The following is a 144,179-nucleotide window of genomic DNA, read 5'->3' as shown; positions in this document are numbered from 1 at the left end:
ACCACTTTTACGTCCGACAAGATTAATTATCCGATCTGGCTACAACTGTTCAGGTATTTTTTAGAAAACACAGCAACGATAAAACTGCACGAATGAGACTAATACAAGACACCAAATAACAAAACTGACTTTACTTTCTCAACACGCATCGTCTTTACACGAGTGACATGATCCAGATGTTCAACAGGAATCTTATAATCGACACTATCACGTATTTCTATGTGTAACTAGCTTAGCGCCCGCTGCTTCGCTCGCGTAGACTGTATGGTGTGCACAGATTTTTTCATTTTTCTTTAAGCGAGTTTTTATGTTCACAAATCCATCACCTTCTGAACTTTTAATGCTACCACTTTAGAAGTCAAATCCAATATTCATAGATTTATCTTTATCTGTGTTTTAATATAACGAAATATTTTAGTAAAATTTTGATTCCTATTTCACCGCCTTTGAGTTGAATTTCCAAAACCTCTGAAACATGTATTTTTTTTTCTAATCAAGAAGCTACATACAAATTTTCTTAGATTTAGGTTTAAAAATGCTTTCGTAATTAAATTTTTTCACTAAAATTTGCATCCCCTATTTCATCCCCTTAGGGGTTAAATTTCCAAAACGCTGAAACACGTATTTTTTTCATTTGTAACCAAGAAGTCAAATATCAATTCTCACGGATGTAATTTTAAAATGCTTTGGTAATTCTTTAAGAATGTTTTATTTTTGAAAAAAAAAATTCACTCACTACTTCACAATAGATGTTAAATTTCCAAAAATTCGGAAACAGGCATTTCTTTATTTCTGACCGGAAAACCAAATACCAATTTACGTAGTTCTGGCTTCATAATTACCTTTATAACGACATATTTTCAAAAACACATTTCATCCCCTTAGGGGTGGAATTTCGAAAAATTGGTTCCTAAACGATGCCCATAGTATTAGGTCAAGACTCTCTCCAGATATGAAGTTGCTCTCCTCAGCAGTTTTGGCTGGGCGACGATGTTTCAGTCAGGGCATTTTTTTTATGCGTAGAGGCTGGCATTGGGACAATCGGCTAACATGTATAACTAATCGGCTGTATGGATACTGCATAAAGCACCCAAACGATGTGTCAGCTTATTTCTCACAATCTACGATATTGAGGGGTGGTTTTGTGTACATCATTGCTTTCCTAAGATAGATGGTTATTCATCTTGGTGCCGTAGTTCCGATTTTTGCCCGTGTTTGCTTTCAAACAGTGGCGGGACATGCAAACTCTTACTCCTGTGCTACAGTGTGGTGGCCAATCCTTTTCACTTACAGGGGTAGTAATCTAGACGAAATTCTGTCTCGAAATCTGGCAGAAAACCCAAAGAGATTCTGGTCATACATAAAGCACACCAGTGGCAAGATGCAATCAATACCTTCACTGCGCGATAACAACGGTGAAGTCACTGATGACAGTGCCAATAAAGCAGAGTTGTTAAACACGGTTATCCAAAACTCCTTCGCCAAAAAGACGAAGTAAATATTCCTGAATTCCAATCAAGAACGACTGCCAAGATGATAAACATAGTAGTAGATATCCTCGGTGTAACAAAGCAGCTTAAATCACTTAATAAAGGCATGGTCTCCGGTCCAGATTGTATACCAGTAAGGTTCAAATGGCTCTGAGCTCTATGGGACTTAACATCTATGGTCATCAGTCCCCTAGAACTTAGAACTACTTAAACCTAACTAACCTAAGGACAGCACACGAGGCAGAGAAAGTCCCTGACCCCGCCGGGAATCGAACCCGGGAAGCCGGGCGTGGGAAGCGAGAACGCTACCGCACGACCACGAGATGCGGGCAGCAAGGTTCCTCTCAGACTATGCTGATAAAATAGCTCCATTTTTAGCAATTATATACAACCACTCGCTCACAGAAAGATACGTATCTAAAGACTGGAAAACTGCTCAAGTCGCACCAAGACCCAAAAAGGTATGTAGGAGTAATCCGCATAATTACAGGTATATATCACTAACATCGATTTGCAGAAGGGTTTTAGATCATATACTGTATTCGAACATTATGAAGTACCGCGAAGAAAACGATTTATTGACACATAGCCAGCACGGATTCAGAAAATATCGTTCTTGTGAAACACAACTAGCTCTTTATACTCATGAAGTAATAAGTGCTACCGCAGGGGATGTCAAATTGATTCCATATTTTTAGATTTCCAGAAGGCTTTCGACACCGTTCCTCACAAGCGTCTTCTAATCAAACTGCGTGTCTACGGAGTATCGCCTCAGTTGTGTGACTGGATTCCTGATTTCCTGTCAGAAAGGTCACAGTTCGTAGTAATAGACGGAAAGTCATCGAGTAAAACAGAAGTAATATCCGGCGTTCCCCAAGGAAGTGTTATAGGCCCTCTATTGTTCGTGATCTATATTAACGACATAGGAGACAATCTGAGTAGCCGTCTTAGATTATTTGCAGATGATGCTGCCATTTACCGTCTTGTAAAGTCATCAGATAGTCAAAACGACTTGCAAAATGATTTAGATAAGATATCTGTATGGTGCGAAAAGTGGCAATTGACCCTGAATAAAAAAAAGTGCGAAGTTATTCACATGAGTACTAAAAGAAATCAGCTAAATTTCGATTACGCGATAAGTCATACAAATCTGAGGACTGTAAATTCAACTAAATACTTAGGGATTACAATAACAAATAACCTAAATTGGAACGATCACATAGATAATATTGTGGGTAGAGCAAACCAAAGACTGTGATTCATTGGCAGAACACTTAGAAGGTGCAACAGGTCTCCCAAAGAGACCGCTTACACTACGCTTGTCCGCCCTATTCTGGAGTACTGCTGTGCGGTGTGGGATCCGCATCAGGTGGGACTGACGGATGACATCGACAAAGTGCAAAGAAGGGCAGCTCGTTTTGTATTATCGCGGTATGGGGGAGATAGTCTCACAGCCATGATACGTGAATCGGAGTGGAAATCATTAAAACAAAGGCGTTTGCGTTGCGACGATATTTTCTCATGAAATTTCAATCGCCAGTTTTCTCCTCCGATGCGAAAACATTCTGTTGGCACCCACCTACATAGGGAGAAATGATCATCACGATAAAATAAGAGAAATCAGGGCTCGCACGGAAAAATTGAAGTGCTCGTTTTTCCTGCGTGCCGTTCGAGAGTGGAACGGTAGAGAGACAGCATGAAGGTGGTTCATTGAACCCTCTGCCAGGCACTTTATTTTGATTAGCAGAGTAATCACGTAGATGTAGATGTAGATGAAAACTGAGTACACACTGACGGAAAAAAGTCTTAACACTAACGAGGAGTTGGGCTACATAAACGAAAGATGATGCCTATTCAAATTTCGCGTCGATCGCATAAGAGGGCCGCTAGTAGCGCCACTGTAAAAACGCAAATCAGGTTTACTTTAAACATACTTTGTAACGGTCTTGAGCAGTAGTTACGTTTGAGATACGACGCGGTGAGTTGATGTTAGTCCAGAATGCCTTTAAGGCGACAAAGACGCCATTGTCGGTACCTCACTGAGTTTGGACGAGGTGGTGTAACAGGGCTACGAGAAGTTAGATGTTTCTTCTATGATATTCCAGAAAGGCTTGACGGGAATGTAGCCAGTGAACACGACAGCTGGTGGTGGTCACCAGAAGACCGGACCGCCACTTATCACTACCGAGATAGAAGACCGTGGTGTTCTATGTATGGTTCTGGCGCATCATACTCAACCTGCAGCAGCAATATGAACAGATGTTGGCACCATAGTGATCTGATACAAATCGGTTACTTCAAGGATACCTGTAGCGTCCGTTACACTGACCCAAAATCACCACCATTTGCGACTTCAGTGGTGTCAAGTGAGGCTTCATTGGAGGTCAAAGAGGGGGTCTGTTGTGTTTTCTGATGAAAGCTGGTTCTGCCTCGGTGTCAGTCGTGGCCGTCTGTTCAGGAGGCCAGTGGAGGGCCTACAAGCAACCCCATGAGTGCTAGACACATTGGACCTACAACTGGAGTTGTTGGTCAGGGTGCGATTACGTATGGCAATAAGAGCACTGTCGTAGTTTACCCACGCACCCTGACTGCAAAATTGTACCTCAGCTTGGTGATTCGAACTGTTGTGCTACCATTCGATGGGCAGTTTTCTAACAGGATAATGCTCGCTCACATACCACAGTTGGAACTCAACATGCTCTATAGAGTATCGACATATGAGGTGTGACAATAAGTAATGAGACTAATTTCCTTTGCAAGATGTGGCAACCCTGCAGGCTTGTATAGACATAATATCTTTGACCTTGCTCCATAAGCTGCTTCTAGTCCAAGCATCACATCGATGCAACTGCTCAGTCGTGAGTTGTGCTGTAATAAGTTAACACTTGTTTGTGTCTCTCGTCACGGAACCGCATAATATTGCGCAATGATATACCATTTCTTTTTGAATTAAATTGGGTGAAAACGCAACGACAACTGACGGTAAGCTTCAGAAGGCTTTTGGAGAAGAGACAAAACACCAAAGTTCGCAGTGGTGCTCAAAGTGATCACCCAGACCAAAAAAAGCTCCTCGCATGTCAAAGTCAAAAGTGAAATGCATGCTTGTGTGCTTCTTTGATTACCAGGGAATTGTTCATAAAGAGTGGGTGCTGCTTGACAAACAGTTAACCAACACTACTACAAAGAAATTTTAGAAATACTTCGTAAAAGAGTTCTTCGTGTCCGGGCCAACATTGCTGATAACTGGATTCTGCATCATGATAATGCGCCATCCCATACTGCTCTGTCAGTACAGAAATTTTTAACCTCAAAACAAATTTCAGTACCACAGCCACCTTATTCAACAGATATCACTGTGCGACTTTTTGCTATTTCCAAGAGTCAAAACGGCGGTCAAGGTACATCTTTTTCAAACAACACAACATGTCCAAAAAACTGTGACGAGGGTCTTGAGGATATTACAGAAGATGAGTTCCAGAAATGTTACCATCAATAGCAGAAGCGCTGGAAAAAGTGTGTGCAATCAGAAGGGAACTATTTTGAAGGAGACAACACTTATTTATTTATTTAGCGTATGGCTCATAACATCACAGTAAAAATTACAGAAACAACACGATTTTAAAAAAATCACATATGTATAAACAGAGCAATAAATAACAGTTTGTATATAAGGACACCGCCAATTGTAAATTTACACTCACAGAAGAGCAGTCACAAGCAGACGTCCAGCTTAGATAGTAAATAGTCGATTGCCTCTTGGGTCGCCATTAGGAAATCTTGTGGGTCACCCTCGTATGCCCTTAGTGGGCATTCCTGCACGATGTGTTTGACCGTCTGTCACTCAGCGCCACAGTCGCAAGCGGTCGAAGGAAGTTTACCCCATCTGTGTAAGGAGTCGGCACATCTCCCACAGTTGGTTCTGATGCGATTAAGAGTTGACCAAACTTTGCGAGGGCAATCAAATCCTTTTGGTTCACTAAAGATGCATGGCATACTGTGGCAGTTTACTGCTGTTCTGCTCTCCCATTCCTCTTCCCATCGGTCATTTATTTTAAAGTTGGTTTGGTGCAGAGCCTGTGCGGTCTTTAGTGGAGGATGCCTAGACCGGAGTCGGTTTCCTTGGATGTCGTGAGTATCTTCATGGATTTGTAATTGAGGGTTGGTCATGATTTTTTGAAATTCTCTAACCAGAGCGTGTTCACGGCGCAGGTTAGGAGGGGCTATGTTACTGAGAACGGGCAGCCACACTGTAGGAGTTGGCCTGATTGTGCCTGATATAATACGCATTGTTGCACTAAGTTGGCTATCTACCATGTGTGTGTGTTTGCTGTTGAGCCACACTAAACTTGACTAAAACGGTAAGCAACATTTTTTTCCCATTACTTTATTGTCGCACCTCGTATTACCTTGACCTGATCCATCACCAGATCTGTCTCCAATCGAGCACAGACAGGACGTCACCGGACGATAGCTCCAGCGTTGTTTGCAACCAGCATTATCCGTCCCTGTATTGACCTACTAACTGCAATATGTGTTAAACATTATCCCACGAAATGACATACGGCACCTGTACAACACAATAAATGCACGTTTGCATGCTTGCATTCGAAATTCTCTCTGTTACATCCGTTGTTAATGTACCAGCGTTTCACACTGTCAATGGCGTAAATTGGGCTTACATTAGCGAGCGATCTTGCGATGTGATTCATTCAAATATGTTACCTAGAAAAACGTATTTCCCAAATTTCATTACTCTACATTAATTAATTTTTGGTGCTGCAGTTTTTTTTCCGTCAGTGAATTAATTTTACGCTTATAAGTTGAACTATTTAAATAGTTTTATGTTTTATAATTAACCTTTTAACATTGCGAGGACTAATATAAAACGGAAAAAAGAAGTGATGTCAGCGAACGGAATCGGACCTGAGTCAACAAATTGTCCATCCGTGCACTTAACCAATAGATTACGCAACTGATATATGTACAGGGTTATTACAAATGATTGAAGCGATTTTACAGCTCTACAATAACTTTATTGTTTGAGATATTTTCAAAATGCTTTGCACACACAAAAAAAGTCAAAAAGGTTTTTCAGGCATTCACAAATGTTCGATATGTTCCCCTTTAGTGATTCGGCAGACATCAAGCCGATAATCAAGTTCCTCCCACACTCGGCGCAGCATGTCCCCATCAATGGGTTCGAAAGCATCGTTGATGCGAGCTCGCAGTTCTGGCACGTTTCTTGGTAGAGGAGGTTTAAACACTGAATCTTTCACATAACCCCACAGAAAGAAATCGCATGGGGTTAAGTCGGGAGAGCGTGGAGGCCATGACATGAATTGCTGATCATGATCTCCACCACGACCGATCCATCGGTTTTCCAATCTCCTGTTTAAGAAATGCCGAACATCGTGATGGAAGTGCGGTGGAGCACCATCCTGTTGAAGGATGAAGTCGGCGCTGTCGGTCTCCAGTTGTGGCATGAGCCAATTTTCCGCAGGCTACGCGTGAAACTTGCCCGCACGCGTTCAACCGTTTCTTCGCTCAATGCAGGCCCACCCGTTGATTTCCCCTTACAGAGGCATCCAGAAGCTTTAAACTGCGCATACCATCGCTGAATGGAGTTAGCAGTTGGTGGATCTTTGTTGAACTTCGTCCTGAAGTGTCGTTGCACTGTTATGACTGACTGGTGTGAGTGCATTTCATGCACTACATACGCTTTCTCGGCTCCTGTCGCCATTTTGTCTCACTGCGCTCTCGAGCGCTCTGACGGCAGAAACCTGAAGTGCGGCTTCAGCCGAACAAAACTGTATGAGTTTTTCTACGTATCTGTAGTGTGTCGTGACCATATGTCAATGAATGGAGCTATAGTGAATTTATGAAATCGCTTCAATCATTTGTAATAGCCCTGTACCACTGCTCGAAAATCGCTCATACTACACGCTTTGAGAATTTAAGCGCTATTGGCGTATTCAAACTCCGTTGTGACAACTCTCTCACAGCTTCCTACGGATTACTTTATATATCGGAGTGTAACACGCCCGGGGGTACATATGGCGCGGGTACCTTTAACTGGTTCTCGCTTCGCATTTCTTGACCGTGCGCCATGTCCACACCATGCACCTGATAATCCCGCGCCGGTTTTACCGTTCTGCTCCACACTGCAGCTGGCTTGCCTGAAACTATGTATCTAAATATGCAAGCGGGTTTAGGGGATCCACTCAACATTAAAAACAACACTGTCCTACGTCTGATATGAACAACTATATTCTGAGGCGATAAGAAACTCACAGATTGCATTGTTCACACTCCATAAGTCATCAGTGACTATGCCAATTAACTTATTGATGATTATCTATCCACAATATCACTTGGACGAGCGCACGCGTAACCGACACAACGCGGGAGATTCTTGAAGATGCGGAGGGACACGCAACGAGAGGATACACAAATACGTTATCGGCGGCACTGCTCGTTTTTAATTATCATTACGCACTTTGGTATTCTTCTTCTGCTGTATACTGCAACACGTGAGGCAATACTGACCTTACGACTTATCTTAGAAGAAAGATTAAGGAAAGGCAAACCTACGTTTCTAGCATTTGTAGACTTAGAGAAAGCTTTTGACAATGTTGACTGGAATACTCTCTTTCAAATTCTAAAACTGGCAGGGGTTAAATACAGGGAGCGAAAGGTTATTTACAATTTGTACAGAAACCAGATGGCAGTTATAAGAGTCGAGGGACATGAAAGGGAAGCAGTGGTTGGGAAGGGAGTAAGACAGGGTTGTAGCCTCTCTCCGATGTTATTCAATCTGTATATTGAGCAAGTAGTAAAGGAAACAAAAGAAAAATTCGGAGTAGGTATTAAAATCCATGGAGAAGAAACAAAAACTTTGAGGTTCGCTGATGACATTGTAATTCTGTCAGAGACAGCAAAGGAGTTGGAAGAGCAGTTGAACGGAATGGATGGTGTCTTGAAGGGAGGATATAAGATGAACATCAACAAAAGCAAAACGAGGATAATGGAATGTAGTCGAATTAAGTCGGGTGATGTTGAGGGTATTAGATTAGGAAATGAGACACTTAAAGTAGTAAAGGAGTTTTGCTATTTGGGGAGCAAATTAACTGATGATGGTCGAAGTAGAGTGGATATAAAATGTAGACTGGCAATGGCAAGGAAAGCGTTTCTGAAGAAGAGAAATTTGTTAACACCGAGTATAGATTTAAGCGTCAGGAAGTCATTTCTGAAAGTATTTGTATGGAGTGTAGCCATGTATGGAAGTGAAACCTGGACGGTAAATAGTTTGGACAAGAAGAGAATAGAAGCTTTCGAAATGTGGTCCTACAGAAGAATCCTGAAGGTTAGATGGGTAGATCACATAACTGATGAGGAAATATTGAATAGGATTGGGGAGAAGAGAAGTTTGTGGCACAACCAGAAGAAGGGATCGGTTGATAGGACATGTTCTGAGGCATCGAGGGATCACCAATTTAGTATTGGAGGGCAGCGTGGTGGGTAAAAATCGTAGGGGGAGACCAAGAGATGAATACACTAAGCAGATTCAGAAGGATGTAGGTTGCATTAGGTACTGGGAGATGAAGAAGCTTGCAAGGGATAGAGTAGCATGGAGAGCTGCATCATACCAGTCTCAGGACTGAAGACCACAACAACAACATACGCACTTTCCTCTGAATCACTTCCATATTTCATCACTTTACTATAATAGCACTTGTGGCAACATTGGACTTCCATAACAACAATGCCTCTCACATGCAGAGCTACCCACAACACAACATAACAGATCCGTGTCCCGTGCTCGACTCTGCAGACACGGCTGCCCGCAAAGATACTCTGCAACTAAGCCAGTGATATGACAATACGAATACGGACGAATAAAAAATTTTCGAGTATTTATCATAAAAAAGACACATTGATCAGCCAGAACATTATGACCAACTTCCTGATAGCCGGTATATCCACGTTTGGCACGGATAACAGCAGCGATGCGTCGTAGGAAGCAATGAGGCCTTTGTAGGTCGCTGAAGGTAGTTGGCACTACATCTACATACGCAAGTCACCTAAATGCCATATCCGGAGAGGGGGCGATGATTTCTGACGCCAGATGTGTTCGATCGGGTTCGGATCTGACGAGCTGGGAGAGGGGGGGGGGGTGCAGCAGCACATCAATTGGAACTCGCTGCTGTGTTCCTCGGACCACTCCATCACACTCCTGCCCTTGTGACATGGCACATAATCTTGTTGAAAAATGCCACTTCCGTCGGGAACATGATCGTCATGAAGGGCTGCACGTGGTCCGCAACCAGTTTGCGACACACCTTGGCCTTCATGGTGCCTTGCATGAGCTCCGCTGGACTCATGAATGCCAATGCTAATGTTTTCCGAGGCGTAATGGAGACGCGCCAGCTTGTCTCTGATCTGCAGTACGAGGTGCATTCGAGTTCAAAGGCCTCCGATTTTTTTTCTCCGGACTGGAAAGAGATAGAAACATGCGCATTGTTTTAAAAGGAGGCCGCGTTCATTGTCAATACGTCCCAGAGATGGCAGCACTGTACGGCAGATGGAATTTTACCGCCAGCGGCGAGAATGAGAACTGTTTTAAATACTTAAAATGGCGACGTTTTCCTTACTTGAACAGCGTGCAATCATTCGTTTTCTGAATTTGCGTGGTGTGAAACCAATTGAAATTCATCAACTGTTGAAGGAGACATGTGGTGATGGAGTTATGGATGTTTCGAAAGTGCGTTCATAGGTGCGACAGTTTAATGAAGGCAGAACATCGTGTGACAACAAACCGAAACAACCTCGGGCTTGCACAAGCCGGTCTGACGACATGATCGAGAAAGTGGAGAGAATTGTTTTGGGGGATCGCCGAATGACTGTTGAACAGATTGCCTCCAGAGTTGGCATTTCTGTGGGTTCTGTGCACACAATCCTGCATGACGACCTGAAAATGCGAAAAGTGTCATCCAGGTGGGTGCCACGAACGCTGACAGACGACCACATGGCTGCCCGTGTGGCATGTTGCCAAGCAATGTTGACGCGCAACGACAGCACGAATGGGGCTTTCTTTTCGTCGGTTGTGACAATGGATGAGACGTGGATGCCATTTTTCAATCCAGAAATAAAGTGCTAGTCAGATCAATGGAAGCACACAGATTCACCGCCACCAAAAAAATTTCGGGTAACCGCCAGTGCTGAAAAAATGATGGTGTCCATATTCTGGGACAGCGAGGGCGTAATCCTTACCCATTGCGTTCGAAAGGGCACTACGGTAACAGGTGCATCCTACGAAAATGTTTTGAAGAACAAATTCCTTCCTGCACTGCAACAAAAACGTCCGGGATGGGCTGCGCGTGTGCTGTTTCACCAAGACAACGCACCCACACATCGAGCTAACGTTACGCAACAGTTTCTTCGTGATAACAACTTTGAAGTGATTCCTCATGCTCCCTACTCACCTGACCTGGCTCCTAGTGACTTTTGGCTTTTTCCAACAACGAAAGACACTCTGTGTGGCAGCACATTCATCAGCCGTGCTGCTATTGCCTCAGCGATTTTCCAGTGGTCAAATCAGACTCCTAAAGAAGCCTTCGCCACTGCCATGAAATCATGGCGTCAGCGTTGTGAAAATTGTGTACGTCGAGAAGTAACGCCAGTTTCATCGATTTCGGGTGAGTAGGTAATTAGAAAAAAATCGGAGGCCTTAGAACTTGAATGCACCTCGTACAGGTGTCAAGGAGCTGGTCCCCTGGGGCCCCCATTGGCATGATGAAGGTATCGGGTTAAGTCAGACCATTCAACGCTCTGCCACTGCACCAACATGCCGATGGTCACGTGCCCATTACTCTCCTAGTTGCCGATCTCGTGGTGTTAGATTTGGCATACGCATGGCTCGTTAGGTGCGGAGGCCCGTCGTTAGGAGTGTTCGATGCACTCTGTGTTAGGACACAGTTGTACTCTGCCCAGCGTTAAAGTCTGATTTAGTTCCGCCACAGTTCGCTGCCTGTCCTGTTTCACCAGTCCGCCCTGCCTATAACGTCCGACATCTCTAATGAAGGGTGGCTGGCCAAACCCACGATGTCTGGACGTGGTTTCACCTTAGTTTCGCCATGTGTTGAACACACTCACCACAGCACTCCTCGAATACCCGCCAAGTCGTGCAGTTCCAGAAATGGTCGTTCCGATCCTCCGGATCATTACATCTGACCTCGCTTAAAGTCATATACATCGCTCGCCTTCCGTATTCTACGCTACTGGCCATTAAAATTGCTACACCACGGAGGTGACGTGCTACAGACGCGAAATATAACCGACAGAAAGAAGAGGCCATGATATGCAAATGATTAGCTTTTCAGAGCGTTCACACAAGGTTGGCGCCAGTGGCGACACCTACAACGTGCTGACATGAGGAAAGTTTCCAACCGATTTCTCATACACAAACAGCAGTTGACCGGCGTTACCTGGTGAAACGTTGTTGTGATGCCTCGTATAAGGAGGAGTAATAGGTACCATCACGTTTCCGACTTTGATAAAGGTCGGATTATAGCCTATCGCGATTGCGGTTTATCGTATCGCGACATTGCTGCTCGCGTTGGTCGAGATCCAGTGACTGTTAGCAGAATATGGAATCGGTCGGTTCAGGAGGGTAGTACGGAACGCCGTGCAGGATCCCAACGGCTTCGTATCACTATCAGTCGAGATGACAGGCATCCTATCCGCATGGCTGTAACGGATCGTGCAGCCACGTCGCTATCCCTGAGTCAACAGATGGGGACGTTTGCAAGACAACAACCATCTGCACGAACAGCTCGACGATGTTTGCAGCAGCATGGACTATCAGCTCGGAGACCACGGCTGCGGTTACCCTTGACGCTGCATCACAGACAGGAGCGCCTGCGATGGTGTACTCAACGACGAACCTGGGTGCACGAATGGCAAAACGTAATTTTTTCGGACGAATCCAGGTTCTGTTTAGAGCATCATGATGGTCGCATCCATGTTTGCCTACATCGCGGTGAACGCACATTGGAAGCGTGTATTCGTCATCACCATACTGGCGTATCACCCGGCGTGACGGTATGGGGCAATTGGTTACACGTCTCGGTCACCTTCGAAACCCTACATTTGAGCAGGATAATGTACGACCGAATGTTGCAGGGCCTTTGTTGATACAGAAAATCCCACTGCTGCCCTGGCCAGCACATTCTCCAGATCTTTCACCAATTGTAAATATCTGGTCAATGGTGGCCGAGCAACTGGCTCGTCACAATACGCCAGTCACTACTCTTGATGAACTGTGGTATCATGTTGAAGCTGCATGGGCAGCTGTACCTGTACACGCCATCCAAGCTCTGTTTGATACAACGCCCAGGCGTATCAAGGCCGTTATTACGGCCAGAGGTGATTGTTCTGGGTACTGATTTCTAAGGATCTATGCACCCAAATTGCATGAAAATGTAATCACATGTCAGTTCTAGTATAATATATTTGTCCAATGAATACCCGTTTATTATCTGCATTTCTTCGTGGTGTAGAAATTTTAATGGCCTGTAGTGTACACACGGACTGCACACTCACTGAAACTACATACAGGGTGTTTCAAAAATGACCGGTATATTTGAAACGGCAATAGAAACTAAAAGAGCAGAGATAGAAATACACCGTTTGTTGCAATATGCTTGGGACAACAGTACATTTTCAGGCGGACAAACTTTCGAATTTACAATAGTTACAATTTTCAACAACAGATGGCGCTGCAAGTGATGTGAAAGATATAGAAGACAATGCAGTCTGTGGGTGCGCCATTCTGTACGTCGTCTTTCTGCTGTAAGCGTGTGCTGTTCACAACGTGCAAGTGTGCTGTGGACAACATAGTTTATTCCTTAGAACAGAGGATTTTTCTGGTGTTGGAATTCCACCGCCTAGAACACAGTGTTGTTGCAACAAGACGAAGTTTTCAACGGAGGTTTAATGTAACCAAAGGACCGAAAAGCGATACAATAAAGGATCTGTTTGAAAAATTTCAACGGACTGGGAACGTGACGGATGAACGTGCTGGAAAGGTAGGGCGACCGCGTACGGCAACCGCAGAGGGCAACGCGCAGCTAGTGCAGCAGGTGATCCGACAGCGGCCTCGGGTTACTGTTCGCCGTGTTGCAGCTGCGGTCCAAATGACGCCAACGTCCACGTATCGTCTCATGCGCCAGAGTTTACACCTCTATCCATACAAAATTCAAACGCGGCAACCCCGCAGCGCTGCTACCATTGCTGCACGATATAGTGCACAGGATTGATGACGGCGATATGCATGTGGGCAGCATGTGGTTTACTGACGAAGCTTATTTTTACCTGGGCGGCTTCGTCAATAAACAGAACTGGCGCATATGGGGAACCGAAAAGCCCCATGTTGCAGTCCCATCGTCCCTGCATCCTCAAAAAGTACTGGTCTGGGCCACCATTTCTTCCAAAGGAATCATTGGCCCATTTTTCAGATCCGAAACGATTACTGCATCACGCTATCTGGACATTCTTCGTGAATTTGTGGTGGTACAAACTGCCTTAGACGACACTGCGAACACCTCGTGGTTTATGCAAGATGGTGCCCGGCCACATCGCACGGCCGACGTCTTTAATTTCCTGAATGAATATTTCGATGATCGTGTGATTGCTTTGGGCTATCCGAAACATACAGGAGGCGGCGTGGATTGGCCTCCCTATTCGCCAGACATGAACCCCTGTGACTTCTTCCTGTGGGGACACTTGAAAGACCAGGTGTACCGCCAGAATCCAGAAACAATTGAACAGCTGAAGCAGTACATCTCATCTGCATGTGAAGCCATTCCGCCAGACACGTTGTCAAAGGTTTCGGGTAATTTCATTCAGAAACTACGCCATATTATTGCTACGCATGGTGGATATGTGGAAAATATCGTACTATAGAGTTTCCCAGACCGCAGCGCCATCTGTTGTTGACAATTGTAACTACTGTAATTTCGAAAGTTTGTCTGCCTGAAAATGTACTGTTGTCCCAAGCATATTGCAACAAACGGTGTATTTCTATCGCTGCTCGTTTAGTTTTTATTACCGTTTCAAATATACCGGTAATTTTTGAAACACCCTGTACATCGTGCGTGTATCTGAGTAACAGTCATTCCTCGCTATGTGACGCTGCTGTCGAATGGACGGGTTTATATTGACAATAGGTCGGTGGCCATAATTTTCTGGTTGACCAGTGTACATGCCTGTGTGCGTGTCTTTTTACCTCTGCAACATCTTTATAATTTTATGCAATCCTTTTCTTAATTTGATGCAGCAAGGTAACAATTACGAATAATGAAAAGAAATTCATTCCTTTATCTGGAAAAGATAATAATCTGTAAGATGTGCAAAAATCGAATTTTTTCACTGAATAGATTTCTTAAAATTGGATTCTAAGTATTTCGTAGTGGCTGGAACACCACCTCTCAGCAGAGGTAGCACAGTTGAGTGAACATTACAGCGACAACGCCTCTCTCAGCATGGTGTATAGAGAGCACGTCTGCAGTAGCTAAAGGTTCCATTTTATAATTAATATTTTAACATTGAGAGGAATGAAAACAGAAGCCACCCAATTAAACCACTCAGCCAAAGCGTCATCGGAATAAGTGGTGGTCTAAAATCCCTCATACTTTACACTTGCACAATACCTTGCACGCAGAGCCCAACGTGAATTACTGACCTGGTGCTGCGAGCAACGTAGTACCAGTAATGACAGAAGGGATGACGTCACATCACAGCATGCGCAGTCGAAAACAGATTGCTGCATCCATACTTTGAGTTGATCGCAGAGTGGCTGACTGTCATTTCAGCACCTGAAACTGTTTTCTAGTTATTTAAGAGCGAGCGCTACAGTCCATGCTTTTGTTCACTTTATTTGTATACCAGCTCACATTCGAACTGGCATAATTATAATGTGATTTCTGGTTTGCATTCGAGGAGAAATTTCCTAAATTTAGTGTGATCTCTGGCATGCATGTAAACTTGTACTACTGTAGTAGGCATGGGCTTCGTGTCTATCTTGGCCACAATAATGCGTTCACTATGCTGTTTGTAGTAGCTTACTCGCACTCCTATTTTTTTAATCATTATTAAACCCACTCCTGCATTACCCCTATTTGATTTTGTATTTATAACCCTGTATTCACCTGACCAAAACATGGGTGACTGGAATTCGTCAGTAGGAAAAGGGAGAGAAGGAAACATAGTAGGTGAATATGGATTGGGGGGAAGGAATGAAAGAGGAAGCCGCCTTGTAGAATTTTGCACAGAGCATAACTTAATCATAGCTAACACTTGGTTCAAGAATCATGAAAGGAGGCTGTAGACATGGAAGAAGCCTGGAGATACTGACAGGTTTCAGATAGATTATATAATGGTAAGACAGAGATTTAGGAACCAGGTTTTAAATTGTAAGACATTTCCAGGGGCAGATGTGGACTCTGACCACAATCTATTGGTTATGAACTGTAGATTCAAACTGAAGAAACTGCAAAAAGGTGGGAATTTAAGGAGATGGGACCTGGATAAACTGACTAAACCAGAGGTTGTACAGAGTTTCAGGGAGAGCGTAAGGGAACAATTGACAGGAATGGGGAAAAGAAATACAGTAGAAGAAGAATGGGTAGCTCTGAGCGTGAAGTAGTGAAGGCGGCAGAGGATCAAGTAGGTAAAAAGACGAGGGCTAGTAGAAATCCTTGGGTAACAGTTGAAATATTGAATTTAATTGATGAAAGGAGGAAATATAAAAATGCAGTAAATGAAGCAGGCAAAAAGGAATACAAACGTCTCAAAAATGAGATCGACAGGAAGTGCAAAATGGCTAAGCAGGGATGGCTAGAGGACAAATGTAAGGATGTAGAGGCTTATCTCACTAGGGGTAAGATAGATACTGCCTACAGGAAAATTAAAGAGACCTTTGGAGAAAAGAGAACCAGTTGTATGAATATCAAGAGCTCAGATGGAAACCCAGTTCTAAGCAAAGAAGGGAAAGCAAAAAGGTGGAAGGAGTATATAGAGAGTCTATACAAGGGCGATGTACTTGAGGACAATATTATGGAAATGGAAGAGGATGTAGATGAAGATGAAATGGGAGATACGATACTGCGTGAAGAGTTTGACAGAGCACTGAAAGACCTGAGTCGAAACAAGGCCCCGGGAGCAGACAACATTCCATTGGAACTACTGACAGCCTTGGGAGAGCCAGTCCTGACAAAACTCTACCATCTGGTGAGCAAGATGTATGAGGCAGGTGAAATACCCTCAGACTTCAAGAAGAATATAATAATTCCAATCCCAAAGAAAGCAGGTGTTGACAGACGTGAAAATTACCGAACTATCAGTTTAATAAGTCACTGCTGCAAAATAGTAACGCGAATTCTTTACAGACGGATGGAAAAACTGGTAGAAGCTGACCTCGGGGAAGATCAGTTTGGATTCCGCAGAAATGTTGGAACACGTGAGGCAATACTGACCCTACGACTCACCTTAGAAGAAAGATTAAGGAAAGGCAAACCTACGTTTCTAGCATTTGTAGACTTAGAGAAAGCTTTTGACTATGTTGACTGGAATACTCTCTTTCTAATTCTAAAGATGGCAGGGGTAAAATACAGGGAGCGAAAGGCTATTTGCAATTTGTACAGAGACCAGATGGCAGTTATAAGAGTCGAGGGACACGAAAGGGAAGCAGTGGTTGGGAAGAGAGTGAGACAGAGTTGTAGCTTATCCCCGATGCTATTCATTCTGTATATTGAGCAAGCAGTAAAGGAAACAAAAGGAAATTTCGGAGTATGTATTAAAATCCATGGAGAAGAAATAAAAATGTTGAGGTTCGCCGATGACATTGTAATTCTGTCAGAGACAGCATAGGACTTGGAAGAGCAGTTGAACGGAATGGACAATGTCTTGAAAGGAGGATATAAGATGAACATCAACAAAAGCTAAACGAAGATAATGGAATGTAGTCGAATGTAGTCGGGTGATGCTGAGGCAATTAGATTAGGAAATGAGACACTTAAAGTAGTAATGGAGTTTTGCTATTTGGGGAGCAAAATAACGGATGATGGTCGAAGTAGAGTGGATATAAAATGTAGACTGGCAATGGCAATGAAAGCGTTTCTGGAGAAGAGAAATTTGTTAACATCGAGTATAGATTTAAGTGTCAGGAAGTCGTTTTTAAAAGTATTTGTATAGAGTGTAGCCATGTATGGAAGTGAAACATGGACGATAAATAGTTTGGACAAGAAGAGAATTGAAGCTTTCGAAATGTGGTGCTACAGAAGAATGCTGAAGATTAGATGGGTAGATCACGTAACTAATGAGGAGGTATTGAATAGAATTGGGGGGAAGAGGAGTTTGTGGCACAACTGGACTATAAGAAGGACATGTTCTGAGGCATCAAGGGATCACAAATTTAGCATTGGTGGGGAGCGTGGTGGTAAAAATCGTAGGGGGAGACCAAGAGATGAATACACTAAGCAGATTCAGAAGGATGTGGGTTGCAGGAAGTACTGGGAGATGAAGAAGTTTGCATAGGATAGAGTAGCATGGAAAGCTGCATCAAACCAGTCTCAGGACTGAAGACAACAACAACAACAACTGGCATGCATTCGAAGAGAAATGGCATAATTTTAGTGCTATATTTACATTGTGCCGTAGCACATTAGCACTTGATCATTGGTCGCCATTACTTTCAAACATATAATTTGGATATTGGGTTCTGCCTTGAGCAAACACAATTTTCTACTTTCACATCCAGAAAGACCAACAGAAATAAACAACGGTCTAAAAAATTGTTAAATGCTGGCAACTATGATCTAATTTCTGCATTCACTGTGTATGCAGGACATGTGTAGTTGTTGTTGTTGTCTTTAGTCCAAAGACTGGTTTGATGCAACTCTCCGTGCTACTCTATCCTGTGCAAACCGTTTCATCTCCGAATAACTACTGGAACCTACATACCTCTGAATCTACTTGCCGTATTCATCTCTTGGTCTCCCTCTACGATTCTTACCCTCCAACACTTCCATCTAGTGCTAAATTGGTGATCCCTTGATGCCTCAGAATGTGTTCTACCAACCGATCCCTTCTTCTAGGCAAGTTGTGCCACAAACTCCTCTTCCATTATATTCAGTACCTCCTCATTAGTTACATGATCAACCCATCTAATCTTCAGCATTCTTCTGTAGCACAACATTTCAAAAGCTCTTATTCTCTTCCTCTTTTAGCTGTTTATCGTCCATGTTTCACTTCCAAAAAATGTTCAAATGGCTCTGAGCACTATGGACTTAACATCTGAGGTTATCATTCCCATAGATTTAGAACTACTTAAACCTAACTAATCTAACGACATCACACACATCCATGCCCGAGGCAGGATTCGAACCTGCGACCGTAGCGGCAGCGCGGTTCCGGACTGAAGCGCCTAGAACCGCTCGACACAACGGCCGGCTGTTTCACTTCCATACATGGCTATAGTATATACAAATACTTTCAGAAAAGAATTCCTGAGACTTAAATCTATACTCGATGTTAACAAATATCTGTTCTTCAGAAACGCTTTTCTTGCAAAGGCCAATCTACGTTTTATATCGTCTCTAATTCGAACATCGTCAGTTATTTCGCTGCCCAAATAGCAAAACTCATCTACTACTTTAAGTGTCTCATTTCCTAATCTAATCCGCTCTGCATCACCTGATTTAATTCGACTAAATTTCATTACCCTAGTTTTGTTTTAGTTTATATTCATCTTATATCCTCCTCTCAAGACACTGTCCACTCCGTTCAACTGCTCTTCCAAGTCCTTTGCTGTCTCTGACAGAATTACAATGTCATCGGCAAACGTCAAAGCTTTTCTTTCTTCTCCATGCATTGCAATTCCTTCTCCAATTTTTTTCTTTTGTTTCCTATACTGCTTGCTCAATATAGAGATTGAATAACGTCGAGGGTAGACTACAATCCTGTCTCACTCCCTTCTCAACCACTGCTTCGCTTTCGTGCCCTCGACTCTTAGAAGTTGTATATAGCCTTTCTCTCCTTGTATTTTACCCCTGCCACCTTTAGAATTTGAAAGAGAGTATTCCAGACAACATTGTCAAAAGCTTTCTCTGTCTACAAATGCTACAAACGTAGGTTTGCCTTTCCTTAACCTACCTTGTATGAGAAGTCATAGGATTAGTACTGCCTTGCGTGTTCCTGCATTTCTCCGGAATCCAAACTGACCTCCCCTGAGGTTGGCTTCTAACAATTTATCCATTTGTCTGTAAAGCATTCGTGTTAATATTTTGCAACTGTGACTTATTAAATTGATTGTTCGCTAATTTTCACACCCGTCAGCACCTACCTTATTTGGAATTGGTATTATTATATTCTTCTTGAAGTCTGAGGGTACATACATCTCGCTCACCAGTTTTTGTCATGGCTGGCTCTCCCAAGTCTATCAGTAGTTCTAACGGAATGTTGTCTACTTGTGGGGCCTTGTTTCGACTTTGGTTTTTCAGTGATCTGTCAAATTCTTCACGTAGTATCATATCTCCAATCTCATCATCATCTACGTCCCCTTACATTTCTATAATATTGCCCTCAATTACACCTTCCTTACATAGATCCTCTATATACTACTTCCACCTTTCTGCTTTACCTTCTTTGCTTAGGACTGCTTTCCCATCCGAGCTTTTGGTATTCATACAGGTGGTTCTCTTTTCTCCATACGTCTCTTTAATTTTCCTGTAGGCGGCATCTATCTCACCCCTAGTGATATATGCTTCTGCATCCATACGTTTGTCCTCTAGCCATCCCTCCCTAGCTATTTTGCACTTTCTGCCGATCTCATCTTTGAAACGTCTGTATTCCTTTTTGCCTGCTTCATTTACTGCATTTTTATATTTTCTCCTTTCATCAATTAAATTCAATACGTCTTGCCTTACCGTAGGTTTTCTGATAGCCTTCGTTGTTTTACCTACCTGTCCTCTGCTGCCCTCTGTATTTCATCTCTCAAAGCTGCCCATTCTTCTTCTACTGTATTCCTTTCCCCCGTTCTTGTGTATCGTTGACTAGCGCTCCCTCTGAAAAAGTCTCTACAACCTCTGACTCTTTCAGTTTATCCAGTCCCATCTCTTAAATTCCTACCTTTTTGCAGTTTCTTCAGTTTCAATCTACACTTCATAACCAATAGATTGTGGTCAGAGTCCACATCTGCCCCTGGATATGTCTTACAATTTAAAACCTTATTCCTAAATCTCTTGTATTACCATTATATAATCTATCTGAAACCTTCCGGTACATCCAGGTCTCTTCCACGTATATAACATTCTATCGTGAGCCTTAACCAAATGTTAGCTACGATTAACTTATATTCTGTGCAAAGTTCTTCCAGGCGGCTTCCTCTTTTGTTCCTTTCCGCCAGTTCATATTCACCTGCGTCTTTTCCTTCTCTTCCTTTTCCTGCTATCGAATTCCAGTCCCAGCTACCGTAAAATTTCGTCTCTCTCAACTGTCTGAATAATTTCCTTTATCTCATCATACATTTCTTCAATCTCTTCGTCATCTGCGGAGCTAGTTGGCATATAAAGTTGTACTACTGTGATGGGTGTGCGCTTCGTGTCTATATTGGTACAATAATGCGTTCACTATGCTGTTCGTAGTAGCTTATCCGCGTTCCTATTCTTTTTCTTTGTTGAACCTACTCCTGCATCACCCCCTATCTCATTTTGTATTCATAACCCTATATTCACCTGACCAGAAGTCCTGTTTCTCCTGCCACCGAACTCTACTAATTCCCACTCTATCTAAATTTAAGTTATCCATTTCCCTTTTTAAATTCTCTAACCACTTTTCCCGATTTAGGGATCTAACATTCCACGCTCCGATCCGTAGAACGCCAGTTTTGTTTCTCCTGATAATGACGTCCTTCTAGTGTAGTCCCCGCCTGGAGATCCGAATGGGGGATTTTACCTCCAGAATATTTTACCCAAGAGGACGCCTTAATCATTGAACCATACAGCAATGATGTATTCCCTCGGGAAAAATTACGGCTGTAGTTTCCTCTTGCTTGCAGCCGTTCACATATCACAGACAAGCCGTTTTGGTTGATGCTAAAAGGGCAGTTCCGCCAATCATCCAGACTGTTGCCCCTGCAACTGCTGAAAAAGCTGCTGCCCCTCTTCAGGAACCACACGTTTTATGGTCTCTCAACAGATACCCTCTGTTGTGGTTGCACCTACGGTGCGGCTATCTGTATCGTTGAGGCACGCAACCCTGCCCACCATCGGCAAATGTCCATGTTTCATGGGGGCGGGGGATGAAGAGGACAGGACATGTATATATGACATTCAGTTTATTGATCTCATTGCTTCAACTTCTTTCCTTATCGAAAATTCAGGTTACTTCTTGTTCTTTTTCATGATATAAATGATGTGAAAAGAACATTACCATTATTCTAGATTTTAATTTCAATTTTTAGCAAAGGAGATACTAATTATTAAAAATTGGACCATACCTAGATGCTAGTGTTTTAAGTATGGTCCACATTACATGTGTTATGGTGCCTTATGGTCCTTACGTCGATTTATTTGAATAGGAAATTACAGAAAAACATTATTACATTATTTGACACATTTCTTTTGCCTGATATGTCTTCGAGGTCTCTTACAGAAGGTAATTCTCATTTGGTGGACGCCTTAAATGGGGACTAAATTGTGCAAATTACATCAGATTCGTTGCACATAATAAGATCCCTTTCATTCCCAGTTCTTGCCATGCAAATGACTTCTGCCACAGTTCTGCAAACATGATCAGATTTTGCCCACGTGTTTAACAATCAACAAATCTTTTAGTCGCTTCCCTCTGGCTCAGCCTTTTTTTCCCTTCAAGTATGTTCCTTGAACACAAGTCAGTTGTATCTTGGGCATAAGGGCGATATAGTCGTCCACCCTTTTTTTACGTTTATCATTCATTATTTACTGCAGCAAAACCTACAATTGTATTAAATAGAGCTATTTTAATTTCAGATATTTAAGCACCGCACCACCAATGTAAAGTACTTTAAGACAAACACCCTGTTGAAGGAAATCTTGGACCATAGTTATGTGTCACGCGTAATTTTTTAATAAATCAGCGTGTAATGCAAGTTTATTAAAAAGACTCTACTAAATAAAGAGAAATAAGAATAGTGTACAGCAATATTTAAATTTACTTAGCTGTTTACGGGCACATAAGAAGGTCTATGACAAAATCAAAAACACGCTCACTACTCAAATAAGTTTAACAGAAACTGAGGCTTTCCAATTATGCTGATACAGTCATTTTGCGGTTTGAAAGACTGCAGCACATATCGGACTTCCTCAAAAGAAATGCTGATAACTATTGCGTAAATACACACAACAATACAATGAGATACTAACAGCTTGGACCATAGCTATGGGCCTGAACCATCGTTATTTGAACATACTGCGTACATAAAGAAGTTCAAGAAATAATAAATTAAAACAGAGCAGTCCGCAGTGGAACTTATTGACAGCAGAGAACAGACAAGAAAGTTAATGATTCTCGCCCAGTACACACAAAACAACATGGTTGAACAGATGAATGTATTTCATGAACAGTGACACAGTTCGTTAACATGTACAGTTTTCTTAGAGTTACGACAACGTGAAAACAACAAAAAGCAAGACAAACAATTTACATATAAATCTCTCCATACCCCCACCCCTTTCCACCACTGCCCCGCACTCACCAATTTACAAAGTGGGTCGCAGGTAACAAGTCCTCACAATATTGTCGAAATTTGTTTCATTAACCTGGCAAACAATAGTTAAATGATAAAAATCAGTATTGACAGCAGAATATAATATAAATAAATGCAATAATATACGAGGGCAGTTCAATAAGTAATACAACACATTTTTTTCTGAAACAGGGGTTGTTTTATTCAGCATTGAAATACACCAGGTTATTCCCCAATCTTTTAGCTACACAACACTATTTTTCAACGTAATCTCCATTCAATGCTACGGCCTTACGCCACCTTGAAATGAGGGCCTGTATGCCTGCACGGTACCATTCCACTGGTCGACGTCGGAGCCAACGTCGTATTGCATCAATAACTTCTTCATCATCCGCGTAGTGCCTCCCACGGATTGCGTCCTTCATTGGGCCAAACATATGGAAATCCGACGGTGCGAGATCGGGGCTGTAGGGTGCATGAGGAAGAACAGTCCACTGAAGTTTTGTGAGCTCCTCTCGGGTGCGAAGACTTGTGTGAGGTCTTGCGTTGTCATGAAGAAGGAGAAGTTCGGGAACAAACCTTTGAATATCACAGCTGGTGAACAATTGTGACAGCACTACCACCAGAGATGTCAAATTGAGCACTGAGTTGTTTTATGGTGATCCGTCGATCATCTCGAACGAGTGTGTTCGCACGCTCCGCCATTGCAGGAGTCACAGCTGTGCACGGCCGGCCCGCACGCGGGAGATCAGACAGTCTTGCTTGACCTTGTGGCGATGATGACACACGCTTTGCCCAACGACTCACCGTGCTTTTGTCCACTGCCAGATCACCGTAGACATTCTGCAAGCGCCTATGAATATCTGAGATGCCCTGGTTTTCCGCCAAAAGAAACTCGATCACTGCCCGTTGTTTGCAACGCACATCCGTTACAGACGCCATTTTAACAGCTCCGTACAGCGCTGTTACCTGTCGGAAGTCAATGAAACTATACGAGACGAAGCGGGAATGTTTGAAAATATTCCACAAGAAATTTCCGGTTTTTTCAACCAAAATTGGCCGAGAAAAAAAAATGTGTTGCATTACTTATTGAACTGCCCTCGTAACATTAACAAAGAGAGAGCAATAGTTTCATTTTAGGACTGACATTTCGATAAGTACGATAAGTGTTCAATAAGTAATACAACACATTCCTTTCCTGAGTCAATTTTGGTCGTAAAATATGTGGAATTTGTAGTGAGTCATGGTACAAAATTTCAGCTTCAACCCCTACATTTTCGTGAAATTGCGGTTGGTGGCAACGTTATACGTAGACATCAAAATGGCGTCTGTAACGGAGGTGTGTTCCAAGCAGAGAGCTGTCATTGAGTTCCTTTTGGTGGAAGATAAGAGCATCGTAAATATTCAGTGGTGATAGCAGAATGTCGACGGAAACATGGGAGTGAACAAAAGCACGTTGAATCGTTCGGCGACGCCTCTATCACCATCGCAACAAGGGACATCTCTGTTGGTAGTGCTACACACTCATCCACCATTTGGGGTACTCAAAGGTGTGTGCCCGCTGGATTCCTGGCCGCCTAACAGAAGGCCATAAAGAGCAACAAAGGACCATCTGCGAGGAGTTGCTTTCGCGTTACGAGGTCGATCGTGACAATTTTTTATGAACATCGTCACAGGCGATGAAACATCGGTTCACCACTTCGAACGGGGAACAAAACGCCCCTGCTTAAAAATGGTTCAAATGGCTCTGAGCACTATGGGACTTAAAATGGTTCAAATGGCTCTGAGCACTATGGGACTCAACTGCTGTGGTCATAAGTCCCCTAGAACTTAGAACTACTTAAACCTAACTAACCTAAGGACAGCACACAACACCCAGCCATCACGAGGCAGAGAAAATCCCTGACCCCGCCGGGAATCGAACCCGGGAACCCGGGCGTGGGAAGCGAGAACGCTACCGCACGACCACGAGATGCGGGCAACTATGGGACTTAACATCTGAGGTCATCAGTCCTCTAGAACTTAGAACTACTTAAACCTAACTAACCTAAGGACAGCACACACATCCATGCCCAAGGCAGGATTCGAACCTGCGACCGTAGCGGTCGCGCGGTTCCAGACTGAAGCGCCTAGAACCGTTCGGCCACAGCGGCTGGCGCCCCTGCTTAACCCACAGGACAGGACAGGTAGTTTAAATTCTGGAATGGGGCCAAAATAAGGGCTGTCAGTTACACTCGAACATACAACTTTATTTTTTGATCAAACATTACCAGAGCCCAAAAAAATTATTTTTAAGCACACATCTTTGGGACTTAATTACCAGCTGAAAGGCATTTAAAAACAGCTGAAGGCCAATAATTTAAAACGCAAGCATAATCAGAAATTTAAGAGGCAAGCCTTATCTTATAACCGTTCTTTATTTAGGCCGAAGGCTCAAAGAATCTGAGATTTCCAGAGCAAACAATTTGTGTTCTAAATCCACTGAAAGCCCAACACTTAAGGCAAAACAAAATTAATTTTTTTAAAAAAAAACAAGGCCTTACGTAAAACAGTTCTTAATTAGGCAAAACTCACCCAAAACAGAAGTTTAAAATGGAAAGCCTTATCTTAAAACAGTTCTTTAGTTAGGCTGAAGGCCCAAAGAATCAGACACTCCAAGAGCGAACAAGTTAAATTCAAATCAGCTGTAGGCCCAACACTTAACATTCAACAACATTAAAACCTCTAAAATGCCGAAGGTCTTACGTGAAACAGTCCTTGAAATTAGGCTGGAGGCCTAAAGAATTTTACACCTTAACGGCAAAACAACCTTAATTTAAAAATGTTGGCTAGAAGCCATACAAGTACAAACAACAAAAACAATGAAAAAGGCAATACAGCCAAGGGCGCTCAGATGTTCGAGGGGCAGTCTGGTATTCAAACACTAACGCTCGCTTAGGTGAGACAGGCAGTCGGGGCAACCATTCACGATCTGACGACAACCCAACCGACCAAACAGTCAACCGACCCACCGACAAGATAACTTCCACTTCACCCGACCAGGGCACATCAGGGAGTTCAGCGGAACAACGTAGGAGATATTGGCGCCCACAATCAATCATACATGGAACTTCCTGGCAGATTAAAACTGTGTGCCCGACCGAGACTCGAACTCGGGACCTTTGCCTTTCGCGGGCAAGTGCTCTACCAACTGAGCTACCGAAGCACGACTCACGCCCGGTACTCACAGCTTTACTTCTGCCAGTACCTCGTCTCCTACCTTCCAAACTTTACAGAAGCTCTCCTGCGAACCTTGCAGAACTAGCACTCCTGAAAGGAAGGATACTGCGGAGACATGGCTTAGCCACAGCCTGGGGGATGTTTCCAGAATGAGATTTTCACTCTGCAGCGGAGTGTGCGCTGATATGAAACTTCCTGGCAGATTAAAACTGTGTGCCCGACCGAGACTCGAACTCAGGACCTTTGCCTTTGGCAGAAGTAAAGCTGTGAGTACCGGGCGTGAGTCGTGCTTCGGTAGCTCAGTTGGTAGAGCACTTGCCCGCGAAAGGCAAAGGTCCCGAGTTCGAGTCTCGGGCGGGCACACAGTTTTAATCTGCCAGGAAGTTTCATATCAGCGCACACTCCGCTGCAGAGTGAAAATCTCATTCTGGAATCATACACGGAGCTGTCAAACTACACACGGTGCTGGACAGCAACAACACAATGAGGAAACTACACCTGAAATTTACGTCAACGGATATGGCAGGTAACCGGAATGTTAATGGCCACAAGGCAGAAGATCCCGCTGGTGCGCTTCAAATAACCAAATACAGTGAAACTCCACCGGAGGGTGGCTAGAATTTTCCAACTTGAAAACCACTTCGTTGCTCGTGGGAATATCCCAATAGCCGACAACGAGTTCCAAACGACGCAATGTGAACAGTCTTGACTTGCTGGTAGGTAACATCAAAACTCAACTTTCGTGTCCAGGGTCGGTGAGCCATGGACCTCTTAGCAATGGGAACAGCCCCCCACACACACACACACTCAGACACCGCGTAGAGACCACCAGCGGCCCAAGCCAAACTACGCCCCGCCGAGAATTCCTAACTGCTCCACGCCAACCGACCGACTGGCCACACACCGCCCAGCTGGCAACTATGTATAAGCGCTTGGTCAAAGACAGTCCAAGGTGCGAATATCGATACACACCGCTGCTGCCACCCGCGGAAGGAAAGGATAGGAGCATAATCGCGATAACCGCGGGAGACTAAACACAGAATAGCAACGAAGGTTTAATCCAGCGCATAGCATGAGCCAGCCACGGCTCAAATGCATAGAGAGGCGCCAAACCACCTCTCTTCCAATGCACTCCCTCAGCCGGTAAAGTCATGGCGACTTTCTTCTGCGACTGTGAAGGGGTTACTCTGTTTGACGTCCTTCCTCATGGTGCAAGCATCAACTTTAAAGTATACTGTGCTACCTTCAGAACATTGAAGAAACAATCTAAGCGTGTTCGTCGCCTCGAAAATGGAAACGAACTTCTCTTTCTCCATGACAACGCAAGGCCTCACACAGCCTGCACACCCGAGAGGAGCTCACAAAACTTTATCGGAATGTCTTTCATCGGCCCTACACCGGGAGCTCCACCTTCCGCCTTCCACCTGCGGGTCCAATGAAGGATGCACTCAGCGGGAACCAGTACTGGGATGGTGTGGAGGTTATTGATGCGGCAGGACGTTGGCTCCGACGTCACCACCAGAATGGTGCCATACGGGCAGATAGGCCTTGTCATCGCATTGTACAGAGATTATGTTGGAAAATTGGGTTTTGTAGCTAATAGTGGAGAATAATTTGGTGTATTGGAATCCTGAATAAAACCAACCTGCTTTTAGAAGAAAATGTGTTGCATTACTTATTGACCGCCTCTCGTGTCTGCAATACTCGCATACTACAGAGAAATCCTGGCTAGCGGCAGATGACAAACTGTGGCCAAATATCAGTTGTACTGGAGACGACAAATAGCTACACGAACATCAGTATGGAGTATTAAGGTACGTATTTTGTTAATAATGTTATGAATTTAAATACCATTCTAAACATTTACTTACTGTTCGACAAAAAACAACATGAGTACACTGAAGATGACGAAACTTAACCGAAACAGGTATGGTTGTTGATGTAGGAAACTATGATTACTGTAGGCGGAAACCTATTTCCAGAATTATAATTGGATAATTACTTATGTAAGGGATAGATAAATGGGATCGTACCAGCTCGGACAGCTTTGCATATACACTCAAGCTTATAAATTAAGGATGATGGCAGAATGTGGTACCACACTACGCGGCACTACACAAAACTGGCGCTAATAGCATAGGCACATAGGGAACACACACGACACAGATCTGTAACTCCACGTTATTGGTGGTAAGTTGAGAAAACCGTCCCGAAACGCCACTGTTTCCTGCACATGTACCCCGACATCAACATGGGATGTGATCACCATGCACACGTACACAGGCCGCACAACGGGTTGGCATACTCTGGATCACGTGGTCGAGCAGCTGCTGGGGTATAGCCTCCCATTCTTGCACCAGTGGCTGTCGGAGCTCCTGAAGGGTTGTAGGGGTTTGAGAACGTGCAGCGATACGTCGACCGAGAGCATCTCAGACGTGCTCGATGGGGTTTAGGTCTGGAGAACAAGCAGGCCACTCCATTCGCCTGATATCTTCTGTTTCAAGGTACTCCTCGACGATGGCAGCTCGGTGGGGCCGTGCATTATCATCCATCAGGAGGAAGGTGGGACCCACTGCACCCCTGAAAAGGCGGGCATACTGGTGCAAAATGACGTCCCAATACACCTGACCTGTTACAGTTCCTCTGTCAAAGACATGCAGGGATGTACGTGCACCAATCATCCCACCCCACAGCATCAAACTACGAACTCCATACAGGTCCCTTTCAAGGACATTAAGCGGTTGTTATCTGGTTCCTGTTTCACGCCAGATGAAAACCCGGCGAGAATCACAGTTCAGACTATACCTGGACTCGTCTGTGAACATAATCTGCGACCACTGTTCTAATGACCATGTACTGTGTTCTTGACACCAGGCTTTACGGGCTCTCCTGTGACCAGGGGTCAGTGGAATGTACCTTGCAGGTCTCCGGACGAATAAACCATGTCTGTTCAGTCGTCTGTAGACTGTGTGTCAGGAGACAACTGTTCCAGTGGCTGCGGTAAGGTCCCGAGCAAGGCTACCTGCAGTACTCCGTGGCCGTCTGCGGGCACTGATGGTGAGATATCCGTCTTCTTGTGGTGTTGTACACTGTGGACGTCCCGCACTGTAGCGCCTGGTCGCGTTTCCTGTCTGCTGGAATCTTTGCCTTAATCTTGAGATCACACTTTGTGGCACACGGAGGGCCCGTGCTACGACCTGCTGTGTTTGACTAGCCTCCAGTCGCCCTAGTATTCTACCTCTCATAACGTCATCAATATGTGTTATCTGAGCCATTTTCAACACACAGTCAACATTAGCACGTCTGAAAACGTCTGCACCCTTACTCGCTGCACCGTACTCTGACATGCACCAACGCACCTCTGTGTATGTGGACTGCTGCCAGCGCCACCTTGCGACGGCCGCAGGTCAAATTCACCGCATGGTCATACCCGGCAAACCGCCCACCAGAGCGTTGTTTCACCATGTATCAGCATTATCCTTAATTTATGAGCATGAGTGTAGTTTAGTCACTCCTGACACAGGGAAAAGAGCAGAATGAATGCTTTACCTGCCACCCTTGGTGTGGCCTGCCTGAGTGATTTTCACAATTCCCTAAGTAGCTAACGGAATGGTTCTCTACATGTGCCCGAGAAACGCGCCACACAAGCTGTTGAACTGTAGATACGAACTGCAAACGCTGCTGCTGGCACACTGAGTGGCAAAATGCAGTTTCAGCTGCGCTTGAAGTTGTGCGACAGTAATGAGCACGTATGAGTTAAGGTACGTTTACAAGCACCATTTCCGCAAGAAAGAAAGAAGGAAGGAAGATCAGGGTCTAACGTTCCGTCGACAATGAGATTATTAGAGCCGGAGCACAAGCTTAGATTGTGTCAAGGCTGGGGAAGGAAATCAGCCGTGCCTGTAGAAAGAACCATCACGGTATTTGCCTGGAGCGATTTACGGAAATCACAGAAAACCTAAATCAGGATGATCGGACGCGGAATTGAACCGTCGTCCTGCTGAATGCGAGTCTAGTGTGCTAACCACCGCGCCACCTCGACCGGTAACATTTCTGCAATGTGGCTGCAATATTACTGATGCAAAAGGTACGTACTGGTAGTTCGCCGAGGTGTGGCCCAAATATTGCCGGTGTTGTCCGCCGGAGGTGGAGAAAGTCTCTTACGGTTGGTCCATATCTACCTCTACCTCTGCCTCTGTCTTTGTACGTAAGTGCTACCGTTTCATACTGCTCCCTCTTTCTCGCTTCAGCAACGGGGCTTTGCCGAGTCCCGTGAAACGACGTGATTTCGAGTTAGAAAGTTTACGTAGATGCATTCGATTTGTTTGTTGTCTACCGCAATGGAGAATCGCAGAAACGAGAGAATCGTCAATTTCGTAAGTGCGAAACATAGACGACCAGAGATAAGAAAGTAGAAACTTCAAGACCGCAATATGAAAAAGACAGTTGGCAAGATGTTGCCGATGAGCACGTAATCACACGTGATTAGTCCTGCAAAAAATTTCGAAGTCTTCGAATATATGTAAAATACGAAGAAAATAGCTGAATCGTCGGTGCTAGCGTCGTTTTAGGAGATGTATAGCAGTCAGTCATAACTGTGTTCCACAAAAGCTCTAAGATTTATAAACTTTTCGTAAGCTTCATTACATGTGTTTCGGTGGTCAGTGACAGCAGTTTGTCAACTGTTATTTTTAATGATTACTTCCATCATCCCATAACACTGATCGTAGATGTCTAAAAATTTCGAAATTGCTAGTTCTCTCACAATAAACTATTAAGATAAACGTTTGATTGTTATTTCAAATTCACCTTAATGAATTCCTTGAGTAATTCTACGAAATCGTGACAGTCATCTAGTACTGAGCGGCATTTCAATGACAAGTGTACTTCAAACACGTACAGAGTGGTCATAATAAAACTTTTGGTATTTGAGAGGGTCCCCAATAAAAAAAAAGTGACAGTAGGAAATTAAACTTCTCAGCAACATTTGTAAGGACATGCAGATGGGAAATAACGAATAAACCATTGAAAGAAACACATTTTAATTTCCACATGAGAGGGTAACATTTGATAATTGTGTACTGTTTGTTCCAGGTTAAAAACACTGCTCTGTGTGAAGATCTTCTCCATCCGCGACAGCTTGGAACCTCACTAGATACTGCTTTTCTGCTGCCCAAAACACCTCAGGCGGGATGCTGTCTACCTCCCTCGCTTTGTTTATCTTCAGCCTCCAATGTGTGTCTCGTTGGTAAATTTCATATCATTTCATTTTCATTTAATTTATTGCATATTTTAAGACTTGTTGCCTGATATTTTAAAATGCATTTCGTGCATAATACAATTTTACTTGTAATAGTACACTGAAGGCACGAAGAAACTGGTATAGACATGAGTATTCAAATACATTGTTTTTAACAGGCAGAGTTTGGCGCTGCGGTCGGCAATGCCTATACAAGTGTCTGGCGCAGTTGTTAGTTCAGTTACTGCTACTACAATGCCAGGTTATTAACGTTTAAGCGAGTGTGAACGTGGTGCTATAGTCGACGCACGAGAAATGGGACGGAGCATCTCCGAGGTAGCGCGGAAGTAGGAATTTTCCCGTACGACCATTCACGAGTGTCCCGGGAATATAAGGAATCCGGTAAGAATCAAATCTATAACATCGCTTCGGCTGGAAGAAGGTCCTGCAAGAACAGGACCAATGATGACAGAAGAGAATCGTTCAGCGTGACAGAAGTGCAACCCTGCTGCAAGCTGCTGCAGATTTCAATGCTGGGCCATCAACAAGTGTCAACGTGCGAACTATTCAACGAAACATCATCGATATGGGCTTTCGGAGCTGAATGCCCACTCCTGTATCCTTGATGACTGCACGACACAAAGCTTTATGCCTCGCCTGGACCCGTCAACACCGACATTGGACTGTTGATGACTGGAAACATGTTGCTGATCGGACGAGTCTCGTTCCACATTGTACAGGGTTATTACAAATGATTGAAGGGATTTCACAGCTCTACAATAACTTTATTATTTGAGATATTTTCACAATGCTTTGCACACACATACAAAAACTCAGAAAGTTTTTTTAGGCATTCACAAATGTTCGATATGTGCCCCTTTAGTGATTCGGCAGACATCAAGCCGATAATCAAGTTCCTCCCACACTCGGTGCAGCATGCCCCCATCAATGAGTTCGAAAGCATTGTTGATGCGAGCTCGCAGTTCTGGCACGTTTCTTGGTAGAGGAGGTTTAAACACTGAATCTTTCACATCACTATGTGTGAAACTTGCCCACACGCGTTCAACCTTTTCTTCGCTCACTGCAGGCCGACCCGTTGGTTTCCCCTTACAGAGGCATCCAGAAGCTTTAAACTGCGCATACCATCGCCGAATGGAGTTAGCAGTTGGTGGATCTTTGTTGAACTTCGTCCTCAAGTGTCGTTGCACTGTTATGACTGACTCATGTGAGTTCATTTCAAGCTCGACATACGCTTTCTCGGCTCCTGTCGCCATTTTGTCTCACTGCGCTCTCGAGCGCTCTGGCGGCAGAAACCTGAAGTGCGGCTTCAGCCGAACAAAACTTTATGAGTTTTTCTACGTATATGTAGTGTGTCGTGACCATATGTCAATGAATGGAGCTACAGTGAATTTATGAAATCGCTTCAATCATTTGTAATAGCCCTGTATTGGACGTGCACGTGTATGGAGACAACCTCATGAATCCATGGAACCTGCATGTCACCAGGGGACTGTTCAAGTTGGTGGAGGCTCTGTAATGGTGTGGGGCGTGTGCAGTTGAAGTCATATGGGACCCCTGATACGTCTAGATACGATTCTGACAGGTGACACTTACGTAAGCATCCTGTCTGATCATCTTCATACATTCATGTCCATTGTGCATTCCAAAGGACTTCGGTATTTGCAGCAGGACAATGCGACACCCCCACGTCCAGAATTGATATAGAGTGGCCTCAGGAACACTTTGCTGTGTTTAAATGCTTCCGCTAGCCACCAAACTCCCCAGGCATGAAAGTTATTGAGCATATCTGGGACGCTTTTCAACGTGCTGTTTAAAAGAGATGTCCACCTCCTTGTACTCTTCCGGATTTATGGACAGCCCTGCAGAATTCTTGGCGTCAGTTCCCTCCAGCACTACTTCAGACATTAGTCGAGTCCATGCCACGTCGGGTTGCGGCACTTGCGCGTGCCCGCGGGGACACTACACGATATTAGACAGGTGTACCAGTTTCTTTGGCTGTTCAGTGTACATTGGATAAAATTTGTTTTGAGGAATAAAACACGGGTAACAACAATGAGTTTCAAAGAAAATTGAGTTAGTTGTAGAAAAGGGGTGCTAAAATAAGAAATGTTAGCAACTTAAAGATAGGAAAGGGACGATCAGCAATATTTTTGCTTTGTGTCGCTATTCCAGGTGGGAGGGTCTCGGCAGAAACATCGAGCCTACCCACCTAAAGTAGCGTGCAAAATTGTGTCTTCTTATATTGCTAAATGAAATACATCGTGAGTGAATCTGTGTACCTGTTTATACTGTCTATGAAACTACGAGGGCAGTTCAATAAGTAATGCGACACATTTTTTTTCTCGGCCAATTTTGGTTGAAAAAACCGGAAATTTCTTGTGGAATATTTTCAAACATACCCGCTTCGTATCGTATAGTTTCATTGACTTCCGACAGGTGGCAGCGCTGTACGGAGCTGTTAAAATGGCGTCTGTAACGGATGTGCGTTGCAAACAACGGGCAGTGATCGAGTTTCTTTTGGCGGAAAACCAGGGCATCTGAGATATTCATAGGCGCTTGCAGAATGTCTACGGTGATCTGGCAGTGGACAAAAGCACGGTGAGTCGTTGGGCAAAGCGTGTGTCATCATCGCCGCAAGGTCAAGCAAGACTGTCTGATCTCCCGCGTGCGGGCCGGCCGTGCACCGCTGTGACTCCTGCAATGGCGCAGCGTGCGAACACACTCGTTCGAGATGATCGACGGATCACCATCAAACAACTCAGTGCTCAACTTGACATCTCTGTTGGTAGTGCTGTCACAATTGTTCACCAGTTGGGATATTCAAAGGTTTGTTCCTGCTGGGTCCCTCGTTGTCTAACCGAACACCATAAAGAGCAAAGGAGAACCATCTGTGCGGAATTGCTTGCTCGTCATGTGGCTGAGAGTGACAATTTCTTGTCAGAGATTGTTACAGGCGATGAAACATGGGTTCATCACTTCGAACCTGAAACAAAACGGCAATCAATGGAGTGGCGCCACACCCACTCCCCTACCAAGAAAAAGTTTAAAGCCATACCCTCAGCCGGTAAAGTCACGGTTACAGTCTTCTGGGACGCTGAAGGGGTTATTCTGTTCGATGTCCTTCCCCATAGTCAAACGATCAACTCTGAAGTGTATTGTGCTACTCTTCAGAAATTGAAGAAACGACTTCAACGTGTTCGTAGGCACAAAAATCTGAACGAACTTCTCCTTCTTCATGACAACGCAAGACCTCACACAAGTCTTTGCACCCGAGAGGAGCTCACAAAACTTCAGTGGACTGTTCTTCCTCATGCACCCTACAGCCCCGATCTCACACCGTCGGATTTCCATATGTTTGGCCCAATGAAGGACGCAATCCGTGGGAGGCACTACGCGGATGATGAAGAAGTTATTGATGCAGTACGACGTTGGCTCCGACATCGACCAGTGGAACGGTACCGTGCAGGCACACAGGCCCTCATTTCAAGGTGGCGTAAGGCCGTAGCATTGAATGGAGATTACGTTGAAAAATAGTGTTGTGTAGCTAAAAGATTGGGGAATAACCTGGTGTATTTCAATGCTGAATAAAACAACCCCTGTTTCAGAAAAAAATGTGTTGCATTACTTATTGAACTGCCCTCGTAGTACTATATACTACACGTTTAAGTGCTTGTGTAGAGCATAACCATTGCAGTATTTGTCTTCCTTCAACTAAATGTAGTCCTAATGTTGTACGGGGTGACAAGTACTGAACTATACGAAAAAACAAACGTAAATTAGTTACAAACTACTGCCTGCACACACTTTATTTGACATGTAAACGTCACTACAGATATTCAGATTTAGGTAATGACATGTTCGATATGCCTGCCATCATTGGCGATGATGTGGCGCAGACGAATAGCGAAATTCTGCATGACACGCTGCTCTCAATGACATCCTGAATGGCTGTTTTCAGCTCAGCAATGGTTTTGGGGTTATTGCTGCACAACTTGTCTTTAATATAGTCCCACAAAAAGGAGTCGCATGTCTTCAGATCCGGAGAATATGGCGGCCAATCGAGGCCCATGCCAGGGGCCTCTGGCTACGCCAGAGCCAGAATGCGGTCCCGAAAGTGCGCCTCCAGAACATCATTATTCTTCTTCGATGGGGTCAAGCTCTGTCTTGCATGAACCACATCTTGTCAAAATCACGCCATACAGTCACTCGCTGAGGGTGAAGAGACTTATCAATCACGAAATGCGGCTTCTCAGTTCACCTAATGACCCAATTATGCTTATTGACGAACCCAACCAAATGAAAGTGGGGTTCGTCGCTAAAACAAGCCATACTGTGCAAACTGATTCATATCACGCCCCGCGGCCAACTGTGCAATTTGAACGGCCTAACGCAAACCGTCCAGAAGTTATGACAATTTTATTTCATATAGTTGAATAATTGTCACCCTGTGTGTGTGCTGTTATGCTATGTTTGTGTGCATGATCACGCCACTGGTTGGAGGGATGCCTCGCCATCCCGTGTGGCATATTCCTTAGATGTAATGATTGTCTCGTTGCTTACATTAGTCATTTTCCTTTACATTATTTAGCTATCGCATTTAAATGCAGTTTAGATACATGAGTCAATCAGTTGCTATGTCTGCTTTTCTTATAATCATCTATTTTATGTGTTATGCGTCTTGTGTTATGAGTCTGTATCTCATCTTGTTATTGTGCTCGTGTCATTTTCGGTGTCTACATCTATATCAGTTCCTGCGACTTTGTCAGAGTTTGTGTCCTCCCACGGGGTCTTGTGTCGTGCTTGTTACGTGAAATTACAATGAAATGAATATCCCTAGCTGCATACAGGCGTTGATGTAAGTCAACGGGGACAGTGGAAAATGTGTGCCCCGACCGTGACTCGAACCCGGAATCTCCTCTTGCATGGCAGACGCTCTATCCATCTGAACCACCGAGGACACAGAGGATAGTGCGCCTGCAGGGACTTGTCTCTGGCACGCCTCCCGTGAGACCCACATTCCCAACTTATTGTCACTATATTCATAGTGCCCCTGCCCGCTTTACTCATGCTTGTTGTGTGTCTGTTTGAGAACTGCCGCATGGATTTTTTGGTCTATAGTCGTCATGCAGTGTTGTTGAAACCTTATCAACGATGTTATCTAGAGCACACCGTCTGGGTCGCGTAACATTACTTTGATGTCATTATATTCTGTTACAGGTCTTACGTGTGTGAGGGTATCGCAATGTATTGCCACGTCTTCAGGGGAATCATATGCCCCAGATGTGATCGTAGCGTTGCTAAGGCCCACGGGGTTGTCGTCTCCTCTTCCTGCTGCCGTGTGCCAAGGCGCCAGCCGTTTAACTGACTCACGTCTACTATGTTTTCCACTGTTATTTCTAGGATCTTGTCGTGGCTGCCCCTCTTTAGCCAATATGTCACTACTCTGTGGCATATAGCGAAGTCAGTGGGGCAACTGTCCAGAGCCACACACAAGGCTTCTACTGATGTGGCGGCAAAAGCATCCGGCACTCTGAGTAGTATGCTCCTCTGTTCTCGCCCCACTACATTTCTATAGGTCGCCATATGCCCATGCGCATGCTGCAAAGTATGCTATGGCTTTCAACAGAGCTGTGTGATGCGTTCGTAGCGTCTTCAGAGGTAGTCGGTATTGTGTGGTATTAGCCTTGCAAGTTTGTGCATTAATTTCGTCGCCTTGTCAATTGCCAGTCTTGTTTGCACACTGAAAATAAGTGACTCGTCAATATGTATTCCTAAATATCGTGTTACTTGTTTCTTCTTTATGTTAATGTTGTCTAGTTTAATAGTTGGGTTCCTTTTCAGTGTCCCTTTGAGTAATAGATATACTGTTTTGTTTGCAGCTATTTTGTGACTGTTTCGACTACACCAGTTCATTATACTCATGAAAAGTTATGTGGTTTTCGTCACTTAAAACTTCCGGGCTATTACGCCATGGTCGATGAATAAAACTTTCTCCTACCGTTACCTCTCTGACTGCGGGAGACATTCTCAGAGGTAAAATGGCGAACTGCAACACGAATTCGAGGGAGCGCCGATTATGTAGGCAGTGTAGAGGGCACCGCAGTCTGTCTCGTGGCGTCGGCTGCGAGATTATCGCTGGTATTGCCAACATTCTCCATTAAAAGTAATCGATCGTCAGTACTATGTTGCAATGTTGACATCCAAATTTTGTCTAATTTAACACCTTCCTCTTTTCCATTAAAATAATTATGGTGTTTATAGATCTCAAGGCAAACCTACGTTTCTAGCATTTGTAGACGTAGAGAAAGCTTTTGACAATGTTGACTGCAATATTCTCTTTCAAATTCTAAAGGTGGCAGGGGTAAAATACAGAGAGCGAAAGGCTATTTTCAATTTGTACAGAAACCAGATGGCAGTTATAAGAGTCGAGGGGTATGAAAGGGAAGCAGTGGTTGGGAAGGGAGTGAGACAGGGTTGTAGCCTATCCCCAAAGTTATTCAATCTGTATATTGAGAAAGCAGTAAAGGAAACAAAAGAAGAATTCGGAGTAGGAATTAAAATCCATGGAGAAGAAATAAAAACTTTGAGGTTCGCCGATGACATTGTAATTCTGTGAGAAACATCAAAGGACCTGGAAGAGTAGCTGATCAGAATGGACAGTGTCTTGAAAGGAGGATATAAGATGAACATCAACAAAAGCAAAACGAGAACAATGGAATGTTGTCGGATTAAATCGGGCGATGCTGAGGGAATTAGATTAGGAAATGAAATGCTTAAAGTAGCAAATTAGTTTTGCTATTTGGAGAGCAAAATAACTGATGATGGTCGAAGCAGATTGGATATGTAGACTGGCAATGGCAAGGAAGAGGAGAAATTTGTTAACATTGAAGTGAAACGTGGACGATAAATAGTTTAGACAAGAAGAGAATAGCTTTCGAAATGTAGTGCTACAGAAGAACGCTGAAGATTAGATGGGTAGATCACATAACTAATGAACAGGTATTGAATTGGAGAGAAGAGAAATTTGTGGCACAACTTGACTAGAAGAAGGGATCGGTTGGTAGGGCATACTCTGAGGCATCAAGGGATCACCAATTTAGTATTGGAGGGCAGGTTGGAGGTTAAAAATCGTAGAGGGAGACCAACAGATGATTACAGTAAACAGATTCAGAAGGATGTAGGTTGCAATAGGTACTGGGAGATGAAGAAGATTGCACAGGATACAGTAGCATGGAGAGCTGCATTAAACCAGTCTCAGGACTGAAGACCACAACAACAACAGATCTCAATAGCCTCCCTCCACATGCGCGCACGGTAATTCGATGTTCTACATATGAGACTCGTTTCAGTGAATTTCATTTCGTGATCACCCTCTTGGTAAAGATGTTCCGCTATGGCAGATTTATCTGTATGTTCTAGGCGGAAATTCCTCTTGTTTTCAACGAGACAGGTGTTAACACTTCTTTTTGTGGTATCACTATAAACCACTCCACAACTACAAGGAATCTTACACACACCCGGTGTAGCCAAAGGATGTCGTATATCTTTTGCTGATCTTATCTTCCTGGTGAGTGAGAAGGTAGTTTCCACACCGTACTTACTCAACACTTTCCCAGTGCCATCTGTAATCGAACAGATGAATGGAAGTAGAACTTTCCCTTTGGGCTGCCGTCGTTTCTCATTGGTCCTGATTCTCTCCCTGTCTCCTTGTCAGAAGGATCCGACTACAAAGATTTTAAAAATCACTAATCGACTGGTGGAAAGCGTCTTCATTCTCCTGTGACAATAGGAAGCCACTCTGCAAAACGGAAGCGTACCCTCCTAGGCTCTATGAACTACCTAAAGTGCACAAACCACACGTTCCTTTGATGCCTATTGCGAGTGCTCTCCCACCCACGAATTAGCTGGACACCCTGCCTCATTGCTACAACCTTATGTTGGTGGAACGGATAGTCATATTAAAAATTCATATCATATAGTTGACAAACTAAAAGAAATGCACGTGGGCCAAAGTCATATCCTTGTTAGTTTTGATATCGTGTCGTTATTTACCGCGATTCCAGTGAATGAAGTTATCTCATGTATAGATTATTTTTCCAGCAGATATTACGTAGTTATTCAGACACTGCTTCACCACGACCTATTTTCAATACAATAATTATCTTTATGAACAGATTTACGGGGTGGCTATGGGTAGTCCTCTTAGCCCAGCTGTTACCAAGTTGTTTATGGAAATCTTTGAACAACAGGCGTTGCAGACTGCTAGAAAAAGGCAGCAAGGTGGTTTCGTAGTATGCGCACACGGTGCAGCGGAGTTCATTGTCTTCCTGGTACATCTCAGTAGTATCAATCCGAAAATACAATGTACTGTGGAGACGGAGAACAACGGCCAGCTATATTTTTTGACCTCAGCCAACTTGTTTAGGAGGCAGATTGGCTGTATGTTTTGGATCAATTGGAACCCTGTCCTCTTGTTTCTTGATAATGACCTCGTTGGCTGTTTTCCAAAGAGATATGTTACTCTACCCTATTGCAAAGCGTCGTTTAGGATGTCCATCAGAAAGGGGGTGATCTGTGTGGTTGTATTTTCAAGAGTTTACTAAAGTATTTCATATGGGCCGGGCGCCTTTCTATTTTTAAGTCTAGCTATCGCTATCACTATCGCTAGCGCTACCTCTTCACTGGCGAAAGGGGTGGTAGCCCCACCGTTTTCGTAATTGCTACGAGAGCAGTTCAATAAGTAATGCAACACATTTTTTTTCTGAAACAGGGGTTGTTTTATTCAGCATTGAAATACACCAGGTTATTCCCCAATCTTTTAGCTACACAACACTATTTTTCAACGTAATTCCATTCAATGCTACGGCCTTACACCACCTTGAAATGAGGGCCTGTATGCCTGCACGGTACCATTCCACTGGTCGATGTCGGAGCCAACGTCGTACTGCATCAATAACTTCTTCATCATCCGCGTAGTGCCTCCCACGGATTGGGTCCTTCATTGGGCCAAACATATGGAAATCCGACGGTGCGAGATCGGGGCTGTAGGGTGCATGAGGAAGAACAGTCCACTGAAGTTTTGTGAGCTCCTCTCGGGTGCGTGTGAGGTCTTGCGTTGTCATGAAGAAGGAGAAGTTTGTTCAGATTTTTGTGCCTACGAACACGCTGAAGTCGTTTCTTCAATTTCTGAAGAGTAGCACAATACACTTCAGAGTTGATCGTTTGACCGTGGGGAAGGACATCGAACAGAATAACCCCTTCAGCGTCCCAGAAGACTGTAACCATGACTTTACCGGCTGAGGGTATGGCTTTAAACTTTTTCTTGGTAGGGGAGTGGGTGTGGCGCCACTCATTGAGTGCCGTTTTGTTTCAGGTTCGAAGTGATGAACCCATGTTTCATCGCCTGTAACAATCTTTGACAAGAAATTGTCACCCTCAGCCACATGACGAGCAAGCAATTCTGCACAGATGGTTCTCCTTTGCTCTTTATGGTGTTCGGTTAGACAACGAGGGACCCAGCGGGAACAAACCTTTGAATATCCCAACTGGTGAACAATTGTGACAGCACTACCAACAGAGATGTCAAGTTGAGCACTGAGTTGTTTGATGGTGATCCGTCGATCATCTCGAACGAGTGTGTTCGCACGCTCCGCCACTGCAGGAGTCACAGCTGTGCACGGCCGGCCCGCACGCGGGAGATCAGACAGTCTTGCTTGACCTAGCGGCGATGATGACACACGCTTTGCCCAACGACTCACCGTGCTTTTGTCCACTGCCAGATCACCGTAGACATTCTGCAAGCGCCTATGAATATCTGAGATGCCCTGGTTTTCCGCCAAAAGAAACTCGATCACTGCCCGTTGTTTGCAACGCACGTCCGTTACAGACGCCATTTTAACAGCTCTGTATAGCGCTGCCACCTGTCGGAAGTCAATGAAACTATACGAGACGAATCGGGAATGTTTGAAAATATTCCACAAGAAATTTCCGGTTTTCTCAACCAAAATTGGCCGAGAAAAAAAATGTGTTGCATTACTTATTGAACTGCCCTCGTAATTTTATCATGTAATGCGGCATGGGGTTGTTGGTTTTAGGGTAAAGACTCATAATAAGACGCCACCGCCTTATATGGGGTACCTAGTTATTATTACTGTTGGTACCTGACGTCTACTGGCAAGTATCTGTACTTGTTCTATAGGCGTCACAGCGCCACCTTATGACTGGGAGGAGTTGGTGACCTGCATGCGTTTGTTTGTCTCTGCCATCTACAAAAAAATTGTAGTGTTACGGAAATCAGGGTGCATCGTTGTTCGGAGTTGGAGATTTTGACTTCATAAGTGCTTTATTTATTTCGTTTTAATGGTAAGTACAAGTTCTTTCAGTATTTATTCACTTCCGTACATCTGTATAGCATGTCATTATGAAGGGAAGTGAAGATGGCAGGGAACTTAATTTGGGATGGCTAGTGATATGTACGAGGCTTGTTTTTTTTTTAAAGTAAGTACCATTCTGAAATTAAAAAAAGACGTGCTAAGATATCTCAATAATTTTATTTTTACATGAAAGCCTGTACCTTAATCTACTTTTCTACATGATTTCCGTCAATATTGAGGCACTTGTCACAACGTTGTACCAGTTTTTGAATACCCTCCTCATAGAAGTCTGCCGCCTGACTTGTTAACCACTGCATCACATCACCACTGTTTTGACTTCGTCGTCGTCTTGAAGACGCTGACCGCCCAGGTGTTTCTTCAAGTGCAGGAACAGATGGTAGTCACTGGGCGCAAGATCCGGGCTGTACGGAGGATGATCTAGAGTTTCCCATAGAAAAGATGTGATGAGATCTTTGGTCTGATTCGCCACATGCGGACGGGCATTGTCTTGCAGCGAAACGATGCCCTTGCTCAACTTGCCACGTCTTTTGTTCTGAATTGAACGGCGCAGATTGTGCAATGTCTTACAGTAAGCTGCTGCATTGATTGTCTCATTACGAGGCAGAAATTCCTCAGGCAATACTGCTTTTGCTGCAAGACAATGCCCGTCTGCATGCGCTGTTGGCAACGCCCATGCGTTGTCATGGAGAAGGAGAGGTTAGTTGGCATTTTTGTGGCGACGGACACTGTCAAGTCGTTTCTTCGGCTTTCTGAGGGTAGTACATTACACTTGCATCATGAAGGAGGACATCGAACTGAATAAACCCTTCAGAGTCCCAGAAGACCGTTGCCATCGCTTTACAAGCTAAAAGTGCGTCACTGAACTTTTTCCTCGGAGGAGAGGTGGTGTGGCGCAACTCTACGGATTGCCGTTATGTTTCCGGTTCGAAGCGATGAACCCATTTTCCATCGCCTGTGGTGTTCGACAAAAAATTTTCACCATCAGCCTCGTAACACGCAAGTATTTCCGCACAGATTGTCTTTCGTCGCTCTTTGGGGTCTCCTGTTAGGCGGCGAGCAATCCAGCGGGCACCCACCTTTCACTACCCCAACTGGTGGACGAGTTTTTCAGCACTACCAACACTGATGTCCAATTGAGCAGCCAAGCGTTTGATAGTGATCCATCGATCACGTCGAATGAGTGAGTCTGCACGTTCCAACACTGAAAGACTCACAGCTGTGTGCGGCCGATCGGCTAGTGGGATATACAGGGTGTTTCAAAAATGACCGGTATATTTGAAACGGCAATAAAAACTAAACGAGCAGCGATAGAAATACAACGTTTGTTGCAATATGCTTGGGACAACAGTACATTTTCAGGCAGACAAACTTTCGAAATTACAGTAGTTACAATTTTCAACAACAGATGGCGCTGCGGTCTGGGAAACTCTATAGTACGATATTTTCCACATATCCACCATGCGTAGCAATAATATGGCGTAGTCTCTGAATGAAATTACCCGAAACCTTTGACAACGTGTCTGGCGGAATGGCTTCACATGCAGATGAGATGTACTGCTTCAGCTGTTCAATTGTTTCTGGATTCTGGCGGTACACCTGGTCTTTCAAGTGTCCCCACAGAAAGAAGTCACAGGGGTTCATGTCTGGCGAATAGGGAGACCAATCCACGCCGCCTCCTGTATGTTTCGGATAGCCCAAAGCAATCACACGATCATCGAAATATTCATTCAGGAAATTAAAGACGTCGGCCGTGCGATGTGGCCGGGCACCATCTTGCATAAACCACGAGGTGTTCGCAGTGTCGTCTAAGGCAGTTTGTACCGCCACAAATTCACGAAGAATGTCCAGATAGCGTGATGCAGTAATCGTTTCGGATCTGAAAAATGGGCCAATGATTCCTTTGGAAGAAATGGCGGCCCAGACCAGTACTTTTTGAGGATGCAGGGGCGATGGGACTGCAACATGGGGCTTTTCGGTTCCCCATACGCGCCAGTTCTGTTTATTGACGAAGCCGTCCAGGTAAAAATAAGCTTCGTCAGTAAACCAAATGCTGCCCACATGCATATCGCCGTCATCAATCCTGTGCACTATATCGTTAGCGAATGTCTCTCGTGCAGCAATGGTAGCGGCGCTGAGGGGTAGCTGCGTTTGAATTTTGTATGGATAGAGGTGTAAACTCTGGCGCACGAGACTATACGTGGACGTTGGCGTCATTTGGGCCGCAGCTGCAACACGGCGAACGGAAACCCGAGGCCGCTGTCGGATCACCTGCTGCACTAGCTGCGCGTGCCCTCTGTGGTTGCCATACGCGGTCGCCCTACCTTTCCAGCACGTTCATCCGTCACGTTCCCAGTCCGTTGAAATTTTTCAAACAGATCCTTTATTGTATCGCTTTTCGGTCCTTTGGTTACATTAAACCTCCGTTGAAAACTTCGTCTTGTTGCAACAACACTGTGTTCTAGGCGGTGGAATTCCAACACCAGAAAAATCCTATGTTCTAAGGAATAAACCATGTTGTCTACAGCACACTTGCACGTTGTGAACAGCACACGCTTACAGCAGAAAGACGACGCACAGAATGGCGCACCCACAGACTGCGTTGTCTTCTATATCTTTCACATCACTTGCAGCGCCATCTGTTGTTGAAAATTGTAACTACTGTAATTTCGAAAGTTCGTCCGCCTGAAAATGTACTGTTGTCCCAAGCATATTGCAACAAACGTTGTATTTCTATCGCTGCTCGTTTAGTTTTTATTGCCGTTTCAAATATACCGGTCATTTTTGAAACACCCTGTAGGACATACTGCACGACGTTGTGGCGATGATGACAGACGGCTCGCACAACGACTCACCCTGCTTTTGTTCACTGTCAGGTCTCTGTAGACATTCTGCAAGCACCTATGAACACGTGTGATGCTCTGTTTTTCCACCAAAAGAAACTCAATTACAGCTTTCTGCTTGGAACGCACCTCCGTTACCGACGCGATTTTTAAGTACACTTACCAGAACTTCATGAAGCCATATTCCACTAAGTCCTACAACAAATTTCCCATTTTTCAAACGAAAGTGGCTGAGAGCAAATGTATTGTACCACATACTGAATGCCCGTTGTATTTGTCACCATAAAATTGTTATTTTTTAGATAATTGTGATGTAAAGAAAGGTACTATATGTGTGAAGCCCTGGCCCGATGTAAGAGATGGCCTGATGGCCCAAATCAGATCAAGTTAAGTAAATAAAAAATAATTAAATAGCAGGAGAGTTGCATTAACTTTTACTGCAGTTCGCATTCCTCCAATTTACAGCTATACTGTGCCTGCCTGTGTGATTGTACCTTTTAGATATTATTCTCGCATCTGGAAGTTTTCAGAGCGGTTCTAGGCGCTTCAGTCAGGAACCGCGCGACCGCTACGGTCGCAGGTTCGAATCCTGCCTCGTGCATGTATGTGTGTGATGTCCTTCCGTTTCAGTATTAAAAAATGTCTTTTTGTTCTTATTTCAAGTTTATCCAATTCAGTATTACGTTGACGGAGCCCTTTTCGCGTTGATTAAGCAGTATTTTCCTCACTTTCCAGCCACGGTACAATGTCGTCGGTGACAGTGGAGAAGGTTACCGAACCCTGCAAGTTAGGAGAGGGGCCACACTGGGATGCAGACAAGAAAGTCTTGTACTTCGTCGACGTCGGGTCAAATCGGGTGCATAAGTACGACCCGGCGACTCGTACTCTGAAGAGCCTCACTCTCGGTAAGTACTGTTTTACTCGCTTGTACTCAACACACCGATCAGCCAAAACTTTGTGACCACATGCTCAACAGTCTTGGTCCAAATTTCAAACACAATGCAGCAACGATGTAAGAGACACCGAGTCGACAAGAATTTGGTGGTTTTCCAGAGATAAACGTATTGAGGAACTTTGATAATTTCCTTCTTTTACACTCCTGGAAATTGAAATAAGAACACCATGAATTCATTGTCCCAGGAAGGGGAAACTTTATTGACACATTCCTGGGGTCAGATACATCACATGATCACACTGACAGAACCACAGGCACATAGACACAGGCAACAGAGCATGCACAATGTCGCCACTAGTACAGTGTATATCCACCTTTCGCAGCAATGCAGGCTGCTATTCTCCCATGGAGACGATCGTAGAGATGCTGGATGTAGTCCTGTGGAACGGCTTGCCATGCCATTTCCACCTGGCGCCTCAGTTGGACCAGCGTTCGTGCTGGACGTGCAGACCGAGTGAGACGACGCTTCATCCAGTCCCAAACATGCTCAATGGGGGACAGATCCGGAGATCTTGCTGGCCAGGGTAGTTGACTTACACCTACTAGAGCACGTTGGGTGGCACGGGATACATGCGGATGTGCATTGTCCTGTTGGAACAGCAAGTTCCCTTGCCGGTCTAGGAATGGTAGAACGATGGGTTCGATGACGGTTTGGATGTACCGTGCACTATTCAGTGTCCCCTCGACGATCACCAGTGGTGTACGGCCAGTGTAGGAGATCGCTCCCCACACCATGATGCCGGGTGTTGGCCCTGTGTGCCTCGGTCGTATGCAGTCCTGATTGTGGCGCTCACCTGCACGGCGCCAAACACGCATACGACCATCATTGGCACCAAGGCAGAAGCGACTCTCATCGCTGAAGACGACACGTCTCCATTCGTCCCTCCATTCACGCCTGTCGCGACACCACTGGAGGCGGGCTGCACGATGTTGGGGCGTGAGCGGAAGACGGCCTAACGGTGTGCGGGACCGTAGCCCAGCTTCATGGAGACGGTTGCGAATGGTCCTCGCCGATACCCCAGGAGCAACAGTGTCCCTAATTTGCTGGGAAGTGGCGGTGCGGTCCCCTACGGCACTGCGTAGGATCCTACGGTCTTGGCGTGCATCCGTGCGTCGCTGCGGTCCGGTCCCAGGTCGACGGGCACGTGCACCTTCCGCCGACCACTGGCGACAACATCGATGTACTGTGGAGACCTCACGCCCCACGTGTTGAGCAATTCGGCGGTACGTCCACCCGGCCTCCCGCATGCCCACTATACGCCCTCGCTCAAAGTCCGTTAACTGCACATACGGTTCACGTCCACGCTGTCGCGGCATGCTACCAGTGTTAAAGACTGCGACGGAGCTCCGTATGCCACGGCAAACTGGCTGACACTGACGGCGGCGGTGCACAAATGCTGCGCAGCTAGCGCCATTCGACGGCCAACACCGCGGTTCCTGGTGTGTCCGCTGTGCCGTGCGTGTGATCATTGCTTGTTCAGCCCTCTCGCAGTGTCCGGAGCAAGTATGGTGGGTCTGACACACCGGTGTCAATGTGTTCTTTTTTCCATTTCCAGGAGTGTATTTCCTCCATCTCAGCTGCATTGATAGAAAATTCAGCTGTAGTTGTTACCGGTTTCGTGCTGCAACACATGTTTTCGAACCACACGTCCTAACATGATTTAAGAACATGTCATAGAATAATGTGTACAAACAGTATGTATGTCCGTATTGTACGTATTCGTGTGTTTATAGACATACCTTGCTACTAAACGTAGTTACTCATACAGTATGGTGCCAAAAGACACAGAAAGAAGTATACGGTGAGCAACCAAGTATTCTCACTGATCTTAGCCTACACGTCCACTGCTGCTGACTGACACATTCAAACTGACAAATATTACCTACAGTAGTCAACAGGACACCTCATTGGCGCCGCCCTCGTACGTACGTGCACGCTAGTGTCGCTGTTTGTTAGTTTTCTACGGTGCTGTCCCAACCGTTGTCTTTCTTATTGATAAAATTTTAAAAACAAATAAATATCAAATTTACGGTATAGAAGATGTTGACGATTTTGTTTTACAAAATAACGTGGCATCGAAATGGAGATATGGATTTTACGTTACAGGAAATGTTAATTTTTTTCCCAAAAAAACGTAGCGTCCAAGTGGAACATACAAAGCCAGGATGCGACGAAATAGCGCACCCTCCTGCATACAACACAATATTTTTGTAGCAGAGTAAAGTAGCAAGCATTACTACCTTGCACACCGGAAGTCAATGCTAAAACCTAAAATATGTTGTTCATTATTGCATGTTGTCCACATACTGTGTAAAATAAGATAATGAGAAAGATATAAAAGATTTACGGCTTTACAAATTACATTATTGGCGTAACCTTTGATATCAAACCCACACCAAGCCGACACAATCATCATTAATGGCGTGATGGCCATATTCAAAGTAAAAAATTATTTCTGCATTTATCATACAAACACAATAATCGCAGGTAAAAGTATTATATAAAATGTTGATTGTATATCATTACATAGGACTACATTACAAAGACCATGTTACAACTATTATGCGCCACCAGGGGACGTCCAGATTTTGGTCTTACACACTTGAACAAGTGTATCAAACGAATAGGTATGCGCGCAGGCTAAGCGCGATAGTAATACACCAACATATGCTTTTCGCGCAGGAAGGAAGTAACCGTAAATACCGCTCACACATACGGCACAGCAGATTTTTGTGTGACCGATGCGTACTGCATCTTACAATGCCTGTCTGGGAAGAAAGCATATGTTGTCAGATATTTTCAGTCTTTGTTCGATTTCTACTTTTGTTACAGAAAATAACTGGAATGAAAAACCTAAAATCAGTTATTTCAGAAACCGGTTATTTTGAGCAGTTTCTAGTCAGGTGGATATAAACGAAAATCGGTTGTTCAGCGATAACCGCCGTACGTACTTGTTTCGAGAAGTCTTTCGCCTGGATGACAGCCTATCAGGACACGACAATCGAGCTGGGGAAATAAGAAGCGTGGTTCATCCGACCACGCGACAGTTTCCGATTGATACGCGTTCCAACCTGTAAGATGCCGTGCCGCACTGCAGTCGTAATTGATAATACATCTACATCTACATGGTTACTCTGCAATTCACACTTAAGTGCCTGACAGAGAATTCATCGAACCATTTTCATACTACTTCTCTACCATTCCACTCTCGAATGGCGCGTGGGAAAAAGTAACACCTAAATCTTTCCGTTCGAGCTCTGATTTCTCTTATTTTATCATGATGTTTATTTCTCCATACGCAGATGGGTGTCAACAAAATATTTTTGCATTCGGAAGAGAAAGTTGGTGGTGATTGAAATTTCGTAAATGGATCTTGCCGCAAAGAAAATCGCTTTTGTTTCAGTGACTGCCACCCCAACTCGCGTATCATATCAGTGACACTCTCACTCCTATTGCGCGATAACACGAAACGGGCAGCCATTCTTTGCACTTTTTCGATGTCCTTCGTCAATCCTACCTGGTAAGGATCCCATACCGCGCAGCAATATTCCAGCAGATAACGGACAAGTGTAATGTAGGCTCTCTCTTTAGTGGGTTTGTCGCATCTTGTAATTGTTCTGTCAACAAAGCGCAGTCTTTGTTTCGCCTTCCCCACAATATTAACTATGTGGTCTTTCCAATTCAAGTTGCTCGTAATTGTAATTCCTAGGTATCTAGTCCAATTGACAGCCCTTAAATTTGTGCGATTTATCGTATAGGCCTACCCAAAATTTAGCAGATTTCTTTTAGTAACAATGTCGATGACCTCGCACTTTTCTTTGTTTAGTGCCAATTGTCACTTTTCGCACCATACAGAAATTCTGTCTAGATCATTTAGTAATTGGAATTGATCGTCATGATTTTACTAGACGGCAAATCACAGCGTCATCTGCAACAATCGAAGGGAGCTGCTCAGATTATCACCTAAATCATTTATGTAAATCAGTCACTTGTGAGGAACGGTATCAAAAGCCTTCTGGTAATCTAGGAATATGGAATCGCCCCGAGATCCCTTGTCGACAGCACTTATTACTTCATGAGAATAAAGAGTTAGCTGTACTGCACAAGAACGATATTTTCTGAATCCGTGTTGGTTATGTATCACTAAGTCATTTTCTTCAAGGTGATCCATAATGTTAGAGTACAATATATGCTCCAAAACCCTACTGCGAATTCAGGTCAGTGATATGGGTCTGTAATAAGACGGGTTACTGCTATTTCCCTTCTTGAATATTTGTGTGACCTGTGCTACTTTCCTGTCTTTAGGAACAGACCTGTCGTGAAGTGAGCGGTTTGTATATGGTTGCAAAGAAAAGCGCTATTGTGTCTGCATACTCTGAAAGGAACCATCTGGACCGGAAGACTTGCCTTTCTTAAGTGGTTTGAGTTGTTTCGCAACACCTAAGATATTTACTTTTATGTCACTCTGTTCTGGTTTCGAATTCTGGAATATTTACTTCGTCTTCTTTCGTGAAGAAATTACGGAAAAGCCGGCCGCGGTGGCCGTTCAGTTCGGAACCGCGGGACTGCTACGGTCACAGGTTCGAATCCAGCCTCGGGCATGGATGTGTGTGATGTCCTTAGTTTAGTTAGGTTTAAGTGGTCTAAGTTCTAGGGGACTGATGACCTAAGATGTTAAGTCCCATAGAGCTCACAGCCATTTTTGAATTACGGAAAACTGTATTTAGTAACTCCGCTTTAGTGGCACTATCATTTCCATCGCTATCGCGCAGTCGGTTTAACATTGCACGTAGAGCTCATTTGCTGTGGAATGCCATGTTAAACAATGCGCGCTAAATAGTGTTCTGCGAAACGCTTGTACCTCCTCCAGCACTGTATTCTGTCATTCCATATACTGCAATCGGCGCCTGTCCTGCTCTACAGATCAGACAAGCCGCCGACCTCCACGTTCTGTGAGGGGACATGGGCGTCCAACAACTTGTGACCTACTTGTGGCATCACCGTCGCACAACCACGTTTTATAGACGCTCACGGGAGAAGCACGCTGACAACGTTTCCGAGATCCACGTTCCAGCTGCCAGGCCATGACAATCTCACCAGTTCATCAGAGCCGTTTGTGGAAGTGTGTTGTCCCATTTGTAACCCATATCGCCCCTAGAATGAGTCTCTATTCGTCTATGGCGTACGGGAACATACTGAAATTTATTATAATGGCGTTCAATATTAAACTCCCGCTGACCAGCGAGAATACTATCACATATTATACAGGGTGATTCAAAAAGAATACCACAACTTTAGGAATTTAAAACTCTGCAACGACAAAAGGCAGAGCTAAGCACTATCTGTCGGCGAATTAAGGGAGCTATAAAGTTTCATTTAGTTGTACATTTGTTCGCTTGAGGCGCTGTTGACTAGGCGTCAGCGGCAGTTGATGCTAAGATGGTGACCGCTCAACAGAAAGCTTTTTGTGTTATTGAGTACGGCAGAAGTGAATCGACGACAGTTGTTCAGCGTGCATTTCGAACGAAGTATGGTGTTAAACCTCCTGATAGGTGGTGTATTAAACGTTGGTATAAACAGTTTATAGAGAATGGGTGTTTGTGCAAAGGGAAAAGTTCTGGACGGCCGAGAACGAGTGATGAAAATGTAGCACGCATCCAGCAAGCATTTGCTCGCAGCCCAGGAAAATCGACTCGCAGAGCTAGCAGAGAGCTGCAAATTCCACAATCAACTGTATGGAGAGTCCTACGAAAAAGGTTAGTTATGAAACCTACCGAGGCGATGGATCGGCCGCCAGGCAGCCCGTGACAGAGCACTTCATCACTGGCCTCCAAGAAGCCCTGATCTTACCCCCAGCGATTTTTTCTTATGGGGGTATGTTAAGGATATGGTGTTTCGGCCACCTCTCCCAGCCACCATTGATGATTTGAAACGAGAAATAACAGCAGCTATCCAAACTGTTACGCCTGATATGCTACAGAGAGTGTGGAACGAGTTGGAGTATCGGGTTGATATTGCTCGAGTGTCTGGAGGGGGCCATATTGAACATCTCTGAACTTGTTTTTGAGTGAAAAAAAAAACCTTTTTAAATACTCTTTGTAATGATGTATAACAGAAGGTTATATTATATTTCTTTCATTAAATACACATTTTTAAAGATGTGGTATTCTTTTTGAATCACCGTGTACATTTCGAATTTTCACGTTTTTGCACAAAGAAAAAATGATTCTCTCATTCCTTTTTAAAAGATGGCAAATCTCCACTTCTCGGTTTCCTTGATTCACTCTGCATTTTCCGGTTCTTGAAATACAACATTCACTACGTAGTGGTCGCTTCGCTTCAACGTCCGCAGCTTAGCCTGGTACTACACTGCCGCAACCTGCCGGCTGTCGCCACTGTCCCGTTCGACGATTGCACGCGAGCAGCACACGTGCAGCGCCGTGTGCTCATGAGCCGCGTGCAAAGTTTGCCCGCCCCTGGTCTATGCAACCAGTCACATTAAAGTGACCAACGCCTGTGTTAGACGTAAGCGTACAGTAACCATTTACAGATGGCAGGTGGCAGTATTAGCAGTGAAAGGGATATAAAGCGTATTAGGGGAACACGAAAAACAGTGCAGTACTTGTCGTAATGCGGGAAAGGAGCGATCTATCTGACGTCCAAAAGGACACGATCATTGACTTTGGCGTCAGGGGGGAACCATTTCCGAAACGGCTAAATTTGTAACGGTTCTCGTGATGCCTTGGTTTAAGTATACAGTACGTGGCAAAATTCCACTACGCAAAAGCAGCGCCGAGGCAAATGTTATGTACCACGGGTCACAGATGACAGGGGTGAAAGATGGCTGTGAATATGTGTACGGACGAATGGAAGTGCAACTGTTGAGCAACTGACCTCCCAGATGAACCAAGAGGCTGCCAACAGTGTCTCTTCGACGAATGTTGATGCCTATGTGGCTCCACAGTAGGCGCCTGGTTCATGTACCCAAGCTGACGTCAGTACCGAGCGGTTCTAGGCGCTGCAGTCTGGAACCGCGCGACCGCTACGGTCGCAGGTTCGAATCCTGCCTCGGGCATGGATGTGTGTGATGTCCTTAGGTTAGTTAGGTTTAAATAGTTCTAAGTTCCTGGGGACTGATGACCTCAGAAGTTGAGTCCCACAGTGCTCAGAGCCATTTGAACCATTTTTTGACAGCTGTTCTTGGGCGACGGAGGCTGGAATTCGCACGCCAGTGACGCAACTGCACGTCCACTGATTGGCGACAGTTGGTCTTTTCAGATGAATCACGTCTTATGCTCCATCGGACAGATGGCCGTTGGCGTGTAAGGTGTGAAACATCTGGAAGCAAACAACATGTGACCATAAGGGAGCGTTATGCCCTCGGGAATATTTTCGCGGTGTTCCCTGGGTCATCTCCTCATTCTGGATGGCACAATGGATCAACACAAGAATTGATCTATCCTTGGGGACCATGTCCACCACTACATGCGGTTTGTTTTTGCCTCTGCTCGATGGCATCTACCAGCTGGATAATGCAACATATCACACAGCTCGCAGTGTACTTTTGTGATTCGGCCACCAAACTCCCCGAATTTAAACTCAGTCGAGAATCTGTGGGACCATCTCTATCGGGCTGTTCGCACTATGGAGGAAAAAACAAAGCACTCCGTCTTCAGGCCACAAGTGGTCCACCGGGACCATCCGACCGCCGTGTCATCCTCACCTGAGGATGCGGATACGAGGGGCGCATGGTCAGCACATCACTCTGATGGTTTTCTGTGACCGGAGGCGCTACTATTCGGTCGAGTAGCTCCCCAATTGGCATCACGAGGCTGAGTACACCCGGAAAAACGGCAACAGCGCATGGCAGCCCGGAAGGTCACCCATCCAAGTGCCGGCTACATCCGACAGCGCTTAACTTTGGTGATCTGACCGGAACTGGCGTAGCCACTGCGGCAAGGCCTTTGCCCTATGGAGGAAAGGCATTGTTCTTTTCAAGGGAACACTATGGAGGACATTTAGAGAAGCGGTATTTGAAGCTGACTGCTGGACGATTCTGTTGCCTCCAACATTTCTTACACGAAAGGATCACAGAGATAAGATAGAAGAAATTAGGGCACATACGGAGGCACATAGATAGTCGTTTTTCCCTCGTTCTCTTTGCGAGTGCAACATGAAATGAAATGACTGACAGTGGTACGGGGTACCCTCCGCCACGGGTCGTAAGGTGGATTTCGGAGTAGATGTGGATCCTCAAGCGCAGACCTAGCGCAGCTGGCCACAACAATGGAGTCGGCATGGCTCCACATCCCTGTCGATACCTTCCTCACTAACTCTGCACCTATCGCACTGCGCTGCAACTGCTGGCTATTCGGGGTTTTGACAGGAGGTCATATTAATGTGAGGGCAGTGCATTTTCCTCACAGTGTCACATGGCCGTGACACAATCAGGCGGCATGCAGCCTCGCGATGGACAATGGTTATAATGTTTTGGCTCATCAGTGTATTTTCTAGTGAAACATTTTATCAAGTCAACAGGATGTGTATAAGAAAACGCTGTGAAGCACTCACGACTGTCATATTTCTCAGTAATTATCGAAATAAGAATTACAATAAATCATTGGTGTGAAGCGGCCTGCGACATGGGGTTCATTGTTCGATGTGATCAAAAAGGAATATAGGAGGACAGTGATTACATATATTGCTTATGAAATGCAGCAAATAAGTAATTCACAGTAAGATACAGTTTTAATGGTTCAAAGTCCTGCATTTGAGAGGTTTATTGCAAAAACTGGACAAGTCCAAAATTGTCACTTTTCAGGAATAAAACAAAAGAAAACTTTTCCCCTTTTAAACTGAATCACGTAAAAAGTCCAAACGATATTCATAGCATAACAAATAGAAGTATCTTTTTCAATAATGTTCGTTTTTAAATATAGTCTGTAGTTAAGAGCATTTTTTTCCTTTGGACTTGTCCAGTCCCAGTAAAAAATTAAGAAAAAATTTCTAATATTTTTCACTGGTCTAATTTATGCTGTCTGGTAATACGTTACAACAAACTGAAAATAGAGTTTCTGTTATTCCTATTGTTCCAATTATTAAGAGGGTCATTTAATAATTTAAGACACAAATTGATCTGGGGAAAAAACTGTTTCTAGGCCAATTTTGGTACTTTTACGGCTTTAAGTTGGCATCTCTGGGATGAGGCCTGATCAGCTGGTGTATCAACATTGTTTTGTTTATAACCTCAAAAATACGTATGAAGATGGCGAGTCCGCTTGAGACGTCCACATTAGTTGAACAACGTTCTGTTATTCGCTTTCTACTTGCTGAAGGCGAGAAATCAGTGTATATATACTGTAGAACGTCTAAATTTTATGATGAAGGTTGTATGAATCGTGTAAATTTTTACAAGTGGGGGGAGCAGTTCAAAAATGGTCGCGACCCAGTGGCTGGCCGACCAGTTGCTGTTTCAACTCCCTCACTTGAAAGTCGAATTGATGACATTATTCGTGCCGACAGCCGTGTGACTGTGGAAATGATAGGTAAGGTTCAAGTTAGTACTGTTACAGTTCATAACATTACCTGTAACAAGCTGAAGTACGGTAAAACATGTGCAAAATGGGTCCCAAACGAGATGATGCGGCTGTACAAGGGAACAAGGTTGAGCGTGCACAGAGCTAAAGGAACGTTATGAAAGAGAAAGTGAGCACTTGCTCAACAAAATTTGGACTTGTCATGAAACTTGGGTTCACTATTAAGACCCAGAATCAAATAGACAAAGCATGGAGTGGAAGCACACTAACACCCCTGTCAAGAAAAAATTCAGAACCCAAGCATCAGCAGGAAAAGTCACGTTGATGGTGTTTTGGAATGCTGAAGGTCCAGTTTTTTTCTGATTATCTCGAATTGCAGAGTACGATGAACAGCCAATACTACTTGGATTTGCTTTTAAACAAGGTGAAGTCAGCCATGAGAGAGAGACGTCGTGGATCTCAGAGGAGAGGTGTGGTTCTCCAGCAAGACAACGCACGTTCTCATGTTGCTCAACTAACCCGTGAAACCATCGACAAATTGGTTGTAAAGTATTGCGTGATCCCCCTTACAGTCCTGATTTAGCACGTAGTGATTTCCATTTGTTTCGTGCACTGAAGGAGGCATTTCGTGGGAAGAGGTTGCGGGACAACAAGGACGTGAAAAAATTTGTGGGAAATTGGTTCAAACACCAAGATAAAGAGTTCTTTGCACCCGGAATAAAAAGCTTGTAGCCCGTTGGAACAAGTGCATAAATGTTCAAGGGGATTATGTAGAAAAGCAGAAAAAGCATTATTTTGTAGAAATAAAGGCTTTTTTCTCCAGACCAATTTGTCTCTTTAATTACTGAATGACCCTCGTAGATGTTATTCATCCTCGCACCCATCACTGTTACAATTATCGTCATATACAGTATCAACTTCAGTCTCCTTATCTTCATTACAATTTTTATCTGGGGTACCAACAAGCAGATCCTTGTAGAAGACTTTGTTTTCTTCTTTCAGGAAATGAGAGAAGTTACAAAGATCTCCCTCTGTCTTTGCTGGCTCTTGTCGTACAGCTGATGTAGAGCAAAATTAGTGTAATTTATTAGTGTAATTTATTCTGCAGTAATCACACCAATCTTTAAACATGGAAACAGAAAAGATTGTAACAACTACAGAGGTATCTCTTTAATCAGCGTAGTGGGTAAAATCTTCTCAGGTATTGTTGAAAGGAAAGTGCGAGTATTAGTTGAGGACCAATTGGATGAAAATCAGTGTGGGTTTAGGCCTCTTAGAGGTTGTCAGGACCAGATCTTTAGCTTACGGCAAATAATGGAGAAGTGTTATGAGTGGAACAGGGAATTGTATCTATGCTTTATAGATCTAGAAAAGGCATATGACCGAGTTCCTAGGAGGAAGTTATTGTCTGTTCTACAAGATTATGGAATAGGAGGCAAACTTTTGCAAGCAATTAAATGTCTTTACACGGATAGTCAGGCAGCAGTTAGAGCTGACGGTAAATTGAGTTCATGGTTCAGAGTAGTTTCAGGGGTAAGACAAGGCTGCAACCTGTCTCCACTGTTGTTCATATTATTCATGGATCATATGTTGAAAACAATAGACTGGCTGGGTGAGATTAAGATATGTGAACACAAAATAAGCAGTCTTGCATATGCGGATGACTTAGTTGTGATGGCAGATTCGATTGAAAGTTTGCAAAGTAATATTTCAGAGCTAGATGAGAAATGTAATGACTATGGTATGAAGATTAGCATCTCCAAAACGAAAGTAATGTCAGTGGGAAAGAAATATAAACGGATTGAGTGCCAAATAGGAGGAACAGAGTTAGAACAGGTGGACGGTTTCAAGTACTTAGGATGCATATTCTCACAGGATGGCAACATAGTGAAAGAACTGGAAGCGAGGTGTAGCAAAGCTAATGTAGTGAGCGCTCAGCTATGATCTACTCTCTTCTGCGAGAAGGAAGTCAGTACCAAGACTAAGTTATCTGTGCACCGTTCAATCTTTCGACCAACTTTGTTGTATGGGAGCGAAAGCTGGGTGGATTCAGGTTACCTTATCAACAAGGTTGAGGTTACGGATATGAAAGTAGCTAGGATGATTGCAGGTACTAGTAGATGGGAACAATGGCAGGAGGGTTTCCACAATGAGGAAATCAAAGAAAAACTGGGAATGAACTCTATAGCTGTAGCAGTCAGGGCGAACAGGCTTAGATGGTGGGGTCATGTTACACGCATGGGAGAAGCAAGGTTACCCAAGAGACTCATGGATTCAGCAGTAGAGGGTAGGAGGAGTCGGGGCAAGACCGAGGGGAAGGTACCTGGATTCGGTTAAGAATGATTTTGAAGTAATAGGTTTAACATCAGAAGAGGCATCAATGTTAGCACTGAATAGGGGATCATGGAGGAACTGTATAAGGGGTGCTATGCTCCAGACTGAACGCTGAAAGGCATAATCAGTCTTAAATGATGATGATGATGATGATGATGATATTCTGTAGTAGGACTTTTATTAACAATTATGTGTCTATTCCTCACGTCAAAGTAAGAGCTTCGCCATGAAACACAGAACCTATCTTCCACGTCATTGCGAGTCATTCGTACCTGCTGCTGTTTGAGTGGAGGTTTAGGCGTTTTCAAGCAGAATGGCTCAATAGCACGTTTAATGTCTATGAAATCATCACGTTGCATTATTTTCAGCTACAATGTTATGAGGGTGATGTATGGGCTTCAACAGTTTTCCTGACCCAAGTTTTAGGAGTATCTGCAGTCTTTGTCTTCCGCTTCTCATCTCCTATCAATGTGAAGACTTGATCATTTGCTAAATAGCTGTGTCGTCGCACTGGAAACAAACGTGTGACTCTCTTGTAGATCTTCAAGATCTGCACTTGACTGTAAAGTAATTGAACCGTAACTGTATTTTGGTCTTCCGCGGACACCCAATACTAAGCTGAACAAGCACATTTCTTCCATTCTCCAATAGAATGTTGTTTATGTAGTTCTAAATCACGGATGTAGCTCCATTAGGACCTTTTCTTCGTTCATGTTCAAGCTGGATAAACTGAATCTGAGTCATCTGTCAGAAAGTAAATCCCAAAAACATTGTACCATAATTGACGTGCATAATAAATGGCATTTGAGTGCAAGTGCAGTAGGAGCAAGTTTTGCGTGTAATCAAATGAAGTACCGTTAATGAGTCCCTGTTTCGAATTTAGAATATAGTTAGGTATCATGCTTACAGAGTCAGAGACCTTTCCAAGTGTAACGTCTTTTACGCTACTCATTGACTCTTCGCAAAATCTCTTTCCTCAGCTTTTATTTTTCTGTTCAGTGAGTTACATATTGTACATGTGTCAGATCTGGAATATTCCAAACGTACTTTAAATTTTAATCTTCTATTGCCCTTTATAAATGTTTTTTTATGACACTCTGTGACTATGAAGACAATGGGTATGTTTTTAGATACTCTGTGGAGGACTTGTAACATTATCTCGGTCAACTACATCTAAAAACAGCTTTGTAACTGTTGGCTTATGTAAGTTATTCTCGATGTATAATGTGCGCTGAAAGTTGTGTGTGAAGTTTAACATGTATCAGACTCTGCACAAATGGGCCATAAGAAAACTGCAAGTACAAGTTCTTCGATATTTCGCCAATAACCACACATAAAAATCGATAACTAATTAAAAATTGCACTTTTTTATACATTGCAGTAAAATAACAAAACAAAGCAGAACCTCATACATCGAAAACATTATGTGAAAATGGCATGGGACAAAGAGAAACCGAGCGGGGTGGCGCAGTGGTTAGACACTGGACCCGCATTCGGGAGGACGACGGTTCAATCCCGCGTCCGGCCATCCTGATTTAGGTTTTCCGTGATTTCCCTAAATCACTCCAGGCAAATGCCGGGATGGTTCCTCTGAAAGGGCACGGCCGACTTCCTTCCCAATCCTTCTGTAATTCGATGAGACCGATGACCACGCTGTCTGGTCTCCTTCCCCAAACCAACCAACTAACCAACCTACAAAGAGAAAACACACTTGAAAATGGCAATCATTTACCTAAACGCATCGTGTAAAATATGAATGAAAGAAAGTAGTGAGTGGAAGCAGAAAAGTGATTTAAAAACAAACCCATAAAAGTTTTAAACACTGTTCAGTAGGTTTTATATGGAAGAGTGATATACGACCTGTATAAAAATTAAAGATGCTTATAACTTATGGTTAAGTCTCCTAGCAAGTATTTCCAATTTGGATTATAACACAGAGAATTATGAACGTCTTGCTTTAGCGCATATTAAATGAGATTCAATCACCTGATCAATCAGCTCTGATATCTTTTTTGGTCTGTTTTTCGTGGGAACCTCATTTGTCCTTTGGAGACTGCCCATGCATTACAATACTGCTCTAGATTCTTTACAGCATGTGCTCGGTTATTCCATGAAAGCTGAGGAATGCTACTTTACAAATTGGAATATCCCTACCTTCAATTCTCAACTTGAAAGATAATTGAGCTGCATTATTCCTTCTTCGTGTGCAACTCTTGGACGCTACCTCTGTTAAGTCCCATAATGCTTAGAGCCATTTGAATCATTTGAACGCTTCCTCTGAATGCGCTGCTTAGTAACAAGTGCAGCAACGTGAGAATAGGAGATCTACAAATCCTGGACTTGTCCGACATTTGTAGAAATAATTAGGAAGTAGCCTTTTTTTGTGAAGACCAAGATTTTCAAATGGATATTTCTTTGGATGTGTGGGGTTTTTGTAGACGAAACGAATTCCACTGTAAAATATGTGTGGTGACAGAGAAGAGCAAGGAGGTATTAGTCAAAAAGTCCTTTTTTGGACCTTTTTTTGTAGTCAGTCCCTCAATTAGGTCTCATCTGGGAATGTAATAGGCTCTCCCGGCGCATGTTGCTTATGAAAAGCTCTCCAGCTTGCAGTCAGGTGACGGTGTTAAAAATACCGCGACGTTTCGACGAGAATCACACTCATCATTTTCTGGCAAAGTGTCGAGATAATGCCCACACAGAGATGCGAACTGCTCACCCGCGGTCCCCGCGGCCGGACAGTACCCGGCTGACTGTAACCAGGTGGAAGGGAACACATTGCCTGTATAAATATTACGTCACCAGAGACTGATGAGGGCGACATTCGTCGAAACGTTGCGGTATTTTAACACTGTTCCCCTGGCTGGAAATCCGAGAGCCTTTCATCAATTAGATCTCAGTTACAATTTTTTAAAACCTATTGTCTCTATGAAATGCAGAAATGCAACCTTCTATTGCACAGCTGTTGAGTCACAACTAGAATCAATGTCGTCACACAAATACAGTGTCTGCTTAGCGATATTAACCCGTTTGATCCCAAGATTTTCCATTCAACTCTTTTAAGAATTCCTTTCTAAATCTTATGTTTGGAGTGTAGATAAACCATAAATACCACTTTCATGATTGTAACGATATATTTAGTGCAAAAAATTGGAGGTTCCAAAAATGGAGCAGTGGGAGCGGGAGGGTACAGGTACCGTGCATGTAATTCTGTGAGAAACGAATGTAAATTTTTTATGTTTACGTTTATTTTTCTCACTACGTATTTTATACAGCTCATTTACAGATTATACAAAATGTGAATATATAACCAGATAAGGAATGCACAAGATTACACTGTGTTTTAGTGAGTTCAGTTTCAACTTGCATGAAACTGCGCAAAACAATTTGCAAGCAAAGGAATTTTACATTTCTTACTGTTGTGAATTGGCAGGAGCCAATTCACGGAGTTTTGAGGAAGCCGAAAGGCACGCGATTAAGCTCACGCAGGCTGGCGTGAGGTCTGGAACAGTAAAGTAGTTGAGTCTAGTAAGAAAAGAACGTAGTTGCTGGAATACTTAACTTTAATCCATTATTGTTGTACATCGCTCGTTACTGTACAGGCTTCACAATAATAATTATCAAATGCTATGGCGCCTTGCTAGGTCGTAGCAAATGACGTAGCTGAAGGCTATGCTAACTATCGTCTCGGCAAATGAGAGCGTATTTGTCAATGTAGCTTCGCTAGCAAGTCGGCTGTACAACTGGGGCGAGTGCTAGTACGTCTCACTAGACCTGCCGTGTGGCGGCGCTCGGTCTGCCATCACTGACAGTGGCGACACGCGGGTCCGTCGTATACTAGCGGACCGCGGCCGAATTAAAAGCTACCACCTAGCAAGTGTGGTGTCTGGCGGTGACACCACACTTACATTGTTTTGTTGTGTTCCTCTTGGACTGGCCACATCTTAGTTGTTTGCCTAATGGTTCAATCAGATGATCTTGTCCATTGTAGCGAACATCATTGAGCACCCTTTTATGTAAGGCTTTTGGATTTCGCACTGGATGGGTAGGTGACTGTCGTGAGCTGTACTTTTGAAAGCAGCAATTGACCACATACCTTGTGAAGCCAAGGAGATCGAGTGGATTGACCTTACACTGTATTGTTTGTCTATATAGCATCCAAGCATTGTTTATTGATGCATTTAGCGGAAAGGGAAGAAGTTGGTAGTACCATTTCTTCGCTCTGAAATTAATCCTGTATTTTCCAATATTTTCATCAAGTCTGTCCACTCCTCCCATGTAAGTGTTGTAGCTAACAACTACAGCAGGAATTATACCAATAAACTTCTTCGCACTCATACTGTGTCGGTTGAACTCCACTTCTGTTTGAGGCGATGGTAACAATGCTGTTGTCGTGGTAGCGAATCAGTCAATCCAGATTTACTATCGGTTACTTGGTCATACGTTCCTCTTGGAGATTTTTTCATTTTATGACGGTCTGCAGAGGAGCACCCTCTGTTCTATTTGAGTGAATTGTTCCTGTTCCAGTGCAGCCCTTTTCTGTAAGTGCATCCAAAAGTGACAATGAAGTAAAAAAGTTATCAAAAAAGAAACCATATGTCTGTTCTTTCTGAAATAGAAGTTTTGATACTAGGTCTAACACAACTGAACCACCTACACCAAGCTCAGGTCTTGTGTTTCCTGTTGCAGCATCCTGGTATGGTTCAGCTTGAACTAGGTACCCTAGTCTTGTGCAAAGACACCAGAGTTTATAACCAAACCAAATCGGTTCACCTACCATATGTTGCTTTGTTCCATGTCTACTATAATACAGAATCATAGCCTCATCAATACATAGCAGTCTTTCGTTATTGAAAGCTCTTAGCCACCTACCATTCAAGAGTTTCCAAAGGTGTTTCACTTTTGAAAATCTGTCATCTTTGTATAAGCTGTTGTTATCACAGGCATGTATATATTTCACAACTTTTTCAAATCTTCCCCTTGACATTGCTTTTGACGCAGCTAGATTATGGAAATCCTCGTTCATTTCCCAGTATATTCTATCTGTTGGTAAAGGGTTGTAACCTGTCAGAAGAAATGTGGCCAATAGTACTCTTATTTCTGCACTTGACACATTGAACGTTGTATCTCCCTGCTGATGAGCATAAATATTTGTGTAATTGTCTAGCATGTCCACAATAATGTCATCATAAAACAGTTCAAATCGCTGTACTGGTGACATTTTTTCCGTAAAATATTCTGGAAGTGTCCATGTCATCATCTGCACTTCATTTATATCATTCTCAGTCCATCTCCTATCAGCCGTCTTTCTTCTGCCGGTAACAGGAATAGTATTTGATGTGTAACACTCGGCACTGTGAACACTATAAATATGGGCAACACCAGAAGTTGAACATGATGGCTCATTAGACGCCCTAAGACCTATCTGTAATATAAAACATCAACTTTCTAGAAACTATAAGTAATATTTATATAGTTACAGATAACCAACTTAGAAAATTCTAATAAGTTTATTTCCCAATCTAAATCTTCAATTAATAGTACTGTCTAATATTTAGCTCTTGGGTAACAATTTCCCCCTCACAATGTTTTGTAAGTTTTGCTTCTGCTACAGATCTTTGTTGGTTGCCACTTAGATGATTTATTTCACTTTCACACTCGTCACCTGAATCTTCATCTGACGGCCGTGGGTCATCAGGGGGATTTATGTGCAAATCAGCATAAGAAAAATCAATATCATCTTCCAATAATGCTATAATTTCATCGGTAGTCAACCTAAAATGCAAGTGCTTTACTGTTATTTCAATGTACCCATCAACCCCCTGTTCCAAACATGGAACAATCAGCTACAATGCATTATAACCCACTGTTGAGAACAGCTATGGACAAATGACACACACACACACACACACACACACACACACACACACACACTATCATTCTTGTATTTATACGTCATATTTAGAAACTATAATATCGTTATCCACTGTCAAATATAGTAAAACTTACTTGCCCTTTCCTTGTAGTCATTTTTCCATAAACAGCAATTACTACTGCACCAACAATGTTGATATGCAGATGCTCACAGCACAACAGTTTTGTGTAAAAGCAAGGAGCATGTAGAAGGCCAGCAGTGTGACAAACGTACCAAAAACTAAAATCCCTGTGCACAAAAAAATTACAAACTTTTGTCCAAGAATGGAACAGTGGGATAAAATGGGTTAAGTGGAACGACCGCATCCGCTTATTCGAAGCTACAGCAAATGACAACCTTCGATTCACTGGTTGACTATTCGAAACTGTAGTTTCTCTTCCAAAGAGATAGCCTACAAAACAATTTACTGCAGAAATTGAAATATTGCCCTAGTGTGTAGGAGCCATAACAGGTCGGAATAGCTATAGATACTGGAGGTATACGAACAAGGGCTGTGCAAATGGTGAAAGGTTTGTTTCACGAGCGAAGGAGTATAACAAAGGCGATCAAAGATATTAAATGGCAGCCTCCCAAAGAAAGATGCCGTATATCTCGCGAAAATCTGCTTACAAAATTCGAAGAATCGAATTTTACGGCGAAAATTGCCAACATTCTTCAGGCTTCTGCGTATCGTGTCGAGCAGATCGGTTAATATACTAGACTAACAATAGGCATCATAGAGGCGTGGAAACAATAGTCTTTCCTGTGCTCATTCAACGAATGGAAACGGGAGGAAATTCCAGGTGAACTAAAAATTTCAATCAGCAATACACACTACAGTTATTCGCAGAATACAGGGTGTCGCAGGAGGAATGGTCAATATTCAAGGATATGACAGGAACGATCATTCGATGCAAAAAAAGTCTACGAAACCAGGGCTGTAAAATCGTACCTCAAGAGCTACAAGTACTCCTGTATTTTAGATAATGTGGAAAGTTATTTTTACTGCAAGCTCTTTGCTTTCCATATTTTGTGAGCAGGTAGTATAGACCAATACAAGAAAAAATTGTCTCGTAAACATGCATACCTCGTGAGCTATGAACACTTGTTAGGGATTAGAGACGTGTTTCATTGTAGCGAAGATGATAAAGTGCTGATAGCTTTTAAGGTATGCACTTTAGAGGCGATGTCTATTAAATTTTTTCTTGTTTTAGTCTGCACTATCACCTTTCAAAATATGGAAAGCACAGAATTTGTAGTATAAGAAATCTGTTCCACGGTATCCAAGATGAAGAAATACTCTTGAGGTACGTATTTTAGATCCAATGTTTATTAGACTGTTTGGTTCGAATAATCCTTCATGTCATATCCCTAAATATTGAACATTCCTCCTGGGACAAACTGTACAGATACAGACGGAGAAATAACATGATAAAAGAAATTTCCACCATTTGACCGTAAATTGGTTATTTCACTCAATCATTTTTTGGCATTATAGCCATTCCTAAGTACATGTTGAAATGTTACATTTTATGTCTCCCGTCAGTGATAAACGGTTGTGACAAACAATTTACAGTGAAATGGCTGAAGTTTCTCTCAAAAATTTCTACATGCCGGGACTGATGAGCTCAGATGTTAAGTCCCATAGTGCTTAGAGCCATTTTAACCACTCTACATGACGAAGAAAAAAATCATTAACATATGATAAAAATGAGACCGCGAATAGTTGATAAACAGCTAAATCGTAAATTATGTACGTAGAGATAGCACCCGTCCCTTTTGACCCATGACAGCATGTAAATGTTGGACATACGACATGTTAAATAGTGTTATCGTTACACACGGTAACATTACTGTTTCCTTAGAAGTCTTCTTACACGTAGAAGGTGTGGTTTGGTGTTCGATAGTCACATATCACCATTTTGTTTAAAATGTCGCTTTATGTCCAGGTCCATAAAATAACAGTCGTCTTCATAACGCTGTTGAAATAGTTCAGTCAGTTGATCCATTAGAACATCCATTTTAATACCGGCCAATTCCACTTGATATGGTACAGGCACAGGAGCTTTTTTTTACGCTTCAAGACTAAAAAAAGACGCACCACGAAGAAATTACCCGAATGGGAGGCTGGTCATCGGCCCTCGGCTCGATGCGCGACTAGTCACTGAAAACAACTGTTGTATCCACGGACCCAACCAACCAACCAACCAACTCGCGCACGCGATCTCTGACCGTGACATCGCTGGCCACAGTTGCTGTCGCGGCCATCGGGGTCTCAGGGCGTTACCGCCGACGGAAGAGGTCGCGCCATGGCTGAGCCCAGGTCCGCAGCGCCCTCTGCCTTTTGCATTTAAGGAGGAGCGCTGGCCCCGAGACGGACAGTCTATTGTCGATTTCTACTGCTAGCCTTTCGTGGAGTTTATAGCGGAGCCACTGCACTGTGATATTTGCTATTGTAGTCGACTAGGCTCAGTACACGGATTACTCTTGATAAAACTTGGACTTGTATTGCTGGTGCACGTTTCGTCAGAAATAAAGATAAGTTATCTCTTCATTCTCGCTGGCGCAATTCCTGTCATTAATTATTTTTCGGCCAACAGACATAGCTACATCCTGGTCACTACCCACGCTTTATACAATTTGTGGTGGCTGCCCCAAAAGTGCCGCCGAGGACCTTGGGTTTGGGAGCCTTCACAAAAACAATTCTACTCTAGTCAACAAGATTCCAGGCCGAAGACAGCGGTGGGATGCCAACCTGATCGTATGAAGCTGGTATCTGTACAGATATCACTGGTGTCGCTCGCCATACAGACCGACAACCATGAGAGGTGGTCTGGGGTGCCATGTCTTTTCACAGCAGGACTCCTTTGGATGTCATCTGCGGCGCCCTTACGGCACAGCGGTACGGAGACGATATTCTGCGCCCCGTTTTTTTGCCCTTCATGGCAAGCCATCCTGGGCTTACTCTTCAGCAAGATAATGCCCACCCGCACGCGGACAGAGTTTCTACTTATTGTCTCCGTGCTTGCCAGGCCCTGCCTTGGCCAGCAACGTCGCCGGAGCCCCTGTTCAGAGCGTTTGGAGCATATTATGGGGAAACCCTCCAACCAGCTCTGGATTTTGACGATCTACCTCGCCGACTGCAAGAACGTGGTACGATATCCATGAGGAGGATATCCAACAACTCTAACATTCAATCCCAAGCCGAATAACTGCTTGTATAAGGGTCAGAGGTGCGTTACTGACTTGCTCAATCTGTGAACCTCTTTCTCTTTAGTAAATCATCGAATTTTTCTGAAATTGTAATCATTTGTTTGTCTGTACATGTACGAGGGTCACTCCAAAAGAAATGCACACTATTTTTGTAAAAATACAGTTTTCATTCTGCGTGTGTGAAAGTTTTACAGTCTGTAGATACATCCTTCCCGCTAGTTTTCAAACTTAGTTCAACCTGTTCCCATGAGTGGCGCCATCGCACCATGTCTTCAAGATGGCTGCTACACTTGACGTTCGTCACAAGCAACGTGCTGTCATAGAATTCCTGTGCTGTGAAAACGAGGCAGTGGGAACATCCACAAGAAGTTGAAAAAGGTGTATGGAGATGCTGCTGTCGATCGCAGTTGAGTTAGTCGGTGGGCAAGCAGGTTGCGTGATGAAAGCGGGCACGGCTAAAGGATTGTCCTCGCAGCGGCAGGCCTCGTACTGCACACACTCCAGACAATGTGCGGAGAGTTGACGAATTGGTGACTGCTGTCAGACGCATCACACTGAACGAATTGTCACGCTACGCTGGGATAGGGGAAGGAAGTGGTATAGAATACTGAAAGTGTTGGCGTTAAAAAAGGTTTGTGCCAGGTGGGTTCCCAGGGTGTTGACAGTGGCTCTCAAAGAAACAAGAAAAACGGTATGCAAAGAACTTTTGGAACAGTACGAGAATGGTGGAGATGAATTTCTTGGAAGAACTGTGACAAGTGATGAAACATGGCTCCATCATTTTTCACCAGAGACGAAGAGGCAATCAATGGAGTGGCATCATGCAAATTCACCCAAGTAAAAAAAAAAAATTCAAAACCACACCTTCTGCTGGAAAAGTTATGGCTACGGTGTTTTTCGATTCAGAAGGACTCTTCTTGTGCACATCATGCCAAGTGGAACCACCATAAATTCTGATGCATATGTGACGACACTGAAAAAAGTTCAAGCTCGACAGAGTCGTGTTCGACCACATCGGCAAAAGCAGAATGTTTTGCTGTTGCACGACAATGCACGGCAACATGTCACTCAAAAAACCGTGGAAGCGATCACAAAATTCGAATGGACAACACCCGCCTTATAGTCCTGACTTGACTCCATGTGACTATCATCTCTTTGGGAAACTGAAAGACACTCTTCGTGGAACAAGGTCTGAAGATGATGACTCCCTTGTGCACGCTGCCAACAGTGGCTCCAACAGGTTGGTCCAGAATTTTACCGTGCGGGTATGCAGGCGCTGGTTCCAAGATGGCGTAAGGCAGTTGAGAGGGAAGGAAATTATGTGGAGAAATGAAAATATTGTATCTACACACTGCAAAACTTTCAAACACGTAGAATAAAAGATGGATTTAAAAAAAAATAGTGTGCATTTCTTTTGGAGTGATCCTCATACGTCGCATCTACCAATTTCCGTCCCATTCGCATTATCACTTCGTGCTGCATCTTTTTCTTTGTCTTGGGGTCTATAATAATACCATGTTTCCGTCTATGCTTGTTAGGGTTATTTGCAACTAATAAAGTATATTGTGAGTTTTTATCGATATGCCCCACCTTTCACTCAAACGCGTGGATGCATGCCTCGCTCACTTTACCCGTGCCTCACGGATTCAATGCACCATGTGTCGTCGTTTTTCATGTCCTCCTTCCCCCGTGCGTCATGCTTTATTTCGCTGCCTAGGTAACAGAATTCCTTACATTCATCTATTTCGTGATCACCAGTCCTGATGTCAAGTTTCTCGCTGTTCTCATTTGGGCCACTTATCATTGCTTTCGTCCTCGATTAACTGTCAACCCACATTCTGTACCGATTGGACTGTTCATTCCATTCAGCAGATCGTCACTTGCACTGAGGATATCAATGCCATGAGCGAATCTTAACATTGATATCCCTTCACCTTGAATTTTAATTCCCCTCTTCAACCTTTCCTTTATTATGCAAGTACTGTGTGGTGGCCAGCAAGTGAACACCGCAGAAAAGACTTGAACTGCATGGGTACGTCGCTTGGATATGATGCCTGCTCTGTTTCTCTTGTGAATATGCAATGTTTGTTTCGCTTGCTTGGGAGTTGTACAATGTCGAGCATTTAAACTGAAATGGGTTACTGGCGCTGGCGCTCAATCACACAAGGTGAATGTGCGCGTTACGAACTGTGGCTATTTATCAGTAGTTGAGACAATTGTCTCGTGCTGCCTGTTGGACGGCCGTCACTGTGCTTTAATTCTAGAACATTCAGCAGTTTCAGTTGCTTCTAAGATTCATTTTGATCGATATCCATTTTGTTGAGCCCTTTTAGTTGGGTGATTCGAGTGATACGAGTAATCGTTAACTTGATATTTAAACTGTATGCTACTGTTACTGTTGACTGGAATACTCTCTTTCAAATTCTAAAGGTGGCAGGGGTAAAATACAGGGAGCGAAAGGCTATTTACAATTTGTACAGAAACCAGATAGCAGTTACAAGAGTCGAGGGACATGAAAGGGAAGCAGTGGTTGGGAAGGGAGTGAGACAGGGTTGTAGCCTCTCCCTGATGTTATTCAATCTGTATATTGAGCAAGCAGTAAAGGAAACAAAAGAAAAATTCGGAGTAGGTATTAAAATACATGGAGAAGAAATAAAAACTTTGAGGTTCGCCGATGACATTGTAATTCTGTCAGAGACAGCAAAGGACTTGGAAGAGCAGTTGAACGGAATGGATGGTGTCTTGAAGGGAGGATATAAGATGAACATCAACAAAAGCAAAACGAGGATAATGGAATGTTGTCGAATTAAGTCGGGTGATGTTGAGGGTATTAGATTAGGAAATGAGACACTTAAAGTAGTAAAGGAGTTTTGCTGTTTGGGGAGCAAAATAACTGATGATGGTCGAAGTAGAGAGGATATAAAATGTAGACTGGCAATGGCAAGGAAAGCGTTTCTGAAGAAGAGAAATTTGTTAACATCGAGTATAGATTTAAGTGTCAGGAAGTAGTTTCTGAAAGTATTTGTATGGAGTGTAGCCATGTATGGAAGTAAAACGTGGACGATAAATAGTTTGGACAAGAAGAGAATAGAAGCTTTCGAAATGTGGTGCTACAGAAGAATGCTGAAGATTAGATGGGTAGATCACATAACTAATGAGGAAATACTGAATATAATTGGGGAGAAGAGGAGCTTGTGGGACAACTTGACCAGAAGAAGGGATCGGTTGGTAGGACATGTTCTGAGGTATCAAGGGATCACCAATTTAGTATTGGAGGGCAGCGTGGAGGGTAAAAATCGTAGGGGGAGACCAAGAGATGAATACTCTAAGCAGATTCAGAAGGATGTAGGTTGCAGTATGTACTGGGAGATGAAGAAGCTTGCACAGGATAGAGTAGCATGGAGAGCTGCATCAAACCAGTCTCAGGACTGAAGACCACAACAACAACAACTGTTACTGTTATCGTGTTAAGGAAGTGTCGGCGTCACATTACTTTCTTAACTTCCTTATTGCCTTAATCTTATTTAATAAATTACTTCCTAAGTAATGGTATTTTGTATTGTTTAAATTATTATACATTTGGGGGGGGGGGGGCATTATGTGATTATAAAATTTGTGAGGGATGGTATTTGTATTCTTTTATATGATTGTACATTTTGGGGGCTTTTTATGGGCTTATTGCAAAATTGCAATTCTGTGGGTCACCCCTTGTTTCGGTATTCATATTGTGCAATGTTGTTACGCACACCTCTCGAATCCGGCACTACCGCTTCCTCTACCGTACATTATCGCGTCTTTCCAACATGACGACTTCTTTATTCTAGCACCGTTAAAAACTAATCCCACTGATTGAACAATTTTTGTTTTACCTTGCTAGCCTTGACGTCCAGCTCTGTGCAACAAAGGCCGTGAAAGTTTTCCAAAAGTCATTTTTTGTTAGTTTTTTCGTGACCTAATGACACATTTAAACACATCATCAATGTGATATTTATCGTGAGCACGTCGTCTTCTTTCGTAGCTATTTGAGTCTCATTCCGCTGAACGTTGTGTCCCTCCTTTCGTCGTTTGTTCAGGTTTTAAAAAATAGCTTAAGTGTCGAGTCACCTTTTTCTTCAGGTCTGTCACTCCTTTCCGCTTCTCATCGCCAAAAAATATAACAGCGATAATTGAGACTAAGGCACTTTTCGCGATTATTTTCTGTGCTTGCTCTCCGAAGTAACAAACCGCATTATTTTGAACTGAAACATGGATGTACACTGCGAAAGTGGAAGAGGAAACGCAGTGATACTGCACTGGCTGAAAGGGTATGTGTTAGTTCAGCAGTTACAAAATCGAGTCAAAATGACAAAGAATTTGGCAGAATGAGCCCACTTATCTGTATGACATTGCACTACCTCTCCCTTGGATGCATGCACTGATTCGGTTCGGAAGGTGACATGCAGCCGTTATGCCCTCTCCTGAATAAACTTGGCCTACAACAGTTGTAAGTGGTCCTTTATATCCTGGATACTGTCTTTCGGACGGAACTGACGTCCGAGCCGATCCCATCCATGTTCTATTGGGAACAGATCTGAGTATTTGGCTGACCATAGAGTACCTCGCATCATGCAGATGGTTCATAGAGAGACGTGCCATGTGTGAACGAGCTTTGTCCTGCTGAAAAATTGCATCATGATAGTGTCACATGTGAAGTAACACATGGTGACGCAGGCTGTTCTTGATGTACAATTGTGACCTCAAGAGTTCCGTCAATCAATACCAGTCGGGAGCTGAATTCAAACCCGATAGCTCCCCACTCCTGGACGCCAGGAGTACACAGCTTTGTTTCTCCAAAACACGGGATGTATGGAAACTCCTCCCGGGTCGCCGCCATAGTTGATGATGGTCATCTGGGGTAGTGCAGAACAGCGACTCATCGCTGAACACGTCACAACGCCATTCATGGGTAGTCCATGCTTCCCAGTCATGGTACAACTCCAAATGCAGCTCTTTGTATAGTGGTGTTAATGGAATCCTACGAATAGGCTGGTAATTCCCTTGCCAGGCTGTTGCTACTCACCGTGGGATGACACGGAATGTTGCCCAGAATCCATTACTTGTACTCAGGGTGTCACAGATGTAGAGGAGTTATCACGTATTTTGTTCGCAATACGGCGATCCTTCCTTTGGTGGTCAGACTTGGTCCACAAGAACCTTTATGGCGAGTTCCCGTGGAGTCCAGCACAGGCCACTGTAGCACGATTCCACCAGCTGGCCAAATGGAGACCCCACCATGAGGCCCCTTCCAACTCTGTCAGTTGCTGATAAGGCTGACTCATACGAGTATGCAGCATCTCCGTGTCCTTCAGAGTCATCACTCATCTGACGCTGTTCACGCCATTTATACAGGTTGACTCAACCTAAAGCTTGCACCGCAAATATTTCCATATTGGGAGGCGTCATTGATACGTGGATTTCACAGATTGAAATGATAGGCTGGGGCCTGCCTTTCTAGCTCACACAGTGTTATGAGTTTCGAATCTGTAGTTATTTACAAAAGATCCATATATTTCATTGGAACAATGCCCATTGACCGTACCACAATGGAAGTAGACTAAATCAGAAAGTCATTGGTGTTCGTTGCAGGAGTCTGGGTGCATGTAGTTTACGAAATGTCGTAACGCCGACAGGGGTTTGTTCCGTGTTGTAGGACGAACGAAGGTGAATTTCACATAGGTGCATATCTGCAGTCTTACGTCTCTGGAGTTCTGTTGTTAAACAGTACATTGCGTACGACAAGCGATAAAGAAGGTGAATATAGTACATCTGTGGGATCAGACACTTAAAGAACCAATGCACACTCAAAACCTATACTCAAAATGACCACCCCCTGCGTCAATACAAGCTTGCAGAGTGCAACTCAACACTTGCTACACACCTTCTACACTGAAGCGCCAAAGAAACTGGTATAAGCATGCATATCCAAATACAGATATATGCAAACAGGCAGTATACGGCGCTGCGGTCGGCAACGCCTATATAAGACAACAAGCGTCTGGCGCAGTTGTTAGATCGGTTACTGCGGCTACAATGGCAGGTTATCAAGATTTAAGTGAGTTTGAACGTGGTGTTACGGTCGGCGCACGAGCGATGAGACACAGCATCTTCGAGGTAACGATGAGGTGGTGATTTTCCTGTACGACCGTTTCACAAGTGTACCGTCCATATCACGAATTTGGTAAAACACCAAATCTCCGACATCGCTGTGATCGGAAAAAATACCCTGCAAGAACGGGACCAACGACCACTGAAGAGAATCGTTCAACGTGACAGAAGTGCAACCCTTCCGCAAATTGCTGCAGATTTCATTGCTGTGTCATCAGTAAGTGTCAGAGTGCGAACCATTCAACGAAACATCATCGATATGAGCTTTCGGAGGGGAAGGCTCATTCGTGTACCCTTGACGACTGCAACATCCAGAGCGTTACTCATCTGCTGGGCCCGTCAGTACCGACATCGGACTGTTTGATGTGTTGGAAAATGTGCCAACACCTTGTAGATAGAGGAGGCTGAAATGCACGCTATAATCTAACGCAGACGGGCGTGAGGTCTGGAACAGGATACGTAATGAATGCTATAAAGAACAGTACGTAGCTGCGGTTATACTTAACTTTTAATCCATCATTTGTATACAGCGTTCTTGATGATACAAGTGAGACTCTCTCTAGATATGGTTAATGGCGCCTTGCTAGGTCGTAGCCATGGACTTAGCTGAAGGTTATTCTAACTATCTCTCGGCAAATGAGAGAAAGGCTTCGTCAGTGTAGTCGCTAGCAAAGTCGTCGTACAACTGGGGCGAGTGCTAGTAAGTCTCTCAAGACCCGCCGTGTGGTGGCGCTCGTCTGCAATTACTGACAGTGGCGACACGCGGGTCCGACATGTACTAATGGACCGCGGCCGATTTAAAGCTACCACCTAGCAAGTGTGGTGTCTGGCAGTGACACAACACTATTGATGGCTGGAAACATGTTGCCTAGTTGGACGAATCTCGTTTCAAATTGTATTGAGCGGATGGGCGTGTGGAGGTATTGAGACAACCTCATGAACCCATGGACCCTCCATCTCAGCAGGGGACTGTTCAGGCTGGTGGAGGGTCTGTAATGGTGTGGAGCGTGTGCAGTTGGAATGATATGGGACCCGTAATACGTCTAGATACGACTGTGACAGGTGACACGTACATAAGCACCCTGTCTGATCATCTGCATCCATTCATGTCCATTGTGCATTTCGATGGATTTCTGCAATTCCAGCAGGACAATGCGACACACCACACGTCCAGAATTGCTACAGAGTGGGTTAAGGAACAGGGATACCTTGCAACGTGCTGTTCAGAAGAGATCTCCCCCCCTCCCACCCCCCCCCCCCCCCTTGTACTCTTACGGATTTGTAGACGGCCATGCAGGATTCATGGCTGTCAATTGCCTCCAGCACTGCTTCCGACGTTAGTCGAGTCCAAGCCACGTCGTGTTGCGGCACTTCTGCGTGCTCGCGGAGCCCTATGCGATATTAGGTAGGTATACCAGTTTCTTTCGCTCTCCAGTGTAGCATTTCAGAGGAAACTGCAGCACAGGAGGCAGTAATACGCCGTTTCGTATCAAGTGTAATTGTTTGAAGAGGTTGACGACGGTGACATCTGGTAGGATATCTTTCGGCGTACACTGTGCACGAACGAACCTCATGCTTCCTACATTCACCATAAACCATGAGCATGTGCACTTTTTTTGCATTGGGAAATACCATCTACAAAGCACGTCACTGCTTCCACTATCATAGAATACGTGACAGTACCGCTGCAATGCAATCGCAGTGTACACACAACAAATGCAACCAAACTTAACATTGTTCCACGGTATCAGGTAGATGGTGTACAACAAACAGCTGTCGGGGTGGTGATTAGTGTTTAACGTCCCGTCGACAACGAGGTCATTAGAGACGGAGCGCAAGCTCGGGTTAGGGAAGGATTGGGAAGGAAATCGGCCGTGCCCTTTCAAAGGAACCATCCCGGCATTTGCCTGAAACGATTTAGGGAAATCACGGAAAACCTAAATCAGGATGGCTGGAGACGGGATTGAACCGTCGTCCTCCCGAATGCGAGTCCAGTGTGCTAACCACTGCGCCACCTCGCTCGGTGCACAACAACAAACAGCTGTCGGTGTCTACGATGTTCACATCACGATAACTCGTAAACTACTTGCACTAGCTTCCTGCAACAGACACCACTGACATTTTCATTTACTCTACTTTTAGGATTTTACTGTCAGCAGGCATTGCCCCATTTAAAAATTTGTAACTGTTGTAAAAAAACTGGACTTTTGTCACCGTATCAAAATCTGTGTATTGGCTGCAAATACGCTCCCTTGCCTACAATTCAGTTCTGCGAAAACTAACGATAGTATCTTCTATATCCGAAACATAGGCTGCACAAGTGTAAGATGATTCACTGTGTGTACCACACTAGACCTAACAACAGTAATCATGATCAGAGCTAATGCACTCTGGTCGCCGTTCTACCTGTCATAGTGAATGGCAATTTCAGTGTTTCAGATACCTGCCAATTGTGTGTTATGAAGTTGCATGATCTGACCATGTCTTCTGGATGCTTGACATTTTTTGTCAGCCAGCATATTTGTTGATGTGACCAAGTTAGTTCTCGCGATGCCTGGGTCTGCCATTCGCCCTTTCGAGTTACAGAACGCCATAAAACTGCAGTGCCGACGACAAGAAGTTCTTTGAAACGCATCTGAAAAAGGATAATAAAAATGACTGATAGCAAGTTTATGCTGATTGGGTCCCGGCCTGAAGATGGTCATTTTATCTGAAGGAAAACCACGCAGAAAGATTAAAACTGATTTTTTTCTTTACAGATGGCGTAACATTCATTATTCCAGTTAAAGGTGAAGTAGACAAGTTCGTTATAAGCATGTATCGTGACGTGGTGCTGATGACGTGGGATGGGGAGAGCAGCGAGCCCGCCGCACTGGAGGTGATCGCGACGGTGCACGACGAGGACGGAAGTCGGGACAACAGGATCAACGACGCCAAGGCAGACGCTGCCGGCACTCTCTGGGCAGGTAAACACTTTCATATCGCTCTGCTTTGTTTCCCAGCCTTTAACGAAAATTAATAACTCTGGAAACTTCTAGAAGTCTTTCAGTGAGTAAGTGAGAGAGAGTTAGTTAACTGCAGAGAAATATCGGCGAGAATAACAACAAAATGGCCACCATCAGTGTTGTCACGACATCATTAATCAGAAGCGAAAATATACAGTGTCAAGTGGAGCTGTCAGTCCCAACCACCACCTGTCTACCGTTCATTCTCGTAGTAACTGCCGGTAACTGCCCTTAAGAGGAAACGTCCATGAAAAACATACGCAATCCAAAAGACACACCACATCCACAGTTTTTAAGATACGGAGGTCAAATTTTGTACCATGTTTTACATTAAATTAACACGTTTACTGTTAAGTTTATTGGATTATATATATTTAAAAAATTTTACGGAATGTAAAAAATTTATTTTAAAAAACTAATATGTACCTCTTTCACAGAATTTATTCAATAATTTCCTACAAAATTTCCTGTTTAATTTCCTTCCATATAGTTACCTTCTCTCATGAGGTTTTTTGAATGTATCGAGTAAGAGAATTTTAATGATTTTTTTGTTGTATTTCTGTAGATATAAGATATATAATATATTTATATTAACCAGACTGAAATCTCAATTTCAGTCACAAACCCAGTCCAATTAAATCAACATGGATACAGCACCTTCAAAGACAAATTACCCTAGTGGGTCAAATCCCACGGTTGAAAAACCGCAAGTGGTCTATTCGGATTCTGGGGAGACCACAGAAGTGTGCATGGAGGTAAATCGGAGTACCTCAAAACCCCGTAATAACAAAATCAAACCAAAATCTAGAATTTGGCTAATGACATTTAATGTAAATTCTCTCTTAAAAATGGGAAAACTAAAAATCATCCTGGACAAATCCAGAGAACGTAAAATCAAAATTATTGCATTTCAGGAATCACGATGTACAGATGAAAATCCTTTTGATTCGGAAGGATACAGGATATACAAAGGAAAACCTGGAAAACGAGCCGTGGCAAATTGTCCACAATTTGGAACTGGATTTATAGCAGATGCATCAATACTTGATTCAGTCGCAACTTTCAAATCTTACTCGGGTCGGCTCTCCACGATGACAATAAAATCAGCTAATAAGATATACACCCTAATCAACGGACATGCACCAACTAACATCACTAACAAAAGCAAAATAGAAGAAGTAGAAGAATTCTGGAACCAATTAGGTAATATTCTCCAAAAAATCCCAGATAACCATGTCAAAATCCTTATGGGCCATTTCAATGCACAAATCGGTAAAGAAAAGACATATCAATATTGGGTAGGTAAATGGTCAGGGCACACACAGACCAACCGGAATGGCATGCGACTCATTGAAATCTGCAAAAACCATGACCTATTTTTCAAATAAACATTTTTCAAGAAAAGAGCCTCGAAAACGAAAACTTGGATCTCACCTAATCCATTACTAGGTGAATATCAGTTGGATCATGTGATGACCTCCCGCGTAAATACAGTAGAAATCATGAAACTTAAGGTCCTTAATGGACTAGACCTAGATTCCGACCATTACCCAACAAAATTCTCCCTAGATGTCATTCCAGAAAAAAGAAAATTCACTAAGAAATCTCCACACCGTAAATATGGTGTACAAAAGATAAATGGCAATGAACAATTTACAAAAGAAACGCAAAATTTAAAACCACAAAATTGGCAACAACTGCAAGCAGGACTTTTAAATGCAGCTGAAACTGTAGCACCGCAAACAAGAACACGTAAACACCCATGGTGGACAGATGAGTGTGACCAAGTGATAAATCTCAGACAACAGGCGTGGCAAAATTGGTTGTGCAACAAAAATCAAAAGACCCTGGAAGATCTCAAAGATACCAGGAAAACAGTCACAAAAGCAATACGAACAGCCCGTAAACAACACGAAGACAAAAAATTGCAAGACATAGAAAATGATTTCAAGAAAAACAATTCCCGAAATTTCTACAGAGTATTCAAACAAAAATTAACAAAGTACTCTCCTCCATCACTCCAGTTCAAAAATGACCATGGGGAAATTGCTCATACCAACACCGAAAATTGTGAAATTCTTGCAAAATACTTTTCTAAATTACTGAATTGTGAAAAGCCTGCAGAAAAATTTGAGTTACATCGTACACAACGAAACCCAGACTCAAAGCCACCAAGTTTACAAGAGATTAAAGAGATAATTCAGTCACTGAAAATAACAAAGCATCAGGAGAAGACCAAATCGCAGAATTATGGAAAAATGCAGGAGAAAATCTTATTGCGAAACTCAAAGAAATTATACATGAAATCTGGAAAACTGAAAAAATCCCCACAGATTGGAAGACTGCAATCATACATCCTCTGTACAAAAAAGGAAGTAAAACAGACCCCAACAACTATCGTGAATCTCTTCACTGTCAATAACATACAAAATTCTGTCTAAAGCCCTATTAAACCGCGCAGAACCTCAGCTGGATTCAAAACTAGGCGAATACCAAGGTGGGTTCAGAAAAGGTCGATCTTGCGTAGAACAAATCCTTAACTTGAAAAACTCAATGAAATATTTACATAGTACTTCAAATAAAAGTTATGTGATCACGTTTGTCGACTTTTAAAAAGCATATGACAGTATAGACCGAGAATCCGTTTTTGAAGTATTAGCAGAATTTGGACTAGATCAAAAGACAACAAACATCATAAAAGAAACGCTCACGGAGACCAAATCCACAGTAAAATTTATGGGAGAATTGAGCACAGAATTTGAAATAGACATAGGAGTACGACAAGGGGATGTGCTGTCCCCAGTGCTCTTCAATTGTGCTCTTGAAAAAGTTGTTAGAGAATGGAAAAAAGCAGGTGCACCAGCACACAGACTGGGACCAAGACATAAGGGCATAGAATTACACTGTTTAGCATTTGCTGATGACATGGCACTGATCGCACAAGACATTACCGATGCACAGAAAAAGCTAGAATTATTACAAGAACAGGCAGCTAAAATAGGATTACAAATTTCATTTGAAAAAACAAAATTTATGACTGACGTCAAAGATGCACCTTCTGATCTCAAAATTGGTAATAACTACATCTCTCGAGTAAAAGAATTTAAATATTTAGGTGAATGGACTGCAGAAAATTGTAATGAAAAGAAATCTGTCAGATCAAGAGTCCAGAAAATGGAGACGGCGTTTCAGTTAACAAAAAACATTTACAACAAAAAGAGTCTCTCGTGGAACTGCAAAATACGACACTATACAACAGTAATTAGACCCGATGCTCTCTACGCATCTCAGACACTAAACCTTCAACACAGAACACTAAAAGAGGAATTAGAAGTGAAAGAACGTAAGATAATGAGGAAAATCCTAGGACCAAGAACTAAAGATGGGGTACATTATCCAAAACCCAATGCAGAAATATATAAAAATATCTCCAAAATAACAGACACAATGCGCATGAGAAGAATCCAATTCATGGGGCGCTTAGAAAGAATGGACTCAAACAGGTTAACGCACAAAATCCATACATTTTTAAAGAACAAAACTACGAGACCGAACTGGTACAAACAGACGGAAAAAGACTTGAGAGAATTAGGGTCTCCAAATCTACATGATAGAAATGAAATCAGAAAAATCACAAACACACGGGGTTTTGAGGAAGAAGAGAGAAAAACTAACCGACATACATGGTCTACGCAACGAAAGCTAGCCCATTCGTTGTTTATGAAGGAATACTGGGCGAAAAGGAAGGCCAACAAATGTTGATTACGCGTGGTCCTAAGTGATCCATCCGCGAAGAAGAAGAAGAAAATATATTTACATAATATATATAATATATATAATGTAAATATATTATATATTATGTAATATATTATTATACTATATATATTATAATATAGTTTAAATATATAAATGTATTGCATATAATATATTTATATAATTATATAATTAATATGTATTTACATAAAATATATATTATTTTATATAATATATATAAAATTCATGCACAAGTGCTTTGCCACATATCTCAGCTTACACTCAGCGTTTCAGAATTTACTCTTGAGACAACATTTATCGGGTTTATATAAATAAGTACACAAAATTTCATTATTCTAGCCTTCATAGATTCTGAGAAGAAGGTGCATAAACTTTAAGAAACCTAATTTTCACTAAATTCGTTTTGAAGTTCAACCTAATGTTTTCTTCTTATATCACATCTTCAGAAGGCTTCAGATTTGTTCTCAGGAACCTCTTTCTGTACAAGGCTTCTCTTCTGATTTCTTATTTTCTGCCTTTGTTCTCTTACGAGGTCTTCAACCGACTTTTCATTTGCAGAGAGGCACAGTAAATCTATTTTTCTTAAGATGGTTTGAGTGAAATTTCCTATTTTAGAGCCTGTTTTCTCTAATACCTTCGCCCCCCCCCCCCCCCCCACATTCTTATCATTAAATACAAGAACTGCATCATAAGTTCCTATTCTGACAACTGTAGCAAATGAAATTGTGGCAAAACAAGAATTACTTCTTCATAAACAAAGCAGATGGTTTGTTATTGTTTCTATGGAACAGAGTTATAGATCTATAAAACCAAATAGTATACACTGAGCTGACAAGTCATGGATAGCTATATACACAAAGTAGACGGCAGTAGCATTGCGCGTACAACGAATAAAAGGGCAGTGTATTGGTGGATGTGTCATTTGTCTCATTTAATATTAATAACTAAATAATTATAAAACTAAATGACTGGAATGTTTTTTATTTATCTTCGAAGGTTCGAGTCCTCCCTCGGGCATGGATGTGTGTGTTTGTCCTTAGGATAATTTAGGTTAAGTAGTGCGTAAGCTTAGGGACTGATGACCTTAGCAGTTAAGTCCCATAAGATTTCACAACCATTTTTTTTTATCTTCGAAGACCTACCTAAACTTCCCCAACCAAAACGTTGTAATTTAAGCAACGGTAGTACATTTGATTCACTTGCTCATTTCATGACGCCCACAACATAGTTTACTGTTACGGGTTAACGATTAATTTTTAGCTTTAAAGTCCGTAAAATCTCCTATAAACTAATGCTTCAACGTTTAATGAAGTTAGCTTTTTTAGAAATGGTTTAGCGAATAGTGAAGTTAAATTTTCGGTTAAAGTTGCCAAACTATTGGTTTAGTTCATGGAGGCTGCCTCACAAAATCTTTTACGACACTGCAAATAAGAGGTGGTTCTGACTTTCAATAAAAATTTGTAAAGTAAATATAACTGAAAAAGACTGAAATGAAAAGAGGTGTATAATGTCTAGCAATTTAATGCTACAGCCGAAAGTTTCTATTGCACATGGTCCAGTCACATTAATGTTACCACCCGCCAGACGTCCGAAAAAACTACTTTTCGCAGTGGGTACGTGCAAGTAGAGCGTCAGTGAGGTTCTGGAAGGTACCGAGAGGGATGTGGAAAGATAGCAACTCGAGTGTCGTAGACATCTGCGCTGGGTTTCTTGGTTGAGGATCCATGGCGCGAACTGTTCGATCGATGTGGGCCCACATATCCCCGATTGGGTTTAAATCCGGGGAGTTTGGTGACCAGGGAACACGGTAAATTCATCCTGGGGCTCTTCGAACCACCCACATACAATGGGTTGCATTGCCTGCTGGTAGTCGCCATCGTACCGAGGAAAAACAAACTACATTTAGCGGTAAACTTGGTCTCCAAGAGTGGGTGCATAGGAGGGGCGTTTGAAAAGTCCGTGCAAAAATAAAAACTACTTACGTGTTTGGGGTAAACCTTTTTTATTTTTCGACATAGTCTCCTTTTAGACTTATACACTTCGTTCAACGCTGTTCTAATTAGTTGATCCCTTCCGAATAATAGGAATTGTCCAAGTCTGCAAAATAGCTATTAGTTGCTGCAATCACATCCTCGTTTGAATAAAATCTTTGACCCACCAGCCATTTCTTCAAATTGGGGAACAAATAGTAGTCTGAGGGAGCCAAGTCTGCAGAATAGGGGAGATGTGGAACGAGTTGGAATCCTATTTCCAATAATGTTGCGACCACAACTGCTGAGGTGTGTGTTGGTGCATTGTCGTGATGGAAAATGACTTTTTTGCGGTCCAATCGCCGGCGTTTTTCTTGCAGCTCGGTTTTCAAACGGTCCAATAACTATGAATAATATTCACCTGTAATAGTTTTACCCTTTTCCAGATAGTCGACGAGGATTATCCCTTGCGAATCCCAAAAGGCAGTCGCCGTAACCTCTCCGGCCGAAGGAATGGTCTTTGCCTTTTTTGGTGCAGATTCTCTGTTGCTAACCAATTGTTTACAATGTTATTTGGTCTCAGGAGTGTAATAATGGATCCATGCTTCATCCACGTGACGAAACGACGCTTAAAGTCCCGCGGATTCTTCCTGAACAGCTACAAACCATCCTAGCAACACTTCACACGATTCCGTTTTTGGTCAAGCGTGAGCAATCGCAGAACCCATCTTGCGGATAGCTTTCTCATGTCCAAATGTTTATGCAGAATATTATGTACCTGTTCATTTGAGATGTCCACAGCACTAGCAATCTCACGCACCTTAACACTACTGTCATCCATCACCATATCATGGATTTTATCAATGATTTCTGGAGTCGTAACCTCGACAGGGCGTCCAGAACGTTCAGCATCATTTGTGCCCATATGGCCACTCCAAAAATTTTTAAGCCACTTATAAACTGTTGTAATCGAAGGTGCAGAATCACCGTAATGTTCATCAAGCTTCTCTTCAGTCTCCTGAGGCGTTTTCTCTTTCATAAAGTAATGTTTAATCACCCCACGAAATTCTTTTTCGTCCATTTTTTTTGGGCAATCACTCGATTTCCTTGATTCACACGAATGCTAAACACAAAGAAATAGACCAGTATGGTCTGCGCTCTTTCCAAAGATGCTACTAACTAAACATGACCTCGATACGCGCCGGTGGTGCCATCTCTCGGACTTTGCACGGACTTTTCAAATGCCTCTCGTAGTTGTGCTGATTCACTGAATCTTTTTGAATGATGTGGTCACCCAGGGAATGCCACGAAACTTTCTCCAGATCATAACGCTCACTCCTCCGATCCTGACCCTTTGCTTTCTGACATTTATGCCGTACACGCCAATGACCAGCTGTTCCATGGAGCATAATACGTGATTCATCTGGAAAGGTCACGTGTCGCCATTCAGTGGACGTGCAATTGTGGTACAGGTGTGCGTAACCTGGCCTTCATCGCCGATGAAGAGTGGTTAGCGTGGGTGCGTGAACCAGGCGCCTCGTGTGCAGGCCAACAACCAGCAACGTTCGCTGAACGGTCGTTGAGGACACAGCATTGGACCGTTTGGGTGGGCAGTTGGTGAACAGTTGTACGTATACTCGCCGGTACATGTCTCCACAGCTGTCATTGACCCCTGTCTTCTATGGCCTTTGATGCACCGTAATTGTTAGTTGTCTCGGTGCCAGTTTCAGATGGGGTCATTTTGCCATGTACGGTATGCTTTGACCATGGCAGCACGCGAACTTTGCCGATTCCACCCTTGGCCCGAAAGCCAATGATCATGCGCTTTTGAACAGATAAATCGCTCCCTTGCTGCCATACAACGACTGCTCTGTTTACCACGTCGACTCGCTTTATGTATCCTGCACTTCTGATGCTGCCACTTACCGTCTGTGAGTCGTTATTACACGATGATATCTCTTTATATTCGATGAATTATTCTGATACAATTCTACCCTAGAATGACGTTTACTAATTTTCTATCTTCATACTCGCAGGATCCATGCGGAAAGTAGTTCATACAATAGCTATGCCATGAGCGTATAAGTATTCTTTGTAGTACTCTCTCTGGTGGTTGTTAAAACAAAGAGAAGAGGGGGGCTTCCGGGATTGTCTTAGTGCCGATTAGCCTGAGCTTGGTTTGGAAGATCTGTAATCTGATTATTGAGATTTATCACAGAAGATAACTGATACGAACTGTACGATTGAAAGGAAATATATATAGATGGCTCCTTCAAATAAAAGGTGTGTATTTTAAATTCGAGAATTAATGATATTTATCGATATATTGCGTAGTTGTTAATCAGAAGGGACTTCCGAAAGACTCGATACGAACCTGCATTTAATAATCCAAGAGCTCCATTACTTCTTCGGAAGGTTAAACTTCATCAAAGCCAAATACCCGCTTGATCTGTGGTTTCCCGACTGATTATACAACGCTCCCAAAATTACGAGGCATTTTATTTGTACAGATTAGCAGACTGCCGCAAAGCACGAGCCTGCAGAGAAGAAGAATCATCGCCTGATTTCATTCTAACAAGTAAAATTTCAGAATCATTTTGGAGTGACTGAGCTATGACTGTGTTTCCTATCATGAATGATTGATTGCTCGAACGACTTGAGAGCTACAGAATCATGTAGAAAGGAGAAAAAATTACAAAGTCGAACATAGCCCTTGGTCTCATTAATATAACTCGACGGCGTGTACGTATATTAAGATTTTGTGAGTGTGCCCCCCTTAAGGTTTCTGTTATTTTGTGCGTTGCGTGAGCTTATTTTCCTCAATTTTCACGTTATTATCTGGGGTGTTAAGGCATTCGGAAAATTGAGCCCGAATTGCTAGTTTGTTTGGTCGGTCTCGCGGTAGCGTTCTCGCTTCTCTAGCACGGGATCCTGGCTTCGATTCCCGGCGGGGTCAGGGATTTTTCCTGCCCCGAGATGACTGGGTGTTGTTGTGTCGTCTTCATCATCATCATTCATCCCCATTACGGTCGGAGGAAGGCAACGGCAAACCACCTCCATTAGGACCTTGCCTAGTAAGGCGGTGCGGGTCTCCCGCATCGTTCCCCTACGCTCTGTAAAGAAGCATGGGACTTCATTTCATTTCATGGCTTCTTTTAACTGTGCAGTTCACACTGTTAATAAAATTAAATTAGAGTCGGCTACAGACCACAATTTGCACAACTCCCAGCCAAACAGGGCCGTCCGCTGTGACCGAGCGGTTCTAGGCGCTTCAGTCCGGAACCGCGCTGCTGCTACGGTCGCAGGTTAGAATGGTTCAAACGGCTCTGAGCACTATGGGACTTAACAGCTGTGGGCATCAATCCCCTAGAACTTCGAACTACTTAAACCTAACTAACCTAAGGACATCACACACATCCATGCTCGAAGCAGGATTCGAACCTGCGACCGTAGCAGTCCCGCGGTTCCGGACTGCAGCGCCTAGAACCGCACGGCCACCGCGGCCGGCATCTCTTCTCAACAGCACGTTGCAAGGCATCCCATATATGCTCGATAACGTTCATGTCTGTGGAGTTTGGTGGCCATCTGAAGTGTTTAAACTCAGAAGAGTGTTCCTGGAGCCATTCTGTAGCAATTCTGGAAGTATGGGGCGTCGCATTGTCCTGCTGCAATTGCCCAAGTCCGTCGGAATGCACAATGGACTTGAATGAAAGCTTTACGCCTCGCCTGGGCCCGTCAGCACCAACATTTGACTTGATGACTGGAAACATGTTGCCTGGTCGGACGAGTCTCGTTTCAAATTGTATCAAGCGGGTGCACGTGTATAGAGACAACCGCATGAATCCCTGGACCCTGCATGTCAGTTCATCCTGGCGGAGACCATGTAATGGTGTGGGGCGTTTGCAGTTGGAATGATATGGGACCCCTGATACTTCTCTGACAAGTGACCCAAACGTAAGCATCCTCTCTGATGAAAAAAAAATGGCTGTGAGCACTATGGGACTCAACTGCTGAGGTCATTAGTCCCCTAGAACTTAGAACTAGTTAAACCTAACTAACCTAAGGACATCACACACATCCATCCCCGAGGCAGGATTCGAACCTGCGACCGTAGCGGTCTCACAGTTCCAGACTGCAGCGCCAGAACCGCGCGGCCACTCCGGCCGGCCTTCTCTGATCACCTGAGTCCATTGTTCATTCCGACGGACTAGGGCAATTCCAACAGAACAATGCGACACCCCATACTTCCAGACTTGCTACCGAGTAGCACCAATAACACTCTTCTGAGTTAAAACACATCCCCTGCCCAGCAAACTCCCGAGACATTAACATTATTGAGCATATCTGGGATGCCTTCCAACTTGCTGTTCAGGAGAGATTTCCATTCCCACGTACTCCTACGAACTTATGGACAGCCCTGCAGGCTTCATGGTGTCACTTCCCTTCAGCACTACTTCAGACATTAGTCGAATCCATGCCACTTCGTGCTGCGCCACTTCTGCGTGTTCGCGTGTGTCCTACAGGATATTAGACAGGTGTACCAGCTTCTTTGGCCCTTCAGTGTATTTACTGGCCAACTGGCCTCTCCCCTGGCCTACCATTTCAGTGTTATAGCTTGTGGGGCACAGCAGTTCTACAGGCAGCAGCACAGCTCATCGCGCCGACTCACAGCACTGAGCAGGTGGGCTGTTGATGCCTCTAGCCAATGCCACCTAGATAAAGGCGACCCATGCGCTGAGCAGTCCACCTATAACACACATCTCAATAACGCAGGGGCGATTATCATCATCTTAACAATTAGGAACTAATACACTACTGGCCATTAAAATTGCTACACCAAGAAGAAATGCAGATGATAAACGGGTATTCATTGGACAAATAAATTATACTAGAACTGACGTGTGATTACATTTTCACGCAATTTGGGTGCATAGATCCTGAGAAAGCAATACCCAGAAACCCTACCTCTGGCCGTAATAACGACCTTGATACGCTTGGACATTGAGTCAAACACAGCTTGGATGGCGTGTACAGGTACAGCTGCCCATGCAGCTTCAACACGATACCACAGTTCATCAAGACTAGTGACTGGCGTATTGTGACGAGCCAGTTGCTCGGCCACCATGACCAGACGTTTTCAATTGGTGAGAGATCTGGAGAATGTGCTGGCCATGGCAGCAGTCGAACATTTTCTGTATCCAGAAAGCCCCGTACAAGACCTGCAACATGCGGTCGTGCATTATCCTGCTGAAATGTACGGTTTCGCAAGGATCGAATGAAGGGTAAAGCCACGGGTCGTAACACATCTAAAATGTAACGTACACTGTTCAAAGTGCCGTCAATGCGAACAAGAGGTGACCGAGATGTGTAACCAATGGCACCCCATATCATCACGCCGGGTGATACGCCAGTATGGAGATGACGAATACACGCTTCCAATGTGCGTTCACCGCGATGTCGCCAAACACGGATGCGACCATCATGATGATGTAAACAGAACCTGGATTCATCCGAAAAAATGACGTTTTGCCATTCGTGCACCCAGATTCGTCGTTGAGTACACCATCGCAGGCGCTCCTGTCTGTGATGCAGCGTCAAGGGTAACCGCAGCCGCGGTCTCCGAGCTGATAGTCCATGCTGCTGCAAACGCCGTCGAACTGTTCGTGCAGATTGTTGTTGTCTTGCAAACGTCCCCATCTGTTGACTCAGGGATCGAGACGTGGCTGCACGATCTGTTACAGCCATATGGCTAAGATGCCTGTCATCTCGACTGCTAGTGATACGAGGCCGTTGGGATCCAGCACGGCGTTCCGTATTACCCTCCTGAACTCACCGATTCCATATTCTTCTAACAGTCATTGCATCTCGACCAACGCCAGCAGCAGTGTCGCGATACGACAAACCGCAATGGCGATAGGCTACAATCCGACCTTTACTAAAGTCGGAAACGTGATGGTACGCATTTATCCTCCTTACACGAGGCATCACAACAACGTTTCACCAGGCAACGCCGGTCAACTGCTGTTTGTGTATGCTTTTTTTTTTTTTTTTTTTTTTTTTTTTTTTTTTTTTTTTTTTTTTTTTAGAAACTTTCACATTCCTGCTCTACCCTGTGCAAGCTCCTCCATCTCCCAGTATCTACTGCAACCTACATCCTTCTGAATCTGTTTAGTGTATTCATCTCTTGGTCTCCCTCTACGATTTTTACCCTCCACGCTGCCCTCCAATACTAAATTGTTGATCCCTTGATGCCTGAGAATATGTCCTACCAAGCGATCCCTTCTCCTAGTCAAGTTGTGCCACAAATTTCTCTTCTCCCCAATTTTATTCAGTACCTCTTCATTAGTTATGTGATCTACCCATCTAATCTTCGGCATTGGTCTGTAGCACCACATTTCGAAAGCTTCTATTCTCTTCTTGTCCAAACTGCTTATCGTCCATGTTTCACTCCATACTCCATACAAATACTTTCAGAAACGACTTCCTAACACTTAAATCTATACTCAATGTTAACAAATTTCTCTTCTTCAGAATCGCTTTCCTTGCCATTGCTGGGTATTACATTCTATAACTATTTCTAGTAGATACTTGTGAACTTTAATTTGAGTTACTCTAAAGACCTTGGTGTCCGTCCATTTACATTACAAGTGGTTCAAATGGCTCTAAGCAGTATGAGACTTAACATCTGAGGTCATCAGTCCTCTAGACTTAGAACTACTTAAACCTAACTAACCTAAGGACATCATACACATCCATGCCCGAGGCAGGATTCGAACCTGCGACCGTAGCAGCAGCGCGGTTCCGGACTGAAGCGCCTGGAGCCGCTCGGCCACATTTACGTTACACCACCTATTGTTTCCCAAGTCACGTTATTAAAAAAACAGGGTTGTTACTCTGAAACGGTCAAATAGATCCCCTTGTCTAATTAACTGAATCAACTGGCGACAAGACGAAAACCTCTACTCGTTTTGTCTTCCTTTCAATTGAGAATCGAGAATCTTGCCGTTAGTGTACTGAACCACTAGTCCAGCACCTGATAAAACAGTTCGCCTTTAAATTTCTACTAGCAGTTCGGCTGACATCGTAATAAGCCCCTCATATGTAGTGCTCTGTATCACCAAAAAAATCTTCTCTAAACACGCTACGTGAAACACGCTAAATCACACGGTGATATGCTTTTGTTCCGTATCAGGCTACAATTTCACTGCAAGAAAAGACCTGTAATGAAACAGGAAATAATAAGACGTTGTAAGAAAAAATTCGCTGGCAAGTGTTACATTCATAACCCAATAAGAAATTAGCGTTTAGTGTCCCGTAGCTTCTGTGAATTCAACAAGTACAGTGCTGAAACATTCGTGGAAACTCAAACTTGCGAACCCAAAGGGATTAAATCCTTATACAGAGCGTAGCTAGAGCAGGGGACACGCTTCATGCTTAGTGTTCAGTTTTTAATCTCCCATTATAAAATTTAAGAGATATTAATAACGATGATAAAAATAACACAAGACTGCCTAAACAGTAACTCAATGAGTGCTAAGTTATGTGTAAATTTACGGTCATGCTTCACGTTGTTAACTTCACACTACAGTATAATCATAAAGGAACTTACTTGTCTTTGTTGTTTTGCTGATCGTTGAACTTCTCTTGGGGACAGCCCGTTTCCACTTCTCCTACTTATTGTTCTTCCTTTGGAGATGAAAAACTTGTCCTTTCGATCCTGTCGCATAATCTCCTAAATACGCGCCCACACAATATCTGTAGGGCATTTTGTCTGTTACTAGCAATAATTTGAAGTGAGCTTCACGCAAATAACATTGAAAATACTTTAAAGCTCCCACACTCTGCAGCATTCAAGTATTTCCAATCTCAACATATACAGGGTGGTCCAAAAGCCCGGAAACACCCTCATAAAATTCAAATGGAGTAGCAAACAAGGAAACAGAGTCCCTACACACGAGGAACGGGAAGGGGGAAACTTTATAGGCTATGCCACCAACATGGCGGCCATCTTGAAAGCCGCCATCTTGGATTCAACTCCAAAATTTTAAATGGGAATGTGGTCATGTGACATATCAAACAGATAGAGAATTTCACCAGAAAAACAATGCCGTTGTTATTTTAAACATAGCTTTATTCATTCTCGGGTTATTGCAAGTTACATGTGGCAGTGGTGGGACGCATGTGTGTTATGTGCCGAAGAGACATTACGCCGATGTTACACAGTCCCGTGAGACCACCAACAGTCATAGTAATGGCTCGATATGTTGTCCATTATGCTGAATTGTTAATGCCATCCTCCGAACCCAGTCCTGATGAACTTTGACCAACACATCTGGCTGAATTTGACCACACGCATCAACAATGCGCTGCTTTAGATGATGCAAATCCCGTATTTTCACAGAATAAACCAGTGCTTTGACATGACCCCAAAGATAAAAATCCAAAGGAGTCAAATCTGGTGAACGTGGTGGCCACTCCACAGCACCCCTACGACCAATCCACTTTTGGGGAAACTGCACATCCAGGTATGCTCGAACAGTGTGCCCATAATGTGGTGGGGCTCCATCATGCTGGAAGAATTCCGGAAATGTCCCGTCCTCCGTTAACAACGAGGGAAACACTTCTTCATTCAATAACCTCAGATAACCGTTGGCAGTTATCGTACCATCAATAAAAAATGGTCCAACGACTTTGGTACCCCACAAACCACACAAGACCATCACTTTTTGTGAGTCGACCGTTTTGGAATCATCAATCCAGTGTGGATTAGTGTCGCACCAGTATCTGTGATTCTGCTTGTTCACTTCACCATTGATAAAGAAATTGGCTTCATCACTGTACAGCACCTGATAGGGGAAACGTGGGTTTATCTGCAACTGCTGTGTCACCCATTCTGCAAACTGTACCCGACGGTCTGGGTCATCCTCGTTCAGGTGTTGGAGAAGCTGAATTTTGTACGGGTGCCATTTGTGCTGCGATAAAATTCGCAGTATGGAGGTACGGCTAACCCCACATTCTTGTGATAGGCGACGAGTACTCCGTTGCGGACTCTTGCTAAATGATGCCAACACACTCACTGTTGTTGCTTCATCGGTGGCAGATTTTGGTCTTCCAGGCTTAGGTTTATCTACGACAGAACCTGTTGCTCGGAATTTGGCCAAAAGCTTGGCAACTGCGCTGTGACTGATGGGCTGTCTAGTTGGGTGACGACTGTTGAAATCCTCAGCAACGACCCGTGTGCTTCTTTCTCCTGATATCTAGATGATTTCAATGCGTTCTTCATGTGTTAATGACATTTTGTAACCTGTAAATAAAGAAACAATGATTAAAACGTTAGCATGATTAAATGAAAACTAACAGTTAAACACATGTAACATATCAGGCATGGGATAGTCACTTTGCACCGTTTCAGACTCCACTTTCTGACTTCTCAGTACGTAATACTCACACTGCCGAGCGTCCCACTGCTGCCGCAAGTAATTGGCTATAACCCGAGAATGAATAAAGCTATGTTTAAAATAACAACGGCATTGTTTTTCTGGTGAAATCCTCTATCTGTTTGATATGTCACATGACCACATTCCCATTTGAAATTTTGGAGTTGAATATAAGATGGCGGCTTTCAAGATGGCCGCCATGTTGGTGGCGTAGCCTATAAAGTTTCCCCTTTCCCGTTCCTCGTGGGTAGGGACTCTGTTTCCTTGTTTGCTACTCCATTTTGATTTTATCAGGGTGTTTCCGGACTTTTGGACCACCCTGTAGTTACGCAACACTAGTCGTTTGCTGTTATGACTACTCTTGGTTCACCCATCATCATGCTTTTCGTAGGTAGCGCACAGGCTTGTATTAAAAAGCCATAGCTCGGCTAGCCGCCACTGCTCAGATTTCTTTTTCATAGAGACATTCTACATTGAAGCGCCAAAGGAACTGGTATAGGCAGGCATAATCAAATACAGAGATATGTAAACAGGCAGAATACGGCTCTGCGGTCGGCAACGACTATGTAAGACAAGTGTGTGGCGCAGCTATTAGATCGGTTACTGCTGCTACAATGGCAAGTTATCAAGTTTTAAATGAGTCTGAACGTGATTTTATAGTCGGCGCACGAGCGATGGGACACAGCATCTCTGAGGCAGCGAGGAACAGGGGATTTTCCCGTACGACCATATAACGAGTGTACCGTGAATACCAGGAATTCGGTAAAACATCAAACGTCCGACATCGCTGCGGACGGAAAAAGATCTTGCAAGAACGGGAACGACTGAAGAGAATCGTTCAACGTCGCAGAAGTGCCTGTTCCGCAAATTGCTGCAGATTTCAGTACTGGGCCATCAACAAGTGTCAGTGTGCGAACCGTTCAACGAAACATCATCGATATGGGCTTTCGGAGCTGAAGGCCCACTCGTGGACCCTTGATGACTGCACGACTCAAAGTTTTATGCCTCGCCTGGGCCAGTCAACACCGACATTGGACTGTTGACTGGAAACATGTTTCCTGGTCAGATGAGTCTCTTTCCAAATTGTATCGAGTGGATGGACGTTTACGGTCATGTAGACAACCTTATGAATCCATGGATCCTGCATGTCAGTAGGGGACTGTTCAACCTGGTGGAGGCTCTGTAATGGCGTGGGGCGTGTGCAGTTGGAGTGATATGGGCCCCCCGTCTAGATACAACCCTGACAAATGGCATGTGCGTAAGCGTCCTGTCTGCTCACCTGCGTCCATTCATGTCCATTGGGCAATTCCAGAAGGAGACACGCCCCGCCCCCCTCCCCCGTCCAGGATTGCTACAGAGTGGCTCCAGGGACAATCTTCTGTTCTGAGTTTAAACACTTCGCTGACCACCAAACTCCCCAGATATGAACATTATTGAGCATATCTGGGATGCCTTGCAACCTCTTCGGAAGAGATCTCACCCCCTCGTACTCTTACGGATATATGACCAGCCGTACAGGATACATTGTGTCAGTTCCCTCCAGCACTACTTCAGACATTAGTCGAGTGCATGCCACGTCGTGTTGCGGCACTTCTGCGTGCTCGCGGTGGCCCAACACGATATTAGGCAGGTGTACCCGTTTCTTTGGATCTTCAGTGTCTCTTCTTGTACTTTTCACCTAACTGGTAGAAACCGTTGCAAAATTAGGTGATAGATGAACAAGGTAGATAGTTTTGAAAACTATGATCACGTCGAAAGAAGTCATTTTGCCTGGATGCGCGTTGATGATGATGTTGTTTGGTTTGTGGGGCGCTCAACTGCGTGGTTATCAGCGCCCGTACAATTACCCAATCTTTGCTCAGTCCAATTTCGCCACTTTCCTGGATGATGATGAAATGATGAGGACAACACAAACACCCAGTCATCTCGAGGCAGGGGAAAATCCCTGACCCCGCCGGGAATCGAACCCGGGACCCCGTGCTCGGGAAGCGAGAACGCTACCGCGAGACCACGAGCGGCGGACAAATGGATGCGCGTTGTGTACGGCTTCGGAGCCACCTTACCGAGGCCGCTATCCTGTCATAGAAACTTGTGACGGGACACTGACTCTTCACGTGAAAAGGGAAACGAGATTCGTGTTCATTGGTCGATGTAGACCGACATACATGAGTGCTGAACACGTCGCCGAACCGCCGCCACTACCGCACGGTCGGTGAGCGCTCGCGTAGCGCAGTCGCATAGTCAGACATGGGCGCAGCGCCGTGCCAGACGTCAAAAGAAGAAGGCGCAGCTCTCACGAAGCGATAAACGCGACGAGTGCTATTCCGTCTGGACCCGGGGCCGATCTCATAAAGTAACAATTTTCGTTGTTTTTCCTTGCAGGAGAGTGATGTGGCTGTCTTGTTGCCCTACGCATCCACGCTGGAGAACTGGTAAAACTGGGACAGGGATTTGCCAGGCACTACGGTAAACTACCTGCTGTTACAACGCAAGTCTGTACCCAGTCGTTGGTCTGACCAGAACTAAGTTCGAAGGGTTGCACTGTATATACACTCCTGGAAATGGAAAAAAGAACACATTGACACCGGTGTGTCAGACCCACCATACTTGCTCTGGAAACTGCGAGAGGGCTGTACAAGCAATGATCACACGCACGGCACAGCGGACACACCAGGAGCCGCGGTGTTGGCCGTCGAATGGCGGAGCTCCATCGCAGTCTTTAACACTGGTAGCATGCCGCGACAGCATGGACGTGAACCGTATGTGCAGTTGACGGACTTTGAGCGAGGGCGTATAGTGGGCATGCGGGAGGCCGGGTGGACGTACCGCCGAATTGCTCGACACGTGGGGCGTGAGGTCTCCACAGTACATCGATGTTGTCGCCAGTGGTCGGCGGAAGGTGCACGTGCCCGTCGACCTGGGACCGGACCGCAGCGACGCACGGATGCACGCCAAGACCGTAGGATCCTACGCAGTGCCGTAGGGGACCACACCTCCACTTCCCAGCAAATTAGGGACACTGTTGCTCCTGGGGTATCGGCGAGGACCATTCGCAACCGTCTCCATGAAGCTGGGCTACGGTCCCGCACACCGTTAGGCCGTCTTCCGCTCACGCCCCAACATCATGCAGCCCGCCTCCAGCGGTGTCGCGACAGGCGTGAATGGAGGGACGAATGGAGACGTGTCGTCTTCAGCGATGAGAGTCGCTTCTGCCTTGGTGCCAATGATGGTCGTATGCGTGTTTGGCGCCGTGCAGGTGAGCGCCACAATCAGGACTGCATACGACCGAGGCACACAGGGCCAACACCCGGCATCATGGTGTGGGGAGCGATCTCCTACACTGGCCGTACACCACTGGTGATCGTCGAGGGGACACTGAATAGTGCACGGTACATCCAAACCGTCATCGAACCCATCGTTCTACCATTCCTAGACCGGCAAGGGAACTTGCTGTTCCAACAGGACAATGCACGTCCGCATGTATCCCGTGCCACCCAACGTGCTCTAGAAGGTGTAAGTCAACTACCCTGGCCAGTAAGATCTCCGGATCTGTCCCCCATTGAGCATGTTTGGGACTGGATGAAGCGTCGTCTCACGCGGTCTGCACGTCCAGCACGAACGCTGGTCCAACTGAGGCGCCAGGTGGAAATGGCATGGCAAGCCGTTCCACAGGACTACATCCAGCATCTCTACGATCGTCTCCATGGGAGAATAGCAGCCTGCATTGCTGCGAAAGGTGGATATACACTGTACTAGTGCCGACATTGTGCATGCTCTGTTGCCTGTGTCTATGTGTCTGTGGTTCTGTCAGTGTGATCATGTGATGTATCTGACCCCAGGAATGTGTCAATAAAGTTTCCCCTTCCTGGGACAATGAATTCAAGGTGTTCTTATTTCAATTTCCAGGAGTGTAGTTTCTCAAATACAACTGTGTCCTATGAGGTACCGTCAAAGCGTGTTTGCACTCCACAGCTACGATGGACCACTGATGTTCTCGACGCCTTCCATCACTTCCTTAGCTTGCAATTATCTCGCGCCCAGGAACAAAGTCCCAAACGATAGGTGTAGTGGACTGGCAATACAGCCAGTCCACTAGGAAGAAGCCGAAAGGCACGCGTTTAAGCTCACGCAGGCTGGCGTGAGGTCTGGAACCGGACAAGGTATTTATAGTAGCAAAGAACGTACGTAACTACTGGAATACTTAACATTAATTCATAATTGGTGAACATTGCTCTTGACGGTACATTTTTATAGCATCAATAGTAACTGCTAATGGCGCCTTGCTAGGTCGTAGCAAATGACGTAGCTGAAGGCTATGCTAACTATCGTCACGGCAAATGAGAGCGTAATTTGTCAGTGAACCATCGCTAGCAAAGTCGGCTGTACAATTGGGGCGAGTGGTAGGAAGTGTCTCTAGACCTGCCGTGTGGCGGCGCTCGGTCTGCAATCACTGATAGTGGTGACACGCGGATCCGACGTATACTAGCGGACCGCGGCCGATTTAAAGGCTACCACCTAGCAAGTGTGGTGTCTGGCGGTGACACCACAATAGGAAAAAAGCGCAGGTTACTCCTGTATATGAGAAGGGAGCAGGAACAGGCCCGTAAAATTGATGATACTGTGGTGTACGTGAGGATGTCGCACTCGTGTGACTGTAGGAGCGTACGGGATGAGCTGGACAGAATTTCTGTTTAGTGTGATGAATGGCGTAAAAAGGTTAACTCTGTCCGCAGGCCCATCGACCAACCGCCGTGTCATCCTTTAATATTAGCATCATTGTACGTGTTATGGAGGTGCATGAGGTCAGCATACCGTTCTTCATCTACGTCCACATGTGTTCTCCCCAAGTCACTATATGGGGCGTGATGTAGGGTATCTCGTATCACTTCTAGTCACTTCCCTTCCTGTTCAACTCGCAAGTAGAGCGAGAGGAAAACGATTATGTGTATACCTCCGTACGAGCCCCAGTCTCTCTAATCAGATCTTCATGGTCTTTACAGGAAATCTACGTTGGCTGCAGTAGAATCGTTCTTCAGTCTACTTCTGCTCTACCTGCATTGTTACAGGCAACGAAAGCTACGGTTAGCCATCCGTTACCCAAACTAGAGGAAGAGGATACCTTCATTAGAGAAAAATTAAATCTAGCCCCACAAAATAAAGTAGGACCATGTATAAGAACGAATTGAGTAGTTTTAGAAACTCCTCTCGTTTCGTTCTGCAGAAGTCTTGTCGTAGACGATGCAAGGTAAATTCCGATTGCAGTATTCACTTATGGGTGAAGGCAAGTGGTCCTTCATCTTTGGAAGATTGTCGCATTGTGGGTGATTGTACTTTATATAATCATTGAAAGTAGTAGTTCTCTTCAAACGGCCCTTTTAAGGGCCACAAATACTACACATTGATCTTGCTAAAAGCCGAGAAGGGATTCTTCTTGGTGTTGTAGGTCCCTGGGGCACTCTGGGATGCTCTCTGGGGCTCTCTGTGATGCTCTCTGGGAGGCTCAATAGATGTCGAGCACAGTGGGACTTACTCTCTCAGTGGCAGGCGCGGAACACGGTCCCTAGTATTACTAGGACCGTGTTTCTCAAAAATCAAAACTTCCGGTTGCGCAATCGTGCTGATAAGAGTCCACATCCGCTGCGTGCGCCAGGACTGATGCTATATAAAGAGCACACTGTCCTGTTTAGCGCATTCACTCTTGTGTGAGTGAATAGCCACTGAGGCACTGCTTCTTACAATGATGCGTAAACGATGTTATCGTCGTCGCCGGCGATTGCTTGTTTACAAATCACTTGTCAATGTGGACGGCACCCTTGGTGCTTCGACATCTTCCGCGAAGGGCAAAAAGAACGAAACGAGAGGAGTTTCTAAAACTACTCAATTCGTTCTTATACATGGTCCTACTTTATTTTGTGGGGCTAGATTTAATTTTTCTCTAATGAAGGTATTCTCTTCCTCTAGTTTGGGTAACGGATGGCTAACCGTAGCTTTCGTTGCCTGTAACACTCTATTTTTTTTCAATACTGTTCCTCGAAAAGAACGGTGGCTTCCCTCCAGAGATATTTGAGTTTCCAAAGCATCTCCGTAATAATTGCGTATTGTTCGAACCTACCAGTAACAAACCTAGCAGCCTGCCTCCGAATTGCTTCGATGCCTCCCTTTAAACTCTGTCTGGTGCGGATTCCAAACACTCAAACAGCAGTCAACAATGTGTCGCACTTGTATCCTACATGCGGTCATCCTTTACGGACGAACCACACTTCCATAAATATTCTTCCAATGAATCAAAGTCAACCATTTGCCTACGCTACTACAATCCTTACAAGCTTATTTCATTTTGTATTGCTTTGCAACGTTACGCCCAGATATTTAATCGACGTGACTGTCTCAAGTAGGACACTACCAATGCTAGATCTGGACATTATGGCTTTGTTTTTCCTACTGTTCTTCATTAACTTACATTTTTCTACACACCAATTACAAATTTTGTCTAAATCATCTCGCATCCTTCTACAGTCACTTCATGGCGACTCTTTCTCGTACACCACAGCACCATCTGCAGACAGTCGCAGACTGCTGCCCACCCTGTTCGGCAGCATTTATGTACAGAGAAAACAACACTTGTCTCGGGTGAGTGCCAGGAGGTGGCGTATTAAAACTCGGCCGAGCTTTTCAAATGATTTATTCGTTCCCACTACAGTGCTTCGTTGACCTCGGTCAGGGTGTATACATGGACAAGGAAAAAAAATTCCCGGATTTCCTGGTTGAAAATACACTTTCTCCTGGGTGAACTTACACTTTTCCCGTATTAAGTGATATAAGTGATAGTATACTTCTCCTCGACACTGTTAAGACTTATCAGTCCTTTGAATGTTTATGGTTTTATATGCTGACGTAGAATTTCCCGGCACTTTAGAAAGCGAAACTCAGTGGGGAAAAAACCACGTTATGGAAAGATCTTTGATGTGCAGCAACATGTACACTGCATATTTTAGTGTTACGAAGGTATAAATTCGAATTTCACCAAACACAGTATCTTACTTTCCAAAGAATTGAAATCGAGATTGCGATGCGCTTTTGTAAGCCAGTCATAGCTCAAGTCACGTGATCTCGCCAGCTGATGACAGCGTAGGACACGTGATGTAGTCAGCCAATAGCAAGATCACTCTTGAGTAGCGCGAACAGACAAATATAAAAAGTTAATGCTTTGAATTAACATACATAGTGCTGCTACAAGAAAAACAAAGCTTTCACATATAATCGTGGTCTCAAAGATTAATAAGCTGCAAGAGAAGCTAAGCTTCCACATATAATGTTGATCTTTTTTGCTCGTTTACGATATATCACACAAATGTGACAGTAAAATGTTTAATAACGACGTAAATGTCTGATCTTCTTGGCTCAAAAGTCTTCTAGGTGGTCGTCCTCAAAGAGTTGATTTTTAATTGAGAGTCAAACGCTTTGTGATTTAAGAAATTCATCGTACATTCTCGCACATAGTTCATCTTGCGTAAAAGGAAATTTACTTTGAAAGTAACGCTTTTCAAAACACCATTCGCCATTTTTTTTTTTTCACGTGGCCTGTTAGAAATTGGTTTGCTTCAGCAGTTGCCAGAGAGCGCCAGATGACAGGCGCCACAGCATAAAGGATCTCACATTATGTCATAAAAGAAACAAGACATTAGAGGATACTCCAAAAGTGTCGGAATTTCGTGAACCAAACTAAAATACATAATTCGGCTTAAAATGCACTCTCGTATGTAAATTTTCTTCGAGTACCAGTACTTTGCGAAGGTATTTTAATTCAATTGATAGCTCCCCGCCACAAAAATCCGTTTTGTCATCATTTAACGTGAGAGCAACAAACGAAGAGGAAACAACAAAATCACTGAACGTAAACGCAGGTCACGTGGAGAAGATCCACCTCCCCACCTCAACTCAGACTGCTCTGTGCATCAGCCCCAGATTTACTACTATTTCCCAACTGGGGCAATATTAAGTAGTGGCGCCCAGCCACACCTCTGTAAACAGATGCGGGAGAAGGTACTACTAATAAGCCAATCAACTGCGCATGCGCAAGAGCCTGCGCGCAACTGCTCAAACTAATCTAATTTAAACAGTTGTCGCATCACGCTCATCGGAGGCAATTTGTTATGAAGTATTTGTCTTCCTAAAGCTTCTTTGGCACTCTTTGCTGTTGGCAGACGCTTGTATCAGCAGTGTTTGTTGTTGTTTACGGCGCATTTCCTTTGCAGCTTAAGTTTTATTTTTATTTCTTTTTTTCTCTCGTTCATGTTTTGTTGCTGCAATATTATTCTGCAGTAGCGGAATACAGTAATATCCTTTGTTACAGTATAGGTTCTTACCAGTCAAAATCACAAAAATTTAACTGAAAACTGAAACAATAAAAAATTCCCGGAATTCTAAACAATTCCCGGGTTTTTCCCGGTTTTCTCCCGGATGAAAAAATTCCCGGGTTTTTCCCGAATCTCCCGGTTGTCCCGGGTCGTATACACCCTGCCGGTCCACGTCACAGGCCCCGCAACGCTGAGGCCCCTGCCCCAGTGGCCTGTGCGACGCAACGCTGTGTCGTGCTGGGCTTTGTTCGTCAGAGTTCCGATTACGTCAGGATGGCTGCGCCGGCAGCCGACTCAGCGGCCCTGCTCCGCCGGGAGCCGTAGGCCAGCCCCGCTGATGCTTCTTCCTCGGCTGGCGTAGCTGGGAACGCGGCGGCAACGACAGCCCATGATCCTGCGTCGGAATCTGCGGACCCTCGCCACGAAAGTCTCCGGCGTGTGTCGGGAGCCGAGACGACTGTCCGCGGTGGCGAGCCGAAGATTGGGCCGCCCTGGCTGGCTGCAGACCCCGCGTCGGCCTCTGAGGGTCGAACCAACGACCTGCCGTGGACTGGGACGCTGGCGCCCCATCTGATGCTGCGTGTAGCCCGGCGGTGTGACACGCGCCACCGTCCAGGAGAGCTGGCACACTTGAATCAATCTCGTTACAAAACAACACCTGTTTATCCTCGGCTGCACGCCTCTGTTTCACTAAAGCCGTCGGCACACGGACCGTGCTGTCGAACGTTAACGTTGAGCGTGCCAAGTTCAACGTGCTGCTGAACGCTCAGGAACGATGCGACTTGTGCATATGGTACGTGGACCACAACGTGGTATACGCCATCGCAACGCACTCCAGCGGCAGTTGAGGAATGTTTCTACTTCGTAAATCACACTGTTTACTCAACGGGCGCGCGTAAAATTCCCACGTTAGCTCTATTAAAACGCACATTTCCTCCATCGTCCACGAAAAGGAAAGTACCCTGTAAAATCAATAAGGACACAGGCTTATATGAGTTCCATTACAAACAGCGCGGTACAAATTTGGAATAATTCTCTGCATAAGATAAATACTATTTCATCATTCCCACATTTTAGTAAAACCCAAAGGTCAGTCTTGATCACTGTTCCTACCCAGTACCAGAATCTTTGCAACATGTGAATTACGAAGCGTAAAAGAAAAAGGAGCAAAATAGCTTTACACAAGTAGCGCCAGCTGTCCTGTAGATTAAGCCAATCGAACAATGTCACCCCTCGTCCGCCGCTCGTGGTCTCGCGGTAGCGTTCTCGCTTCCCGAGCACGGGGTCCCGGGTTCGATTCCCGGCGAGGTCAGGGATTTTCACCTGCCTCGAGATGACTGGGTGTTTGTGTTGTCCTCATCATTTCATCATCATCCAGGAAAGTGGCGAAATTGGACTGAGCAAAAGTTGGGAAATTGTCCGGGCGCTGATAACCGCGCTGTTGAGCGCCCCACAAACCAAACATCATCACATCATCAATGTCACCCCTCAGAAAAAGGTGAACTTGTATTTACATAACATCAAATATTATAGTATACACTTATATTAAACTAATAATAAAGTATCAGAACGTAATAAAAACGCGAATGTTAGGGGGAAAAAATTGGAAGTGTCAATACGCTAACCACTGCCCCAACAAACAACTCAATACTTGACAGAGACGCCACTCATTACGCTAAACCAACAACACACGTCTAGCATCTAACCATATTATGTTACCCCTTGCTGAAAACCTTAATCGTAGATATTTTACTAATTGAAATTTAATTATAACAAATTGTACCAAGAGCAATGCGTTTTGGGAGGATCTTCAGTGTGTCGCTGCCTTCAAATAGCATACTCTCATAATGCGCAAGTTACAATAATTCTTTGGCCACGAATATGATGTTTCTCATTATTTTATTGGAACGAATCACACAGTTAACAACGGGTTTTCCAGTGATTCTCAATTTGTTGGTGCTCAGAAACGGCATATGTACATATAGGCTTGAAATGAATGCCAATATGGCGCTTCACAACTCTCTACTGAAGGGAGACGGCGTGCGTGTGACGTAGGTGGCGTTGTGCCATCTGATTGGTCAACGCTCAGTATATCTGACATGCCAGATATAGCTCTGCACGTTCGGAAAGACTCCCGAACGTGCTATTCCACGGTATTACGTCAGAAAGTTGGCACGCTCAACGCTCAACGTTCGGATGCACGGTCCGTGTGCCGACGGGGAGCGTTCAGCGGCACATTGAACTTGGCACGCTCAACGTTAACGTTCGACAGCACGGTCCGTGTGCCGACGGCTTAACGCATCGCTCCGAGTCATGTACGCCCCACACCCCAGGTGCGCCAGTGGGCCCCTTCTGCCTATAGCTTGCGCCATGCGAACCGCTGCGTTTACTCTTTTCAGCGGTTCGATGGCCCCGTGGCCTCCATTCCACTTCGCAACTGCTGGTCAGCCTAACTTACTGCAATCCGGACCGCACCTGGTTGTAACTTGTGCGCTCCAAAATATTGCACCAAATCTAACATCCCTATCTTAAACTGTGGTGCGGCTACACCCTTGTCTCTGATGAACACTCGCGTTCGAGCACAACATACTGGGTTCTGTTGCTTAAGAAGTCTTCGAACCACTCACCACACCTATTCCGTATGCTTGTACAGGGTGTTTCAAAAATGACCGGTATATTTGAAACGGCAATAAAAACTAAACGAGCAGCGATAGAAATACACCGTTTGTTGCAATATGCTTTGGACAACAGTACATTTTCAGGCGGACAAACTTTCGAAATTACAGTAGTTACAATTTTCAACAACAGATGGCGCTGCAAGTGATGTGAAAAATATAGAAGACAACGCAGTCTGTGGGTGCGCAATTCTGTACGTCGTCTATCTGCTGTAAGCGTGTGCTGTTCACAACGTGCAATTGTGCTGTAGACAACACGGTTTATTCCTTAGAACAGAGGATTTTTCTGGTATTGGGATTCCACCGCCTAGAACACAGTGTTGTTGCAACAAGACGAAGTTTTCAACGGAGGTTTAATGTAACCAAAGGACCGAAAAGCGATACAATAAAGGATCTGTTTGAAAAATTTCAACGGACTGGGAACGTGACGGATGAACGTGCTGGAAAGGTAGGGCGACCGCGTACGGCAACCACAGAGGGCAACGCGAAGCTAATGCAGCAGGTGATCCAACAACGGCCTCGGGTTTCCGTTCGCCGTGTTGCAGCTGCGGTCCAAATGACGCCAACGTCCACGTATCGTCTCATGCGCCACAGTTTACACCTCTATCCATACAAAATTCAAACGCGGCAACCCCTCAGCGCCGCTACCATTGCTGTACGAGAGACATTCGCTAACGATATAGTGCACAGGATTGATGACGGCGATATGCATGTGGGCAGCATTTGGTTTACTGACGAAGCTTATTTTTACCTGGACGGCTTCGTCAATAAACAGAACTGGCGCATATGGGGAACCGAAAAGCCCCATGTTGCAGTCCCATCGTCCCTGCATCCTCAAAAAGTACTGGTCTGGGCCGCCATTTCTTCCAAAGGAATCATTGGCCCATTTTTCAGATCCGACACGATTACTGCATCACGCTATCTGGACATTCTTCGTGAATTTGTGGCGGTACAAACTGCCTTAGACGACACTGCGAACACCTCGTGGTTTATGCAAGATGGTGCCCGGCCACATCGCACGGCCGACGTCTTTAATTTTCTGAATGAATATTTCGATGATCGTGTGATTGCTTTGGGCTATCCGAAACATACAGGAGGCGGCGTGGATTGGCCTCCCTATTCGCCAGACATGAACCCCTGTGACTTCTTTCTGTGGGGACACTTGAAAGACCAGGTGTACCGCCAGAATCCAGAAACAATTGAACAGCTGAAGCAGTACATCTATCTGCATGTGAAGCCATTCCGCCAGACACGTTGTCAAAGGTTTCGGGTAATTTCATTCAGAGACTACGCCATATTATTGCTACGCATGGTGGATATGTGGAAAATATCGTACTATAGAGTTTCCCAGACCGCAGCGCCATCTGTTGTTGAAAATTGTAACTACTGTAATTTCGAAAGTTTGTCTGCCTGAAAATGTACTGTTGTCCCAAGCATATTGCAACAAACGGTGTATTTCTATCACTACTCGTTTAGTTTTTATTGCCGTTTCAAATATACCGGTCATATTTGAAACACCCTGTATCTTCATTAACAGTCGGCATTGTGACACCATGTCAAATGCTTTACGGTAATCTAGGAATGTGGAGTCCACCTGTTGCGCTTCATCCACAGTTCACAGTATCTCATGTGAGAAAAGAGCAAGCTGAGTTCCGTACGAGAGATGCTTTCTAAAACCGTGCTGATTTGTGGACCAAGGCTTTTCTCTCTCAAGGACATTCGTTATATTCGAACTGAAAACACGTTCAAGGGTACTGCAGTGAACCGATGTTAAGGATATTGGTCTGTAATTTTGCGGGTCCGTTCTTTTACCCTTCTTATAGACAGGAGTCACTGTGCTTGTTTCCAATCCCTCGGGACTTCGCTCTGGGCGAGAGATTCGCGTTAAATGCAAGCTAAGTAAGGGATAATTTACATCTACATCATACTCCGCAAGCTACCTAATGGTGTGTGGCGGAGGGTACTTTCGGAACCACTATCAGATCCCTCCAAACCTGTTCCACTCGCGAATAGTGCGTGGGAAGAATGTTTGTCGGTAGGCCTCTGTATTGGTTCTAATTTCTAGAATTTTCTCCTCGTGGTCAATATGCGAGATGTATGTGGGAGAGAAGTAATTTATTGTCCTACTCCTCCTGAAAAGTGCTGTCCTAAAATTTCAATAGTAAATCTCTCCGGGATGCACAACGCCTCTCTTTAACGTTTGCCAGTGGAGTTTGTTTAGCATCTCCGTAACGCTCTCTCGCCAGCTAAACATCCCATGACGACAGGCGCTGCTCTACGTTGGATATTCTCTATCTCCTCTATCAGTCCTACTCGATAGGGATCCCAGATATAAGAACAATACTCAAGAATCGAGCGGACAAGTATCTGATAAGCGACTTCTTTCGTGGATGAGTTACATTTCCTTAAAAGTCTTCCGATTCATATGAGTCTGGCGTCTGCTTTTCCCATTATCTGTTTTATGCGGTCACTCCACTTAAGGCCGCTCTGGATAGCTACTCCTAGATATTTTACGGCAGATGCTGTCTCCAGCTGTTCGTCATCAATAGTGTAGCTGTACAGTAACCCCACTACCACTCCTCCCACCAAGGAAATATCCCTGGCAGTACCGAGACTCGAACATGGGTCCTCCACATGGCTGTCAGTCGCACTGGCTGCTGAGTAGCTTCTGGGGCAGTACGTACTGAACGACCGCTAGCTCTAAATGTAGAAAAATGTTAAGTAACGCGGATGAGTATGAAAAACATTTCTCTAATGTTCGAATACAGAATTAGTGGCGTGCAACTTGAGGCAATCTCCTTTACTTTTATCTGGGCGTAACGTTCCATTGTGATATGAAGGTGAACTAGCACATAAACTCTATACTAGGGAAGGCTAATGATCGGTTTAGTGGGAAAATGCTTAAGCAAGCATGGTTCAACTGTAGAACATTAGTGCGACCTATTTTTGAGTACTGCTCCAGTGTTTGGGACAACCGTCAGGTCGGATTAAAGGAATACATCGAAGGCGTGCTGGAACTTATGGAGATTATGCCGACTGTTTCAACAACAGAAGATGTGGCGGGGACGGTGCTGATCGATCTGCACTTATATCTTGACATTTACCTCGCTACCGACGGCAACTGTCTGTAGAGTGAAGTAAAATTCACGGAGGTGATTTCACAGCACGATTGCTTGCATACTAGCAACGTACACTACTGGCCATTAAAATTGCTACACCACGAAGATGACGTACTACAGATGCGAAATGTAACCGACAGGAAAAAGGTGCTGTGATACGCAAATGATTAGCTTTTCAGAGCATTCACACAAGGTTGGCGCCGGTAGCGATACCTACAAGGTGCTGACATGAGGAAAGTTTCCAACCGATTTCTCATACACAAACAGCAGTTGACCGACGTTGCCTGGCGAAACGTTGCAGTGATGCCTCGTGTAAGCAGGAGATGTGCGTACCATCACGTTTCCGACTTTGGTAAAGGTCGGGCTGTAGCCTATCGCGAAAGCGGTTTATCGTATCGCGACATTGCTGCTCGGGTTGGTCGAGATCTAATGACTGTTAGCAGAATGTGGAATCGATGGGTTCAGGAGGGTAATACGAAACGCCGTGCTGGATCCCAACGGCCTCGTATCACTAGCAGTCGAGATGACAGGCATCTTATCCGGAGGGGTGTAACGGATCGTGCAGCCACGTCTCGATCCCCGAGTCAACAGATGGGGACGTTTGCAAGACAACAACCATCTGCACGAACAGTTCGACGACGTTTACAGCAGTATGGACTATCAGCTCGGAAACCACGGCTGCGGTTACCCTTGAGGCTGCATCACAGACAGCAGCGCCTGCGATGGTGTACTCAACGACGAACCTTGGTGCACGAATGGTAAAACGTCATTTTTTCGGATGAATCCAGGTTCTGTTTACAGCATCATGATGGTCGCATCCGTGTCTGGCGACATCGCGGTGAACGCACACTGGAAGCGTGTATTCGTCATCGTCATACTGGCGTATCACCTGGCGTCATGGTATGGGGTGCCATTGGTTACACATCTCGGTCACCTCTCGTTCGCATTGACGTCACTTTGAACAGTGGACGTTACATTTCGGGTGTGGTACGACCCGTGGCTCTACCCTTCATTCGATCCCTGCGAAACCGTACATTTCAGCAGGATAATGCACGACCGCATGTTGCAGGTCTTGTACGGGCCTTTCTGGATACAGAAAGTGTTCGACTGCTGCCCTGGCCAGCATATTCTCCAGACCTCTCACCAACTGAAAACGTCTGGTCGATGGTAGTCGAGCAACTGGCTCGTCACAATACGCCAGTCACTACCCTTGATGAACTGTCGTATCGTGTAGAAATTGCATGGGCAGCTGTCCCTGTACAAGTCATCCAAGTTCTGTTTGACTTAATGCCCAGGCGTATCAAGGCCGTTATTACGGCCAGAGGTGGCTGTTCTGGGTACTGATTTCTCAGGATCTATGCTCCCAAATTGCGTGAAAATGTAATCACATGTCAGTTCTAGTATAATATGTCCAATGAATGCCCATTTATCATCTGCATTTCTTCTTGGTGTAGCAATTTTAATGGCCAGTAGTGTACAAAGTCTATAGTGTAATTTGATCCTGTGTAGCAAAAGGTCGTCTAAAGAAAACAGGTCGGCAAAACCTAATCAGGTATATGATGCGATCTTCGTTCAATACGACGTAGCAACGCTTGCCAGTTTGTGCAGAAGGTAGAGTGTTAGATTAAAGTACTAGAGGAGGATAGTTAGATTCTGGAAGCAGTCGTATTTGCTACTGTCTCTCTTCGTAATAGTTATATAGAAATTACAGCAGGTCTTGTGCGAAACATGTGGAATTACTTAATTCTAACCCAGAAATAAGAGTAAAATCATTATTTTCCGGACAGTTTGATTTTTAGGGCTCACGGTGTCCTCTCAGCACGTATTACAGTTCCCATCACCGAGCGAGGTGGCGCAGTGGTTAGCACACTGGATTCGGGAGTTCCACGGTTCAAACCCGCGTCCGGCCATCCTGATTTACGTTTTCCGTGATTTCCCCAAATCGCTTGTGGCAAATGCCGGGATGGTTACTTTGTAAGGGCACGGCCGAATTCCATCCATCGTTAATACGATGGGACCGATGACCTCGCTGTTTGTTCCCCTCCACCGAATGAACCAACTAACAGTTCCCATCTACATGACTATTGTGCAATTGCTTGGCAGAAGGTTCATCGTACCACCTTCCAGCTATTTTTCTACCGTTCCAGTCTCTAACAGCTAACAAAGCACGGGTAAAACGAACACTTAAATCTTCCAGAGTGAGCTCGGATTTCATTACAATGATCATTTCTCCCTATGTGGGTTGGCGCCAACAAATTATTTTCGCATTCGTAGGAGGAAGATGCTCATCGAAATTTCGTTAAAAGATCCAGCCGCAATAAGAGATGTTTGTTTTAATGATTGCCATCCCAGTTCGCATACCATATCCGTGGCACTCCCACCCATATTTCGCGATAATACAGAACGAGCCGCCCTTCTTTGAACCTGTCCTCCGACAACCCTATCCGATGCAGATCCCACACGGCGCAGCAATACTCCGAAATGGGACGGACAAGCGTAGTTTAGGGAACCTCTTTAATAGATCCGTTGTATCTTCTAAGAGTTCTGTCCTATAAATTGCAGTTTTTGGTTAGCTTTCCCCACACCACTATCTATGTGGATCGTTCCAGTTTAAGTTATTCGTAACCGTAATCATTAAGTATTTAGTTGAATTCAAACCTTTAGATTTGTGTGATTTATCGTGTAACTGAAACTTAGCGATTCCTTTTAGTACTCATGTGGAAGACTTCATACTACGGTTTCTGGACCGTTATTAGCTTTGCTCCCCGCTTCTTCAGTTATAGCCCTTCCCCGAAGCAAAACAAGAAAAGAACACCAGTTCCATCCCACTCCTTTTTGGTCAATCCCTCCTTTGTTGTCCCGCACGACTGAATTCATATTTCTACTTGGCAATTTCCCTTCAGTCATAAGTATCACACATCACAGGATTCAAGTGCGTTGCTCCGCAGCACCAATATGCAAAATACACTCCTGGAAATGGAAAAAAGAACACATTGACACCGGTGTGTCAGACCCACCATACTTGCTCCGGACACTGCGAGAGGGCTGTACAAGCAATGATCACACGCACGGCACAGCGGACACACCAGGAACCGCGGTGTTGGCCGTCGAATGGCGCTAGCTGCGCAGCATTTGTGCACCGCCGCCGTCAGTGTCAGCCAGTTTGCCGTGGCATACGGAGCTCCATCGCAGTCTTTAACACTGGTAGCATGCCGCGACAGCGTGGACGTGAACCGTATGTGCAGTTGACGGACTTTGAGCGAGGGCGTATAGTGGGCATGCGGGAGGCCGGGTGGACGTACCGCCGAATTGCTCAACACGTGGGGCGTGAGGTCTCCACAGTACATCGATGTTGTCGCCAGTGGTCGGCGGAAGGTGTACGTGCCCGTCGACCTGGGACCGGACCGCAGCGACGCACGGATGCACGCCAAGACCGTAGGATCCTACGCAGTGCCGTAGGGGACCGCACCGCCACTTCCCAGCAAATTAGGGACGCTGTTGCTCCTGGGGTATCGGCGAGGACCATTCGCAACCGTCTCCATGAAGCTGGGCTACGGTCACGCACACCGTTAGGCCGTCTTCCGCTCACGCCCCAACATCGTGCAGCCCGCCTCCAGTGGTGTCGCGACAGGCGTGAATGGTGGGACGAATGGAGACGTGTCGTCTTCAGCGATGAGAGTCGCTTCTGCCTTGGTGCCAATGATGGTCGTACGCGTGTTTGGCGCCGTGCAGGTGAGCGCCACAATCAGGACTGCATACGACCGAGGCACACAGGGCCAACACCCGGCATCATGGTGTGGGGAGCGATCTCCTACACTGGCCGTACACCACTGGTGATCGTCGAGGGGACACTGAATAGTGCACGGTACATCCAAACCGTCATCGAACCCATCGTTCTACCATTCCTAGACCGGCAAGGGAACTTGCTGTTCCAACAGGACAATGCACGTCCGCATGTATCCCGTGCCACCTAACGTGCTCTAGAAGGTGTAAGTCAACTACCCTGGCCAGCAAGATCTCCGGATCTGTCCCCCATTGAGCATGTTTGGGACTGGATGAAGCGTCGTCTCACGCGGTCTGCACGTCCAGCACGAACGCTGGTCCAATTGAGGCGCCAGTTGGAAATGGCATGGCAAGCCGTTCCACAGGACTACATCCAGCATCTCTACGATCGTCTCCATGGGAGAATAGCAGCCTGAATTGCTGCGAAAGGTGGATATACACTGTACTAGTGCCGACATTGTGCATGCTCTGTTGCCTGTGTGTATGTGCCTGTGGTTCTGCCAGTGTGATCATGTGATGTATCTGCCCCCAGGAATGTGTCAATAAAGTTTCCCCTTCCTGGGACAATGAATTCACGGTGTTCTTATTTCAATTTCCAGGAGTGTATGATTAGGAAGACCAAGCTTGAGATGAACCGATGGCCCGAACAGACAGGCCAAATCCGTCAAATACATATTCTACTACATTGGAAACCAAATTATATTATATTGAAAATCGATACTTGTTGATATGTCAGTACCGTGTTGCAAAATAGCCCATCCTTAACAAGTTTTTACTGAAAATAAGAGCAGGACGCATTTTATTAGAGCCTTTTTTGCATTACTAGAATGCAAAAAAATCTTGCTATGAAGTGCGAGTAGGTGAAAGTTTCTGCACCAAATACAATATTGTTAATACACGTTTAAAAAATTGAGGAAGTTCTCTCTAATTTACTACCATTTCTTATTCTTGCACCACAACTTCATAATTACACGATATACAGGAACCTCCAAAGAGTGAAAGTTATTTGTCAACTGTTATTTAAAATTGTTGATTATTTTTGTTTCAGGGACATTGGGACCAATAGTAAATAATGAGGTCACTCCAGAAAAAGGAATATTGTTCAGCCTTGCCAAGAACAGAAGTACTAAGACGCACGCAACAAAAATCAGCATTTCAAACGGCTTTGCGTGGAGTTCGGACAACAAAACCATGTACTACATTGATTCTCCCACTAGAAAAATAGATGCTTTCGATTTTAATATTACCGAGGGCAAAATAGGTAAATCACACATACAATTCAAGTAACTCTCGTATTCTCAAATTGAGGTTTGTCCTGACTAAAGCGTTTTCTTTTGCAGGCAACAGAAGAACGGTTTTCGACTTCAAAGAACAAGGAGTGGAAGGACTGCCAGACGGACAAACTATTGATACAGACGGAAACCTATGGGTGGCGTGCTTTGGCGGCAAGCAGGTAGTATTTTCATTCTGTTGGGTCAGAGACTAACCTTCGTAGCCGTGGTAGCCAAAACACGTGTGTGTGGTGGCTCTAGACTCGAAAGTAGCTCGTTGGAACCTTTCTGGTATAACAAGTGTAAGACTGTCAAAGCGAGGAGACGTGACAGCTTGAAGTTCCTGTTCTCTAGACGTGGAGCGAATGTCATGGGTCAAATTCGAAACCTCTCTGCAGTGTGTCGTGGAATGAGGACATGAGACACTGTTAACTGTGATCCGTCATAGTATTACATGCCTCTCATGCCTAGTCCCTAAGCCATACTGATACCATGATTGTCCAGAAAGTAAGTTTCGAACGGTCACGAAATGGGAACCACAGTGAAAATCGGAAACTTTCTATTTGCAACACGTTAACTGCATCTTCCAGCAACTTTTCTACACAGTCGCCCCTCCGTAGCGTTATACCAACTTTCCAATACCTTCGTCACAGAAGGCAGCCGCCTACGCTTTCCGACAATTCGAAGCGCTGGTCTGCAGCACGTTCTCTGTGCCAAAACGTTGTCTTCAAAGCCAGTGGTTCATGTCAGCAGAGATGAACGCCAGAGGGGACCAAGTCCGGGCTGTATGGTGGGTGATCTAACACTTCCCATCGAAAACGCTGCCGGAGCGTCCTCGTTGCCCCAGCAGTGTGAGGCCGAGAACTGTCATGAAGAAGGAAATACATCAGTTGTTTGCATGGAAACAGTGGAACGCTCTCGGCAGGCAACCATACTTGGCAGGAGACGCTGTTTTCTAGGCATTTTTACGTGCTCACAGTCCGCTCAGAACTGCAAAGTGCAACGTGACACGGTCGACTAGCAAACTACAGACCCTTCCGAACACATCTGTGTAAAGCTTCATCGGATTTTCATTGTGGTTTCCATTTCGCGACCGATCGAAACCTACTTTCTCCATATTATAAATGCATAACTAACTCTGTTAAATACACTCCTGGAAATTGAAATAAGAACACCGAGAATTCATTGTCCCAGGAAGGGGAAACTTTATTGACACATTCCTGGGGTCAGATACATCACATGATCACGATGACAAAACCACAGGCACATAGACACAGGCAACAGAGCATGCACAATGTCGGCACTAGTACAGTGTATATCCACCTTTCGCAGCAATGCAGGCTGCTATTCTCCCATGGAGACGATCGTAGAGATGCTGGATGTAGTCCTGTGGAACGGCTTGCCATGCCATTTCCACCTGGCGCCTCAGTTGGACCAGCGTTCGTGCTGGACGTGCAGACCGCGTGAGACGACGCTTCATCCAGTCCCAAACATGCTCAATGGGGGACAGATCCGGAGATCTTGCTGGCCAGGGTAGTTGCCTTACACCTTCTAGAGCACGTTGGGTGGCACGGGATACATGCGGACGTGCATTGTCCTGTTGGAACAGCAAGTTCCCTTGCCGGTCTAGGAATGGTAGAACGATGGGTTCGATGACGGTTTGGATGTACCGTGCACTATTCAGTGTCCCCGCGACGATCACAAGTGGTGTACGGCCAGTGTAGGAGATCGCTCCCCACACCATGATGCCGGGTGTTGGCCCTGTGTGCCTCGGTCGTATGCAGTCCTGATTGTGGCGCTCACCTGCACGGCGCCAAACACGCATACGACCATCATTGGCACCAAGGCAGAAGCGACTCTCATCGCTGAAGACGACACGTCTCCATTCGTCCCTCCATTCACGCCTGTCGCGACACCACTGGAGGCGGGCTGCACGATGTTGGGGCGTGAGCGGAAGACGGCCTAACGGTGTGCGGGACCGTAGCCCAGCTTCATGGAGACGGTTGCGAATGGTCCTCGCCGATACCCCAGGAGCAACAGTGTCCCTAATTTGCTGGGAAGTGGCGGTGCGGTCCCCTACGGCACTGAGTAGGATCCTACGGTCTTGGCGTGCATCCGTGCGTCGCTGCGGTCCGGTCGCAGGTCGACGGGCACGTGCACCTTCCGCCGACCACTGGCGACAACATCGATGTACTGTGGAGACCTCACGCCCCACGTGTTGAGCAATTCGGCGGTACGTCCACCCGGCCTCCCGCATGCCCACTATACGCCCTCGCTCAAAGTCCGTCAACTGCACATACGGTTCACGTCCACGCTGTCGCGGCATGCTACCAGTGTTAAAGACTGCGATGGAGTTGCGTATGCCACGGCAAACTGGCTGACACTGGCGGCGGCGGTGCACAAATGCTGCGCAGCTAGCGCCATTCGACGGCCAACACCGCGGTTCCTGGTGTGTCCGCTGTGCCGTGCGTGTGATCGTTGCTTGTACAGCCCTCTCGCAGTGTCCGGAGCAAGTATGGTGGGTCTGACACACCGGTGTCAATGTGTTCTTTTTTCCATTTCCAGGAGTGTATTCACAACTAAACCACTGAACGAATTTCGATGGAATTTGGTATGAATATAACTCGAACGCCGAGGAAGGACACAGGCTCCTTTAGAAAGCGTGTGGTAGAGAATATTCATTGAACTGAAGAGTACAACGGTAATTACGTAAACGTATTTACCCTTAGAAGAAATCTGTTTACTCTCTGAGTTTTAAACTTTATTTTGTGAAAACACTTTTATTGTTTGATATAGTCTAGGCAATACGATTCAACGTAATGAATACAATGCATATAGAATTCTCAAAGTGTTTAATTCATACTTCCATATTAATATTGCAAGTGTGAAAGTAGCTATGTTACAATTTCGTGCCTAGAGCGCCGAATCGATTTAGACGAAATTTAGTATGGAGATGGCTTGAATCCCAATGACAAACAAAGGCTACTTCAGAAATTAAAAAAGTAACAATACAAATTTTTAAATTTGTTGTATGATGTACGTGTTGTATAATGTATAGCTATCAGCTGCCGCGCGGTGTATCCGCGCGGTCTCAGGCGCCTTATAACGGTTCGCGCGGCTCCCCCAGTCGGAGGTTCGAGTCCTCCCTCGGGCATGGATGTGTGTGTTGTCCTTAGCGTAAGTTAGTTTAAGTTAAATTAAGTAGTGTGTAAGTCTAGGAATCGATGGCCCCAGCAGTTTGGTTCCGTAGGAACTTACCACAAAATAGCTATTAGTCAACCACAATATTATTGCACCAGGTGCGCCAGGGAGCGAGAGCAGTTTGGCTGGCTTATTATGAGTTAGCACCTGATTGGGATTGATAGTATAAGCAAAACTGACTGGAAAGCTTTGATAGTTGGATGAGATTTCCACAGTCATAACTGTAATTGTTTACTCTAACGTCACCGTATGTTTCCGATAACGGCCAAGTGCGATAATATGGTGGCTGAGTAGTAATTGCCGGCGGTTGTGGCCGAGCGGTTCTACGCCCTTAAGTTCGGAAACGCGCTGCTGCTACGGTCGCAGGTTCGAGTCCTGCCTCTGGCATGGATGTGTGTGATGTCCTTAGGTTAGTTAGGTTTAAGTAATTCTAAGTCTAGGAGACTGATGACCTCAGATGTTAACTCCCATAGTGCTCAGAGCCATTTGAACCATTTGAGTAGTAATTCAGCAGTACAATGCACACACACACACACACACACACACACAAACACACGACTCGTCAGCAACGCTTTGTGTGCACTTCATCGTGCACATTGGGGCACTTGCCAGGCGTGCGGGTGTGGGAGGGGAAGGGGGTAGCACATGTCACGAGTTACGCTTCTCGGAACAGCACACTCATGACGGCGGTTGAATTCATTAAACGTACAATAACTTACTCAGCATCGCTCATTATAACAAAAGTACTGAGATGTGACTCTACCGCAGGTAGCAGCTGGTATCCTTATATAGCAGCAGATGCATCGCCTGTGACAAATGAGCTTGGTTCCGTACAGCTTTACTGGGTAAACCCTTTCACTGAAGGTGGCAATCTGTCAGTTTCGTCATGCATTAACCTCATGTGTAAGCATCTAGACTAGTGGTAGTCAAACGGATCGCTACCGCCCACTAATGGGCGTTTCAGCTTTCATGACGGGCAGCATGTGTTAGAGATTTTAAAAACATTTTCATTAGGTTCTTACAAAATTTTGACATAAAGTACTTGGGAAATAATAATTGTTATTAAGTGCTCTAACTTGCTGTAATTCTGCTTGATAAATTTCGTAAAGTAAAGTTCCATCCTTACTTCCTAAATCACCACTGCTGTGGAAACAGTGTGCAATTAGAAAATTTTACTAGTAACAGGGATTAAAAAGTGCACGGTCGGTAAAAAAGGTTGACTATCACTAATCTGGACAGTTTCCAACCTGTTCCATAATACAATTTCTGATGATCTCCCTCGCAGTTGGTGTTGCAACCACGCTTAGACAGTTAAAGTATGGTTTTTGGTATGAATACGGGTAGCTACCATTATTAAATGAAGAGGTGAAATGACGTCACAGTGTGTTTACCACACTGAGAAGTTTACACTAATACACCTCCGATATTAATACACATAACTAATTCGAGAACGGAAAAAGTTTACATTTTTAGTCAGGACGGAGATCTCGCCTGGATCACGCCTAAACGGGAGTGAAGCACTTGGCGCACTACAAAACCTGTTATGTAACTTAGTAAAATTTTGTACCTTCTCGTGTTTTTCTCTAGCGACTGTCCCCGTCATTTGCTCATCAAGGACATCCTGACATTTTCCATATAAAACTGTATTATTGTTATCATTGTTTATTGTTAAAGTTGTGACAATTTGGCGCCCTTACTGTGGGTCATCCCCACTCTGATCTATATGAAGCACCTAGCGAGTAGCTCCTCACACCACAGACCAACTACAGGTGACATATGGCACGGTGTATCCACTTCTCAAGCTGTCAATCAGTGGGTACATCTCCCCTCCACAGTTTGGTAACTGTACAAGCCACTGCTTGTGAAAGTATTGGGATGTCTAAATCTCCATAAGACTTAAAAAAAAATCTAACTAAAGAAAACACGTGGAGGTCCGATTATGACAGTGCACACAACTGTGAGACAGGGAGTTCAATGACAGTGTCACCCTTGGCACTATTTGAGAGGGTGGGCTATGTGCAGGCATCGGGTTTCACTCTCCTCTCTTCTTCCATAAAAACACTGACACAACACTTTGCAGCAAAGAACTCGACACTTCAGTACAAGCAACTGCAAACCACCTCCCAGGGACGTCAACATGGGATGACCTAATGCTCAAGTCCTGAGTGTGGGAATAACTTTGACTTTAAGGCAGAAGGGATGGCAGATACTTCAAACTGGTGTCTTCTTTCGCAAAACAGCGCTGGAGACACCGAGACACTGTCATCAAAACGATGTCTGCTATAGTATTGTAACACAACGTTGTCATAATCAAACCAGTCATCAGATGGCAGAAGACGATCGCAGCTGCAGATTCATGTATAAAAGCATAGACGTAAAATACCTTGTTTGCTTATCATAATTTCCTTTCCTACGTCGTTCACTCCTCAAAATAAGTGACGTGTTTGTTCTTCACGCTAAGCAGTGGACAATACCTACAATGTGTAGAAAATCGGTGAAAGAAGCAGTATCGTCGAGACAACCACACCTCATTACGGACATAAATGAACAATTCAAAACGACTTAACTGTTTAACAATGGTGTGCGTGATAAAACGTATGGAAAAAAGGAAGATTCGTGTTTAACTTTCTTTCAAAGACAGTATCATTAGATAACCGATTCATGGAAACAATGGGAAGCCTAAATCCAGAAGTCCAGTCGGGGATGCGGGCTCAGCCAGAATGCTACCTCGGTGTGTAACGCTCAGGGGAAAAGGCAGTCTACGCCATTATGCACTGAGCAATAACTGACCTCTCCATTATGTCCCATAAATGATCGATGGGTTTCATGTCGGGCGATCTGGGTGGCCAAATCATTCGCTTGAACCGTCTGAACGTTCTTGAAACCAAACGCGAACATTTGTGGCCCAATGACATGGCGCATTGCCATCCACAACAATTCCATCGATGTTTGGGAGCATTAAGTCCACGAATGGCTGCGGGTGGTGTCCAAGTAGACGAGCATATCCATTTCAAGTCAATGATGGATTCAGCTGGCTGAAGGGACCCAGTCCATTCCATGTAAATACACTCCTGGAAATTGAAATAAGAACACCGTGAATTCATTGTCCCAGGAAGGGGAAACTTTATTGACACATTCCTGGGGTCAGATACATCACATGATCACACTGACAGAACCACAGGCACATAGACACAGGCAACAGAGCATGCACAATGTTGGCACTAGTACAGTGTATATCCACCTATCGCAGCAATGCAGGCTGCTATTCTCCCATGGAGACGATCGTAGAGATGCTGGATGTAGTCCTGTGGAACGGCTTGCCATGCCATTTCCACCTGGCGCCTCAGTTGGACCAGCGTTCGTGCTGGACGTGCAGACCGCGTGAGACGACGCTTCATCCAGTCCCAAACATGCTCAATGGGGGACAGATCCGGAGATCTTGCTGGCCAGGGTAGTTGACTTACACCTTCTAGAGCACGTTGGGTGGCACGGGATACATGCGGTCGTGCATTGTCCTGTTGGAACAGCAAGTTCCCTTGCCGGTCTAGGAATGTTAGAACGACGGGTTCGATGACGGTTTGGATGTACCGTGCACTATTCAGTGTCCCCTCGACGATCACCAGTGGTGTACGGCCAGTGTAGGAGATCGCTCCCCACACCATGATGCCGGGTGTTGGCCCTGTGTGCCTCGGTCGTATGCAGTCCTGATTGTGGCGCTCACCTGCACGGCGGCAAACACGCATACGACCATCATTGGCACCAAGGCAGAAGCGACTCTCATCGCTGAAGACGACACGTCTCCATTCGTCCCTCCATTCACGCCTGTCGCGACACCACTGGAGGCGGGCTGCACGATGTTGGGGCGTGAGCGGAAGACGGCCTAACGGCGTGCGGGACCGTAGCCCAGCTTCATGGAGACGGTTGCGAATGGTCCTCGCCGATACCCCAGGAGCAACAGTGTTCCTAATTTGCTGGGAAGTGGCGGTGCGGTCCCCTACGGCACTGCGTAGGATCCTACGGTCTTGGCGTGCATCCGTGCGTCGCTGCGGTCCGGTCGCAGGTCGACGGGCACGTGCACCTTCCGCCGACCACTGGCGACAACATCGATGTACTGTGGAGACCTCACGCCCCACGTGTTGAGCAATTCGGCGGTACGTCCACCCGGCCTCCTGCATGCCCACTATACGCCCTCTCTCAAAGTCCGTCAACTGCACATACGGTTCACGTCCACGCTGTCGCGGCATGCTACCAGTGTTAAAGACTGCGATGGAGCTCCGTATGCCACGGCAAACTGGCTGACACTGACGGCGGCGGTGCACAAATGCTGCGCAGCTAGCGCCATTCGACGGCCAACACCGCGGTTCCTGGTGTGTCCGCTGTGCCGTGCGTGTGATCATTGCTTGTACAGCCCTCTCGCAGTGTCCGGAGCAAGTATGGTGGGTGTGACACACCGGTGTCAATGTGTTCTTTTTTCCATTTCCAGGAGTGTATATCTCACACCGTTACTGAGCCACCACCAGCTTGCACAATGCCTTGTTGACAACTCCTGTCCATGGCTCCATGGGGTCATGGGGTCTGCGCCACACTCGAACCCTACCGCCAGTTCTTACCAACTGAAATCGGGACTGATCTGACTAGGGCACTGTTTTCCAGTCATCTAGGGTCCAACGGATACGATCACGACCGCAAGGGAGGCGCTGCAGGCGATGTCGCGGTGTTTGCAAAGGCAGTCGCGTCCATCTGTCACTGCCGCGCCCCATTAACGCCAGATTTCGTCGCACAGTGTTAACACATACGTTCATCGTAGGTCCGCGGTTATTTCACGCACTGTTGCTTGTGTTATCACTGACAACTCCATGCAAACGCTGCCCTTATCGGTGATTAAATAAAGGCCTTCGGCGACTCTGTCGTCCGTGGTGAGAGGTAATGCCTGAAATTTGGTTTTCTCGGCACTCTCTTGACACTGGGAGTCTCGGAATATTGAATTCCCTAACGATTTCCGAAATAGATCGTCGCGTGCATCTAGCTCCAACCACCATTCCGCGTCATGAGGCCATAAAAACGTTGGAAACCTTTTCATATGACTCACTCTCGTACAAATTGCAGCTCCACCAATGCATGGCCCTTTGATGCCTCTTTATATCGTGTGTACTACTGAAAGTATCATGTCCAAAAATTATCTTTAAAAGTGGAAGTATCTAGCCCAAAATTGTTTCCTTTTCAATTAGTGAAAGTATCAAAGATAAAATTGTTCCAAAATAATTATTCAACAAACCCGCATCTGACTGCGTCTGCGAACTTGTTTTGTGCACTCCTCCATTTTGCCAGTAATGAAATATGTATTTGACTCAGCAATCAAGTTTAAGAGAATAATGCCGTTTGTGCAGTGGCATTAAGATGGTACTGAAAAATTAACTTTTGGCCCTAATGTTTACTTAATGAAATTTTATCTTGACTTGAATAATGCCAGTTGTGCAATGGCAAAAAATTACTTATTTGAAATAATTTTGCTCTGATAACTTTAGTTATACCAAAATCGATTTCAAACCATGAACTACAGATATATATTGCATAGAGACCTCATTTTCTTTACGTTCTTTCATTTGGTGGGTAACTTTTCTTTACTACTCATTTTCATATTCAATACAAGCAAAGATGTGGTTTATGATTCAGGCTGTTGGATTTAAACACCATGTTGATATATATATATATATACTCCTGGAAATTGAAATAAGAACACCGTGAATTCATTGTCCCAGGAAGGGGAAACTTTATTGACACATTCCTGGGGTCAGATACATCACATGATCACACTGACAGAACCACAGGCACATAGACACAGGCAACAGAGCATGCACAATGTCGGCACTAGTACAGTGTATATCCACCTTTCGCAGCAATGCAGGCTGCTATTCTCTCATGGAGACGATCGTAGAGATGCTGGATGTAGTCCTGTGGAACGGCTTGCCATGCGATTTCCACCTGGCGCCTCAGTTGGACCAGCGTTCGTGCTGGACGTGCAGACCGCGTCAGACGACGCATCATCCAGTCCCAAACATGCTCAATGGGGGACAGATCCGGAGATCTTGCTGGCCAGGGTAGTTGACTTACACCTTCTAGAGCACGTTGGGTGGCACGGGATACATGCGGACGTGCATTGTCCTGTTGGAACAGCAAGTTCCCTTGCCGGTCTAGGAATGGTAGAACGATGGGTTCGATGACGGTTTGGATGTACCGTGCACTATTCAGTGTCCCCTCGACGATCACCAGTGGTGTACGGCCAGTGTAGGAGGTCGCTCCCCACACCATGATGCCGGATGTTGGCCCTGTGTGCCTCGGTCGTATGCAGTCCTGATTGTGGCGCTCACCTGCACGGCGCCAAACACGCATACGACCATCATTGGCACCAAGGCAGAAGCGACTCTCATCGCTGAAGACGACACGTCTCCATTCGTCCCTCCATTCACGCCTGTCGTGACACCACTGGAGGCGGGCTGCACGATGTTGGGGCGTGAGCGGAAGACGGCCTAACGGTGTGCGGGACCGCACCCCAGCTTCATGGAGACGGTTGCGAATGGTCCTCGCCGATACCCCAGGAGGAACAGTGTTCCCAATTTGCTGGGAAGTGGCGGTGCGGTCCCCTACGGCACTGCGTAGGATCCTACGGTCTTGGCGTGCATCCGTGCGTCGCTGCGGTCCGGTCGCAGGTCGACGGGCACGTGCACCTTCCGCCGACCACTGGCGACAACATCGATGTACTGTGGAGACCTCACGCCCCACGTATTGAGCAATTCGGCGGTACGTCCACCCGGCCTCCCGCATGCCCACTATACGCCCTCGCTCAAAGTCCGTCAACTGCAGATACGGTTCACGTCCACGCTGTCGCGGCATGCTACCAGTGTTAAAGACTGCGATGGAGCTCCGTATGCCACGGCAAACTGGCTGACACTGACGGCGGCGGTGCACAAATGCTGCGCAGCTAGCGCCATTCGACGGCCAACACCGCGGTTCCTGGTGTGTCCGCTGTGCCGTGCGTGTGATCATTGCTTGTACAGCCCTCTCGCAGTGTCCGGAGCAAGTATGGTGGGTCTGACACACCGGTGTCAATGTGTTCTTTTTTCCATTTCCAGGAGTATATATATATATATATATATATATATATATATATATATATATATATATATATATTGTTAAAAATTTAATTCATTTACAAACACTACCATTTCCAACATTTTTGCAACACGAATCACTCTTCCAATAAAATTTTACAAAACGCCGATTGTATCAAAACTTGGAGATACAGAAACCATTTTGAAATCATTTTATAGCTTCTCCCATTAACGTGCTAAAGTTTGCTCAGTGTACACCCTGAACACTGCGCAGCGAGAATCCTAAGCTCTCACCACACGTCTGCTTCCTGTGTTCGCCTAGCTGCGACCGGTCAGTTTTTACTGCGTGCGCCCGGCTCTCCTAACCATCAAAGATATTATACTCATTCCACCTTGCGGTTGGCAACTATCGACTTTATTTTCTGGATCTACCCTGATCAGACCTTAGCACATACCTTTCACTACCGCCATCCGTCTATGTGTGTGTCGCTATCCGATGGCCTTTGTCACCTCTGTGTGTTTTGCCGCCAGAGTTTTCGTAATGCAACCAAGAAGAGAGCAGTCTTAAATACACTGGTAGACAGAGTATGACCTGTTTCTGACGAAATTACTCATCTGAAGTACGTGTTCCGAAAGAATGGCTGTTGTTCATGTGATATGAAGTGAGTGTTCTTCAAGGAACAAAAAAGTGAAAATGTTTAACATCCACAGGATGAGTCACTAATTGTATTCCCTCCTTTCTACGGTGCCACATCCAGGAAAATAGGCAATCCTGGGAAGACAAGGTATAAGACCTATTTTCGAACCTCCTAAGAAGATAAAGGAGGTGCTACGTCCTGTTAAAGACAGTCTCGGCCTTAACATCCCTGGTATTTATAACATCCCTTGTGAGTGCGGAAACAGTTACATCGGTCAGTCCATACGTACCGTTTCCGAATGTTGTGCAGAATATCGATGGCATATTAAAAATCGAGAACTGGTGAAATCTCTGACGAAACAAAAGTTTCGTTTCAGGCTCCTACATACTGGGATTGTGTAATTGAAAAGGCTGTAGAAATAATGTTCGAGGCGAATTTTAACCGTGACAGCAGATGTAATCTTAGCGGTGCATAGAAGTGAACTCTCGATAGAGAAGCAGAGACATTTGTTGCAATTATTTTCGCTATTACAGGAGAGGCGGTGCCACCAATGTAGACGCTGGTACGATTTGCGACTACATTACATAATTACCGACCAATCACAGGCCGTCTATGGACTACATAAGACTACCAGAGCAGCAGTTAGGACAGGCAGTTGTTCTTTAAGAAGACGATTGAGGTAATTGCCGAAAGCTCGAAGTTTTACCCTGAATTGACGATGAAAGAATTCAGAAGATGTCAATGCAACAGTGCCATCACGAAAGAGTTAGTTCTAATATTAAGTAATTTGTTCCCCTTTAGGGTTTGACATCCATATTCAAAATTATTTCTGTAGTACGGACAGACTGGTCAAGAACGTCTTAAATAGCGTCAACTGCCTACAGCGTTAATCCTCTGTGTACCTCTGCATGGCTGCTCTACAAATCGCAATTAAGTGCGTGGCAGGCAGTTTATCCAACCACCTTTACACTAATTCTCTGTTCTTTCACTATCTATCAGCGCACAGAGAAAACGAACACAGCTCCGATTTCTCTTATTTTATTACGATGACCGTCTCTCCCCATGCAGGCTGGCGTTAACAAAATGTTGCCCGTTCCGACGACAAAGTTGGTGACTGAAATTTCGTGAGAAGATCCCACCGCAACGAGAAACTCTTCTATTTTAATGACGTCCACTACAGATCCTGTATCATGTCCGTGACAACACCTCCCCTATTTCTTGATAATACAAAACGTGCTGCCCTTCTTCGAACTATTTCGATGTACTCCGTTAATGCTATAGAGCAAGGATCCCACACCATGCAGTAGTCCTCCAAAAGAGGACGGACAAGCGTAGTGTGGGCAGTCTCTTTAGTAGATCTGTTTCTTCTATGGATTCTCCCGATAAAACAGTGTTTGGTTTGCCTTCCGCACAACGTTATGTGTGTGATCGTTTCAATTTAAGTTGTTCGTAATTGTAATTCCTAGCAATTGAGTAGAATTGACAGCCTTTAAATTTTTGTGATTTATCTTGTAACCGAAATATAATGGGTTTCCTTATACTCATCTACATCTACATCCACATCCATACTACGCAAGCCACCTGACGGTGTGTGGCGGAGGGTACCTTGAGTACCTCTATCGCTTCTCCCTTCTATTCCGCTCTCGTATTGTTCGTGGAAAGAAAGATTGTCGGTATGCCTCCGTGTGGGCCCCAATCTCTCTGATTTTATCCTCATGGTCTCTTCGCGAGATATATGTAGGAGGGAGCAATATACTGCTTGACTCCTCGGTGTAGGTATGTTCTCAAAACTTCAACAAAAGCCCATACCGAGCTACTTAGCGTCTCTCCTGCAGAGTCTTCCACTGGAGTTCATCTATCATCTCCGTAACGCTTTCGCGATTACTAAATGATCCTGTAACGAAGCGCGCTGCTCTCCGTTGGATCTTCTCTGTCTCTTCCATCAACCCCATCTGGTACGGATCCCACACTGGTGACCAATATTCAAGCAGTGGGCGAACAAGCGTACTGTAACCTACTTCCTTTGTTTTCGGATTGCATTTCCTTAGGATTCTTCCAATGAATCTCAGTCTGGCATCTGCTTTACCGACGATCAACTTTATATGATCATTTCATTTTAAATCACTCCTAATGCCTACTCCCAGATAATTTATGGAATTAACTGCTTCCAGTTGCTGACCTGCTATATTGTAGCTAAATGATAAAGGATCCTTCTCTCTATGTATTCGCAGCACATTACACTTGTCTACATTGAGATTCAATTGCCATTCTCTGCACTATGCGTCAATTCGTTGCAGATCCTCCTGCATTTCAGTACAATTTTCCATTGTTACAACCTCTCGATATACTACAGCATCATCCGCAAAAAGCCTCAGTGAACTTCCGATGTTATCCACAAGGTCATTTATGTATATCGTGAATAGCAACGGTCCTACGACACTCCCCTGCGGCGCACCTGAAATCACTCTTACTTTGGAGGATTTCTCTCCATTGATAATGACTTGCTGCGTTCTGTTATCTAGGAACTCTTAAATCCAATCACACAACTGTTCTGATAGTCCATATGCTTTTACTTTGTTCATTAAACGACTGTGGGGAACTGTATGGAACGCCTTGCGGAAGTCAAGAAACACGGCATCTACCTGTGAACCCGTGTCTATGGCCCACTGAGTCTCGTGGACGAATAGCGCGAGCTGGGTTTCACACGTCATCTTCCACAGAGACCTTACACTAGAGACAGACGAGTTACGAGCTAATATAGAAAGGCAAGGCGTACATTTTGTTCAGCGTCTACAGAGGGGTCCAAAAGATGATGCAGAAACTTCCATATTGCATTTTCAGGAAAGACCTCCCAGAAAATGCTGAAGTTGTAGTGTGCAGGCGTGACGTGAAACCTTACGTCCCACTGCCCATGAGATATATCTGATGCTTATTCTGCTTTGGGCATATGTCATCGTTCTGGGTAGCGGAACGAAAATATGGAAACTGTGGAAGATCGCCTCACGAAGGTCGCCCTTGCAAACAACTACCTTTGTGTGTGAACAGTACAGAACACGATCCTCCCCGTCCGCCTGCCTGCCCAGTATTAAAAAAAGAAAATACAAGGATATAAATCAGAATGAGAGAAACACTCAAAATACCAACGTTTCTCCACTCAGCTGACAGTTGATGGTTGGACTGTTGACACAAAAGTTTACAGATAGTCTGCGTGAACCGGTTATGTTGGCCACTGATGTGCTGTATATATGGATCGTGTAGACACCTTCAGCATCAACTGCATCATCTGCAGTCAAAAAGATAGACATACAAAAACTTGAAGGCCATAATAGGGTTAATGGCGACAGCAAAGAGGACGACGCTCAGGACAGAACCCTGAAGCTGACCGTTCTCGTGTATAAAAGTCTCTGACAAGGCAGAATCCACATGCACCTTGAAAACATTGGTATTTAAAAATTCCTGAAGAAAATGGAGCATGTGGCCACAGAATCCCCACGTGTAGAGAGTGCGAAGGATACCTGTCTTCCAGCATGTGTGGTAGGCTGCCTCCAAATCGAAAAACACGGCGACAATCTGGGATTTCCGCAGAAAAACATTTATGACATGGGTTGACAAAGTGACGAGATGGTCAACTGCAGAAGGGCGCGCTCGAAATCCACACTGTGCAGTGGTTAGTAAATTGCGAGAATCGAGCCACCATACTAGCCAAGCATGAATCATACATTCCATCACCTTGCAAACACAGCTGGTGAGAGAACTGGGGCGATAACTAGAAAGAAGGTGTTTGTCCTTCCTAGGCTTAGGTATGGGTATGACAGTGGCTTCACGCCAGCGACTGGCAAACGTGCCCTCCACCCAACTGCGACTGTATGTATCAAGGAGAAAGTGCTTGCTCGCAAGAGAAAGGTTCTGCAAACGCTGAATGTGAAGATCGTCCAACCTTGGGGCGGAGGACTGGGATGAAGTGAGAGCATGATCCAGCTCCCTCTTAGTAAAGGCGGCATTGTATAACTCAGGATTCTAAGAAGAGAAGCGTATCGCCCAAGCCTCGTCCACTCGTTTCCGATGGAGGAAGGAAGGGTGACAGTGGGAGCTCGAAATCAGCGCAGGTGTTCGAGATACCAATCGGCTCCACGATGACATCGTCTGCTACTGTCAGGCCGGAAACTGGGGAATGGGCTTTGGTCCCTGAGTGCCATCGGCTGTTGGCCCACACGATGGAAGATGGAGTGAAACTATTACAAGAACTAGTGAATGAAATCCAGCTAGCTTTTCTGCTATCCTGAAGAACACAAATGTTTATAGCGAATGCAGTTTTCCATCGTAGGATGACGGTTAAAAACGCTTAGAGCACGTCTCCACGAAAGAATAGCGTCGCGGCACTGGTCAGCCCACCAAAAGACCGAGACACAGCGCTGTAAAGAGGAAGTGCGAGGGGTGGAACGTTCTGCGGTGGTAAAGATAACGTATGTAAGATATTCTACTTGGTCGTCACAACTGGGGAAATGTGCTACGTCGAAGGCCGCCAGGGAGGAGTAAAGCCCCTAGTCAGCCTTAGAAACCTGCCATTTGGGTGTGCATGTGGGTGGGGTAGGAGTCAGCAAAAGGAGAGCACACAGGAAATGGTCGCTCGTGAACGTGACACTCGAGACGGTAGGTAGTGCAGAAGGGTAGGTCCAAATGGGAGTACCTGTGCGTGGAGTCTGAAAAGAACGTGGGTGCTCCCGTGTTAGGGCACATGAGGTTGAACTTATTGAGAAGGGCAGCCAAGAGGGCACCTCTCTGACAGGTTCTGGGAGAATCCCGAAAGGGAAGGTGTGCATTGAAGTCACTGACCAGCAGAAACGGGTTGAGGTAGTTGCCCAATAAGCTGGAGGAAGTCTGCCCTGGTGACATCCCTTGATAGAGGGATGTAAACGATACAAAGAGAAAAGGTCAAGTGAGGGGAGAAAATGGAACCTGCAACAGCTTGAAGCAGGCAGTCATGGAGATGGATTTACTATGAACGCCATCCTGGATGACCAGCATGACTCGCTCATGAGATGGAATGTCGACCTCAGGGGGAAGGTCAAAGCAGACTGGGAAGAAGTGTGGGAGGGGAGCTCAAAGCGGATCTGAGAACGCAATTTTGTTTCCTGGAGGCAGAGAACAAGCGGGCGCTGCAATTCTAAAAGCAGCTGTAAGTCAACTTTGTTGGACTGAAGGGCGTGAACATCCCATTGGAAGAGAGTCGTGATGAAAAAAAGGGCAGGAGGGAAAACATGAAGTGCTGTTACCTCTGCATCTGCCGAGTGCCAGCCTTGAAAGACTCACTGCTACAGGGCACAGAGGCTGGAGGATCCTGCTCCGTGGAATCTACAAAGACATCGACACTCTCCTTCTATCGATCTGCAGCGTCCAATGCAGGAAAACACTGACGACATGGAGGTCGGCGAGGCAGGTCGCCACGTGGCGATACCGTCGGAGAGGATCTCCAAGTCGGTGAAGGGGAAGACCATGTGCCTTTGCTCGATTTCTTGGAGCCTTTCCAGTTTTGACAGGAAGACTCAGATGTTTGTTGGCAGGAAGGGCATAGGAAGCCTTCGTGCCAGCATTCCTTCTGTCCTTTCCAGCCAGTTGGTCGTGTAGGAGGTGACTTCGCCCCGTGAGGCGAAAGTTCAGTAGCTTGTTGTACAGCTGGTGGAGGAGACAGGGATGCTACCACGACACTGGGCGATTTTACAACCGTGGTGATGAATTTGATGTTGCATGCCTGCATGGCTATGTCCTTCGTGGACCGAGAAACTGCAAGAACAGTACTGTAAGTGCCACATGGTAGAACGCAGGGTTTCCGACTGGCTAACAACTTACGAGCGACCGAGTAGGGCATTTTTTCCTTCACCCAGGTCTCCTGGACGGCCCGTTCATCGAGGTACACGAGACAATCTCGGGAGGGGGTTGCATGGTCGCTATTGCAGTTGATTCAGTGGGGAGAAGGACGCAGACAACTGCCCTCATGAGCATCCCTAACACAGGTTACACATTTGGCTGGGTGTTGACATTCAAGTTGTTTGTAACGATTGCACTGCTAGCAAGGCATCGGGTTCGGAATGTATGGTCAGACTTTGATAACTTGATAACCTGCTTTGATCTTTAATGGAAGAACGATTCTATCAAAAGTGAGAAAAAGAGTGTGTGTGGGCACTAAGGAGGCATCTGCCGTTTTTATCACGTGATGGATTTCAATGACACATTAATCAGAGAGGAATGTTTGGATCTCTGCCTCGGTCAGACCACTGAGCAGCCTAGTGTAAACAACACCATGTGAAGAATTCAGCTTTCGATGGGCCTCGACACGAACAGGATAGCCATGGAGGAGCGAAACTGCAAGCAGTGGTTGTGTCTAAGAATCAGAAGTAGTCCCCAAAAGCATTGCTCTATTGCATAGACAGGAGCAGGATTTCGCAGGGCCAGCAGTTGTATCAACACCTTTCTGATAATAAGCGGATTTACCATAGCAAAGGACAGACTTTCAGTATGTGAAACCACGAGGAAGCGTGGTGCAGCTGGGAGCGTCTTTGAATCTTTAACCTCATTCCGTTTACGTTTAGCAGACAGACTATGAAGATGACGATACGCTCATTGCGAGAAAATCCTCATGATATCCAGCATTTCCGATTGTGCACTCCTTCCAACTGGGGGCTCCCCTGAGAGGGAAGGTGCACCCGCCTTAGAGGATTGTTCACACCTCAGGTCGCACCACCTGTACACCTGACACAGGGACCAATTGGCAATTTGTGAAGGTAACAGCTCAGGCAGTCACCCTTCCCTGGGCCTGACCTGTACCAGGCGTACATGCGAACCCTATCTGTCGACTCGAGGATAGGAATTACGCGTTACCCAGTCACCTGTTACGCATCAGGCACATGGCCAGCCTTCAGGAGTGCACAGCGAGGAAGAAGAAAAAGAGGAACTTCAAACGCCGAAGCAGAGGAAAAATAGGAGAAGGGGAACGCAGAAAGAAAAAAGAGCGAAAAAACAATGGAGAGGCTGCCTGATGTCAGCCTACTGAAAATGCAGAAGACATTTCCCAAAACATCCCAGACATGTTCCCCAAGGGAGGGGAAAGGAATAGCTAGAGGATAGACGAGCAGCACGGAAGGGAAAAGACGCTGCAAAGGCTGGGGCCCCTTGGTAGCGAAGCATGAAGTCGCCAAAGAATGATGAGTCCCTGGGGGACTTCATGCTGGTTGGTGACCCCAAGGTAGCTCAATAAGATTCTTTATTTTTTTATTTCGCTTCTGGATATAATGATTTAGAGTGGTCAGGATAAATGTGACATCCTGCATTGCTTCGCACTACATATATCTCGCAGAAAGACGAAGGTAAAATCAGAGAGGTTCAGACAGAAGCTTATCAACAATCTTTCTTTCCGCAGACCATTCATTACTGGAACACGAAGAGGGTGACTTGAGAGAACCACAAACCGGGTATACCTTGACTGCCGTGGTTATCTTTAGCGATCATATACCAGAAGTTTTATAGCTCTCTGCTGGATCTCTGGAATTTAGAACACAGTTTTCAGTGGTAAAACTTCATCCATACATGTTAAATGGTGCCATGTAGTACCGATTTTCTGTCGCAACAGTTGGAAAACCTGTTTTGACTTATAGCTGTATACGAACAAGTGAGTTATACTCGCCGGCCGCGGTGGCCAAGCGGTTAAAGGCGCTACAGTCTCGAACCACACGGTCGCAGGTTCGAATCCTGCCTCGGGCATGGATGTGCGTGATGTCCTTAGGTTAGGTTTAAGTAGTTCTAAGTTCTAGGGGACTGATGACCTTACAAGTTAAGTCCCATAGTGCTCAGAACCATTTGAACCTTTTTTTTTTTTTTTTAGTTATAATCAGGTTGCACAAAATCCACCTGTGTCATTTAACGGCAAGGAGATCAATGTTTTCAACTAATTTGTGTATGTTACTCGATTAATTCTCTGAACAGATAGTTTTTTCATCACATGTATATATATTCTACTATATTGCTGTTTTAGACGTGATGTACATGATTTATCTTTTTGGAGATACTTTGACCATTGGTTATTGTTAACCCAGGATTACAGATACACAATTTATTAAACAGTATCAGTATTTATGCCAATGACAGTGTGGAACATAGGAACACATACATTGGTATATAGACGAAGGCTCATTTGTAATTGTTAATGTCTCTACAACTAAGAAAGACAAAGGTCAGTCATATATTGCTCAAATTGCAAGCTGTTGTCGTTCAGGCAGTAATTCAGCTACAAAATATAACGTCAGTTGTCTCCAGAAACAAGGAATGAAGTTTATTTGGCCACAAGTGCCAGATAAATGAAGAACAGAAGCTTTAATTCTAACTGCATTGGATGTTTTGAAACGGGGATTTAGGTTAAGATGGATGAAATTGAAAGTATTTTGCTCAGCTAAATTTGGATCTATGTTTGCGGTACTCCATCTTAGCACCTTTCATGAAACTTGATAAAGCACTTAAGAAAATTTCTGTGTGGTCAAGGTTTTATTCAGTTTTACAAATATTGACTACAAATGGAATGGTAGCTGACAGTTTTGGTGGATTTTTAGGCCGGTCATTATACACCTCGTATCCATGCTAACTTTGAATACATACATTTTTTTCCCATCACTTCCTCCGCATTTTACGAATTTTATTGTACTAATTAGTATGTAATACCTTCATACAAGCCTCTATGTTCACTAATATAAATACCACAGATGTAAAAAACTTTTGAAACTGAAAATCGGTAAAGCGTACCCATTACACATAACTGATTGATCGATTCACGCATTATATCACGTGTTTAAATACAGCTGTTAAAACTGTCATAATATGCACTGAAGAGCCAAAGAAATTGGAATATCTGCCCAATATCGTGTAGGGCCCTCGTGAGTATGCAGAAGTGCCACAACACGACGTGGCATGAATTGACTAATGACTGAAGTAGTGCTGCAGCGAACTGACGCCGTGAATCTTTCAGGGCTGTCCATAAATCCGAGGGGGTGGAAATCTCTTCGGAACAGCGCGTTGGAAGGCATCCCAGAATTGCTCAATAATTTTAATATCTGGGGAATTTGCTGGCCAGCGGAAGTGTTTAACTCACAAGAGTGTTCCTGGAGCCACTCTGTAGCAATTATTGACGTTTGAGGTGTCTCATTGTTCTGCTGGAACTGCCGAAGTCCGTCGGATGCACAACGGACAAGAATGGATGCAGGTGATCAGGCAGGATGCTTACGAACGTGTCACCTGTCAGAGTCGTATCTAGACGTATCAGGAGTCCCATATCACTCCAATTGCACACGCCGCGCACCATTACAGAACCTCTGCCAGCTTGAACAGTCCCCTGCTGACATGCAGGGTCCGCGGATTCATGAGGTTGTCTCCACACCCGCACACGTCCATCCACTCTACACAATTTGAAATGAGACTCGTCCGATCGGGCAACGTGTTTCCAGTCATCAACAGTCCAATGTCGTGTTGACGGGCCCCGGCGAGGCGTAAAGCTCTGTGTCGTGCAGTCATCACGGGTACACGAGTGGGACCCCGGCTCCAAAAGCCCATATCGATGACGTTCGCACACCGACACTTGTTGATGGCCCAGCATTGAAATCTGCAGCAATCTGCGGAACGATTGCACTTCTGTCACACTGAACGAATCTTTTAGGCGTCGCTGGTCCCGTTCTTGCAGGATGTCGTAGATTTTATGTTTTACCAGATTCCTGATATTCACGGTACACTCGTAAAAATAAATGTCGTCTGACTATGGCCTCCCGTCGGGTAGACCTTTCGCCGGGTGCAAGTCTTTCGATTTGACGCCACTTCGGCGACTTGCGCGTCGATGGGGATGAAATGATGATGCTTAGGACAACACAACACCCAGTCCCTGAGCGGAGAAAAATCTCCGATCCAGGAGGGAATCGAACCGGGGGGCTTAGGATTGACATTCTGTCGCGCTGACCACTCACCTACCGGGGGCAGTCTGTACACTCGTGAAATGATCGTACGGGAAAATCCCCACTTCATCACTGCTTCGGAGATGCTGTGTACCATCGCTCGCGCGCCGACTGTAACACCGCGTTCAAACTCACTTAAGTCTTGATAACCTGCCGTTGTAGCAGCAGTAACCGATCCAACTACTGCACCCGACATTTGTCTTATATAGGCGTTGCCGACTGCAGCGCTGTATTCTGCTGGTTTATATATCTCTGTATTTGAATACGAATGGCTATACCAGTTTCTTTGGCGCTTCAGTGTAAAACTGAATGAAATGTCAAGCAGTCCATAGTAGCCGTTTTTATTGAACTCTTATAATCAACTTCAATAAAAACAGCTACTGCAAACTATTAGACTTTTGATTCAGTTTTATATTATAATAGTTGTAGCGCCAGTATATACAGGGTGGTCCATTAATCGTGACCGGGCCAAATATCTCACGAAATAAGCGTCAAACGAAAAAACTACAAAAAACGAAACTTATCTAGCTTGAAGGGGGAAACCAGATTGCGCTATGGTTGGCCCGCTAGATGGCGCTGCCACAGGTCAAACGGATATCAACTGTTTTTTTTAAAAATAGGATCCCCAATTTTTATTATATATTCGCGTAGTACGTAAAGAAATATGAATGTTTTAGTTGGACCACTTTTTTCACTTTGTGATGGATGGCGCTATAATAGTCACAAACATATGGCTCACAATTTCAGACGAACAGTTGGTAACAGGTAGGTTTTTTAAATTAGAATACAGAACGTAGGTACGTTTGAACATTTTATTTCGACTGTTCCAATGTGATTCATGTACCTTTGTGAACTGAGAACGCACGCTGTTACAGAGTGATTACCTGTAAATACCGCATTAATGCAATAAATGCTCAAAATGATGTCCGCCAACCTCAATGCATTTGGCAATACGTGTAACGACATTCCTCTCAACAGCGAGTACTTTGCCTTCCGTAATGTTCGCACATGCATTGACAATGCGCTGAAGCGTGTTGTCAGGCGTTGTCGGTGGATCCTTCAATTTTCCCCACAAGAAATCCGGGGACGTCAGATCCGGTGAACGTGCGGGCCATGGTATGGTTCTTCGACGACCCTCCCATAATGCCGCACCATACATTAACCCGCCAAGGTCGCTGATGTTCCACTTGTCGCAGCCATCGTGGATTTTTCGTTGCCTAGTAGTGCATATTACGCCGGTTTACGTTACCGCTGTTGGTGAATGACGCTTCGTCGCTAAATAGAACCCGTGCAAAAAATCTGTCATCGTCCCGTAGTTTCTCTTGTGCCCAGTGGCAGAACTGTACACGACGTTCAAAGTCATCGCCATGCAATTCCTGGTGCATAGAAATATGCTACGGATGCAATCGATGTCGATGTAGCATTGTCAACAACGACGTTTTTGAGATTCCCGATTCTCGCGCAATTTGTCTGCTACTGATGTGCGGATTAGCAGCGACAGCAGCTAAAACACCTACTTGGGCATCATTATTTGTTGCAGGTTGTGGTTGGCGTTTCACATGTGGCTGAAGACTTCCTGTTTCCTTAAGTACCGTAACTATCCGGCGAACGGTCCGGACACTTGGATGATGTCGTCGAGGTTCCGAGCAGCATACATAGCACACGCCCGTTGGGCATTTTGATCACAATACCCGTACATCAACACGATATCGACCTTTTCCACAATTGGTAAACGGTCCATTTTTAATGTATCACGAAGTAAATACCGTCCGCACTGGCGTAATGTTACGTCATACCACGTACTTATACGTTTGTGACTATTACAGCGCCATCTATCACAAAGCGAAAAAAGTGGTCCAACTAAAACATTCATATTTCTTTACGTACTACACGAATATGTAATAAAAATGGGGTTCCTTTTTAAAAAAGGCAGTTGATATCCGTTTGAGCTATGGCAGGGCCATATAGCGGGCCAACCATAGCGCCGTTTTCCCCCTTCAAGCTAGACGAGTTTCGTTCTTTGTAGTTTTTTCGTTTGATGCTTATTTCGTGAGATATTTGGCCGGTCACTATCAATGGACCACCCTGTATACACCCGATATAGTGTATGAATTGGTCAATAAGTTATGAAATGACAAGTATTTTGGACAGGTCAGGAAAACTGCTGGTGAACCCTGTGGATGCCTTGGGCAGATGGAGGGAATATTTTGAAGAGTTGCTCAATGTAGGTGAAAATGCGATCAGTAATGTTTCAGATTTCGAGGTAGAATGGGATAGGAATGATGATGGAAATAGGATCACATTTGAGGAAGTGGAGAAAATGGTCAATAGATTGCAGTGCAATAAAGCGGCTGGGGTGGATGAAATTAAGTCGGAACTCATCAAATACAGTGGAATGTCAGGTCTTAAATGGCTACATAGGATAATTGAAATGGCCTGGGAGTCGGGACAGGTTCCATCAGACTGGACAAACGTTAGAGGTTGTCAGGACCAGATATTTAGCTTGCGGCAAATAATGGAGAAGTGTTATGAGTGGAACAAGGAATTGTATCTATGCTTTATAGATCTAGAAAAGGCATATGACCGGGTTCCTAGGAGGAAGTTATTGTCTGTTCTACAAGATTATGGAATAGGAGGCAAACTTTTGCAAGCAATTAAAGGTCTTTACATGGATACTCAGGCCGCAGTTAGAGTTGACGGTAAATTGAGTTCATGGTTCAGAGTAGTTTCAGGGGTAAGACAAGGCTGCAACCTGTCTCCACTGTTTTTCATATTATTTATGGATCATATGTTGAAAACAATAGACTGGCTGGGTGAGATTAAGATATGTGAACACAAAATAAGCAGTCTTGCATATGCGGATGACTTAGTTGTGATGGCAGATTCGATTGAAAGTTTACAAAGTAATATTTCAGAGCTAGATCAGAAATGTAAGGACTATGGTATGAAGATCAGCATCTCCAAAACGAAAGTAATGTCAGTGGGAAAGAAATATAAACGGATTGAGTGCCAAATAGGAGGAACAAAGTTAGAACAGGTGGACGGTTCAAGTACTTAGGATGTATATTCTCACAGGATGGCAACATAGTGAAAGAACTGGAAGCGAGGTGTAGCAAAGCTAATGCAGTGAGCGCTCAGCTACGATCTACTCTCTTCTGCAAGAAGGAAGTCAGTACCAAGACTAAGTTATCTGTGCACTGTTCAATCTTTCGACCAACTTTGTTGTATGGGAGCGAAAGCTGGGTGGATTCAGGTTACCTTATCAACAAGGTTGAGGTTACGGATATGAAAGTAGCTAGGATGATTGCAGGTACTAGTAGATGGGAACAATGGCAGGAGGGTGTCCACAATGAGGAAATCAAAGAAAAACTGGGAATGAACTCTATAGATGTAGCAGTCAGGGCGAACAGGCTTAGATGGTGGGGTCATGTTACACGCATGGGAGAAGCAAGGTTACCCAAGAGACTCATGGATTCAGCAGTAGAGGGTAGGAGGAGTCGGGGCAGACCGAGGAGAAGGTACCTGGATTCGGTTAAGAATGATTTTGAAGTAATAGGTTTAACATCAGAAGAGGCACCAATGTTAGCACTGAATAGGGGATCATGGAGGAACTGTATAAGGGGGGCTATGCTCCAGACTGAACGCTGAAAGGCATAATCAGTCTTAAATGATGATGATGATGATGATGATGATGATGTTATGTGTAACTACCTCAGCTGTGACTGCACTAGTTTTAAAATTATCTGTAAAGTATACCTGTTTTACGGCAGTAAAAAATTACCTGGCTCGCGGAATAAAGATGCTGATGTAACTTCAGCTGCTTAATATACCAACATATCCCTGTTGTAGCTTCATTTATTGCTGTCTTTTTTATTTTTAAGCGGGGCAAGTACTTGCTGGACAGGAGAACAATGATAGCCGGTGTTGCAGGTGATCCAGGTGGACCCACGCACGGGCAGGCTGCTGCGGCGGGTGGAGATCCCGGCGCTCAACGTGACGTCAGTGGTGTGGGGCGGCGCCGGCCTCGACGAGCTGTTCGTCACGACTGCGTCCTTCGGCCTGGGCCGCCCCGAAGAGCACCCCATGGCAGGCTGCACCTTCCGCGTAACCGGGCTCGGCGCCCGGGGACTCCCCGCGCAGTCCGTCGTCCTCTGAGCGCGTCTTCACTCAGTGTTACAGGGATTGGCGGCGATAAATAAAAACCTCGGTGCAGGCCTGATGATACGCTATAAGATCAAACTATTTTTATTCTATTGTTACCTGTGTCTAATTAAACAAATTCTTTTTAAAAAATTTTGTCGGAATGGACTTATTAACCTCAAAAAGTCTTCTAGCGGACAAGATTCATCCAGCAGGTGGCAATGCAGCACGTTTCCCAGATTTGGAAATCTTTTTTAAAATTTCAGTTTCTTGGTTTTCGGTTCGAGGACACACAGACATCTCACTAGTGGAAAAACGATGCGACACTGTGGTTCAAGCGACTTTCGTGTCTGTTATGACCTTAGTAGTAAAGGAGTTTTGCTATTTGGGGAGCAAAATAACTGATGATGGTCGAAGTAGAGAGGATATAAAATGTAGACTGGCAATGGCAAGGAAAGTGTTTCTGAAGAAGAGAAATTTGTTAACATCGAGTATAGATTTAAGTGTCAGGAAGTCATTTCTGAAAGTATTTGTATGGAGTGTAGCCATGTATGGAAGCGAAACATGGACGGTGAATAGTTTGGACAAGAAGAGAATAGAAGCTTTCGAAATGTGGTGCTACAGAAGAATGCTGAAGATTAGATGGGTAGATCACATAACTAATGAGGAAGTATTGAATAGGATTGGGGAGAAGAGAAGTTTGTGGCACAACTTGACCAGAAGAAGGGATCGGTTGGTAGGACATGTTCTGAGGCATCAAGGGATCACCAATTTAGTATTGGAGGGCAGCGTGGAGGGTAAAAATCGTAGGGGGAGACCAAGAGATGAATACACTAAGCAGATTCAGAAAGATGTAGGTTGCAGTAGGTACTGGGAGATGAAGAAGCTTGCACAGGATAGAGTAGCATGGAGAGCTGCATCAAACCAGTCTCAGGACTGAAGACCACAACAACAAACAACATGACCTTACGAACGTAAAGACAACACGACACTAATTTCCCGAGCAGAGAAAATCTCCGACCGGCTTGGGAATCAAACCCGGGCCCACTCGGTTAGCATCCAGCCGCTCTGACCCCACAGTTACACAGGAGTACGATCCGTAGAACCGCTACACTCACATAAAACATCTCTTCACAGTGGACAGGTTCCCTCTTCTCCGCGACATTGTTCAAGCTCACTGCGACTCTAGGGAGCATGTCTAGATTCTCTGCGGTCCCTTCCTTTCTCGCATGTGCATGCAGGTGCACTTCACACATGAGCAGCCTACTCAGCAGCGGACTGCTGTTGTACGTGCTTTTTCGTAGCCAAGTATGGGATTTATCAGTGGCCTAACTAGCCAATAGCAACTGGGGAGCCTTTATCGTGCGTATTGCAAGTCCTTTTTAGTGGACACCACTTCGGTGACTTGCGAGTCAATGATGATGAAAATGATGATGGAGGACGCACAAGACCCAGTCATCTCGAGGCAGGGAAATTCCCTGACCCCACCGGGAATCGAACCCGGAACCCGTCCGCGGGAAGCGAGAACGCTACCACGCGACCATGAGCTGCGGAAGAAGAATAACGAGAACTAAAATGAGAAGAGGGCGGGTATGTATGAAAGAAGATGTTCAGTACGTTGGGACTGGACTGTACTGACCAACAGTTCGAAAGGACCTGGCACAGCGACGCTTGTTTCTGGTTTTCGGCTGCTAGCGGGAGTCATTCTCGTTATACCAAACGAGCCAAATATATTATACCTTTCATTTTGGTAGTGTGCCAGTTTATTGAATGGAGTAACTATCTTTGTGCGGTAGCATTTCTTCTCTCCATGAGTTTGATTCCATACTACGCTCTGTTATTTTCTATTCTTTTACCGAGAAGAATCATGTAATACCATTACCTTTAGTTCTGGACCTCTACGGAGGTGTAATTCGATTTAGCGTTTTTGGTGTCATTGCTTACTGTTCAAAAATGGCTCTGAGCACTATGGGACTCTACTTCTGAGGTCATCAGTTCCCTAGAACATAGAACTACTTAAACCTATCTAACCTAAGGACATCACACACATCCATGCCCGTGGCAGGATTCGAACCTGCGACTGTACCGGTCGCGCTGTTCCAGACTGTAGCGCCTAGAACCGCTCGGCTACTACGGCCGGCTTGCTTACTGTACAAGTCACTTAATTTCATTACCAAACGTCTCCCTTCACACATGGTGCAGCTTAATCAGAATCTCTATGCGTCTCTATTAATTCCAATTATTTCATTTAATATTTAAGGAATTTATTCTAGTGTAGAGCTGCATGTCCTCGGGAAAAATTACGGCTGTAGTTTCCCCTTGCTTTCAGCCGTTCGCAGTACCAGCACAGCAAGGCCGTTTTGGTTAATGTTACAAGGCCAGATCAGTCAATCATCCAGACTGTTGCCCCTGCAACTACTGAAAAGGCTGCTGCCCCTCTTCAGGAACCACATGTTTGTCTGGCCTCTCAACAGATACCCCTCCGTTGTGGTTGCACCTACGGTACGGCCATCTGTATCGCTGAGGCACGCAAGCCTCCCCACCAGCGGCAAGGTCCATGGTTCAGGGGCGGCTCTACTGTATGATTAAATGATGATGGCGTCCTCTTGGGTAAAATATTCCGGAGGTAAAATAGTCCCCCATTCGGATCTCCGGGCGGGGACTACTCAGGAGGACGTCGTTATCAGGAGAAAGAAAACTGGCGTTCTACGGATCGGAGCGTGGAATGTCAGATCCCTTAATCGGGCAGGTAGGTTAGAAAATTTAAAAAGGGAAATGGATAGGTTAAAGTTAGATATAGTGGGAATTAGTGAAGTTCGGTGGCAGGAGGAACAAGACTTTTGGTCAGGTGATTACAGGGTCATAAATACAAAATCAAATAGGGGTAATGCAGGAGTAGGTTTAATAATGAATAAAAAAATAGGAGTGCGGGTTAGCTACTACAAACAGCATAGTGAACGCATTATTGTGGCCAAGATAGACACAAAGCCCATGCCTACTACAGTAGTACAAGTTTATATGCCAACTACCTCTGCAGATGATGAAGAAATAGATGAAATGTATGACGAGATAAAAGAAATTATTCAGGTAGTGAAAGGAGACGAAAATTTAATAGTCATGGGTGACTGGAATTCGTCAGTAGGAAAAGGGAGAGAAGGAAACATAGTAGGTGAATATGGATTGGGGGGAAGGAATGAAAGAGGAAGCCGCCTTGTAGAATTTTGCACAGAGCATAACTTAATCATAGCCAACACTTGGTTCAAGAATCATAAAAGAAGGTTGTATACCTGGAAGAATCCTGGAGATACTAGTAGGTATCAGATAGATTATATAATGGTAAGACAGAGATTTAGGAACCAGGTTTTAAATTGTAAGACATTTCCTGGGGCAGATGTGGATTCTGACCACAATCTATTGGTTATGAACTGAAGATTGAAACTGAAGAAACTGCAAAAAGGTGGGAATTTAAGGAGATGGGACCTGGATAAACTGAAAGAACCAGAGGTTGTAGAGAGTTTCAGGGAGAGCATAAGGGAACAATTGACAGGAATGGGGGAAATAAATACAGTAGAAGAAGAATGGGTAGCTCTGAGGGATGAAGTAGTGAAGGCAGCAGAGGATCAAGTAGGTAAAAAGACGAGGGCTAGTAGAAATCCTTGGGTAACAGAAGAAATATTGAATTTAATTGATGAAAGGAGAAAATATAAAAATGCAGTAAATGAAGCAGGCAAAAAGGAATACAGACGTCTCAAAAATGATATCGACAGGAAGTGCAAAATGGCTAAGCAGGGATGGCTAGAGGACAAATGTAAGGATGTAGAGGCTTGTCTCACTAGGGGTAAGATAGATACTGCCTACAGGAAAATTAAAGAGACCTTTGGAGAGAAGAGAACCACTTGTATGAATATCAAGAGCTCAGATGGCAACCCAATTCTAAGCAAAGAAGGGAAGGCAGAAAGGTGGAAGGAGTATATAGAGGGTTTATACAAGGGCGATGTACTTGAGGACAATATTATGGAAATGGAAGAGGATGTAGATGAAGACGAAATGGGAGATAAGATACTGCGTGAAGAGTTTGACAGAGCACTGAAAGACCTGAGTCGAAACAAGGCCCCGGGAGTAGACAACATTCCATTTGAACTACTGATGGCCTCGGGAGAGCCAGTCATGACAAAACTCTACCATCTAGTGAGCACGATGTATGAGACAGGCGAAATACCCTCAGACTTCAAGAAGAATATAATAATTCCAATCCCAAAGAAAGCAGGTGTTGACAGATGTGAAAATTACCGAACTATCAGTTTAATAAGTCACAGCTGCAAAATACTAACGCGAATTCTATACAGACGAATGGAAAAACTGGTAGAAGCAGACCTCGGGGAAGATCAGTTTGGATTCCGTAGAAATGTTGGAACACGTGAGGCAACACTGACCTTACGACTTATCTTAGAAGAAAGATTAAGAAAAGGCAAACCTACGTTTCTAGCATTTGTAGACTTAGAGAAAGCTTTTGACAATGTTGACTGGAATACTCTCTTTCAAATTCTGAAGGTGGCAGGGGTAAAATACAGGGAGCGAAAGGCTATTTACAGTTTGTACAGAAACCAGATGGCAGTTATAAGAGTCGAGGGGCATGAAAGGGAAGCAGTGGTTGGGAAAGGAGTAAGACAGGGTTGTAGCCTCTCCCCGATGTTATTCAATCTGTATATTGAGCAAGCAGTAAAGGAAACAAAAGAAAAATTCGGAGTAGGTATTAAAATTCATGGAGAAGAAGTAAAAACTTTGAGGTTCGCCGATGACATTGTAATTCTGTCAGAGACAGCAAAGGACTTGGAAGAGCAGTTGAACGGAATGGACAGTGTCATGAAAGGAGGATATAAGATGAACATCAACAAAAGCAAAACGAGGATAATGGAATGTAGTCAAATTAAGTCAGGTGATGCTGAGGGAATTAGATTAGGAAATGAGACACTTAAAGTAGTAAAGGAGTTTTGCTATTTAGGGAGTAAAATAACCGATGATGGTCGAAGTAGAGAGGATATAAAATGTAGACTGGCAATGGCAAGGAAAGCGTTTCTCAAGAAGAGGAATTTGTTAACATCGAGTATAGATTTAAGTGTCAGGAAGTCGTTTCTGAAAGTATTTGTATGGAGTGTAGCCGTGTATGGAAGTGAAACATGGACGATAACTAGTTTGGACAAGAAGAGAATAGAAGCTTTCGAAATGTGGTGCTATAGAAGAATGCTGAAGATAAGGTGGGTAGATCACGTAACTAATGAGGAGGTATTGAATAGGATTGGGGAGAAGAGAAGTTTGTGGCACAACTTGACTAGAAGAAGGGATCGGTTGGTAGGACATGTTTTGAGGCATCAAGGGATCACAAATTTAGCATTGGAGGGCAGTGTGGAGGGTAAAAATCGTAGAGGGAGACCAAGAGATGAATACACTAAGCAGATTCAGAAGGATGTAGGTTGCAGTAGATACTGGGAGATGAAGAAGCTTGCACAGGATAGAGTAGCATGGAGAGCTGCATCAAACCAGTCTCAGGACTGAAGACCACAACAACAACATTCTAGTGTACCATGAGCGATCATTCAGACGGTCATTAATTAATTTCAAAAACCTCCCATAAAAGTTGGCGCGCATTGCACGGAGGACAGCCAATACTTCATTTACAGGAACTAGAATTTTCTCTACTTTTGTTTTATTTGAACTAGTGAATGCCTTCAGACGTAATTTCAGTTTAAAAATCCAAAGATAATTAAAACCTTAATTAAATACTTTACAAATGCGTTCTGAAAAATATACCTCCTAATTTCATGCGAAAAATCTTAAAGCTCTTTAAATAAAACAAACGTTATTAACATTCTACATCTTTATTCTTCACGTCTACATATTATGACCAATGTCCATTGCAAAACTGAATGCTTCCCTGTGGTGTTGTGGGCGGTCTCGTGACACAGTAAGGAAAGAAAGTAAGCGGAAGAAAGACGAATGGGCAGTCACTATAGCGAAGATTATGGCCGTAAATGCGGAAATCCACTGATTTCACCGATTCTGGCAAAGGACACATTGCTATGGCCCTGCAGCTGGGAACAAGAACCTCTGAAACGGGGAATCTGGTCGTCTGTTCGCGTACTACTGTCATGAGCATCTACAGGAAGTGCCTGAAGCATGATGAAATAACGAGTAAGCCATATGGTGTTGGACGACCACGTCTCAAGTAAAACATAGAGGTTGGAGTGATATATCCTAGCCAGTAATGCCAACCGAGCCCGCTGCCAAAAGGTTGGCAGCATCAAAGTCCGGACGCCGTCCGCATAAGCAGCGCCAGCGATACAGGAAATCGCCGCAAGTCTGCGCGCGCCACCGCTGGCTTCTGGCTTCTTAAGCACTGGAGTCGCGAGCGCTAGGAGTTCTGTATTCGCCGCTCAGTTGTATACTCGCCACCGATTTGTGTACTTGCTAGTCAGTTGTGTGTTCATCGCAGCAGAGTTGTTGTTTGTCGTCAGCCGACGCTGACCTAGTCGCTCCGACTCGAACTAGACAGATTTCTGTAGACACGGAGTTCACTACTGTGTTTCTGTATCTTCGTTAATAAAGATAAGTACCGACTTTTATTTAATCAGAGTGTTTGGGTTTTCATCTTTCTGTTCACTGTTCCAGCGGACCGGTCGGCCCGCTATTAAAAGTGTGGCGGTGACTTCGTAAGCCGTTTCTACAGCGAAGTGTTTGTCGCTACGAACCCCGCCACAAAAATGGAGGATCCTCCATTGTGTAATCCGGGACAGGCAGCAATCTGCGGTAGATCTGATGAGAGAGTACAATTCTGGTGCAGGCGCAAGTGTTTCGGGGCTCACCGTTCAAAGTCCACTCTTGAACATGGGGCTCCACAGAACACGACCCCTACGTGTTTCTGTATTGAGCCGACGACATCATCAGTTAAGACTGCAGTGGGCAAAACATCACTGAGCTTGAACTGTGAATGAACAGAAGCATATCGACTGGTCGCAAAAATCGCATTTCTTGTTACACCAGGTCGATAGTTTTGTCCTAAGATGCCGTCATGCAAGTGAATAGCTGGCCGAAACGTGCGCCACGGCACAGATGCAGGTCGGTGAGAGCAGAATTGATTTCCTGTGTGCACTTTGTTGGATTTCCACGGGATCTGGGTTACTAATCGAAGGCACCATTACATTAACATTATTGCGGACTACCTACATCCCTTCATGTTTGAAGTCTTCCCTGATGGTGATGGTATCTTCCAACAGGATGACTGTCCATGTCGTATTGCCAGAATCATGCTACAGTGCTTATGAAGACCATGACAGTGAACCCCACATTGATGTCTTGGCCAGCAAATACCCCTGGTCTGGACCCATTGGAACACATATTGGATGCCAGCTGCATACCCACAAACCACCATCTTGTAATTTGCCGGAACTGCGTGACCTGTGAGTAGATGTTTGGTCACACATACCTCCAGAGACCTATCAAGGACTTTTAGAAGCAATGCAAGTTTCCCCCTTCTTTTTAATTATACCAGGTGAGTAACTGTCCCGTTTATATCTTTTTAGTGGATGAACGCCCACAGTAGCTTAGTGGTCAGCACGACACAATGTCAATCCTAAGGGCCCGGGTGTGATTCCCCACTGGGTCGGAGATTTTCTCCGCTCAGGGACTGGGTGTTGTTTTGTCCTGATCATCATGATTTCATCCCCATCGACGCTCAAGTCGCCGAAGTGGCGTCAAATCGAAAGACTTGCACCCAGCGAAGGGTGTACCTGAAGGGGAGGCCCTAGTCACACGACATTTACATTTTAGTGGATGAAGAGTACCACTGTCAACTGACACCCAAACATGTGCAGTGCAAACCATAAGGATCCAGGAAAAGCAAATCAAAGGCAATCGTTCAGCACACCACCAGTAACTGCATAAATATATACCGGAAGAAATTTTGTGCAAGTACACTGGAGTGTGTTAATGCTGGGAACATCAGTGAAGTGTATTATGGTGTCAAAAGGGCCAGTGAGCCTACCCTGAGGAAGACTGTCCCACTAAACCCTCCATCTCATCCAATCGCCTGATAGGCACAGCTGACATGTTTTTGTTCCCCTCACCCCAATTAGGCAGCGTGGGATTTCCCCACCATTAGTACCTTCCTATCTTCAAGTGCCCCCTCCATTATTTTTTGCGCTACTTTCGTGGAAAGCAGATGTGAAGTTAATGGCCTCTCAAGCTCACTGCGCCCGATTACATCTCACTGAAAGAGGTGTGTATTTTTGGTTCTTCTTCATCAGCATTCTTATTTTGTTCACTTGATGGGCGAGTAATCCGAATTTTGTGAAAATATGTAGTATACTGAGCTCCGTATTTCAGGCACATTGCACCTGAATAAATAAAAAACCTCGTGTTCTCTTTTTTACACTTCATATTCTCCACAGATATAGCTCAGAATTATTACGATTTGTCTAACTCACGTCATCTCTAAGAAACACAGGAAGTGCTGACGTGCAGTAAGGAAGACCCCATGGTGTCTGAGGATCTTGGTGTTGACTGTGACGCTGGCTCACAAGACGAGGTGAAAGAACGTGAAGATGATTCTGCAACGGAGCAAGATGGTGAGGATGCAGCTG

General features: G+C 44.7%; 1 protein-coding gene across 1 annotated transcript; it reads left to right on the top strand.

The window, feature by feature from the left end:
• Positions 1-31,646: 31,646 nt before the first annotated feature.
• On the top strand, positions 31,647-135,558 carry LOC126175629 (regucalcin-like). The gene is made up of 6 exons (XM_049922930.1): positions 31,647-31,729; positions 45,720-45,889; positions 75,841-76,047; positions 110,250-110,462; positions 110,542-110,654; positions 135,334-135,558. Exons 1-6 carry the CDS (start codon positions 31,683-31,685, stop codon positions 135,556-135,558), a joined length of 975 nt encoding a protein of 324 aa, XP_049778887.1. The 5' UTR covers positions 31,647-31,682.
• Positions 135,559-144,179: the final 8,621 nt, after the last annotated feature.

This window comes from Schistocerca cancellata, chromosome 1, assembly GCF_023864275.1.
Source record: "Schistocerca cancellata isolate TAMUIC-IGC-003103 chromosome 1, iqSchCanc2.1, whole genome shotgun sequence".
Taxonomy (NCBI): Eukaryota; Metazoa; Arthropoda; class Insecta; order Orthoptera; family Acrididae; genus Schistocerca; species Schistocerca cancellata.
This window is presented reverse-complemented; position numbering and strand designations above follow the sequence as displayed.

What these genes read in the sequence shown, in the direction of transcription:
- LOC126175629 (XM_049922930.1), top strand. Translation starts at nt 31,683, where the DNA reads ATGCTGTCTACCTCCCTCGCTTTGTTTATCTTCAGCCTCCAATGTGT. An exon ending in ATCTTCAGCCTCCAATGTGT is followed by an intron (nt 31,730 to 45,719) that starts GTCTCGTTGGTA and finishes CTCACTTTCCAG; the next exon opens with CCACGGTACAATGTCGTCGG. An exon ending in TCTGAAGAGCCTCACTCTCG is followed by an intron (nt 45,890 to 75,840) that starts GTAAGTACTGTT and finishes TTTTCTTTACAG; the next exon opens with ATGGCGTAACATTCATTATT.